General features: G+C 37.1%; 4 protein-coding genes across 7 annotated transcripts; 3 read left to right on the forward strand and 1 right to left on the reverse strand.

The window, feature by feature from the left end:
• The first annotated feature begins 574 nt into the window (after window positions 1–574).
• LOC141392833 (GTP-binding protein 10 homolog) lies at window positions 575–113,209 on the forward strand. Of its 2 annotated transcripts, XM_073965806.1 has the most exons (4): window positions 575–584; window positions 111,846–111,919; window positions 111,982–112,504; window positions 112,570–113,209. In XM_073965806.1, exons 2-4 carry the CDS (start codon window positions 111,878–111,880, stop codon window positions 113,154–113,156), a joined length of 1,152 nt encoding a protein of 383 aa, XP_073821907.1. In that variant the 5' UTR covers window positions 575–584; window positions 111,846–111,877; the 3' UTR covers window positions 113,157–113,209. The 2 variants fall into 2 exon arrangements, with proteins under 2 accessions (XP_073821907.1, XP_073821906.1); XM_073965805.1 differs by lacking the exon at window positions 575–584 and having other exon boundaries at window positions 111,777–111,919.
• Window positions 32,103–58,719, forward strand: bsh (brain-specific homeobox). Its single transcript, XM_073965803.1, has 4 exons — window positions 32,103–32,826; window positions 50,197–50,540; window positions 50,866–51,165; window positions 57,803–58,719. Exons 1-4 carry the CDS (start codon window positions 32,282–32,284, stop codon window positions 58,333–58,335), a joined length of 1,722 nt encoding a protein of 573 aa, XP_073821904.1. The 5' UTR covers window positions 32,103–32,281; the 3' UTR covers window positions 58,336–58,719.
• On the forward strand, window positions 92,391–106,200 carry fbp (fructose-1,6-bisphosphatase). 3 transcript variants are annotated; one of them, XM_073967952.1, is made up of 4 exons: window positions 92,391–92,540; window positions 104,055–104,097; window positions 104,965–105,308; window positions 105,381–106,200. In XM_073967952.1, exons 2-4 carry the CDS (start codon window positions 104,082–104,084, stop codon window positions 106,056–106,058), a joined length of 1,038 nt encoding a protein of 345 aa, XP_073824053.1. In that variant the 5' UTR covers window positions 92,391–92,540; window positions 104,055–104,081; the 3' UTR covers window positions 106,059–106,200. The 3 variants fall into 3 exon arrangements, with proteins under 3 accessions (XP_073824053.1, XP_073824055.1, XP_073824056.1); XM_073967954.1 differs by lacking the exon at window positions 104,055–104,097 and having other exon boundaries at window positions 92,401–92,540; XM_073967955.1 differs by lacking the exon at window positions 104,055–104,097 and having other exon boundaries at window positions 92,439–92,546.
• On the reverse strand, window positions 107,041–110,108 carry Dus3 (Dihydrouridine synthase 3). Its single transcript, XM_073965804.1, has 5 exons — window positions 110,014–110,108; window positions 109,794–109,956; window positions 107,847–108,938; window positions 107,650–107,790; window positions 107,041–107,587 (listed from the first exon to the last, which is right to left on the reverse strand). Exons 1-5 carry the CDS (start codon window positions 110,043–110,045, stop codon window positions 107,162–107,164), a joined length of 1,854 nt encoding a protein of 617 aa, XP_073821905.1. The 5' UTR covers window positions 110,046–110,108; the 3' UTR covers window positions 107,041–107,161.
• Window positions 113,210–135,726: the final 22,517 nt, after the last annotated feature.

Raw genomic sequence — 135,726 nt, forward strand, 5'->3', positions numbered from 1 at the left:
TCGATGAAAGCGCAAATGTTTTTCACTTTTGTACAGAAGATACCTGAAAGATTCGACTGATATAGTCAATTTTGGAAGTGGTCCTAATTTTGGAAGTCATTCCTTTTGATAGTTATGGTGTCAGCCGTCAATTTAGTTGGTCGCCGTAATATTTGGAGCTTTTAGACCAATCCTGACATAACCATGGACTTGTCCACGAAAAATACATTAAAGAAGACCGCAAGGAGTACTATTGGTCAAAATGTGCAATGGCTCCTCGAACAGCCCTTAAACTACACTTATGTTGAACTTTTGTGAGGGATGTATCCGAAGATGTTGTCCCAAATAGACCCTCTGGTACTTGATAATATGTACGTTTGGAAGTAATTTCAGGATGTTGAAAGTTTCGGTCAAATCGGATAATTTAAATTTTATGTTGGTGGTACCTGAAGGTGTTAATCGATATAATCCATTTTCGAACCTAATCTATGTCCCGAAAAAATCGATTTGGACTTTCGAGAGTTATTGTGCGCAAGATGTTAGGGAAACATTTTGAAGTCTTCCGGGGAAGAATTTGCCATAAGGTATTTTGAACAAAGTATTGGGAGATCCAAAATGTGGACCAAATATGTTGATCTGTTAGAGAGTTATAGTGTGCTCAAGACAGACAGACGGACGAACTGGGATATATGTCGACTCAAATTGTTTGAGGCGGGTTTTGTCAAAATATTTGATTAGTCTAAGAACATTATTTATCGTTAGTCTAACGGTTGAGGTTACAATATCAGGGAAAGGAGCTTACAACTGGGAGGTTTTTGCGGATTCTCTCAATGTCTATAGATGAGATAAATCCAAAAACAAGAAATAATCGCTGGAGGGATTTTTAAGTAAATCACGGCCAAAGTTTAAATTTTTAGGTTTATTTTAGGTTTTCGCGATTTTGCTTGGAAACCGGAAGTCCTATCGAAATGGGGCTAAAGAAAATTTTTTTGATTTGTTCGTATGTTTTACCATTTTTGAGATATAGAAGTTCGGGTCACATTTTTAAGATTTTTTTTTTTGTTAGGTTTTCACGATTTGCTTGAAGACGGTAAGTCTTATCGAAATGGGACTATACAAAAACTTATAACTGTGAAAATTCCCTATAAGATTGGCTTTCATAATTTGTTCCTAGGTTGTACCATTTTTGAGATATATAAGTTTAAGTTGTGAATTGCAGTCATGACATTGTTTTATAAGGAGACGATACAGTCAGTGAATTGTCCCAAATTGAACTTCTATATATCAAAACTGTTAAAACCTACGAAAACATCATAGAAAACAATCTTGTAGAGCATTTTTTACAGCTACAACATTTTCTTTAGTACCATATTGGTAGGGCTTGCGAGATTTATTGACCTAGATTTATTTAAAAACCGCTTCGACGATTTTTTGTGTTTTTTATTTTTCTCATCTATGAACCATCAATGAACCCAGGTGTAAGCTTCTTTTATTTAAAGTTGGTTCAAGAACACAGTGATATACAATACAAATTACAGCAGATTTTAAAACATATAACCAAATTTTGAGCATTAATCTCGCTTACGGTTGTTTTCAGCTACAAATTTGGTACTGATAGGAAAATCCAGATGGCATGCTATTTATAGCAGAAGTTATCACTTTATGATGCACAACAATAAATTTTTCTGCATTCTTTTCTCCCACTATTTAGCAACAAGTTGGTATAAAATAGGAAAACAAAATTTTTATTAATGCAGTAAAACAATTTTCTGATTGGTTTTCGAGATATACTCCACGGAGAACCCTTGATATGTCGTATATATTGTCCAATAGACATTTTATTTCATGTACTTCTAATCCGCACAATACTGAACTTGTAATCGTTTTGAATGGGGTTTAAATCCTCAAGACCTTTATATTCATTAAAGAATTCCAAAACACTGGCATGGCATAAAGAAGGAATGCAGTTTTAATGAAGCTTCTCTCAAAAAGAGTATTCAAACAATAAATGTTTAAATATTTCTTAGACAACTTATTAATAAAGTACATTTTCAGTACAGAACCTTCAGAACAATATAAGTTTTCATTTGAAATTTCAAAAACAAAAATTATTTTAGAGAAAAAAAGTAATAATTTGTTAAAGTAGCTCAAAAAATGTTGTCGGACCAAACCATTTCGGGCCCCCTGCGTACGTCCCTGTAAGCAAGTAAAATGTGGATATTGGTGTAAATTGTGCGATTTCATTTAACATCTGCATCTCGTATAACCTTTTCCAGAAGGATGTTTAATATATTACACGAAAGGCCGTCTCCTTGTCTGAAACCTCTTTTGGTACTTAATTCTTCGGAGAGGTTCTTTCCTATTTTAACTGAAGACCGATTATCAGTTAATGTCATCTTACAAGACCGAATGGCCTGGAATACCATTGAGTGTAGGGGGCCGTCGAAGGCTGCTTAAAATTCGAAAAAAATGGTAAGTGTCGATCTGATATTTCCAGGATTTGCCATAAGGTAAATATGTATATCTTCAATGGCTGGTTTGCCTGGTCCAAAGACGCTTAGTATGGTTTTAATTATTTCATTGACCATTGGCTTTAGTTTTCAAACTATATCCGAGACACTACCTCATATGCCAAAGAAAGCAGACTTATGCCCCTATAGTCTGAGCACACAGTCTTATCTGCTTTCTTGTGGACGTTCTTCCCGCCAGATGGTGCTAACTAGCTGATGCATACACCTTATCAGCGTGTCGCCTGCGGTGTTGAACAGCTCGGCTGGTAGGCCATCGCTTCCTGCAGCTCTATTATTCTTCAGACGATTTATTGCTGTCTTTACCACATCGTGGCCTGGCATTCAATACCATTTTTTGCGATTGGATCTAGTATATGGTATTAACAGTTTGGAAAAATGCTCCTTCCACATCCTCCGCACACTATCTGTATCAGTTACCAAATGACCTTGCTGGTCTCTACAGGAGGATGTGTCTGTATCAATACCATCAGTTTGCCATCCCACTCTTTGGCAGAATTTTCGGACTTCATTCTGGCTTCTGTACATATAGTTTTTTCCATCCTTCTTGGAGGTCTCTGTTATCGAAGAATTGATTTTGAGGCTGTTTACATGGGGTGGGCAATACTTTGCCATTGTGCTGATATGTTATCGGAACGAAGAGTCCTTTCATTAAGCAATTAGGCCAGTTGAATCAAATATACTGTGGCTATATGTTGTGATTGTAGCTTACCGATTTCCAACATTTGTGTGGTGTCTGTTCGCACCTTACAGCTGTAATACTGGACTTAAACATCAACTTCGAAGGTGGGCCTCATCGGTCCACTTCTTCTTCAAAAATTTGCGTTAACATGGTGTGCACGGAGGGAAACCCAATGTGAGATATGATGTTTGGCGACGTTACGCCGAAGAGGTGCCCAAGTTATTTTAATCAACAGTTAGTAGAGCACCCCGGGAGTGACAATGCCAAGAGAAGAGTACTACGTCGCATTAAATCTCTTCCTGTCGAAGAGGAACCACCACAATTTACATTGGATGAGCGTTAGAGACTGACGGTATCACCACGATAATGCTGAAACGGATAGGTGAGTCGGGAGTTCTCTATCTGTCGCTAACCACCAACATCGTTGCCGAAGTCTGGAAAATGGGCAGGATGGTTCCACTACTGAAGACAGTCAAGGATGCCAGCAAAAGTGAATTGTACAGTTGCCGATCATGGGTTCCGTAAACAAGTACTACAACAGTCATCTCAACACATATTAGTCGAGGACTTAACCAGAACAAGCAGTGCGATAGCACCGTTTTGGTCGCGCTCGACTTCTCAAAAACTTTTGATACTGTCAACTTTTGATACTGTCAAGCAGACTACCCTCCGGTCATGTTTGAAACATTGAATAATCAATTATATGAGTGGACCCCAGTCGTACGTGCAATTCAGGAATAAGAAGTCCAAACTCCATAAAGTGAAACAGCGAGTTCTCCAAGTTTGGGCGATATCTCCGGAACTAATTAACCTCTACCTCTCCTGTATTCCATTATTTTCAATATATTGGGGTGAAGTATCATGAGTTGGAGACATGGATCACTATCGTGTGCATTGCTTATGTCCTCTTCTGATAAATTATCCCAAATATCGTCCGGCATGTTCGCTTCCCTAAGATTTAGGGGGACGTTTTCCTCTATTGTGGAGTACCTTGCGCTGTCTGTCGAGACTGTCGTTTATGTTCTCTTGTTCCGAGATGACGTCCCGCCCTTAGTTACAGACCTTTTCTTTGTGACACCACAGCTTGAGCTGCTGCCAACATTAGTGCGGGGTTGGTTGTCAGTGTCCCTTTTGGTAAAAGTCCGGGATAGTGAAGTTGGTGCACTTGCAGAAGTGAAGACTGAGGGTGCCAAGGCATCCACACCTGTTGCTGTCAGTGTCCCCTTTTGGTAAAAGTTCGGGATAGTGAAGTTGGTGCACTTATAGAAGTGAGTACTGAGAGTGCCAAGGCATCCACAACTACATACACCAATCGAAGATTTATCATCGTATATCTATGAGATTTTGATTTGTGGAGGAACTGATGTCTACTGAGGCATAGCATACTTAACACACCAAGAACTTGACCACTAAGGCTACTAATCGTTAAGGCATCCAGGTATCAACGAGGCTCCGTTCAAACCTTGGAAAATACATATGTATAGACAGGTGTTCTGGGTAGATCACCACCTAATATATACATATGTCGCTCGTCCCATATATGTACTGTGGAATAGTCCATTAACGTCATTGGTTCGCGACATCCTCCTTTTTCAACCGGCCGTAGGACTGGCCTCGCCGGAGTTAATGGCTTGGGTAGGTCATCTGTTGTATTTTCTTTGGTGACTTTTACGTGACTGAAAAATACTCACTTAGGAATCGATCGTAGATGCTGGCATAAAATAAAATATGCATTTAATTCATATTACATTTCCATACATAAAACATTAATAAAGCCCCTCGTTTTTTTATTCCTAACATGCCTCCGTACAGTTAAAACGTTCATTAATTTAGCCAACCGAGAGTATTAGTTGTTGGCAAAGTACAAATTATGTGAACATATTTTCCGTACTTATGTTTTTAAATTAGGGTATTATGGTTAAACATGTGTCACCCGAACAATCTGCAGAGAGGCAGAGAATGTCGGGCGGGATACACTCTAAGTGAACTAATAAAAAAGTTATACAAGAAAAAAATTAGAAAGAAAAGAAAAACAAAATTCTAAAAACAACATCCTTAACAACGAGAGCACTTAGAATGTTCTACAGTTATGAAAAAAGGACTAAACTTTTTTTCTACAATATAAAGGACATAAGAGGAAAAAGGATGAACATAGCATAGCTCTATAAAAGAGCACACAACAAAAATTAGGGGTAACAAAACAATTTTTCACCCTTGTGGGGGTAAAATGCAAAAAAGGAAGACATGGCCTTTCATGATTGGTTGCCAACCAGCCGTGGGATTCCGCCCTCTTTGTTGCCGTTGTGATTTTTCTAAGAATCTGTTTTCTTTTTTTGTGAGTAACAATGTAGATTTTTTGCTCGTAACATTCTCATAATCCGTATCATTAGCTGGTGATGTTGAATGTCGTTGAATTATTTTATATTCTGTACATCTAACATGGTCTTACATCAAGTTTTTTCTGCACTAAGTACCCAATTTTGTGTCAGTTATTTGGTTAAGGCAAAGGGCTTGGAAGGACGGAGGGAGGTTGAAATGCCATCATGAAGCTTGATTGTCATTGTGATATCGTCACAACACAGATACATACAAATATACTCAAGCAGATATACATACAAAGGATGCTTGCTGACGTGAATGGTGGTACTCTACAAAAGATCTAGATTGGCGGCATCTGAATCACCTCAACGTAGAGAGGAACCTTTGTGGGTATGTTCAAGTGTGCCTTAAGAAGCAACTTTTCCTTTGGAAAGGGACATAAGAAGCAACATTTTGATTGGAAAGGGTCAAAAGAAGCAGCCTTTCCATTGGAAAGGGTCATAAAAAGCACAATTTCCCTTGGAACGGATCATAAGAAGCTGCCCTTCCATTGGAACGGGTCATAAGAAGCACTCTTTCTTTTGGTAAAGGTCATAAGGAGAACCCTTTAGTTTGGAAAGCATCATAAGATGAAACCTTTCCTTTGGAAAGAGTCATAAGACGCACCCTTTTCTTTGGAAAGCGTCATAAGATGAAGCCTTTCCTTTGGAACAGGTCATAAGAAGCAACCCTTCCATTGGAACGGGTCATAAGAAGCAACCCTTCCATTGGAACGGGTCATAAGAAGTACCCTTTCTTTTGGAAAAAGTCATAAGAAGAACCCTTTTCCTTGGATGAAACATTTCCTTTGGAAAGGGTCATAAGAAGCTCCACTTCCTTTGGAAAGGGTCATAAGAAGCAACATTTTCATTGGATAGGGTCAAAAGAAGCAACCTCTCCATTGGAAAGGCTCATAAGAAGCAACCCTTCCTTTGGAAAGGTTTATAAGAAGCAGCCTTTCCATTGGAATGGGTCATAAGAAGAACCCTTTCCTCTGGAAAGGGTCATAAGAAGCACCTTTTTATTTGGAAATGGTCTTAAGAAGGACCCTTTACTTTAGAAACTTTCTTAAGAAGCATTATTTCCTTTGGAAATGGTCTTAAGAGGGTGCTTCTTTAGAAATGGTCTTAAGCGGGTGCTTCTTTAGAAATGGTCTTAAGAAGCACCCTTTCCTTTGGAAATGGTCTTAAGAAGCACCCTTTCCTTTGAAAATGTTCTTAAGAAGCACCTTTTCCTTTGGAAATGGTCTTAAGATGCACCCGTTCCTTTGGAAATGGTCTTAAGGAGCACCATTTCCTTTGAAAATGTTCTTAAGAAGCATCCTTTTCTTTGGAAATGGTCTTAAGAAGCACCCTTTCCTTTGGATATGGTCTTAAAAAGCACCCTTTCCATTGGAAATATTCTTAAGATGCACCCTTTCCATTGGAAATGTTCTTAAGAAGCATCCTTTCCTTTGGAAATGGTCTTAAGAAGCACCCTTTCCTTTGGAAATGGTTTTAAGAAGCACCCTTTCCTTTGGAAATGGTCTTAAGAATCCACCTTTCTTTTGGAAATGGTCTTAAGAAGCACCCTTTCCTTTAGAAATGGTCTTAAGAAACACCCTTTCCTTTGGAAATGGTCTTAAGAAGCAACCTTCCTTTTGGAAATGGTCTTAGGAAGCACACTTTCCTTTGGAAATGGTCTTAAAAAACATCCTTTCTTTTGGAAATGGTCTAAAGAAGCACCCTATCCTTTGAAAATGGTCTTAAGAAGCACCCCATCCTTTGGAAATGGTCTTAGGAAGCAACCTATCCTTTGGAAATGGTCTTAAGAAGCACCCTATTCTTTTGCAAATGGTCTTAAGAAGCTCCATTTCCTTTGGAAATAGTCTTAAGAAGCACCCTTTCCTTTGGAAATGGTCTTAAGAAGCACCCATTCCTTTGGAAATGGTCTTAAGAAGCACCCATTCCTTTGGAAATGGTCTTAAGAAGCACCCTTGCCTTTCGAAATGGTCCTAAGAAGCACCCTTTCCTTTGGAAATGGTCTTAAGAAGCACCCTTTCCTTTAGAAATGGTCTTAAGAAACACCCTTTCCTTTGAAAATGGTCTTAAGAAGCACCCTTTCCTTTGGAAATGGTCTTAAGAAGCACCCTATCCTTTGAAAATGGTCTTAAGAAGCACCCTTTCCTTTGTAAATAATTTTAATTTTAATAATTTTAAGTCTTAAGGAGCAGTCATTCCTTTGAAGCATCCTTTGAAAAGAGCCATAATAAGCACCCTATAATTTAGAAAGGGTCTTAAGAAGTACCTTTTCCTTTGGAAAAGTTCATAAGGACACCTTAGCGCACAGCTTACTACAAACCGACCTATCGCGTTATAAGCGGTCAACAAGATTTCTTTATCTGCTCTTCAAATGTTGCCTGTTAGGGGCTTGAAGATCTGGTTCCTATATCTCGGAAATCTGCTACCATTGACCATAACATTCAAGTCAGTGCTCACCTCTGTACGTCGCCTTGGGGAACTCCCTGTTTCACTCTATGGGGCTTAAGACTTCTTGTTCCTGAATTCAACATACGACTGGCGTCCACACATATAACTGATTATCCTACGTTTAAACTTTGGACGGAGGGTAGCCTGCTCAATGTCCTCAAACAGCGTGGGTTGCTCAGTATCAAAGGCTTTTGATAAGTCGAATGCCACCAAGACTGTCCTGGACTGAGATATTCAACTTCCGGCTAATCTAGCTGTTTCAGTAGTACCATGGATTCCATGAGAGCCCATAGATTTGTATGATTTAGCGTTAATTATGGCATTGGCAGCATCATCCATTGTAAATTGTGCTTGTTCCTTCGCGACAGGAATAGATCTAATGCAACCCCGCTGGGGTTGGCTTGACGGATCTCATTTCGCTCATTTGCAAATCCCGTCGCCTCTGCCGGGAAGTTTGGTCTCACTTTGGATATTCGACCAGCATGTATATAGCGAACGCCTGCAACAGTGATCATGTTTCGGATCGCCCTCGCTGCTACCCGAACATCAGAAGGATTGGGCAGATCTCTGTAGCGATGATTGGTGAACAAACACTCTGTAACAATGCCAATTAGCATTCCCTCCCAAAACAAATAAACGATACAAATACACACATATGTACATTGAGTTCCGGATCAATGTGGAATCAAAGAACCCGCCGCCGTGGGATTGTCTATATAACGTTGGGATAGATTGGCGGCTTTTTCGGTAGGGTACCTCACAAATGTATTGCTTCCCATTCAATTATTTACCACCCACACACATACATACACATTTCCCCCTCATATTCATTTTGGTTTCGCTATTTTGGGGTTAAGTATACTTTTGGTCTGCTCTCCTCTTGCTGATGAACACGACAACGATGATGCTGACGACGACGACGACGACTCTGTAAAGGCACTTTGAGTTGGTTTTTCAAATGTATATCCTTTTTATCCTTTATGGTTGACACTAGAATGGATGCTCTTAAAATTAAGCTCTCAAATGTTTACAAGGACTTTGTGCTGTTTTATTTTCTTTGTTTTGTCAAGTATCAGGCAGCAGTGTCACTGGGGTATAAATGTGGGCGATATTGTGTGCGTGCCCTGAGGCAACGTAGAATGTGAAGTCACGTTAAGGCTTTTAAAATTGAATTAGTGACAGCAGTATTTGGTGAATTATCCTTGTTATCGTCGTATTTTCATCCTCATCATCTCGAGGCACACACACACATACGTGCACACAGAAGCAAACTCAATTGCACAGCTTGAATGAAAAATGTTGGAAAATATGACCATAAAACTTGATTACCTTTTTTGGACTCAACAACAACAAGAACAACAATAAAAAAATAGAAGAATGCAATAACTTTATGAAAGATTGCATAAAATGGAAATTACTTATTGTTTTTTTTCTGTTGTCCATCTGCAAAAGTGAGTGCCATGACAACAATGGATTTGATTGTTATTCGAAAATGAAAAAAAAAAAAAGTTATTTATGCGTGGTATGTTATGTATAAATTTTTTATACACTTTGTTATATCCCAGTTCCGAAGAAAACTTTATTTTACTTCGTTTTAATTAACATTTAACATTGATAACAAATAATAAACATTTCGCATAAATAAAGACCCGCTTAACCACAAAATGAACTCAATGTAGGAAACAAAAAAATAAACCTAACTGACCATTCGTTACAATTAACTATCGGTTAAACGCGTATTATCATAATAAGGTGAGGTTAAACAGCACATACACATATATGTAAATTAATGTTGATATAAATGATATAAAATGTGTGGGAAAGTCTACCACTGTTTCCTCTATCATTTTTACGATAATTACAACAAATGTGTACTACACACACTGACATATATACATAAACATTATATTAGTATTTATCATTTTATATTCATGTCATAGAACACTAGATTACAATTTGTTAGTTTGTTGGCTTACCGATTCATATGTCGTTTTTAAAATCACACTACTCGAGTTGTATGCTGGCATTTATATCCAAACTAGCAAATGCCCGCTACTTCGTATGCGGGAAGGGAACAAAATATATATAAACAATATTTAATACGGGAATGGTGAATACTGGAGATTCTGTTGTACTAAGACCTATTTTTATTACCAATATTTTTTTCGATTGTAGTCAGAATTTACAAAAAAAAAAAATCTGAAGTATCGCATCCCTACACAACTACCATATTTTCCAAAACTACGTATCACATTGCAAATTTCAGATTTGACTCATGATTTTAACCCTTCACTAACACAGCATTCCCTTCCAGTACGAATTTCCAAACACTAAACTTTATCTCACGCCTTCACAACAACAATCACGCACATTTACAATGCAAGGTTCTAGTTTTAGCGGTTTCGCCCAGCACCCGAATAGGTCCGTTAAATTTTCGGCATTCAAAATGGTCATAAAAATCCAAAATGACCATAAAAATCCACGTTTTCGTATATCCCCATATAACGGTACCTCTCGACTTAGTGTATTTTAAAAGATTACTTCCTTATATTCAACATATATCCTAACCCCAATTCACTTTTCCAGCTTTATCTGTTCTCCTGAAACCCATTATAGTACTATTTAGTACTTTTTGTATAAATATGTACGAATTTTCAAAACCTCCTCCCTACCTCCACTCTAAACACCAATTGCTAATCTAGTACCGAATTTCAAAATTCCAGTTCTACCCTTTACAAAGTCCCAAATTGTTCAAAATTCTCTACCATATAGCAAATACCAAAAGGTACCAAATTTTGTACCATTTAGAACTTTTCGTACACGATTTTCCGAAATGTACTTTCATATCTCAGCTCTATCCGTTCACCTAAATCCAAATTGTACTAAATTTAGTATCATTTAGTACTTTTCGTGCACTTATAGCTCGAATTTCTAAAAACCTTTCTTTGTTAATCTCCATCAGTGACCCTCATTACAAATTTCAGGATTCAAGCTCAATCCGTTCACCCAAATCCAAATTGTACTAAATTTAGTACCATTTAGAACTTTTCGTGCACTTTTAGTTCGAATTTACAAAGACCTTTCTTTGTTACTCTCCACCACTGACCCTAATTTAAATTTCAGGATTCCAGCTCTATCCATTCATCCAAATCCAAATTGTACAAAATTTTGTACCATTTAGTACTTTTCGTACCCTTATAGTTCGAGTTTACAAAAACCTTCATTGTTACTCTTCATCAGTGACACTCATTCCAAATGTCTGTATTCCAGTTCAATCCGTTCACCCAAATCAAAATTTTACTAATTTAGTACCATTTAGTACTATTCGTGCTATTATAGTTCGAATTTCTAAAAACCTTTCATTGTTACTCTTCATCAGTGACCCTCATTCCAAATGTTTGTATTCCCGTTCTATCCGTTCACCCAAACCCAAATTGTACTAAATTTAGTACCATTTAGTACTTTTCGTGCACTTATAGTTCGAATTTCTAAAAACCTTTCTTTTTTACTCTCCATCAGTGACCCTCATTACAAATTTCAGGATTCCAGCTCTATCCGTTCACCCAAATTCAAATTGTACTAAATTTAGTACCATTTAGTACTTTTCGTACACTTATAGTTCTAATTCCAAAAACCTTTAATTTTTACTCTTCATTAGTGATCCTCATTCCAAATTTCAGGATTCCAGCTCAATCCGTTCACCCAAATCAAAATTGTACTAAATTTAGTACCATTTAGTACTTTTCGTACCCTTATAGTTGGAATTTCCAAAAACCTTTCATTGTTACTCTTTATCAGTGACCCTCATTCCAAATGTCTGTATTCCAGCTCTATCCATTCACCCAAATCTAAATTGTACTAAATTTAGTACCATTTAGTACTATTCGTGCACTTATAGTTCGAATTTCCAAAAAGTTTTCTTCGTTACTCTATACAATTGACCGTAATTTCAAATTTCAGGATTCCAGCTCCATCCGTTCACACAAATCCAAATTGTACTAAATTTAGTACCATTTAGTACTTTTCGTACCCTTAAAGTTCGAATTTCCAAAAACCTTTCATTGTTACTCTTCATCAGTGGCCCTCATTACAAATTTCAGGATTCAAGCTCAATCCGTTCATCCAAATCCAAATTGTACTAAATTTAGTACCATTTAGAACTTTTCGTGCACTTTTAGTTCGAATTTACAAAAACCTTTCTTTGTTACTCTCCACCACTGACCCTAATTTCAAATTTCAGGATTCCAGCTCTATCCATTCATCCAAATCTAAATTGTACAAAATTTAGTACCATTTAGTACTTTTCGTACCCTTATAGTTCGAGTTTACAAAAACCTTCATTGTTACTCTTCATCAGTGACACTCATTCCAAATGTCTGTATTCCAGTTCAATCCGTTTACCCAAATCAAAATTTTACTAAATTTAGTACCATTTAGTACTTTTCGTATCCTTATAGTTCGAATTTCCAAAAACCTTTCATTGTTACTCTTCATCAGTGACCCTCATTCCAAATGTTTGTATTCCCGCTCTATCCGTTAAACCAAAACCCAAATTGTACTAAATTTAGTACCATTTAGTACTTTTCGTGCACTTATAGTTCGAATTTCTAAAAACCTTTCTTTTTTACTCTCCATCAGTGACCCTCATTACAAATTTCAGGATTCCAGCTCTATCCGTTCACCCAAATTCAAATTGTACTAAATTTAGTACCATTTAGTACTTTTCGTACACTTATAGTTCTAATTCCAAAAACCTTTAATTTTTACTCTTCATTAGTGATCCTCATTCCAAATTTCAGGATTCCAGCTCAATCCGTTCACCCAAATCAAAATTGTACTAAATTTAGTACCATTTAGTACTTTTCGTACCCTTATAGTTGGAATTTCCAAAAACCTTTCATTGTTACTCTTTATCAGTGACCCTCATTCCAAATGTCTGTATTCCAGCTCTATCCATTCACCCAAATCTAAATTGTACTAAATTTAGTACCATTTAGTACTATTCGTGCACTTATAGTTCGAATTTCCAAAAAGTTTTCTCGTTACCCTATACAATTGACCGTAATTTCAAATTTCAGGATTCCAGCTCCATCCGTTCACACAAATCCAAATTGTACTAAATTTAGTACCATTTAGTACTTTTCGTACCCTTAAAGTTCGAATTTCCAAAAACCTTTCATTGTTACTCTTCATCAGTGGCCCTCATTACAAATTTCAGGATTCAAGCTCAATCCGTTCACCCAAATCCAAATTGTACTAAATTTAGTACCATTTAGAACTTTTCGTGCACTTTTAGTTCGAATTTACAAAAACCTTTCTTTGTTACTCTCCACCACTGACCCTAATTTCAAATTTCAGGATTCCAGCTCTATCCATTCATCCAAATCTAAATTGTACAAAATTTAGTACCATTTAGTACTTTTCGTACCCTTATAGTTGGAGTTTACAAAAACCTTCATTGTTACTCTTCATCAATGACACTCATTCCAAATGTCTGTATTCCAGTTCAATCCGTTTACCCAAATCAAAATTTTACTAAATTTAGTACCATTTAGTACTTTTCGTATCCTTATAGTTCGAATTTCCAAAAACCTTTCATTGTTACTCTTCATCAGTGACCCTCATTCCAAATGTTTGTATTCCCGCTCTATCCGTTAAACCAAAACCCAAATTGTACTAAATTTAGTACCATTTAGTACTTTTCGTGCACTTATAGTTCGAATTTCTAAAAACCTTTCTTTTTTACTCTCCATCAGTGACCCTCATTACAAATTTCAGGATTCCAGCTCTATCCGTTCACCCAAATTCAAATTGTACTAAATTTAGTACCATTTAGTACTTTTCGTACACTTATAGTTCTAATTCCAAAAACCTTTAATTTTTACTCTTCATTAGTGATCCTCATTCCAAATTTCAGGATTCCAGCTCAATCCGTTCACCCAAATCAAAATTGTACTAAATTTAGTACCATTTAGTACTTTTCGTACCCTTATAGTTGGAATTTCCAAAAACCTTTCATTGTTACTCTTTATCAGTGACCCTCATTCCAAATGTCTGTATTCCAGCTCTATCCATTCACCCAAATCTAAATTGTACTAAATTTAGTACCATTTAGTACTATTCGTGCACTTATAGTTCGAATTTCCAAAAAGTTTTCTTCGTTACTCTATACAATTGACCGTAATTTCAAATTTCAGGATTCCAGCTCCATCCGTTCACACAAATCCAAATTGTACTAAATTTAGTACCATTTAGTACTTTTCGTACCCTTAAAGTTCGAATTTCCAAAAACCTTTCATTGTTACTCTTCATCAGTGGCCCTCATTCCAAATTTCAGGATTCCAGCTCTATCCGTTCACCCAAATCCAAGTTGTACTTAATTTAGTACCATTTAGTACTTTTCGTACACATTAGTACGATTTTCCAAAACCATTTAATTACATCAACACCACTTCCCAACCTTGATTTCCATACCAAATTCCATGATTCTAGCTACATCCGTTCAAAATATACAATTGGTACTAAATTTTGTAAATTTTAGTACTTTTCGTACACTTATAGTTCGAATTTCCACAAACCCTTTGGCACATCTTTCTAACTCTCCATCAGTGATCCTCATTCCATATTTCAGAGTTCTAGCTCTTACTGTTTGCCTAATACAAAGGATACCATATTTAGTACCTTTTAGAACTTTTCGTACACTTCTAGGTCGAATTTCCAAAAACCCAGCCTTATCTCACCCCTACACACCAACAGCAACCTACACCCAAAATTTCAACTTTCTAGCTTCAGCGGTTTCGTCTGGGCGCTGATGAATCAGTCAGTCAGTCAGTCGGTGAATACCTCACCTCACTGCTCTTTTATATATATAGATTGATGAATTGAGAAGCTTCTGTTAGGTTAGGTCAAGTTAGGTGATAGGATGCGCAGCTGCCGTTGATTGTTGACAGCCCCAGCGATCCATTGTGTTTATCCTGATATCCCACTAACTAGTCAAAAATATGATGATTTTCTTAAAAAAATCCACTAGCTCTATAAAACATTTTTTACAAAATCCACGAACTCTAAACATTCTTTTTTAAAAAAACCCCCAACGCTCTAAAAAATATTTTTTAAAAATTCCAAGAGCTCTAAAAAATACTTTTTTTAAAAATCCAAGTGCTCTAATTTTTTTTTTAAAAATAAACCCCCAAAGCCCTAAAAAATATTTTTTAAAAAATCCACGAGCTCTAAAAAATAATTTTTGAAAGATTTTTGAAAAAATCCACGAGCTCTGAAATTTTTTTAAATCCAAGAGCTCTAAAAAATATTTTAAAAAATCCACGAGCTCCAAAAAAATATTTTTTTAAAAAACCCATGAGCTCTAAAAAATATTTTTTAAAAACTCCAAGAGCTCTAATAAATATTTTTTAAAAAATCCACGAGCTCCAAAAAAATATTTTTTTTAAAAACCCATGAGCTCTAAAAAATATTTTTTAAAAACTCCAAGAGCTCTAAAAAATATTTTTTAAAAAATCCACGAGCTCTAAAAAATATTTTTTAAAAAAAACACGAGCTCTAAAAATATTTTTTTTAAAAATTCCACGAGATCTAAAAAATATTTTTATAAAAATCCACGAGCTCTAAAAAATAATTTTTAAAAGAATCCACGAGTTCTACGAGCTCTACATTTTTTTTAAATCCACGAGCTCTAAATTTTTTTTTTAATCCACGAACACTAAAAAATATATTTTAAGAAATGCACGCATTCTAAGAAATATTTTATAAAAAATCCACTAGCTCTAAAATTTTTTTAAATCCACGAGCTCTAAAAATATTTTTTAAAAAATCCACGAACACTAAAAAATATATTTTAAGAAATGCACGCGCTCTAAGAAATATTTTATAAAAAATCCACTAGCTCTAAAATTTTTTTAAATCCACGAGCTCTAAAAATATTTTTTAAAAAATCCACGAGCTCTAAAAAATAATTTTTGAAAGATTTTTGAAAAAATCCACGAGCTCTAAAATTTTTTTAAATCCACGAGCTCTAAAATTTGTTTTAAATCCACGAGCACTAAAAAATAAATTTTAAGAAATGCACGAGCTCTAAGAAATATTTTATAAAAAATCCACGAGCTCTAAAATTTTTTTAAATCCACGAGCTCTAAAAATATTGTTTAAAAAATCCACGAGCTCTAAAAAATAATTTTTGAAAGATTTTTGAAAAAATCCACGAGCTCTAAAATTTTTTTAAATCCACGAGCTCTAAAATTTGTTTTAAATCCACGAGCACTAAAAAATATATTTTAAGAAATGCACGAGCTCTAAAATTTGTTTTAAATCCACGAGCACTAAAAAATATATTTTAAGAAATGCACGAGCTCTAAGAAATATTTTATAAAAAATCCACGAGCTCTAAAAAATAGTTTTTAAGAAATCCACGAGCCCTAAAAATATTCTTTGGAATCCACAGAGTAGAGGGCGGCGTGTTGGTGCACCAGTTAAAAGGAAGAGAAGGTCGAACGACGCAGAACTTCAAGCAGCAAACTATTCATGGAACGACGTCAGTCAAGCATCGCACAACAGAGTCCGATATAAATGGATGGTTCAGGCCCTATGCTCCACAGGGAATGAAGGATAAAAGAAGAATAAGAAAAGATATTTAAAAAATCCGCGAGGCATAAAAAATATTTTTATTTTTTAAAATCCATGAGCTCTTAAAAATATTTTTCAAAAACTCCACGAAGACTAAAAAATAATTAAAAAATGTTCCAGCCCTAAAAACTAATAAAAAATCCACGAGGCTTAATTTTTTTTTAATCCATTACGCCTAAACAATATTTTTAAAATAATCCCCAATTTGTTAAAAAATCCAAGATCTCCAAAAAATATTTGTTAAAAAATCCAGGATCTCCAAAAAATATTTTTTAAAAATTCCACGAGCTCTAAAAAATTTTTAAAAGAATCCAAGAGTCCTAAAAAAAAAATTTAAATAATCCACGAGTCCTAAAAATATTTAAAAAATCGACAAGTCCTTAAAAATAGTTTTTGAAAAAATCCACGAGCTCTAAAAATATTTTTTAAAAATCCACGAGCTCTAAAAATATTTTTTAAAAATCCACGAGCCCTAAAATATTTTTTAAAAAATACAGAAACTCTTAAAGTTATTTTCTTAAAAAATTCAAGAGCTCTAAAAAATATTTTTTTTAAAATCTACTAATAAAAATATAATAATAATATAATAATAAAAACTCCACGAGACCTAAAAAATATTTTTTTTTTTTAAATCAACGAGGCTTAAAAAATTTTTAAAAAGATACATGAGACCTAAACAATATTTTTAAAAATACCACGAGGCCTAAAAAATATTTTTTAAAAATTCTTGGAGCCCTAAACTTATTTTTTAAAAAATCCCCGAGCCCTAAAATGTACTTTTCAAAAAATCCATAATCCCTAAAAAATATTTTTTTAAAAAATTCACTTGTCCTAAAAAATATTTTTTTCCAGAAGGAAGCACTCTTTCTTTTAGAAAGGGTCTGTAGAAGCGCTCTTGAATTCAGATATGGCATATAAAAGCAACCTTTCTTTCAGAAATAGCCTACACAAGGTATGTATTTATGGAGTGTTTTATTTAACTTGCTTTGTTTCCTGTTTGTATAGTTCAAATATAAAAACACATTTTTAACAAAGTTGCAGTTGACCAATCGAACTAAAACTTTGCACACTTTTCAGATTAAGATGACAATACAGGAATATGAAACCAAAACCAACATGGTTCCACTTTTTTCCTATGGCCCCCATATAACGGTACCACCCGATTTCAGGTATTTGGAGTATTTTATCTTCATTCTTACCCCGGATTGGCTGTAATATGGCATTTAGGGTTCCCAAAGGTACAGCCACCAAAGGTACACCCCACACAAAAATTGTGGACATAGGTTCAGTTTTTGGTATAGCCCCCTTATAACAGTACCTCCCGATTTCAGGCATTTTAAAGGTTATATCTACATTTTCGGCCAACATTGACTGTAATTTGGTTACGGGTTATCAGAGGTAAAAAAATTGTAATTACTAAACTGTTAAGATTAAAAAATAATTAAAAAAAAAATACTCTACAGTGTTTTATTTTTATATTTTCGCTTAGCAGCAAGTAGTATGTTTTTCTGCATGATGGAATCTCTCAAACGCTTGCATTTAAATCAAAGATGGTGACAAAATGAAACGGCAAGCGTTTTATTTGAGAGATTACATCATGAAGGAGAATATACTACTTGATGCTAAGCGAAAAATAGTTTTCTAGTTTTTAGGGCATTTATAAATAAAGAACTGTAGCTTATTTTTTAATTATTTTTTATTTAGCAATTAGTCTTTTCTGGGACTAATCATGGCCTGTTTAATACATTTGAGAAAATTTCTTGCTATCATCGAACAACATTTTCAAAAATATAAAACAGTGTTTTTATTTTAGTATTTTTATTGTACATATGTATATATTTATGTAAATGGTATCCTGCAGATCCATACATATACACATCTATCCGTTTGCATTTGATTATATACCCACTCATCAAACACACATTGCGTACATTAAATTCATTAAATGCCACAATTATTGTAATTAATTTTTTGTAGCAGAGAACAGAAGAGAAGAAAAATTATTAATTGATAAAAGCATCATTTACACTCCCATCAATGTCTGTCTGGTGGTCCTCCGGTATGTGGGTGTGAATATAAACAGATACATACATACATATGTATGTGTTATACATTTTGTGTATGTATTTATATTTGACGGAAAGGTTTTATGTAGACATATTGCAACTCAGTCAATTGATTGGAAATTAATGAATGGTATCTAACGCTGACGCTGTTCCTATGGTGCAGGACATATTATCGAAAAAGGTTTATGATAGAAGAAAGTTCCGGAGTTCTGTATTTATTTATTTATTTGTTGTAAAAATAAAACAAAAAAACAAACATACATACATATGTTCCCACAACATCCCCGAAGGCACAAGAGAGACTTCTCTCATATCAATGAATATACGCCGATTCATATTGGCTCAAAGGTATGAGACCTACTTTGTATCGCTGAGTCCGAACGTCGTGTCTTACGACATCACTTGTAGAGAAGATTTACATGGCTGAAATACTAAAGAAATGTAAGCCAACATTACGCTGAGGGAATTTGCTACAGCCGAACATTTTGATGTTCTGGTTAGGAATTGAACGGCAGAACTTCTGAGTGCAAGGTGGACGGCTTAACACTGCAAACATGCAACTTGCTCCAAAGTTCAAGAATGTCCATTATAAATTACAACCCTGTTTGCCAATTTAACGATTGTCATTTGGGGAAATTTGTAATACAGGAATTCCAGCTCCGAATTCTTTTAGTTCGTGCCGGGACGGTGAAATGCAATAGATGTCGCGCTGCATCTCAAGGGATGCTCTGGACACTTTCATGTAGGGGCTACGACAAAAACTTGCAGCTGCATGTTTCGTGAACACAGCCCTCATTGAGTAGCCGTTTTCGTCATTAGAATGCAAGATTCCCTCGTGGAGGTGGGGGACTAGCTTTACCGCTGCGCCAGTCTGTTGAATATCTGGATCTAGCGTCCCATTCAATTGTGGAACTGCCGAGTTATAGTCGCACCGAAGGTCGTAAGCGATTGGTCTTAGGGGGCTTGGTTTTGGTTGATTCGCCAATGAGGACATCCCTATCAGAGAGTGCCACAGTTCATCAGACATAACCATTGTAGCACCAGGTCTAACATACGGCGTCACCTGGCAAATCGTCGAGTCTCCTGGGGTAGATCATCTCCCTAAAATTGTCTCCATCAGCAAACCGCCCGACGTCATCACCTCTGAACACCGTACTTTCATAAATCAACTATCTGCGCCAATGTTTTCAAAACATGATCTTCTTTACATGGTCTACGACATCGATGTTCCCAATGTTAATGAAACTATTTCATATCGGGATTTCACCAAAATTAATTATGAAATTTTAAACCAGCACATATGCAATATAAATTGGAATGATCTTTATGAGATTGCAAATGTTAATGATCAAGTACATTTTCTTCAAGAAAAATGTAATCTGCTTTTGAATGAATGTGTGCCCATTAAAACTTTTTCACCAAAACATAAGGAGAAACCTTGGTTTAACAACCACATCAAACACCTCATATGCAAACGAGATGCTAGCTATAAAAGATGGAAAAAATACAAAACGTCAGAACTCTACAAACAATTCAAATGTGATAGACGAGAAGTCGCAATAAATATACAAAAGGCTAAATCTAATTACTACAAATATAAATTCTCTACAGCAGTAAGCAGCAAAGCTAAGTGGGCGAAAATACGCGAAATCGGTATTGGGCAGAATTCCAGATCTAATGCAAATGTTGACATTGATATCGACGAGTTAAATTCAAAATTTGTTGGTGATAACTCTGTTTTGAGTTGCGACAATTTCTATTCAAACTTACATACAGTACAGAATGAAGATGCATTTTCTTTTAGATGTGTTCAACAAGATGAAGTTTGCTCAACTTTCAGAGAGATTACTTCGAATGCAGAAGGACTGGACGGTATTGATCCTAAGCTTTTAAGAATAATATTGCCATCGTTACTGCCTTGCATAAAATTCATATTAAATACGGTACTTCTCAAGTCTGTTTTTCCTGACTCGTGGAAACGAGCCAAAATCATTCCACTACCTAAATCGAACAAAGATTTCCGCCCAATAGCATTATTGCCTTTAATATCTAAAGTTATGGAAAGTTTGATCTATAAACAAATAAATGATTACGTTTCTAAAAACAAATTGTTAACTGAGCATCAATCCGGATTTAGGAAAAACAGAAGCTGTGTCACCGCTCTTATAAATGTCGCTGAAGACCTAAGATCTAACATGGACAATAGACAAGATTCATTTCTTATACTTTTGGACCACAGCAAAGCATTCGACACCGTAAACCATTCGATTCTCCTAAAAAAACTTGAAAAACTATTTAACTTCTCCACATCTGCTTGCCGTCTAGTTAATTCATACTTGAGTAATAGATCACAAATTGTTTGTCATAACAATAAGTTTTCGTCAGAGTTACCAGTAAACAATGGTGTGCCTCAAGGATCAGTTTTGGGACCTCTACTATTTTGTATTTACATCAATGATCTACCGGACACTTTGAGACATTGTCAATTACATATTTATGCTGATGATGTACAACTGTATTTGGGATCGAACTCAAAGAATTTGCAAGCAACAATTAATAAAATAAATGATGATCTGAATCACATCTCAACCTGGGCTGAAAACAACAAATTAAAAATAAATCCCTCTAAATCAAAATGTATTCACATTGCAAGAAACAAACGTCAAAGTGATATCGATCACTTAAAAATCAAGGGATCTGTAATTGAGTACGTTTGTTCGGCATCAAATCTTGGTGTGGTATTCAATGAACAACTATCATGGTCAAACCACATAAATACGGCAGCCGGAAAAGTTTACGGGATGCTACGGAATCTCTGGACTGTACACACCACCACCCCCATGGAAATTCGCATGTTACTTGCAAAATCATACCTCATCCCAGCTCTACTGTACGGCTCTGAAGTCTTTTATAGTTGTGACTATACCGACCACTGCAAACTGAATGTCACGTTTAACAATATTGCAAGATATGTATTTAATAAAAAGCGCAGCGATCGGATCTCTGAATTCGCGAATAAAATATTTAATATGTCGTTTGACAAGTATCTGAAATACAGGAGTCTCATATTTCTGCATACAATTTTAAGTACGAAGGAGCCATCATACTTAATGGAACGCATACAATTTGGACAATCGGAAAGAGACAAGAGAATTATACAGTTAAAATTTAAAAGCTCCAAATCTGAGAAGCATTTCTTCATACCAACTATCCGTCTTTGGAATTGTCTTCCACCTTATATACAGACTATACGCAACAACCTGCAATTTAAACATGCTTTACACAAATACCTCATTACAAATGATTTGCAAATGTAGTACTTAATTAATTATTAATTTTTATATCATTTTAATTTTTGCTACTAGTAATACTTATATTTTTACAGATAATTTACTTCAAGAAATATTCTTTGTACCACTAGCACTAATTCATAAGAATTTTATTCTCATTGTGCTATATTTTCTTTAATAAATAAACAAACAAACAAACATGGGGAAGCTAAACAGAAGTGAAGCCAATTTTCCTTGTGAATTGTGGGCAATGATTAAGTCACTCTCGAACCCTGGTTATTTTAATCGACAGTTTGTCGACCACCCCGGGATTGACAAGGCAAACAGAAGAGTACTACGTCGAAAGCATTGTCAGGCATTGTCACTGTTTACACTGTTTGATATCATGGAGCAGTCTACCCTCCGGCCATGTTTGAAACGTCGAATAATTAATTACACAGTACAACAAAATTGAACTTTTTTTAAATTGACTGAATAGACCCTAGAAACTGACATACATGTGTGTATCATGAATGATCATAAGAAATTTAGTTAGGATACGGCTAGTTACTTCGATTTCAAGGGTTAATTCAGAACAGGAGTAGTCGCCATCATTATAGTATTTAGGACCATGCCAAAACCATGGATGTTAGATATATACTCACTGGACAATAGCCGTAGACTATCCCCGCATTTTAACATACAATATCAGGAACCTATGACTTATTCTGATGACGTCATTTTAGTTTATAGTGCTAAAGTCCAATCTGGGTTATCAGTATTTTCCCTATATATATTTACCATAGATATTTCAAAAACAGTTTGGATCGAGAAAGAAAGAATTTATAATGAAAAATATCAATAAAGTATATTTTGTGACTGCAGATAACGAAAATGTGATTAAAAACAGTAGAATATGGTCCTAAATCATATATAAAAAACGAAAGCTTCTGGAGATGTTAAATATTATAGCTACAAATTTATTTTGTTCAGAGACTCATAATGAAATTTGGTTTAGAATATTTCTTCCTTTGACACAATTCACAAACAATGAAGGTTTTTTGGGACATTTTGACTCAGTATGGAATAAATATTAATTAAGAGTCTAAGGGCCATTATTATATGTGTTCTTTTACTATCTGATGGATTTGAAAACGCAAAATAAACCAATTTAGAGGCATTCAAAATATAATTTTTACATTGAAAGTTATTGCCAAAAAGCTCCTTCTTGATATTCAATCATCACATTTAACTTTATGTTAACCGGAAAGCTATAAATCCGTTCGGTAAATCCAAACTATAACAAAAGAAGACATATAATAATGGGGGTATAAGTTTAACAAATAATTTCTACCTATAATATCTAATTTTGTAACGTCATTTTCTTAACAAAATATTTTACTAAGATATCTAGATACCTATCTGGGAAATTTTGTGTAGAATACTCTTCTTTTAACACCTTTCGTCTAAAACTAAATTTTATGTTACTTTAATGCACTCGCAAACACTCTCAGTGTTTTGTCGCAAACTTGATGTATATATTGATATATATTGTAAATACATAGTTCATTTATTTATGGAGAATATTTTTGTCTTTGACGTCTTCTATCTAGAATGAAGCTTTGTGGGACAAAACTTAATAAACTCAGATAAAGTACAACATTAACCCTAAACGTGATTTTACTTTTGACAGATTTCTGGCGTTTAGGTACGATTTAGAGTTTTGGTGTATTCTGGGACCTATAGTAAAATTTTATGACAAATAATTTTGTAGAGTATTTTGATCTGATACGATCACATTTTAAAGGAGTTTTTAAAGGTTTTTTTTTAAGGAACCAAGTGAAACTGTTTAATCCCCAAGGTGAGGTGATATCTCCACAACTGTTTAACTGAACTGAGATGTAGTCACACGATCCTCAAGTGCATAATCGGCATCACGTTGACTGCAGATAAAGAAACTTAGGTAAACACATATAACGCGATAAGTAATTCCGTAATATGCTATGCGGCGCCGCCAATGTATGTAGGTAAGAGCAACGCGATGGAAACATATTCAAACATGTCATCAATGGACCATCTGCATGAGGAGACAAAGTTGCTTCCATTGCGGCAACGCAATGAAATGCTCTCGTTGCAAGTGGGCGTTACTGTGAGAGTCATCTAAACACCAGGCCCCCTTCTCCCCACCCAGACATGTCTTGTGGAAACTACATAATCTTGAAAGAGAGGGCCCTTAGAGCAAGAGATAACCTATAGTTCAACAAGCGTATCATGCAGGTTTAATAGGGTGCTCCTATAGACCCTTTCTGAAAAAAATGGTGCTTCTTAGACCATTTTTGATAGAATGGGTGCATCTACAGAAAGAAAGGGTGCTTCTTCCGAAAGAAAGGGTGCTTCTATAGACCATTTATGAAAGATAGGGTGCTTCTATTTACCCTTTCTGAAAAAAAGGTTGATTCTATAGAACCTTTCCGTAAGAAAGGGTGCTACTATAGACCCTTTCTGAAAGAAAGGGTGCTTCTATAAACCCTTTCGGAAAGAAAGGGTGCTTCTATAAACCCTTTCGGAAAGAAAGGGTGCTTCTATAAACCCTTTCGGAAAGAAAGGGTGCTTCTATAAACCCTTTCGGAAAGAAAGGGTGCTTCTATAAACCCTTTCGGAAAGAAAGGGTGCTTCTATAAACCCTTTCGGAAAGAAAGGGTGCTTCTATAAACCCTTTCGGAAAGAAAGGGTGCTTCTATAAACCCTTTCGGAAAGAAAGGGTGCTTCTATAAACCCTTCGGAAAGAAAGGGTGCTTCTATAAACCCTTTCGGAAAGAAAGGGTGCTTCTATAAACCCTTTCGGAAAGAAAGGGTGCTTCTATAAACCCTTTCGGAAAGAAAGGGTGTTTCTATAAACCCTTTCGGAAAGAAAGGGTGCTTCTATAAACCCTTTCGGAAAGAAAGGGTGCTTCTATAAACCCTTTCGGAAAGAAAGGGTGCTTCTATAAACCCTTTCGGAAAGAAAGGGTGCTTCTATCAACCCTTTCGGAAAGAAAGGGTGCTTCTATAAACCCTTTCGGAAAGAAAGGGTGCTTCTATCAACCCTTTCGGAAAGAAAGGGTGCTTCTATAAACCCTTTCGGAAAGAAAGGGTGCTTCTATCAACCCTTTCGGAAAGAAAGGGTGCTTCTATAAACCCTTTCGGAAAGAAAGGGTGCTTCTATCAACCCTTTCGGAAAGAAAGGGTGCTTCTATAAACCCTTTCGGAAAGAAAGGGTGCTTCTATAAACCCTTTCGGAAAGAAAGGGTGCTTCTATAAACCCTTTCGGAAAGAAAGGGTGCTTCTATAAACCCTTTCGGAAAGAAAGGGTGCTTCTATAAACCCTTTCGGAAAGAAAGGGTGCTTCTATAAACCCTTTCGGAAAGAAAGGGTGCTTCTATAAACCCTTTCGGAAAGAAAGGGTGCTTCTATAAACCCTTTCGGAAAGAAAGGGTGCTTCTATAAACCCTTTCGGAAAGAAAGGGTGCTTCTATAAACCCTTTCGGAAAGAAAGGGTGCTTCTATAAACCCTTTCGGAAAGAAAGGGTGCTTCTATAAACCCTTTCGGAAAGAAAGGGTGCTTCTATAAACCCTTTCGGAAAGAAAGGGTGCTTCTATAAACCCTTTCGGAAAGAAAGGGTGCTTCTATAAACCCTTTCGGAAAGAAAGGGTGCTTCTATAAACCCTTTCGGAAAGAAAGGGTGCTTCTATAAACCCTTTCGGAAAGAAAGGGTGCTTCTATAAACCCTTTCGGAAAGAAAGGGTGCTTCTATAAACCCTTTCGGAAAGAAAGGGTGCTTCTATAAAACCTTTCGGAAAGAAAGGGTGCTTCTATAAACCCTTTCGGAAAGAAAGGGTGCTTCTATAAACCCTTTCGGAAAGAAAGGGTGCTTCTATAAACCCTTTCGGAAAGAAAGGGTGCTTCTATAAACCCTTTCGGAAAGAAAGGGTGCTTCTATAAACCCTTTCGGAAAGAAAGGGTGCTTCTATAAACCCTTTCGGAAAGAAAGGGTGCTTCTATAAACCCTTTCGGAAAGAAAGGGTGCTTCTATAAACCCTTTCGGAAAGAAAGGGTGCTTCTATAAACCCTTTCGGAAAGAAAGGGTGCTTCTATAAACCCTTTCGGAAAGAAAGGGTGCTTCTATAAACCCTTTCGGAAAGAAAGGGTGCTTCTATAAACCCTTTCGGAAAGAAAGGGTGCTTCTATAAACCCTTTCGGAAAGAAAGGGTGCTTCTATAAACCCTTTCGGAAAGAAAGGGTGCTTCTATAAACCCTTTCGGAAAGAAAGGGTGCTTCTATAAACCCTTTCGGAAAGAAAGGGTGCTTCTATAAACCCTTTCGGAAAGAAAGGGTGCTTCTATAAACCCTTTCGGAAAGAAAGGGTGCTTCTATAAACCCTTTCGGAAAGAAAGGGTGCTTCTATAAACCCTTTCGGAAAGAAAGGGTGCTTCTATAAACCTTTCGGAAAGAAAGGGTGCTTCTATAAACCCTTTCGGAAAGAAAGGGTGCTTCTATAAACCCTTTCGGAAAGAAAGGGTGCTTCTATAAACCCTTTCGGAAAGAAAGGGTGCTTCTATAAACCCTTTCGGAAAGAAAGGGTGCTTCTATAAACCCTTTCGGAAAGAAAGGGTGCTTCTATAAACCCTTTCGGAAAGAAAGGGTGCTTCTATAAACCCTTTCGGAAAGAAAGGGTGCTTCTATAAACCCTTTCGGAAAGAAAGGGTGCTTCTATAAACCCTTTCGGAAAGAAAGGGTGCTTCTATAAACCCTTTCGGAAAGAAAGGGTGCTTCTATAAACCCTTTCGGAAAGAAAGGGTGCTTCTATAAACCCTTTCGGAAAGAAAGGGTGCTTCTATAAACCCTTTCGGAAAGAAAGGGTGCTTCTATAAACCCTTTCGGAAAGAAAGGGTGCTTCTATAAACCCTTTCGGAAAGAAAGGGTGCTTCTATAAACCCTTTCGGAAAGAAAGGGTGCTTCTATAAACCCTTTCGGAAAGAAAGGGTGCTTCTATAAACCCTTTCGGAAAGAAAGGGTGCTTCTATAAACCCTTTCGGAAAGAAAGGGTGCTTCTATAAACCCTTTCGGAAAGAAAGGGTGCTTCTATAAACCCTTTCGGAAAGAAAGGGTGCTTCTATAAACCCTTTCGGAAAGAAAGGGTGCTTCTATAAACCCTTTCGGAAAGAAAGGGTGCTTCTATAAACCCTTTCGGAAAGAAAGGGTGCTTCTATAAACCCTTTCGGAAAGAAAGGGTGCTTCTATAAACCCTTTCGGAAAGAAAGGGTGCTTCTATAAACCCTTTCGGAAAGAAAGGGTGCTTCTATAAACCCTTTCGGAAAGAAAGGGTGCTTCTATAAACCCTTTCGGAAAGAAAGGGTGCTTCTATAAACCCTTTCGGAAAGAAAGGGTGCTTCTATAAACCCTTTCGGAAAGAAAGGGTGCTTCTATAAACCCTTTCGGAAAGAAAGGGTGCTTCTATAAACCCTTTCGGAAAGAAAGGGTGCTTCTATAAACCCTTTCGGAAAGAAAGGGTGCTTCTATAAACCCTTTCGGAAAGAAAGGGTGCTTCTATAAACCCTTTCGGAAAGAAAGGGTGCTTCTATAAACCCTTTCGGAAAGAAAGGGTGCTTCTATAAACCCTTTCGGAAAGAAAGGGTGCTTCTATAAACCCTTTCGGAAAGAAAGGGTGCTTCTATAAACCCTTTCGGAAAGAAAGGGTGCTTCTATAAACCCTTTCGGAAAGAAAGGGTGCTTCTATAAACCCTTTCGGAAAGAAAGGGTGCTTCTATAAACCCTTTCGGAAAGAAAGGGTGCTTCTATAAACCCTTTCGGAAAGAAAGGGTGCTTCTATAAACCCTTTCGGAAAGAAAGGGTGCTTCTATAAACCCTTTCGGAAAGAAAGGGTGCTTCTATAAACCCTTTCGGAAAGAAAGGGTGCTTCTATAAACCCTTTCGGAAAGAAAGGGTGCTTCTATAAACCCTTTCGGAAAGAAAGGGTGCTTCTATAAACCCTTTCGGAAAGAAAGGGTGCTTCTATAAACCCTTTCGGAAAGAAAGGGTGCTTCTATAAACCCTTTCGGAAAGAAAGGGTGCTTCTATAAACCCTTTCGGAAAGAAAGGGTGCTTCTATAAACCCTTTCGGAAAGAAAGGGTGCTTCTATAAACCCTTTCGGAAAGAAAGGGTGCTTCTATAAACCCTTTCGGAAAGAAAGGGTGCTTCTATAAACCCTTTCGGAAAGAAAGGGTGCTTCTATAAACCCTTTCGGAAAGAAAGGGTGCTTCTATAAACCCTTTCGGAAAGAAAGGGTGCTTCTATAAACCCTTTCGGAAAGAAAGGGTGCTTCTATAAACCCTTTCGGAAAGAAAGGGTGCTTCTATAAACCCTTTCGGAAAGAAAGGGTGCTTCTATAAACCCTTTCGGAAAGAAAGGGTGCTTCTATAAACCCTTTCGGAAAGAAAGGGTGCTTCTATAAACCCTTTCGGAAAGAAAGGGTGCTTCTATAAACCCTTTCGGAAAGAAAGGGTGCTTCTATAAACCCTTTCGGAAAGAAAGGGTGCTTCTATAAACCCTTTCGGAAAGAAAGGGTGCTTCTATAAACCCTTTCGGAAAGAAAGGGTGCTTCTATAAACCCTTTCGGAAAGAAAGGGTGCTTCTATAAACCCTTTCGGAAAGAAAGGGTGCTTCTATAAACCCTTTCGGAAAGAAAGGGTGCTTCTATAAACCCTTTCGGAAAGAAAGGGTGCTTCTATAAACCCTTTCGGAAAGAAAGGGTGCTTCTATAAACCCTTTCGGAAAGAAAGGGTGCTTCTATAAACCCTTTCGGAAAGAAAGGGTGCTTCTATAAACCCTTTCGGAAAGAAAGGGTGCTTCTATAAACCCTTTCGGAAAGAAAGGGTGCTTCTATAAACCCTTTCGGAAAGAAAGGGTGCTTCTATAAACCCTTTCGGAAAGAAAGGGTGCTTCTATAAACCCTTTCGGAAAGAAAGGGTGCTTCTATAAACCCTTTCGGAAAGAAAGGGTGCTTCTATAAACCCTTTCGGAAAGAAAGGGTGCTTCTATAAACCCTTTCGGAAAGAAAGGGTGCTTCTATAAACCCTTTCGGAAAGAAAGGGTGCTTCTATAAACCCTTTCGGAAAGAAAGGGTGCTTCTATAAACCCTTTCGGAAAGAAAGGGTGCTTCTATAAACCCTTTCGGAAAGAAAGGGTGCTTCTATAAACCCTTTCGGAAAGAAAGGGTGCTTCTATAAACCCTTTCGGAAAGAAAGGGTGCTTCTATAAACCCTTTCGGAAAGAAAGGGTGCTTCTATAAACCCTTTCGGAAAGAAAGGGTGCTTCTATAAACCCTTTCGGAAAGAAAGGGTGCTTCTATAAACCCTTTCGGAAAGAAAGGGTGCTTCTATAAACCCTTTCGGAAAGAAAGGGTGCTTCTATAAACCCATTCGGAAAGAAAGGGTGCTTCTATAAACCCTTTCGGAAAGAAAGGGTGCTTCTATAAACCCTTTCGGAAAGAAAGGGTGCTTCTATAAACCCTTTCGGAAAGAAAGGGTGCTTCTATAAACCCTTTCGGAAAGAAAGGGTGCTTCTATAAACCCTTTCGGAAAGAAAGGGTGCTTCTATAAACCCTTTCGGAAAGAAAGGGTGCTTCTATAAACCCTTTCGGAAAGAAAGGGTGCTTCTATAAACCCTTTCGGAAAGAAAGGGTGCTTCTGTAAACCCTTTCGGAAAGAAAGGGTGCTTCTATAAACCCTTTCGGAAAGAAAGGGTGCTTCTATAAACCCTTTCGGAAAGAAAGGGTGCTTCTATAAACCCTTTCGGAAAGAAAGGGTGCTTCTATAAACCCTTTCGGAAAGAAAGGGTGCTTCTATAAACCCTTTCGGAAAGAAAGGGTGCTTCTATAAACCCTTTCGGAAAGAAAGGGTGCTTCTATAAACCCTTTCGGAAAGAAAGGGAGCTTCTGAATGATGGGGTGCTTCTATAAACCCTTTCGGAAAGAAAGGGTGCTTCTGAATGATGGGGTGCTCCTGAATGATGGGGTGCTTCTATAAACCCTTTCGGAAAGAAAGGGTGCTTCTGTAAACAATTTCGAAAAGAAAGGGTGCTTCTTAATGATGGGGTGCTTCTATAAACCCTTTCTGAAAGACAGGGTGCTTCTATAAAACCTTTCTGAAAGACAGGGTGCTTCTATAAAACCTTTCTGAAAGAGAGGGTGCTTCTATAAAACCTTTCTGAAAGACAGGGTGATTCTATAAAACCTTTCTGAAAGACAGGGTGCTTCTATAAAACCTTTCTGAAAGACAGGGTGCTTATATAAAACCTTTCTGAAAGACAGGGTGCTTCTATAAAACCTTTCTGAAAGACAGGGTGCTTCTATAAAACCTTTCTGAAAGACAGGGTGCTTATATAAAACCTTTCTGAAAAACAGGGTGCTTCTATAAAATCTTTCTGAAAGACAGGGTGCTTCTATAAAACCTTTCTGAAAGACAGGGTGCTTCTATAAAACCTTTCTGAAAGACAGGGTGCTTCTAAAAAACCTTTCTGAAAGACAGGGTGCTTCTTCAAACCCTTTCTGAAAGAAAGGGTGCTTCTTCAAACCCTTTCTGAAAGAAAGGTGCTTCTATATATAGTTTCTAAAAGAAATTGAGCATCTATAGACTCTTTCTTCAAGAAAGAGTGCTTCTATTGACCCTTTCTGAAAGAAAGGCTACTTCTATTGACCCTTACTGAAGGAAAGAATGCTTCTATTGACCCTCTCCGAAAAAGAGGTTGCTGCTATAGACTCTTTCTGAAGAAAGTCTGCTTCTTCATCCTCTCTGAAAAAACGCTGCTTCTATAGACCCTTTCTTAAAGAAAGGGTGTCCTTTCGTCCTACTGGAAAAGAATTTTCATATGTCTCAAACCCCCCTTTGAGACTTGCCTACATATTTTCTAATCATATGGGCTGTTTTTTGGTTATCATATGGGTAGTTCAAAGCCGACAAATATTGGAGTTCCTAACCATCTTTCAAAAATTAAAAATTTAATCACCAGCTAATTGTATTCAATTAAAATAATGGAATTTAAATGCATATTAATTAACTTCATTATACCAGTTTCTTGAAACTTCTCAAAAAATACTGAGAAATATGTACAAACTTATGTGAAACAAAAACAAAAAATTAATTTCAATTCTGTGTGCATTAATTGGAAAAATTGTCGATACCGACATACATATGTATGTACATACACACTGTATATGTCTTCATAAATGTATAAAACATGAGAGAAATCAGTATGATGAGAATACTTAAGTCGTTTATGGATGAATATACATATACTGAAATGTATGTATATAAAAATTACAACAACTGTCATCGTAATCATCATCATCACAGTCATTGAGTTTTATTTAATGAACGGATGTGATATGAAATCACATCACACTACTTCTTTCATTTGCCATATTCACAACCGCTGTCATCGTCATAATCATAATAATGATATTGAAGATGCTGATGACAGTGATATATCATCATCGCAGTGTCTGACAATCTCAAGAAATGAACCGCCATCAAAACGTGAAATATTACCTTTTTAAGGCTAAAATAACACACTAATTGGGAAATTATATGAGTGCCAGGAGTTGATGACTGAATTCTGTAGCCAGCCTGATGATGACAGTCATTTCATTTAAGGGAATTTTTTCCCGCCACACAAAAGGAAAATGGTTACCCACAGTAAAGTGGAAGAAGTCACAAAAAAAATAAAAACTTTGAATGGTTATGAAATGAGAGAGATATCAATTGATTTACGAGTAGAAAGAAAGAGACAAATGTATGCAGTGCAAAAAAGGAGTGGCTTGGACCAAATGGGGGGAAATTTAGCACATTTGTATCTACTCTCTTTCCTACCAACAGCAACTGAGAGCTTGAGGGTGATTCACAACTAAAAAGGATAATTAAATTGATTTACAGTCATCAAAAGATGGTTGAAGGGTTGTTAGATGGCTCTTTCCCCTGTTCCCTCTCACTCTATGGGAGGGGGATGATGCATGCATATGCGGACATTTCTCTCTGCTAAAGCATCAATAATGATTTTGCGGTACATTTGCCATAAATCACTGTTAATGCAACCGTCAACGAGCAAACAACTGCTTTTAATGATTCGCAAATTACATAACGGGGTTTCAAACAGAATCTAGTTAAAGTTATAAATAAAAGGATATCAAAAAGTGGAAAAAATAAGGAAAATTGCAAAGTGTTATTAAAAGAAAAATTAATTTTCGAAGAAGAAAGAAAATGTCCTTAAAAATAAGTGAACATTTAAGCAACGTACTTAAAACAAACTCCCAAACTCCACCACCTGCCTCGTCGCCTACCAATTTAGTTGCCAAATTACCACAAATCATGCAACATCATCATCACCAGCACCAACAACAGCAAGCGACGGCATTACATCAAGTCACCTCCTCTCCAGTCAATACGGCTACACCAACAACAACAATGGTAGTGTCTTCTAAAACTCCTTTTTCAATTGAACATATTTTATGTCAAAATTTAAATAATAACAACAATAATAATAATAATGCACAAAATAACAACAATAGTGGTAGTTTGACAAAATTAAAATCAATTACCAATTCCAAGACTTCACAAAAATCCTCAAATAATCATGACATATCTAATAATAATAATTCAAGTGACAAATTAAAATCATCGTCAGGATCATTAACAACATCACTGCCTTCTGGAGATTACAACAATCATTCAACTAATAAACACTCGTTGTTAAGTGATCGTCGCCATGATACCGAAGAATATCAAAGGATTATACAAAAAGAAAGGTAAGTTCAAATCAGGGCTGCAGAGTCGAGCTATTTTTGTCTCGACAGTCCATTTTGGAACTGGATAAAATTTTAGGAGTCTTTTCTTTCTATAGTTATCGTGTGAGCTATTTTAGTCGAGATTTTTGGTTATTATGACAGGAAGCACGGTCTTGCACTCGAAAATAATTATATCGTTATAATTTAAAATCCCAAGGACAATCTCAAAATAATCCTCGAACAGTCCTTAAACAGAACCTAATCGAGAAATTTGAACTTTTGTATGCGACGTTCATGTTCGAATTTGATTTAAGTTTGAGAGAAATATTACGTCACCATAGGACCAGAAGAAGAACCTTCGGTAAATTACAATGACAAAAAGATCCTCGAACAGCTCTTAAACTGCACTTAAGCAAAAATGTGATGTACATTTGGAAGAAATTTTACGATCTTTAAACGAAATTTTAAACGACTATTTTGCATAAATGCTGCGGTATTTCATTAATGCAGCGTCCAATTTCCTCTTTTAAGCTTATTCGCGTAAACCATCGACTTCAAAAAACCCAAAAGAAAAAATCTAAAGTTGTTAAATCGCAATATCTAGGCGTCCAAAACTCGAAATAACACGACCGGGAAATGACTGATGCAGCAAATGAATTGTTTCTCTGCCCTCCACATTCATTTCTTCAATTCTAGGCAAGAAAAAACTGGTTATCATTTCACGATACCGAACACCATTGACTGTTTGCGCTTGACCTGCCTCATTTTCATAAAAAAATGTCGAATGATTCCTCCAGCCCAAAAACCACACCACACAGTGACACGTTGAGTATGCATTTGCTTCTCGTGAATCACTCGAGGATTTTCCTCACCCCAAATGCGACAATTCCGCCTATTGACGAAGCCATCAAGATGGAAATGGGCCTTGTCACTGAAGATGATTTTATCGGCAAAATCAGCATTTTCATGTTGTTTCCCCAATACCCAATTAACGAACTCCCTTTGCTGTCCATGGTCCGCTGGCTTCAGTTCCTGAGTCAATTGAACTTTGTATGCATGAAGATGTAAATCTTTGATCAAAATTCGCTGCATAGTGGATTTGGAGACACCAATTTGCTGAGCTCGGTGTCGAATTGAGGTGGATGGAGTTTGAACAACATCATCACGTACAGCTGCGATATTTTCGGTCGATCGAACTGGTTGAAGCCGCGTTGTTGTCTTTACATCACCAACAGACCCATTTTCGGCAAATTTATCCATTAATCTCTTTACAGTTGACTGTTTTGGAGCATTATTGTGACCCCAAATTGATCGCAATTTGCGAACTATAGCCGCAAAACTTTCACCAGTTTGGTAAAACAATTTCACAATGAGAATGCGTTGTTCATTCGTGTAGCGCTTCATTTTTACTAACCATGCACCTTCTACTAGCAAACAATAACAATTGTTCAAATGTCAAACAATGACACTTCGAATGGTGCCAAATTTAACAAGTAAGAAAAGCGTTAAGTTCGGTCGGGCCGAACTTTTTATACCCTCCACCACAAATTTCAGCCATTTCGGTGGATTAATATGGCCACAACCTTCAAAATACCGAAATTCGGAGGGTACCGTTCTATGGGGGCTATATGATGGCGTGGACCTATATCTAAAAATTTCTGGGGGAAAGTTTTATACGCCTAAAGAAGACTAAATGCCAAATTTCAGCCATCTCGGTGAGATAATGAGGCTAAAACGTTCAAAATATCGAAAATCGGGAGATATGGTATTATGGGGGCTATATCAACACGTGTACCTATATAAACATTTTAAGGTAGAAATGTTTCTTAGCCTCTGGAAACACAAAATACAAAGTTACAACCGATTCTTTGGTCAAATGGGTCTAAATACATTCAAAATATATTAAAATGACGCGTACTTTATAAGGGGCCTTATGTGGGGGCTATACCAAAACGTGGACCTATATAACCCAACTTTGGTAGGAATGTTTTCTGGCCTCTGAAGGCACAAAATACCAAATTACAACCAATTCTGTGGTCAAATGGGTCTAATACATTCAAAATATATTAAAATGACGCGTACTTTATATGGGGCCTTATATGGGGGCTATACCAAAACGTGGACCTATATAACCCAACTTTGGTAGGAATATTTTTTGGCCTCTGAAGATACAAAGTACCAAATTACAACCAATTCGGTGGTAAAATGGGCCAAATATCTTAAAAATTCGTTAAAACGACGACGCGTCACGCGTCATTTTGTATGGGGGCTATACGAAAGCGTGGACCTACATAGCCCGCTTTCAATACCAAAAGTCCTACGTAAATATAACATATTTTCCCAAAATGTCATCAACCTACGTCAATCCGTTCGGACGCTAGAGTGATTTCCACAGACGGACAGACAGACAGACGGACGGACATGGCTATATCGATGTAGAATTGCACGCTGATCAAGAATATATATACTTTGTGGGGTCTACAATGATTATTTCGAGTAGTTACAAACGTAGTGACAAACTTAATATACCCCCATCCTATGGTGGAGGGTATAAAAATTGCGTTCTAGTTGGGACACCCTTTATTATGATGTGCAAAGTTTGGACCAAATCGGTTACTTGTTATAAGAGCTATTGTACACACCCTTTCAGCTAAATATATTGATTTTTTTGTGGGTGAAGTACCCGAACTTGTGGACCGATATGACTCACAATCGAACTTGAATTAAGTTTGTACAAAATATTACGATAACCAAAATTTGAACTAAATCTATTGAACAATTCTTCAAAGTGAGCACCATACAGCCAGTCATTACGACGGACTGGGCTAAATCGACTCCAAAATGTCTGAAACGGATTTCGTCCAAAAAAACTTAAGGGGGACTTTGTAAAGTCTAGCATGTCCTTCGCCCTGCCCGTCCGTCTAGTGTCTATCTAAACTTTGTAATCACTCTAGAGGTCGCAATTTTCGTCCGATCGCCACGAAAAGTTTAATCGAACATTTTTAGGGGTCAGCATGGGTTAAAAAAACTGTTGTACATACATAAAATTGAAATGTTTTCCCTTACGTACTATTTTTGGGATATTTTGGGATTATCTAATTCACTTGCCGTTACCGAGAAAAATCGGCTAAATATTGCTTATCATTTCGGTAATTAACGAAAATTTTCGGTAAGTTAGCTTATGATCGCTAAAGAAGTTGCTAAGCTCAGCCAATAGCAACACGACTGCTAACTTTTAATTAAAATCTTCATAGTATTTTTGCGATTTAATTTCACCGACTTGTGCAGGTAACCAAAAAAAGAGTAACAGAATTCCTAATATTGATTTTGCTTTTTTTATCCTGTATTAAAGATTTTATTATGGTAAAGGCAGTATTCTTCGCTTATTTATTCCGCTTCAATACATTTATTTTGTTTGATCAAATTCCATCGCGTTTGGGAGATAATTGGATGTCGACCTTTGACTTACGACCTTTTCCATGTACAATTTTGTATTTTTGCAGGGACCTACGACCTTTTCCTACAATTTACGGATTTTTTTAAATAAAATATTTATACTTTGTTTTGTCCAATATTCGTGTATCATCACGAACCCCTCGTGGACCCCCTCCCCTTGCCATTTTTCATATATTGACGGGATAAAGCGATCTAGCTATGTGTGTCCGTCCGCCCATTAACAATTGTAATAAAACTCCAGGCCTCAATTATGGACCGATCGTCACGAAATTTTGGGCAGAGATCGGGTTCCGACGAAAAGTGACCCCATTAGATGTTGGTTACGATCGCAAGGTGTAAAATGGACTAAATCCAAAATTTTTACCCGATTTTGTAGCTGTCCTGTAGATCGCAATAATATTCCGATCGGCGCGAAATTTTAAGAATGATTTGAGTTTAAGACAAAGAAGAAGCTTGCAATTTAACATGGTAATCAGATAATAGTTAGCAGGTTTAATAGACCAAAACTTTTGGTTGAAAACACAACAGATAGCAACAGCATATTCCACTCCATATATCAGCGCAATGGCAAAGTATTGCCCACTCCATGCAAACAGCCGCAAAATCCACACTTGGATACCAGAGACCTCCACCAAGGAACCCATGGTATGGCCAGGAGTGTCGTGCTGCTACCGAAGAGAAAAATGCGGCATATAGGGCGAATATACAATCAATAGCAACGCGTATCGCACGACTGAAGTATAAGGAGAAAAGGAGAGACGAGAAACGTCTTTTCCGCAGGAAAAAGTGAGAAATGAAGTTGGGGGAGTGTGAAAAAATTGAGATAAACAGGAGTCAGAATGAAGTCCGAAAAAAAATAATATTGATTTGATGTTTCGGCTGAAGGTCATTAAAAATCGGTGTTTTGTTTTTTTTTATCCAATATTTTGATTATCCTAGACAATCATCCTCTTACTTACTACTTACTTAGCTGGCTTTTTACAGAACATTTGTTCCATAAGCGGAACTAACAAAGATCTCCAATCCTCTCTGTTTGCTGCTGTATCTGGGATATGTAGCTTTCTGATGTCACGTTTCACTTATTCGCTCCAACGAAGCTTTGGCCTTCCACATCTGCGTGAACCTCCATGCGGCCCGCATTTATACGCCTCTTTCGCGGGTTCATCATCACTCATTCTTATGACATTACCTAGCCATCGCAATCGTTGTATCTCGATTCGTTCAACTATATTGATGTCATTGTATAGTTCATATAGCTCGTTCTTCATACGACGTCAATATTCGCCGTCAACGCAGATTGGCCCATAGATATTTCCAAGAATTTTTCTCTCGAACACACCAAGCACTGCCTTATCTGCTTGCGCAAGTACCATGCTTCGGAACCATACATTAGCACGGGCAATATCAGTGTTTTGTAAAGTGTTATTTTTGTTTGACGAGATATGGCTTTATTCCTAAACTGCTTACTCAGTGCAAAGTAGCATCTGTTGGCCAACACTATTCTTTTTGACATTTCACAACTGATGTTGTTTGTTGTGTTTATGGGGTGCCGAGGTAGACGAAGTCCTTTACTACCTCAAAATTGTAGGTACCAAATTCACAGATGGTGCGAGATCTGTGATCTTTTGACATTAAACTCTTTGGAGAGGTGTCGATCTGCATTTCTTGGGTCTTTTCCAGGATTTGTCTCAAGGTAAATTTCTGGTCAATGGTGTATTTACCCGGTCTAAAGCCGCACTCTTAGGGTCCAATTATTTCATTGACCATTGGCTTTAGTCACTCACACATTATGCCAGATAATATCTTATATGCAATAGGGAGCAAACTATGCCCCTGTAATTGGAGCACACAGTCTTATCTCCCTTCTTGTGTACCAAAGCCATCAGTTTGATGCTTCACTCTTTGGTAGAATTTTCGGACTTCATTCTGACTCCTGTACATCTCGATTTTTTCACACTCCCGCAACTTCATTTCTCACATTTTCCTGCCAAAAAGACGTTTCTCGTCTCTTCTTTTCTCCCTATACCACCGTCGTGCGATACGCGTTGCTATTGATTTTAGAGGCGCCCTATATGCCGCATTTTTCTCTTCGGTAGCAGCACGACACTCCTGGTCACACCTGGGTTCCTTGGTGGAGGTCTCTGGTATCCAAGTATGGATTTTGGGGCTGTTTGCATGGAGTGGGCAATACTTTGCCATTGTGCTGATATGTTATCGGGACGAGGAGTGCTTTCATTTAGCAATTGCCCAATTTGAATGGAATATGCTGTTGCTATCTGTTGTGTTTTTAGCCAAGTATGGATTTTGGGGCTGTTTGCATGGAGTGGGCAATACTTTGCCATTGTGCTGATATGTTATCGGGACGAGGAGTGCTTTCATTAAGCAATTGCCCAATTTGAGTGGAATATGCTGTTGCTATCTGTTGTGTTTTCAACCAAAAGTTTTGGTCCAATTAACCTACTAATTATTAAATTGCATGTTAAATTGCAAGCTTCTTCTTTGTCTTAAACTCAAGTGATTCTTAAAATTTCGCGCCAATCGGAATTTTATTGCGATCTACAGGACAGCTACAAAATCGGGTAAAAATATTGGGCTTGGTCCATTTCACTCATTGCGATCATAACAAACATCTAATGGGGTCACTTTTGGTCGGAACCCGACCTCTCCCCAAAATTTCGTGACGATCAGTCCATAATTGAGGCCTGGAGTTTTATTACAATTGTTAATGGACGGACGGAGACACATAGCTAGATCGCTTTATCTCGTCAATATATAAAAAATGGCAAGGGAAGGGGGTCTACGAGGGGTTCGCGATGTTACACGAATATTGGACAAAACAAAGTATAAATATTTTATTTAAAATATCCGTAAATTGTAGGAAAAGGTCGTAAGTCCCTGGAAAAAATAGAAAATTGTACAAGGGAACGCGATGGAATTTGATCAAACAAAATAAATGTATTGAAGCGGAATAAATAAGCGAAGAATACTGCCTTTACCACCATAACAAAATCTTTAATACAGAAAGCGGTGGAATATTTGTTCTTCCTCCTAAAAAAAATTATGAAAATGGAATTACGACCTTTTTCGAGGAGGCAGACGATATATTTCTTTGCCAAGTGTTATTCAAAGGCAAACAAGAAAACTAAAGATTTGAAGAAAGCAAAAATATATCCGGCAGAAATTTGCTATATGCATTCGCAATCAGCCTAATGTGAACACAAAATCAAATCTGTGTGTAATTCACACTTGTTTGGGCAAATATGGGAAAAAATTTCAATCAAATATTTGCCTAATGTGACCTTAGCTTTAGAAAATTAAGTTCAATTGAAATTATGTTATAAGTTTTTGTTACTATGCCAACGACAAAAGATATAGTATATTGAAGCTGAGGGGTCTGTAGATTCCAGAACTAATTAAGGCTTTTGAATCCTTTTGCAGGAGCCGCATGTTTTCGTGCAAATTTTCTATAATTTCGAATGTTCCATAAAGTTTTAGTTACTTTTCCAGCGGCAAAATAGTTACAGGTGCTATGACAAGTTAATTTTTATAATACAAAATGTGTGGTTTTAGTTACTTCCACAGCGGCAAAGTTAATACAAGATTGAAGCTAATAGCATGTTGCTTTTAATTCTGGTTAAATTTTTGTAAGCTCAAGGTAGTATGAGGAAAAATCTGTATACAATTTTTAAAACGTTTTGAAGTTTTGTTGTTTTATATTTTCAAGTATAATTCATTGTTTTCTTTTTTTGACAAAAATTTATAGCGGTGTACTTATCGGATTTTTAAAAATTGTTAATGATTTATATGCAGAAGTGAGGTAAAACAACGAATTATACAGCGGAATTCGGTTAAAGCGAACGTCGGTTATATGAAACTAAGTTTGTAACGAACAACAATTTTTGTTTTACCATTATACCATTTTGTTTAGTTAGAAGGAACTAAAATGTTGATCCGCGAATACCAAAATGCATATCTCGACGAAATAAATCGATTTTGAGATGAGTGTCCTTCGGTCCGTCAGGCCATTAAAAATCGTAATCAAACTCCAGTCCGAAATTATGAACCATCTCGAAAATTTTATGGAGGTCGGGTTTCGACCAACGATTAGTTTTTGGTGATGATCGTAAAATATTTTGTGTGCGAAATTAACCAAAACCCGATTTTGCAGCGGCTCTATAGGTTGCAATAATAATCTAATCGGTGTAAAATGTTAACTATGTTTTGGGTTTACGACAAAGGTGAAACTTGCCCTTTAACGTGATGACCAGATAATATTTAGCGGGTTAAGTGGACCAAAACTTTGGTGTGAAATTTGATAAAAAATGTTTTGTATAATTACTATATCTCCTTCATGGAAGATAGGTTCCATCCACGTAAATTATGTTTAGAAGAGAAACTCTTGATATTTCAATTGATGCCAATTATGTTAAAGTATGTGTTCAGATAACAGAGTTACAGCCTACCCAGCAAAATTTCGGATCCGTTAGTCATTGTCTAACCCATTACAAAGTGGCACAGAGCGTGCGTGTCTGACTACAAATCCGAGGGTTGTGTGTTCAACGCTCAGCGTCGGGTACTTTTTGTTAAAAAAACAGTTGGTGGTTTAAACTTATTTTTCTCCTTCAAGTGGCCATAAAATAACTACTAGTTGTTATAGTAGTCGCACAATAACTAGTTATTCAGTGCGACATGCCCTTGTTATAATAATGGGCTAGTAGAGGGTGTAGGACTATACTTTAGTCAAGAATATATACTTGATGTATATATATATATATATATATATATATATATGTATATACTTTTGCCAAACATACTTTACTACTAATATACAATATAAATATAAAATAATTTAGTAGGCTTTGATTTAATAATAAAAGTTTTGTGAAAATAAAATAAAGTCAATTCATATTCAGCTTTAGAAATTATCGGTTGTGTTTTAATTCCCTCGTCGATGAATTGGTGACCCTCGACGCTGTATATTTTTCAAGCAGCCTAATTTGTGCTCGAAACTCAACAATGACAGACAAATCCGGAACAGAGAATCGAGAATCCGTCTCTTTGATTTGTCCACGTGGAGGCGCAATTTGCTTTGAATGGAATTGACTCGGAGGAAAAAAGTATTACATAATAATCACCGAATTAGATACAGAATTGCTTACTCATGTAAGCGACATAGTTTTAAATCCTCCTGCCGATACATACATACACAATTAAAAAAACCTTTGATTGAACATTTTTCCGTGTCTGAGGTAAAACGCATAAAGCAACTTCTCAATAATTTGGAAATTGGTGATAAGAAGCCGAGTATCCTGCTCCGGGAAATGAAAAATCTTGCTAATGGTGGTGTCAACGACGATTTCCTGCGTACAATGTGGATGCAACGACTACCGGCACATACACAAGCAATCTTGTCTACATCGTCGGAATCCCTAGAAGCAATTGCAAAGATGGCTGACAAAATCGCAGACGTATCAACACCCAACGGCATTTCAAGTGTTGCAGTCGGAAAGACATCATTCGATCTCTCAGCGATGTCTATCACTGCAGCGCACAGTGGTCCCAGCCCGCGACAAAAATACAAAAATCGATGTCTACAAATTGTGATGGTAACTATTGAAATCTATCTTAGACACATAAAATTTTAGTATTCCGGCGTTCTTTTTATAACTTCTAACGGTACTTGCTAAAGCAGAGCCACAGAAATGAGCATTTCCATTTGAAGAAATTGAGACTTTGAAATGTCCATTGACGTAGTGATAAGTTACAAGTGATATCACAAAAAACTAATGTGTAAAAATACTGTAGTAAGAAATGGAAGGTAAAGTTAATGGTATTGTTATTGTTTTTAATTGATAACATCATAAAGTTGTATGTTTATTTTGTAGTAAAATTGATCTCTTTTGAAATGTATTTTTGTGAGGGTTTTTTATTTAATATTTTGAAAAGAAATAGACTTTTAGTACCTTGGATCCTCACGGATCCTCACGTTATTTCTATATAAATTTTCGTGGTAGTGTCCAGAGTTAGAAAAAAATTATCTGCCGTTAAAATTAAGAACGCTGAAGGTCTGCCGTAGATTTAAACTCCACACGGAAAACTAAACAACGTAGAATGGTTATATTGGCAAGCAGAAACACTTGTGTGGTCTTGTTTACTGTTTATATATCCTGATACATTTTGAGTCGATCTGGGAACTCTCCTAATCGAGATATCCTGTAGCTAGTATTTATTGTAATAGATGCCAACCCATCCTCGCGAACTAAAAATCCCATAATCCATCCTAGTTTCCAGATATTCCCTGTTTGAGACCTATAGGACATTGTTCACATCTAATATAATCTGGTAGGCCCTGGGTCGATATGTTAACGCACCTAGTAAGAATATTCTTTGCCTCATATTGTTGATACTTGTTACCAGTTAATCCATGTCAAGAATAAAATTCATAAAATGTTTTGATTTTTACATACGTTTTTGTAGAGAATTTAGGAAAAATACTTAAATATGACAAATATCGGGAGTTAACATGATTTAGGACTACCAAATTGTGGACATATATTGAAGAATTTTGACAAGAATGCTTGATATAGATTAAAAACTCGAAATGTCAAATTGCAGCACATTCAGTTGGAAAATATGACCATAATAGTGAAATTATAAAAAACGGGAATTACGTCTATATTTGGGATATACCAAAACATGGACCTCTATCGACCATGGACCCACGCAAGATGTTTAATACCACCAAAGAACACAAAATGTCAAATTACAGCGAATTCACTTTGAAAATATAGACAAAATCTTGAAATGAATAAAAATACTGGAAGTACCGTTATGGGGGTCTATACCTAAAAGTGGATCAATCCTGACGATTTTTGGGGAAAATTATCTTCTAGTCACTACGAGTTTACGGTAAAATTTTCAGATCGATATCTTGATTAGAAATATTTTTGTCGCTCTCTCCCATACAAGCTAAACCACAGTGCAGCGGTCCAGCAGTTGCACGAAACTCGTTCAACGAAAACTTCTGGAAGTAGGTCTCGAAGCAACAGACGTACCAACTCCAACGCATCAGATATATGCTATTATCACCGCCGATTCGGACAAAGAGCAAATAAGTGCCGACAACCATGCACGTTCAAAAGCAATCAACAATCGGGAAACCAATAAGGCGGTCACTAGAGGCGAGCAGTGATCGCTCTAGCAAAACTAATCGCCTATTTGTTTATGATAAATCTCTAGGAAAATATTTCCTAATCGACACAGGTGCTGACATTTCGGTTGTACCCGTGGGTCTTAATAAAGGCAGCAGTCGTCCCGACAAATATTCTCTTTTTTACGACTACCAATTAGTGCTATAACAACCCATTATTTAGTAAGGTTTTGTTTTGCTGGTTAGTTTTATTTGTTTGCAGTGTAACCATAATCGTGGTCGGTCCCGTCCGACTATAGCCCTCTCTAAATTGTTTTTGTTTTGTCTTCGAAATTTCGAATTTAACTTCGATTTATACCGCCGTTTTGGAATATTGTTGAAAACAGATTACATATACTTTTACATGCTCTTCCAACAATTCAAATAAAAAACTCCGGTTATTTGAAGTGCAAAAATTGACTTTTTGAACCAAAACCTGTCCAAATTACCTAAAGTGCAGCGCGATAAACAGATTTATTTTATTATTGTATTTTAAGCACGAATTATACATTATACATTTTAGATTGAAAATTTTGAGAATGAAATAAAAATCGGGGTGTTCAATTTATGAGGTATACATTGAGAACAAAAAATACATATTAAAATCCTACAATGTATAGGATTGGACAAAAGTGGGCCGATATTACATTTCTTTATAATTAAGTGCTCTAGACCCACAGCTCCGTATTTAAGCCTGTTCAATTTGAAAATTTGGTCAATATTAATTTTTCGCGAATAGGTTCCTATGCGAAGAGAGAGCCCCCCGTACAGAATTGCACTCTATTCCATTTGAAAAACAGTAAAATGTCTTAGGTGAGGAGGCTATACCATATCATTGACCCATATTTTTCGCTGAGAAGTTCCCATGAGAATGAAAAATATGTTTGTAACTATAAAATACTTCAAATTGCGATGATTTGTTAGTTTAGAACTACGCGAAAACGTGGACCCACGTCTGCAATATTTTGTTAAAGTGTTTTGAAGTCATTTGAAGTCAAGTCAGAATAATTTCAGTTCGAAGTATTTTTGTCGCAACTTCTCACGTGCAAACTGTGGAAATTATAGCTTCAGGTCATATTCTGTTTGTGTTTCTTCAAACGCATTTATTATTTTCGGTAAGACCTTCTGTGTACTTCTGAAGTTAACAAGTAAAAAATCTTTAAGTTACGCCGGGCTGAACTTTTTTTATACCCTTTACCATAAAATATTGTGAATAAAATATTGTGAAATGGAATAATTAGTTTCCTTTACTGTCCACAATTTTCAATTTCTAAGTAGCTATGTTGATCATTTTTGGCGCAGAAGTTTGGAGACTGAAGGGAATGTCAAATATCAAATTACATGCAGTTCGGTCACAAACTTTTGCTTAGATTCGCAAAATACCGAAAATCGGGAGGTACCGTTATATGGGGCCTATACGAAAACACGAACCTATTTGGAAATTTTTAGTAGAGAACTTTGGTGACCACTTGGAACCTCAAATAATTAACTCAAATGCTCAAAATACCGAAAATCGGGAAGTACCGTTATATGGGGGTATAGCTAAACATGAACTTACATGTCGTCGGTGTCATGCTTAAGTGTTCCATACGCCATTTGCCTGATTCGAGAAAAACTCAAGTTAATGTTTAAGGTCATACAGGAAAAAAATGGTGCAATAATCAAATACTTTAAGAGCTCAGTTCTACTTAACTAAACTCATAGAATATACCAGTAGTTTATTTTAGTCAGATATCTGTGATAGTCTAGAAGTTACGGCAAATTTTTATAATTGCAAAAAGTTGCTAAATTGTTCCAGGGAATCTTTTTTTCATGTTTTTGGCAGTTTGTGTCACATGGAACACGTTTTGTCACATTTCAACCAAAACACTTTTTATCAATCATGTTCCACCTCCCTCATATGAAATGTTACAGTGGAGTTGAAAAATCAGGATTTTAAATGAAACATTTATTTTTCTCATATAAATACAATAAGGACCATTTTTATGGGTATCCTTAACATTTATTTAAGGGATTGCATCAACTTATCACTATTATACCCTCAGCATTTATGCTAACGAGGGTATATGGTAAATTTCAAATTTCCTTTGCAATTCCATTGGAAAAAATGTTAACAAATTTTTTCCGAGCACATCTGCAGTTTTTGGAACATAGATTAAGAAAAAAGTCGTGGTTTCAAATCCATTCGCGTTCACAAAATTGGATGCTGCGCTCCAAAGTTATGGGGGGTTTTATTCCCTTATAAAGAACAAATATTAAAAAATTCCATTTTTGCTGTAATAAGAAAATGTATATATAAAGCGTTAACAGCATTTAATATCTATCCGTAGATGCCTAAATATTTACTAAATGTCTTTCTATTTTCGCGGAAAATCAAGAAATACTGAAAAAATCTTGGTGTAAATTTAATTTATTCTAATTTAGAGTCCAAATAAAACTCGAAAAAAAAATTAAAAATACGTACAGATTCTAGACAACGCGTATAAAAATATGAGACCAACTTTTAACGATAGGATTTATAATTGCCATATTACAGCAACAACAAAAGACGAAACTTATTGTTGGAATATTATTTCAAAAATATATTTTTTTGTTTAATACGAAAAATAGAAAATAAAATTTGGGAGTTATTCTACTATTTCGCTAAATTTCGATGAAAGGACTGACGGACTTCGCTGAAACTTCTTCAGGGAAAATGCGATGACATACCCGAAAGTGTATTTGCTTACTTTGATAAACAATAGGATAATGAAATAGAAAGTAATATTCAAATTACAACCAAAGAAAAAACATAAGAGTTAAAACACGTATAATTCGCGAATTCGTTAAAATCAGTTAAGGCGCATGCGCTTTTCAGATACAGCGAGTGAATCTCTATCAATATGTAGCGATTTTTCCACTTTTCATTCAGCGGCTAAAGTGTGCTGTCAGCTGCATCTTACTGTTCAAAAAACCTTTATGTGGGTAAAAATTGCGCGATGTACATAAGATTATAAGGCGCATCCGATTTCAGTGACCGCCTATAAAAAGTACGTCATTGTAACAAATTTTAAACAAATTCGTCAAGAACCGCGGATGTGCTACCAAATTCTATGTTATACGAAATACGAATATTACTCCAGAATCTCGGTAATTTATGCCACACGGTTTTGGAAAATAATATAATTGCGTATAAAGGATTCCATTTATGTAAAAATAACCAAAGAAAATCGCGGTTCAATGCGCGGAATCATCAAAATATAATTTTGCAGAATTTCCTACTTTCAAGGTATCTATAACCGCCGTTTTAGTGGATGGATTTGAAAGCGGAAGGGTTCATTAGATCCGGCGCGTAAAAAAACTAAAATCACGCGGGGTTCAAGGGTACCTGAGTCACAGTTGTAAATTTTGAAGCCAAAAAATAGGTTTTTAAAGAAAATTTACACACCAAAATTTCGACTTTGGACTCCTATTACTAGGGAGCTGTATGAAGCACACTCATGAGATATACGTCAAACGACGTGGAATCACGAGTTCTACAATCCAATAAATAGTTTGGGTAATTATCTGGTTGCGCCCTCCAATTATAAGAAAAATTCAAAAAACCCAGATTTCAAAACTTCAAAATGTCAGCATCGATTTTAGGGGGATGCAGTGTATATATCGAAAAGTCATACATTAGAACCATGTTGCCCAAGGGGTATTCTTCAATTCTTTCTTTGAGCTCAGGTCTAAATTTTCCGTGGTTTAACCAGAAATCAAGAAAGAACACAAACAAACTTGTAAACTTCAACACATTTTTACCCATTTTTAAATATTACCACCAACACAGCTTCCACATAAATTATTTGTTATGGTCCATATTATGAGATCGTGGCTAAAACACTTCAATTAATATAAATATGTTCATATTTTATAAAATATATTAACCGTTCGCGACTTATTAAATGGTGAACCTCAACTTCAACGATTGTAAAACATTTTTGAATATTACCATATACACTTTCAGAAGGGCAAAATGTGCCTCATCGAAATAATGGTTTTAGACCCCAAGTATGTTTGGACGAAATGTGTTTCAGACAATTTGGAGTCGATTGAGCAATGTCCGTCCATCTGTCTGTCTGGCTGGCTGGAGCGCACGATAACTCTCGAACGGATGAACCGATTCGGTTTAAATTTTGGCTTTCGTAATATTTTGCCCAAACTTAGTTTAAGTTCGAAGATGAGCTATATCGCTCTACTCCTTCCGGTACCTCCAACACAAAAGTTCGAAAATGTTCGGAAAATTTGTGCGCACGATAACTATTGAAGGGAGTAACCGATGTGGTCCATACTTTACACATCCTGAAATGTGTACCAGACTTAGATAAGGTTTCAATATGGACTCAATCGGTCCACTCCTTCAGGTAGCTCCCACACAAAATTTCGGAAAAGTTCAGTTTAGGGCCATCTCTCGAATCGCTTTGATTTTTGTTTTAGCAACTTGTATTCACTGCCCCCAACACGACGGTACAAGTTTCATTAGGGACAAGCCCATACTTCCTGAGAAAATAGCATGAAAGTTGCAAAAACCCCTATGACACCGTGTGAGGTGGTTTGAGCGCAAGATAACTCTAGAACGGATCTGCCGATTCGGCCCAACAATTAGCCTTAGTAATATTTTGTCCAAACATAGTTTAAGTTCAAAGATAAGCCATATCGGTCCACTCCTTCAGGTACCATCCCCACAAAAGTTAAAAAATGTTCGGAAAAATTATTCGTACGATAACTCTTGAAGGGAGTGGCCGAATTGGTCCATACTTTACACATCCTAATATATCTACAAGATATACATCAGGTTCAAATATGGACTATATTTGTCTACTCCATCCGGTACCTCCTACACAAAATTTCGGATAAGTCCACTTTAAGACCTGATATCGAATCACTTTTATTTTTGTTGAAGCAACTTGCATTCTGTGCCTCAATTACGATGGTAAAAGTTTTTTTCAGGGGCAAGTCCATACTTCTTGAGAAAAAACCCCGAAGGGTGTAAAAACCCCATAGGCACCATATGTGGTGGCAAGAGATCCACTTCCATAATGGTCAATGTCGATCCATTCCTTTTAGTATCTCCTCCGCAAAACTTTTGATCTTTGATCCTAATCAAAATTTTTGTCGGTTCAAACGCCCAAAATTTTTAAAACTCCCTAAATACAAACGTTTTTTGGGAAAAAATTGTTTCCATATACACAGGCTGAGGGTATATCTCTGTCGGCAAAGCCGACTGATACTTTTTTACTTGTTTGTGGTAAAATCATCAAAACGGATTGATATTTTGCATTTCTAAGGTGACATAATACATTTAAACGCCTTTTTCTTATACATAATACCATTTTTTTAGTCGGTGTCTACACTAGCTTCAAGTCGAATGAACGTTTTTGCGTATATTTTTGTGGACTTACGTCATTGCCTTTAAACTAGGGATTTTTTGTTTAAACGATTGATAAATTTTCGTTTTCATATAACAATACGATATTCAAAAATATTTGGATTTAGAAAGTATCATTCTTCAGTTTTTAAACCAAGTTCTTTAAAACTATTTGTTCCATGCGTCACATTATTCGTAACTTGGCAAAAATGTGCAATTTTTTGTTCCAAACGCCACCACTTTTGGTGCGGAACAATTCGTTTTTGTCTCGTTTTGTTCCATACGCCAAACGACATGGATATCGAACTAAAATGTTCAAAGTTGTTTTGTTCCATACGCCAGGCTTTACGGATATGGAACAAAACGACAAGATTTTTTGGGTCACAAAGCGGATATGGAACATACTGGCATCTGAATATCTCAGAAACTATAGAAGATAGAGAAAACCCGACCAAAAAATCTGAAAGAGCATGGTTAAAAACTCTGTAAGGTACCTTTATCTCAAAATGTCCAAAATGGAACACTTAAGCATGACACCGACGATGTGTTAAACATTTTTGGTGAAGAAGTTTTTTGACTGCAGGGCATCTCAAATGTCAAATTGCGCGTAGTTCAATCAAACAATATAACTAAATCCCTCAAAATACCGAAAATCGGAAGGTACCGTTATATGGGGCTATACCAAAACATGGACCTATGTTGACAATTTTTAGCGAAGGGTCCTATACCAAAACCTGAACCAATGTCCATAATTTTTGGAGTATACGTTTTTTTGATCAATTGAAAGCCTAACTGTTAAATTATAGCTAATTTGGTCTGTACCTGAAATCTGTCGGAACCGTTAAATGGGGACTATACCAAAACGTGGACAGATATATCACATCATCGAACTTGATCTGCCTACAAATAAAAGATGCGTCTTCCCAAAATTTCAGCGTCCTATCTCCATTTTTGAGATGTTAGAGTGATCGACTCAGAATTTTGCCCTGATCAAAAATATATGTACTTTATAGGGTCACAAGTGATTATTTCAATGCGTTACAAACAAATAATAAACTTAATATACCTTCCATACTATGATGGATATAACAACAATCAGAAGATAAACACTTCGGCTGAATTATTTTTTCAAGAGTTAGGGTGTAAAATATAGGACGCTTCTAATTTACGTGATAATTGCAACATTAAGGCAACAATATGTCAATAATTCTCTAAACAAATAAGGCTGATGTTTTGAGGAAAATAAAAAAAACACAAAGAAACAGGGCCAAATCAGAACAAAAATATCAGACAAAAAATAAAACTATAAATATGATATGGTTTTTTAGCATATTTCTTTGGCATTCAATCTTTGCAGATCCCTAAAATCCGGAGAACGTCATGCGGCCGCAACGACCACAGATTCTAGTACAACAACAACATCACATTCAACCACAGCACCATCAGTAGCCGCCTCCAATGCGTCCTCATTACCACACCAGCAACATAACTACCCAGCTACGCCACAACCACATCATCCACAATCGACGGTTATGACAACACCAACCGCTCACCCACATGCACCGCCACCACCACCACCCAGTAGTGTTTTATATCCTAGTGCTGCCTACAGTGATCACGGGTTTCTACAAATGACATTGGGCTATTTGTCACCCTCGTCGGGTGCATACAAATCAGTGGATCCCTATTTTCTGTCACAAGGTAATGAGAAGTGTTTGAAAATCAAACATTAGTGTGGGACAGTAGTGTTCCAATTAAAACAAAGATTTTGTATTGACATGTTGTGGGTATTACAAATTGAATTAACACCTCCCACCCTCTTTGGTTGTTGGTTGTTTGTTTGAAAATTAACATTGTTCCAAACAAAATGCCAACATTTGATTAGGGTTCAAACTTATTTTCTCGATGACCCTAAACATGCCAATAATAATTCAATTATAGTCATGTTATTGTTTTTGTTTTTAAAACTATTGTCCTTACTTATATTGTTTGTTTCTTTTTCCTTTTTCTCTATGGCACATTTCAGCTGGTCTCTTTGGTGGTGGTCACTTATTTGCCGGCGGTTGTATGCCAGAATTGGCCTTAGGTCTGGGTATGGGTGTCAATGCTTTGCGTCATTGTCGTAGACGCAAGGCACGCACTGTCTTCAGTGACCCTCAACTTTCGGGTTTGGAAAAACGTTTTGAAGCCCAACGTTATTTATCGACACCCGAACGTGTTGAATTGGCCACATCGTTGGGTTTGAGTGAAACCCAAGTGAAAACATGGTTTCAAAATCGTCGCATGAAACACAAAAAGCAGCTACGGCGAAGAGATGTGATGAATGGTAAGTTTTACAAAATAGTAAGCTAAAACAAAAACAATAAAAAAATGGAAAATATTTTCAACAATTAAAAAAGGTGCGGGAAGTGTTGTGACTGATTCTTATATATTTTATGGCAAATAAGACTTAGAGCGTGTTATATTTGGCGTATTGTAAATTTTTTCTGCCTAAACCGTCTGGCACTTAGTATTTGCAAACCTCTAGAAAAAATTATGCAACACTTTTGGTTATAGGGCATCACTATCCTATAGGACTATCTATGCTCAGATTGTAGAGGAAAGTCAATTGGTATTAAGAACATTGTTCTAACATTATTTATTATGACGAGAAACATCATTATGTAATGTATGTGTAATCCCACGGCGGCGAGTTCTTCGTTGCCGGATTGAGCCGGAACCACACAACACCCATGTTCCGACCAGCGACTGCCACCTCAGTGTACATATGTTTGTATTTTGATCATTTTTCTGTATTGGGAGCAGCATATCCCGGAATACCTGCTCTGGATATTTTTCGATACGTGTTGTGGCGGAGGAAAACCCAGGACCAATATGGATATGCTCAGTTTGTCACATCGGCATCCAAACACTCAAACTTTGGTGAGATGAAATAGATGCCGTGAGTGACTGAATCTCAGGGGGTTTCTCTGGACTCATCCATGTGAGGGACTATATTGCTGCATGAATGCGACCTCAGTGAGTCGCCGTCGTCATTAGAATACGAGACTCCTCCGCAGCCCCCCCAACAGCATCCGCACACTCAGCAATTAACACCAGCCCAAATGCATCCTATTTTGCAATTTAATTTCAATGAACCCCTAGGTAAAATCGAGGAAATACTGGTTTTTATGAGTCGGTACAGGAAACCAAGCTCAACAACGTTTGCAGCTTAGAGCGCTGTTATGGTTACAACATGCTGGGGAAGAATTCCACCAGAAGTGGAAGAGGGGGATTAGATTTAAAATTGCACCATTCTGTAAAATGAAGACCTTTCTCGCTTGAGCTCAGCTTTAATGACCCCCACATGGGACGTATGGCATAGAAGACAGATGTCAGGAACTGCCAAAATAGAGTTACTTAACTTATATCTCCCACCAATAAATAGCTATACCAGGATATAGGTCCAACCACCGACGTAGCCAGGGGGACATTTAGACATTTGTTGTATATACATCTCACAAACATCAATATGTTGTCGAGATTCATTTCTGACTACGCTGGGTCCAACATTAGTCCTCTTTTGGAAGGTCATAACCGACTGGTCTTGGGAGACTTTAATCCCCATCATGAGTTGTGACATTCAGTCCTTGGAAATGACCAGAGAGGTATAATGCTGGCTAAGCAGATTGATAGCTCGACGTTTTCCACAGCAAATGAGGACACCCCTACCAGAATTAGCGGAGAGTGACACAGTTTGCCAGACATAACCATCGGGTCACCTGGTCTGATAAATGACGTCATCTGGCAACCGCTTGTTTATCTTGGGTCAGACCATCTCCCCATAATTGTTTCCATCAGCAGACCACCTGATTTGATCACTTCTGAACGCCGCACTTTCATTAATCATTGGAAAGCTAATTGGTCTAGTTTGAGAGATTATCGATTCAGAGATCTGCCCAATCGTTCTGATGACCCGAACAACTAATTTCCCACCAGAGGCGACGGAATTAGAAAATGAGCGTATTGAGCTTCGTCGATCCAACTCCATTGACCCCCAAAGTCAGTTAGCTGTCACTGGAAGTTACTAGGTGCGTTGCTGAGCATAAGCGGAACAAGTGGTTACATAAAACCGGAATAAGTGAATTTTGGGTAACGGTTAAGTCACTGTCGAACCCTGGAATGAAGGCAAATAGAGTCTCAGTAACCTCAATAAGCATGCCCCAACCAAAGTTAGCGGGGAGTGTCACAGTTCGCCAGACATAACCATCATGTCACCTGGTCTGATAAATGACGTCGCCTAGCAACCCGTCGTTTCTCTTGGATCGGAGTATCTTCCTATAATTGCCTCCGTCAGCCTACAACCCGATTTCGTCATCTATGAACGCCGTACTTGCATCAAATATGGGAAAGCTAATTGATCTAGCTTGAGAAAGATCACTAATCACCGCTTCAGAGATGTACCCAACCCTTCTGATGATTGGGTTCGAGACATCATCACTGCTGAAGCCAGGCAGGTCGAATAATCAAAATGAGACCAATTTTTCCGACAGAAGCGATTAGATTATCAAATGAGGGTTCGGCGAGCCCACACCGTTCCCAAAGAATGGAAAATGGGCAGGGTTGTCCCGCTACTGAAGCCAGCAAGGAATGCTGCAAAAGCGATTCGTACAAAAGTTCTCAACCTGTTGCTATCCAACCATATCTTTCCCGAAGTATTGAAAATGGACGGGTGGTTCCGCCAGAAATAGCTTTACAGTTTCCGATCATCACCATGGGTTCCGTAAGCAGCACAGCACGACTACAGCGCTGCATGGCATATCCACACATATTAGTCGATGACTCAACCATAACAAGCCGTCAGCTAGGATAGTGTTGGTGGCGATAGACTTAACGAAAACCTATGATGCTGTCAAGCACTCCACGCAGTTTGGGGACATTGAGCAGACTACCCTCCGGTTAAATTTGAAACCTTGGATATTTAATTATATGTGTGAACGCCAGTCGTACGTGGAATTCTGGAACAAGAACCCCGAGCCCCGTAGAGTGAAACAAGGAGTTTCCCAAGGTGGGGTGATATCTCCGGAACTTACCTCCTTAGCTTCTACCTCTCCTGTATTCCACCCTCTTGAGACGGCATTGAGCATGGCAACAGCGTTGCACGCCATTCCCACACATATTAGACGAGGACTCAACCAAAACTAGCCGTGCGATAGGACAGTGTTGGTGGCGCTCGCTGTTTGAGGACCCCGAGCTGACTTCCCTCCGACCAAGTTTGCAGCGTTGGATTATCAATAACATGTGTGGATGCCGGTCGTAAGTGGAATTCAGAAACAAGAAGTCCAAGCCCCGTAGAGTGAAACAGGGAGATCCCTAAGGTGGGATGATATCTCATCATACTGGGGATCATTCGCAGCATACATTACGATCTCAACGTAACGTATGCGAATGATTTTTTTTATATTGGCATCAGGTACCTTCCCTGATGTCATTTGTGAAACACTTAACTCCTATTTCATATATCCAACCACCTTTTTCCACTCTAGGAATAGGCAAATACCCGCCACTAAATCTACTGCCACTCTGTTCAGCACATGGACTGCAGAGGTGAACACTGAGTTGAATGTCATGATCAATGGTAGCAGAATTTCGACCACTAACTACCCATAGGTTCTAAGGCTCACATTCGACTGCATGTCCACGTCTTCTGCGCGAATGCCACAGTTCTCTGCGAATAGCTGAAATGTAGGAAGAAGATCCTCAAGGCCCTAACCGACAGCACTTGGGATGCAGATAAAGATACATTGTATAATGTCATAGGTCGGTCGGTAGTAAGCTAGGGCGGCAGTGTGGTCCGCGAATATAAGTGCAACTCAATTCAAAAACCAGTAGGAAAAGACGAAAGTCGGGCGGGGCCGACTATGTAATACCCTACACCAGTCGAAATATGTAAAAATGGAATAATTAGTATACATCCCAATACGCAAATGCTTGGCTTAATGATGAAAGTACTTAGCTCCAACGCCACGAAGAAGTTTTTTAATAACCAAAAACAAACATTAAAGTAAATTTTTTGAACTCATTAAACTCCAAATGGCAAATTATGGCTCCAATTTGGGGAAAATCGTTAAAATACCTAAAATCGGGAGGTACCGTTATATGGGGGCTACAAAAAAACATGGACCTATCTTAACAATTTTAAGTGGCGAAATTTCGTGGCCACTGGGAACAAAAAAAAAACATTGTTCCACAACATCCCATACGGGACAAGGGAGACTTCTCTCATATCAATGAGTGCACCCCGATTCATATTTAGCTCAATGATATGGGACCTACTGTTTATCGCCGAGTCCGAACGGCGTGTCCTAAGACACCACTTGTAGAGAAGTTTTTCAAGGCTGAAATACTCAGGAAATGTCGCCAACATTACTGAGGGGTATTTTGCCACCGTTGAAAAATGTTTGGTGTTGCCTGGGCGGGGAATCGAACCACCGACCTTCTGCGTGCAAGGCGGGCGTGCAAACCATTGCACCACGGTGGCACCCGGCCACTGGGAACCACATATGTAAAATTTCAGCTAGTTCAAGCAAAAAATGTGGCTAAGATCCCTAAAATACCTTAAATCGGGAGGTATCGTCATATGGGGACTATACCGAACCGTGGACCTATCTTGACAATTTTTAGTGGAGCAATTTCGCGGCCATTGAGAACCTCAAATGTAAAATTTCAGCTAGTTTGGGCAAAAAATGTGGCTTAGATCCATAAAATACCTTAAATCGGGAGGTACCGTTATATGGGGGCTATACCAAAACTTGGACCGATATAGCCCATCTTCGAACTTGATCTTCCGACGGCTAAAAAAATTGTATTCCCTAATTTTCAGCGAAATCGGTCAACAAATGCGACCTGTATGTTGCGAACGGACGGACGGACGGACGGACATGCATAAATCGACTCAGAAAGTGATTCTATGTATACCCCTAGAAGGAACTATGGGTCTATCTCGCTTCCTTTTGTATGTGACATACAAATGCACTAACACATAATACCCCTTACCACATAGTGGTGTAGGGTATAAATATTCCATGCTAGGAATATGCAAATACCTGCCAAAAAATCTACGCCCACTCTGTTCACCGCATGGAATACAGAGGCGAGCACTGAATGTCATGGTAATGTTATATGTCAAGATTCTAGGGTCACATTCAACAGCAAGTTTACTTCGTCCGCGTATGCCACAGCTATCTGCAAAAAGCTGTTATGTAGGAACAAAGTATTCAAGTCCCTAGCCAGCAGCACTAGGGGTTCAGATAAAGAAAGCTTGTTGACCACATGTGACCAGTGTAGTCCGCAAATATAAGTACAATGCGATGGAAAAGTATTTAAAACTGAGAACAGCAACAGGGTGCCTTCTCATGTCTTTAGTGGACCATCAGCATGAGGAGACGAAGATTCTTCCAATACGGCAACACAATGACATGCTCTCAATGCAGTACTAGCTTGGGTGTTACCGTGATAGCCATCCTAATCACTATATGGTGGATAGACCCCCCCCTAAGGCATGTCAGGAGGAATCTTAAAGATCTAGTAAGAGACGTCTAACGTTACCAGAGATAGAACCACTAGATCAACAGGCCTATCAACCAGGTCTGAATAACATTCATACAGATGCAGTCGCAGTTGCCATAAACAACTGTCATGTGAATGCGGAGAACATCTCCCATTTATAGCAGTTTGGGAGCGTCAGTTGCCACGACAATCCAGAGTCAATCCCACGGCAGCGGGTTCATTCGTACCGGCTTGACCTGAAACCATATTGTTTCGGCCAGCGGCTGCCAACCCAGCATCAAACCTATGCTTCTACGTAGGTTTCTATGCTGCTACAACAACAATCCAAAGTAGCTTTGGCTCAACAACGTTCGTGATGGTGCCGCCGTCTAAATTCTTATAGGACAAATATTGATGATACCGTGAAAACAACTGTCCAGAATGCGGCACAGGCCCGAACGACACAATGCACTTTTTCAACTGATCTGCAAGACCTACTCAGCTAACTCCAGTAAGTTTGTTACAACCCGTCGAGTGTTACCGTGAGAGCTACCCTAATCAAGATATAGCAGTTTAGGAGCTTCAGCTGTCACGACAAACCAGAGTAGTTCTGGCTCAACTACGCTCGGGATGGTGCAGCCGTTTAAATTCCTATAGGGTTAAAATTGATGATACCTTGCAAAACATACACACACTGCACCTCTTCCAGTAGGTTTGTGGCTACAACTCATTGGGTGTAACCGTGAGAGCCATCCTAATCACCAGTGTAATGCTGGCTTTATTTCCTAATTATTTCATCCATGAAAAACTTCTCTACAAGTGGTGTCGTAAGACACGCAGTTCGGACTCGGTGATAAAAAGTAGGTCCCATATCATTGAGCGTGCACTCATTGATATGAGAGAAGGGAGATGTTGTGAGAACATATTCATGTATGTATGTATGTATGGAGATAGACTCAGAGCCAGATTAAGCAGAAAATTTAACTCACAACATTGTTGTTTGTGATGCACTCAGCTGTTTCGTGACTATTGCGCCTAAAAGTATGCAAAAATTATATTTTATTCCTTTCTTAACTTTGTTTTTATTCAATTAGTCCAAGACGTTCGTTCATCATTGACCTCTTACAGAAAATTGATAAAATTCTTCTCCTTATGGAAGACAATGAAAACCACAAAATTGAAACTATTAAACAAGAAATCCATTAAGAATGAACTATCCTCTTAACTAGTTTTACTTTATATTTGCCCACAAAAGAGTTTCCAAAGAAAATTGTCTTCGAACGAAAACAAGAAAAGCAAACCCATTTTCCATTTACATAAATTGAAAGAAAAGACAAATTCTTAAATCAAATTAGACTAGAAGACAATATTGAATGAAATTGAAAAATATCCTCCAAACTTACCAGCAATTTTCTCGTTCATTTTTCAATTTACAGAACCAGTTGACTTTTCACGTTCAGATGGAGCGGGGAGCAATACAAATGGCGGCGGCAGTGGTAATAACAAAAATGGCATTTTAACATCATCTGGCTCATCGTCAGCATCCTCGGTATCTTCACAAATTTCACTGAGCAATGGCGGCGGCACTACAACTAATGGTAATACATCGAATGGCCTGAGTGAGGCAACGAAAGCAGCACTACATTCGAATAACCCATCCTCCGGCCTACAACATAATCATCATGCTCAGCATAATCTTCATCATCAGCAGCAACAATTACAAAGTGCACATCCCCATCATCCCAGTCATCATCAGTTACAAATGCTGCGCAGTATATCCTCCTCCAATGGCCATGTGATGGCAGACGGTGGCAATTCTGCTGTGGGCGGTGGTGGTATAGGTTTTATTCACAATGACTATTCCACTGATGATTATTCCGATTTAGAAGATGAAGATATCGACGATGATGGAGAAGGCAGTGATGTCGATATTGTTGGTGATACTAAATCGCTGTATCATTTAACGTAATATTTTGGATCTGGCAAAACGGATGGGTTGGATAGACGTAATGAATATCGTAGATATTTTTAACTAGCAATAATATTTGTATGTACATAATGTGTATTAAAGTATTGGAATGAATGAATCCTTTTTGATGAGAGGTATACATTTCACATATAATTAGGTATTTCACAAACTCATATTCAATATTAGTTTTTATATTATTTAATTGAAACGCCAGCAAAACAAAAACAAACACTGGATGAGTGTCATTCTAGTCATATTAGTGATAATAAAATTCAGCACACATAACATAAATAAGTTAATTTTAAGATCCAAATTATAAAATAATAGCAATAAGAAATTTCCATGTTAAATAAAATAAAAATAATTGTAGAATATTAACAAAAATGTGTATAAAAAATTTATGAAATCAACTTCATTATAATAAACCTTTAAGAAAAGAATGTAGATTAGGTTATAGGATCCACAGCTGCCATTGTTGTCGACAGCTACTTCACTTGGTGACCAGTGGTCCCTTGTGTTCGTTTTAAAATAGTGATAAGAATAGGAACGCGAAACGGGAAGGGAGGGTAGAAATCTATGGACAGGTAAGAACAGAAAGAAATTAATTAAACGAAAGAAAGAGGTCCGCAGGTTTTATAGAAGAGAAGTGAGAAAGAGATTCAATCTCATCGGCACCACATAGCCTGTGCCTTTTCTAAATAAGACTATTACACCGACAGAGAAGGTGATTGTGAGCCTTGTTGGTCAAGGAAATGTCAACGTGTGGGTATTGCTAGATCCTCCATCGGGACCCTCCCATTCGCAAATTGGGAAATCCCACCATATCTCAATAAATATGGAGGGCACAAGGGAAATAAAATACCTGGGGGTGACCAAAATCTAACCTAGAGGACGGCAGCTGGTCGTCTAGTACCATAGACAAGCAGATGTTAAGTCAACAGGAATAGTTGTCTTTGGATAGTAGACAGCGCGGTAGAGTCTACATAAACGGTGTTTGTACAGCGGTAGCGGGTGTCGGTCTTGAATCAAGCGGTTCGCCATAGAAATGTGATTTGGCAGACCCAGTACCATCCTAGGATACTATAGGCTGATCCCCTACTTATCTGAAGAGCAAATTATTACAGAAACTTCGAAAGGAGAAAGGGAAAATGTACCCCCTATAACGTTGACGAACATTGGAACACTGACAATGAAACGTAAGGACTCTTAGTGAAACATCAAGAGTGGCACAGCTAGAAGCACTATTTTTAAAAAATATAGACTGGGCATTCTGGCAATCTGTGAAATGCGATGGTGTGGAACAAGAGAAGAAATATACAGCAATGGAAACACTCTTCTCTTCAGCGACAAGGAAAAGCACAGGGAATGTGGTGTCGGAATTATAACAACATGGTTGCAGACCAATATTAGGAAATTTATTTATAAATTATTTTTATATATATAGATAAATTTATAATGCTACGCACCAACTGAAGATACAGAGGATGAAATTAAAGACGAATTCTATAGCCAAATTACTGCTACACTAAAAAAATATAGGGTAATTGCACCAATAGTCGGCCCTTTAACTTGTTTTTCATTTTTAAACTGGTGTCGCAGGTTGTGGGAATATAATTTTACTGTAAATATTTAATTTTACGCATTACTTAAGGGTTATGTTTCAGAATTTATAAACTTGTTTTTATTAATTATTTAATAAGTATTGCCAATTTGAATTTTTTTCAAAAAACATCCTATGTTCTAATAGTCGGCATGCATGTTCCTAAGTTCGGCCAATGATGTTCCAATAGTCGGCACCCCTTTTACCGTTGTAGAAAAAAGAAGAAACTTAAAAAAATAAGAATTTATTACGATTAAAAACCTACATAAATATATTTATATCAATTAATAAAACTTAAATCTGACAAATTCATTTACATTAATACAAATATAACAAAAAATTAATAATTTTAACATTTATATTTATTGAATTGAAATATCGCTCATTTACTAGAAGAGTGAAAAATCTCAAAAAATCAAGATTCGAGAAAAACACGTTTTAAGTTGGAAATGGAATTTTGACTACCCAACTTAAAAAGGTTATTACAGGAAAAATAAAACAACTACTTAGATCATATTTTGCAAAGAGTTAGCCAAATATCAGTGCTTAATTTATGTGCAAGATATATCATGATTTGAAGTGCTGTAGTGCACCATACACTTAAAAGCCTGAACTTTCGGAACGACCTCCGCTGGACCTCCGACCAACCTCCTCCGAACTTCGAAACTACCTCCTCTGGACCTCTGACCACCCTCCTGCGAACTTCGGAACTACCTCCACTGGACCACCGACCACCCTCCTCCGAACTTCGGAATTACCTCGAATGGACCTCTGACCACCCTCTTCCAAACTTCGGAACTACCTCGTCTGGACCTGCGACCACCCTCCTCCGAACATCGGAACTACCTCCTTCGGACCTCCAACCACCCTCCTCCGAACTTTGGAACTACCTCCTCCCGTTCTCCTACCGTCCTCCTCCGAACTACCTCCTCTGAACCTCCGACCATCCTCCTCTGAACTCCGGAAGTACCTCCTATGGACCGCCTATCACCCATCTTCGAACTTCGGGATAGCCTCCTCTGCACCTCCGCACAACTTGCTCTTTCCACATTCAGTCCACAGGAACATTAAAACCTGTGCGCTACTACACACGCAAAAACACACAAACGGCAAAAAATATGTTTCATTCGATTTTACTCTACGATTAAACACGTACTCCATTTCGAGTATTTTCACTCGCACTCTTATTTTGAAACTACGAGACAAAAAATACATATCTATTAAATTTTTATTTGTGGCCGACGTTAGGAACCATGTAAAAACTGGCATGTTCTAATAGTCGGCATACCTATGCCGACTATTGGAACAACTGTGATTTTATTGTTCCTATTGTCGGCATACCATAAATACGAAGAATTCGCATTTTTTATAAACATTTATTACTTCTGCTTTATTAGTTTTAGTAATATATAATATGACAGTCACTCATTTAAAAACAAGATATGAATTAATAGGATTTTTTACTTATTTTACTTTTATTTATAAACTAACAAATTTCTTAAAAAATGCACTTCAACACGTGTTGACAAATCAGTACCGTTAGAAACGACTATAAATGCTGAAATACCGTTCCCAGGACCATGAAAAATTGTATAGAGGGAGAAGGGAGTATATTTTATATAAATGTAATCTTATTTGACTATACAAATAACGGTATTCTTATTTATTCGTGTTTATATACAAATGTGGCCGAATACTGGAACCGGCCGACAATAGGAGCGTTTACCCTACCATCTAGGGATAAACTTCTGCTTACTGGGGATTTCAACGCAACGATTGGTAGCACCAACAATGGACTGTCACACATAATGCGAAAGAATGCACTCGGAAGAAAGAACAATAAAGGAGAAAGACTCAGAGAGCTCTGTCAAACTTATGAATTAGTTATTGGAGGATCAATATTTCCGCACAAAACAATACACAAATGCACATGGTCCCATCCCAACGGCCATTCTCGAAATCAAACAGACCACATCTGCATTCGTCGAAAGTAGAGAAGCTCACTGTTAGACGTGCGCACGAAGAGAGGTGCAGATATACATAGTGATCACGAGCTAGTAATCGTTGAGGTACAAATTAAATTAAAAAGATATCATGGGAAAGTACCTGCGGCAAAATCAAAAATTTAGCTGGCCTAGTTATCGGATATAAACAGAAAGCGATGGTACAGGAAAGAAATATGTTAAAATGCAGAAACTAGAAAATCCTAACTTCAAGGAAAGATATGAGGACACAGCGAAAGCAGTGAAGAAATCGGCTCGAGCTGACAAAAGAATACTTCGAGGATATGTCAAAAGATGCAGAAGTAGCTGCAGCAAGACACAACATCAGAGAACTGCACAATCTTATAAACCGCATCTCAAACAAAAATCCGAAACGGAATACAGTCATTAAAGATCTAATCGGCGAAACACTTACAAGCACCGAAGACCAAATCCGCAGATGGATGGAGCATTTTGAGACAATAAGCAATATAAGTGAACACATTAATACACCAAACGAGAGCATGCTCTCAAATATTATTCCCAGAAGCAATTGTCCAATATCGGAAACCCCTCCCACTGTTGACTAAATCGCTTCGGCAACATTGAAGCTAAAACGTAACAAATCCCCAGGAGAAGACACTATATCTCCTGGAATCCTTCAAACAAATTCAGTTATCTCGGTGGAAATTCTTTACCCATACATTCATCACGCCTGGTGTACTGAAGATATACCCAATTCGTGGACGAAAGGCGCGGTAATTAAATTACCGAAAAAGAACGGCCCAGCCATTTGTGACAATTGGTGAGGGATAACTCTCCTCAACACTATCTACAAAACTATGGCAATTTTAATAAATAAAAGGTTGGAATGTGTAGAGGAAACTCTAAAGGCCAGAACAGAGTCAAACGTCGCTTGCTTTGCTCGCGTCCCCAAATGTCAAATTATAAAGGAATGCCAGAGCCTCTTTGCAAATCCGCCTGCGTTCCCCTTTAGGAGGCTCTGGCATTCCTTTATAATTTGACATTTGGAAAGCAAGCAACGATTGATTCTCGAACAGGCAGGATTTCGTCTACATCGCAGCTGCGTCGATCAGATTAATACTCTACGTTTCATAATTGACCAGTCAATTGAATGGCGATCTCCATTATATCTAGTATTTATTGGAGTCAAAAGGCATTTGATTCCATCAAACGAAACGCCATATGGGACTTGGTGGATATCGCAGATTCAATGGGTCTAGAAATAAACATACAAATAAATAAATAATAAAATAAAGGGCCAGAAAATAAAGTACGTGCAATCTTTCTATTACCTGGAATCAATCATGTCAAATGATGGTAATATTGAAAAGCATGTAACAAGTAGACTGAACAAAGCTCGTTCAGCTTTTTGAAGACTGAGTAGGTGGTCAAACCAGCTATCACTGAAGACTAAATTAAGAAAACTCAATGCATGGGAGTGTGGGGGTGCAACCGTGGTACAATGGTATACACACCCGCCTTGCACGCAGAAGGTCGTAGGTTCGATTCCCCGGTCAAGCAACATCAAATATTCAACGGTGGCAAAATACCTCCTCAGTAATGTTGGCGACATTTCCTGAGTATTTCAGCCATGTACAACTTCTCTACAAGTGGTGTCTAAGAACACGCCGTTCGGACTCGGCGATAAACTGTAGGTCCCATATCATTGAGCTAATATGAATCGGGGTGCACTCATTGACATGAGAGAATTCTCCCTTGTTCCGATGTTTTTGGAACAATTATATTATTACAATGCATGTGTGAAATCTACACAACTCTATGGGAGTGGACATGGATGACGACACAAACAGCACGAATATTACAAGTTGTTATCAACAAATGCCTGCGAAAAATATGCAGAATATTTTGGCCCAACACAATCACAGAGTTATGGTCATTAACAAACGAAAAATCTATATTACGGCAAATTTTAAGAAAGAAATGGAGTTGGTCACACTCTGCGCAAGCCTCAATGCAGCATTCCAAGGACAGCGCTAGAATGTAACCCGCATAGGACGCCCAAGCAATACTTGGCGTAGAACAACGATGAAGGAACTACACAAACAATATAAAACTGTTCATGATTTAAAATCATTGTTGTGGCACAATATACAAAAATCTTGTAGAAGTCCTATGTTCCCAAGTGGAATAATTAAGGAAAAATATCTAAGTCCAGAATCGGCGAAATGTAGTTTGTTTCCCCCACTCTATCGCATAAACCAACATGGCGGCATAACTATTACAGAATGCTGCATGCCCAAGCCATGAGCATCGCCACTCTTTTAGCTCCCTAAACCTCAAAGCACCTATGAATGTCTGATACAGAATATTCAGCACAGCATTTAAAGTAGTCTATATAGGAAATCAGTAACTTTTATCGGTTGAAAATTTCTCTTGTTCTGATTCTGACCGTCAAGCTGGCTCTGGGTTTATCTCCAGTTCTAGAAATGTGGCTGTTTCGATGGGATGTAACCACAGATCTACTGGAGTTAATTGAGTAGGTTTGGCAGAGCAGATGTTATAAATTTTTAATATTTTGTAGAGTAGATCTTTTGATTGCCACCTATTGGCACCTATGCTCTTGGTTTCCGTTAGGTTAGGTTAGGTTAGGTTATAGGATGCGCAGCTGCTGTAAGTAGCAGCCACTCCACTCGGAGACCTTGTTGTCCATTGTGATCATCCTGGGTGTGGAGTAGTGTTGAAAGTTGATATGTAGTTGATGGTTGTAGGTGAAGTAAGTAGTTGCAGATCCGGTTGTGGTGATGGAGTGAAAAATAAGCTAAGGAGATGGAGATTAGTTTTGGATAGGAGAAATTATATAGAAAGTGAAGAGACAGGGGAGAAGTAGAAAAGGTAATAAGAGAGTGAAGGAGAGGAAAACAGATGATATTTAGAAGGTAGATTAACTAATATACTTAAGTTAACCCGCCCCATAGCCATTTAAGGCCTCTGCAGTATGTTAGCAATGCTGTGGGGTCGGAAGAGGAGAAGTGAGACAGGGATTCCGTCGTGTGAACGCCAAAAAGCCTGTGCCTTTTGGCACTCAATCTGGGACACAGACAGAGAAGATGTTTAATTGTCTCCATCTCCTCCACGTCCTCACACAGCCTACAGTAGTCACTGCTGCTGTTATCCCATATGCAAGTCATAGATCTAATGTTGCAGTGACCAGTAATGATCCCAACAACAACTCTGATCTCCGACTTGCACAACGAGAGAAGGGAAACATTTCTACGCGCCGAGATTACCGGCCAGATTGACTTTGCAACCCGACATCCAGGAGCATCTAGCCAAGTACTTTTGGTTTTCTCAACGTAGAACCTGGGGAGTTTGTCTATGAAATGACAAAGCGGAGGTTTCACACCAACCTCCACTTGCATGTTGGTTGATTGTGATCCCCGCCTCGCCAGTTCATCCACAATCTCATTTCCCTCAACACCACAGTTACCAGGTACCCAACAAAATCTTACTGACATACCACAGGTTTTCAAGATAGACCTACAATCTCGAACGATCCTAGACTTTATAGTGAAAGACCCTACTGCTTTTAGCGCTGCCTGGCTGTCTACATATATAGTGACTGCCCTGTTTGCTAAGAATTGTCGCGGCACGTTGCACACTACTTAGCTTAGAAAGGTTTGATTTATTGCTGAGTACGTGCCACCAAACAAGACAACCATAGGTCAGGATAGAATAAACCACAGTCCTATACAGCCAGTGTATTACATGTGGTTTGAGACCCCAGCTCTTACCTATGGTATTCTTGCCTCTCTTTGTTCGCTCCTCGGTATTCCTCTTCCAACAAAGCTTGTGGTCGAGGACCACACCAAGATACTTTGCTTCCGTGGAGAGGCCTAATTGCACTCCATCTAGAGTTGGTGGAACGAAAGCAGCAATCTTTCTATTCCTGGTGAAAAGTACCAGCTCTGTCTTCGTCGGATTCACACCAAGTCCATTATGGTGGGCCCAACGTGAGAGCTTCACTAGAGCACCTTGCATAAGTTCAGACAGCGTAGATAAGAATTTCCCGCTAATTAGAATGACTACGTCATCCGCATACGCAACCACCTTGGTTTTTAGCTTGTCGAACTCCGTAAGTATCCCGTTCAGTACCAGAAGCCACAGCAGGGGTGATAAAACTCCTCCCTGTGGCGTTCCTCTGGTAACCGACTTCTTTATAGAACTCTCTCCTAAGCCAAGATCGTACAATTATCTGTATACTTAACGATCCTAATGCCGTCTGGGGCGGGGTGGAAAAGAGGAGAGGTTAAACAGTTACGGAGATAACAACACAACTTGGGGAACTCCCAGTTTCAGTATACGGGGCTTGGACTTCTTGTTCCTGAATTCCACGTACGACTGGCGTCCACACTTATAATTGATTTTCCAACGTTTCAAACTGGGCAGAAGGGTAATCTGGTCAATGTCCTCAAACAGCGTGGAGTGCATGACAGTGTGAAGGGATTTTGATAAGTCGGCTTTCACACGGCCTGCTCTGGTTGAGTCCTCGACTAATATGTATGGAGAAGGTGTGCAAGCTGATGATCGGCAACTGGATAGCTATTTCTGACGCTGGGGTGTCTAGCGACGGTTGAGAACATTATTAATGTACCTGACTCCCGGCCCATCCAGCTGTTTCAGCATTACCATAAAGATTCCATCAGGGCCCAAGAATTTGGATGACATTCGCAATATCATCCATTGTAATTTGTGGTGGTTCATCCTCGGCAGGAAGAGATCTGTTGCGATTCTCTTCGCTCTGTCTCCCGGGGTGCTCGACTGAAATAATTTGCGCACATCTTCGGATCAGTCAGCGTAACGTCGCCAAACGTGATTGAGGTCCTGTCTTCCTTCTTTCTAGGGTTCGAGAGTGACTTAACTGTTGCCCACAATTCACTTATTCCGGCTCCAATGTTGCAATTCTTCAGATGATTTAACCAACCCTTGTGATGAACCCACTTCCAGCATATATTGCATCTCATCGAAGTTTGAGTGTGGTGGATGTGAATGTGACAATCCGAGCACATTCATATTGGTCCTGGGTTTTCCTCCGTCTCGGCACGGATCAAAAGAATGCGGAGTAGGCATTTCGAAATGTGCTGCTCCCAACACAGAAAAACGACACGAATATAAATATATGTATACTGATGTGGCAGCCGCTGGCCGGAATACGGGTGTTATGTAGTTCTGGGGGATTGTCACAGAGCCTGTAGTTGTCATTCTATTTGATGCTCATGGACCTTATGCGGCAGTGACCCTACAGCAATTCAGATTTACTAAGTGAGAGTAGGGAAGCGTTTCTACTTCCTGAGATAACAAGAAAAATTTACCTCAATATCTTGCATTTACAGCTTTTGTCTATGGAGTCCGTGACCACTCTACATTATCCCTGAAAATAAATGAGCGTCTCATGTCCACTTTTTCACAGTACACACCAGCTTCCGTTTGACTAATCAGTGAAAATGGCTAGCTGTTAGAGATTATGTCCTGCTCCCAATCATTCATTTCCCAAAATGTCAACTGTGTTGAAGTCCAGACTCGGCGAAATGTAGCCGATTTCACCTCCTCTGTCACTTAGTTGTAGAATTCTTGAATACCCAAGCCATGGACATCGCCACACATCTAGCTCCCTGAACTTCAAACCACCTCCAGATCAGCGATTGGCGGCGGGCGCTTACTGAGAGCAAGTGAGCATAAATTGCAATGCATTTTATATTGAAATTTACGCTCACTTGCTCTCAGTAAGCGCCCGCCGCCTATTGCTGCTCTACATACCTGACACTGAACCTGAATGTTCAGAAGTTGAATGATACAGTAATGAGATTTGATGCACCTCGCTGTGCATTACTTTGCTTGGACCTGATCAAATTAAATCTCAGGGCATGCAGCTAGACAAGCAGAACTTTAATTTGTGTTTGTGGTCTCTCTTTTGTTTGTGGTCTGATTCCCCAACTTTTGCATATAGAGTTATTGCAGGAATTTAGGGCAATGAAGTCACTCAATGTACATTCATCAGTCTTCCTTTTCTATATTAGTCTTAATATCAGTAGTAAAAGGTTTTTCTACATCGGAACCCTCACCAAAAATGCTTCCTTAGGATCAATTATTCATCAGCTTTTATTGGAATTAAATGTTATATGGTTGAATCTGTCTGAACGCATCTATTAAATACTCCTTACAAATTTTTAAGCCACGAAAGTAGTTTCCTCATTTTCGGCAGATTTCTTCTCAGCAACAACTTTTGTAGTCTCTACAACTTTTTTTGGTACAACTTGAACGGTAGCAGCGGGTTGTACTGGTTGTACAACAGCAGCATGAGCAACGCCAGCAGTTTGGAAAGTTTTGTTGGCCAATGGATTTTTGACAACGAACTTTTTCAGTGGACGTTGTCTCAATTGACGATTGCCTTGTAAACGTCTTTGGAAAAATCCTTGTTGTTGACCATTTCTAGCTAAGAAACGTCTTTGGGCCAACATGCGTCTACGTTGAGGCAAATTTCTGCCTTGGATAAATTGTGCTGAAACAATATGTTAGTAGTAATATTCTACCAAGAATTCTGAAACTTACCATGAACAACAGCCACAATTATACAGAAGACTAATGCAAGAGTTATGAATTTCATGTTTATTTCGACGTAATGAATATTCAAATTGAACTAATAGATTTTATGTGAAATGGTAACTATTTAAAGGGAACTTTTCTGAGAGAAAGAATTTTAAACGGAAATCTGTTTCGATATGTTTTAAAAAATCTAACGACAATTACAGCTGAAGTTTGTTATTTAAATAATTACACAATTTTTCCTTTACATTTGTTTAAACAAAGATTATTTAATTAAATCAAATGTTAATTTAAAACAATCAATAATAAAATTTGTTTTATTGTTTGTTTTATACATAATTTGTTAAATCGAGGCCCGAATGTTAAGTGAAGGAAAATTAACTAGAATGAATGGCATTAAGAGTTTAAAATGTCAATTGTGGGAATTTTCACAGAAATGTAAGACGGTTGGTTGTGAGCTTCGGACATATTTTCAATTGTGGAAATCCCACGGCGAGGGTTTCTTTGATATCGGATTGACCCGGAACCACACAACACCCGTATTCCGACCAGCGGCTGCCACCTCAGTGTACATATGTTTGTATTTGTATCGTTTTTCTATGTTGGGTCTATAGAAGCACATTTTCTTTCAGAAAGGGTCTGTAGAAGCACCCTTTCTTTCAGAAAGCGTCTATAGAGACACCCTTTCTTTCAGAAAGCACCCTTTCTTTCAAAATGTGTCTATAGAGACACCCCTTCTTTCAGGAAACATCCTTTTTTTCAAAAACGGTCTGTAGAAGCACCTCTTCTTTCAGAAAGGTTCTATAGAATCACCTTTTCTTTCAGAAAGGGTCTACTGACGCACCCTTTCTTTCAGAAAAGGTTTATAGAAGCACTCTGTAGGAGCGCGCGTTCTCTCAGAAAGTGTATATAGAAGCACCTGGGTTAGTACAGCAGAGATCATCGTTCCACAGCGATGTTTGCAGCCTCCGAGGTAAGATCGAGGAAATACTGGAATTTATGAGTCGCGGCGGTTAAGAAAACCAAGTTCAACAACAACTGCAGCTTACAGCGTGATGATGGTTACCACGTACTAAGGAATCATCGCATCAGTAATGGAGGTGGGGGATTAGCTTTCTTTTGCACCAGTCTACCCAACACAAATCTATCTCGCTTGAGCCTGTCTCTAATGACTCGTACATGGAATTTATGGGGGTGGAAGTCAGGTGTGGGACTGTCAAGGTAAAGTTACTTAACGTATACATCCCACCGATAAATTGCTGTACTCCAGGTCATAGGGCCAACAATTGCCCGCCTTTGGAAGGTTATAACCGACTGGTCTTGGGGCACTTTAAAGCTGATCATGAGTTGCGACATTCGGTCCTCGAAGGCCGGTCAATGGGGACACCCCTACCAGAATTAGCGGAGAGTGTCACAGTTCACCAGATATAACCATCGTGTTTCTCTTGGCTCAGACCATCACCCATAATTGTCTCCATCGGCAGACTGCTCGAATTCACACCTCTGAATGCCACACTTTTATTAATCATGGGGAAGCTAACTGGCCTAGTTGCAGAGAGTTCACTTATCACCGCAGAGAGAGAGAGAGCAGAGAGGACGTTCCTAGACATAATCACTAATATACCTCCATCACTATATACCTCCTAGTTGAATACCCGAAGTGAGAACAAATTTCCCAGCAGCAGCCACTCTTTTATCAATCATGGGGAAGCTAACTGGCCTAGTTGCAGAGAGTTCACTTATCACCGCTTCAGAGATCTTCCCAACCCTTCAGATGTTCGGGTAGCAGAGAGGACGTTCCTAGACATCATCACCAATGCGGATGCTCGCTATATACCTACTAGTTCAATACCCGAAATGAGAACAGCAGAGAGGACGATATTAGCAAATGTGCATGATTAGCTTCGTCGAGCCAACCCCAGACTCTAGTAGCGGACACTGAAAGTTAACAGGTTGGTCGGCGAGCATAAGCGGAACAAGTGGCTAAATAATATGAAGAGTTGCAACATTGGCGCTGGAATAAGTGAATTGTGGGCCCTGGAAATAAGTAAGACAGGACATCAGTCTCGCTGACTGATCCGAAAAGAAGGGCAAATTATTTTGTCGTTTGTCGAGCATCACGAAAGAAGAAAAGGCGAGTACTACGGAGCATTAGATTACTTCCCGCCTAAGAGGAACCACCATAATTTGCAGTAGATGATCTTGCGAATGCCATCAGCAACGCTAAATCATCCAAAGCGTTAGGCCCTGATGGGATTTCCATGGTAAAGCTGACAAAGCTGGATGAGCCGGAAGTCGAATATCTCACCAAAGTCCCCAACCTTTCGATAGCCACCCACAAGTATGGAAATGGGTAGGGTGGTACCGCTACTAAAGTCAGGCAAGAATGACAGCAAATGTGAATCGCACAGACCGACTTCGCCTTTGTCGCCCGTAGCAAAGACTTTACTCTACACCAGCATCAGAAACAACTACCCATTTGCCGATCATCAGTATAGGTTCCAAAAGCAGCACTGCACGCCATCTCCTCCCATATCAGTAGAGGACTCAACCAGAAGAAGTCGTGATCTAGATAAAGAGGTCCAACGTAACAAGAGAGAACCCAAGACGCAGCTACCATAAACAACTATCGTGGGAATGCGGTCCTTGGAGAACATCCGACATCTATCGCAGCTGAAGAGCGTCAGTCGCCACAACAGAGTAATTCTGCCCTCAAGTATGTTCGAGATGGTGCAGCCGTCTAAATTTCTATAGGGCAATGATTGCTGACACCGTGCAAAACATCTGTCCAGCATGCGGCACAAGACCGCACGACACACTGCACATTTTTAACTGACCTGTCAAACCTACTCAACTTACTACAGCAGATTAGTAATTACAACCTATCGCAGCAGTCACATTCCTAGAACTGGAGATAGGCGCCGAATTAAGCAGAAAAATAAACATAAACTTACTCATAATGAAGTCCGGAATTTTTCCAAAGTGTAGAACACTAGACCGAGTGCCGAGACAATCGATGAAAAGAATCTGGCAGGTGATACCAATAGCGTACTGAATATCTGGAAGGAACATTTCGTCAAGCTTTTCGTATCGAATATGAACGACGATGAAGATCCCAAACGGGAGATTATGGCAGCAATTCATCGGCTGAGAAACAATACAAGAGACAAAAAGGTTTGTGCCGACCGTAGAGGAAGATGAACATACCAAGGATATATTCTAAGAGAGACAGAGGCATTGCAAATAAAGTGCTGTCGACTGTCAAAAAGTTGTAACGTCGAAAACAAAGGAGTTCGTCTCATGTTGGCGGAAAAGGCCTCGCTGCATAGTACTTGTACATACGATAAACGATAAACAAACAAATTTCTGACGGAATGTTTTTAGGCTCAAAGAAGACTAAATACCAAATTTCCTATATTTCGGTAAGAGAATGTGGCTAAAACTTAAAAAATACCGATAATCAAGAAGTACGCTTCTATGGGGATATAGGAAGACGTGGACCTATACTTATAATACTCCTCTGGAATCTATATATATAAAAATGGTGTAAAAAATGTATAGTAATTCATAAAATGATAACGGCTAGGCCGATTTCTGTAAAATTTTTTGTCAGTTATTCGTATTTTCGAGGAGAAGGTCTTTACGGAAGAAAATTTTGGAAAATCTCTCTGGAAAAGTCGGAAAATTGGAAAAACCGAAAATTGAGTTTTTGTATGAAATTTTATTCCTTAATAGCGAGACGAAGTTCGCCGGGTCCGCTATATTTTATAATTGTTGGAAGACGAAATAACGAATTTCTGCCATTTCGTTGGATATTGACGTCACAATCTTCAGTATTACGAAAATGGGGGCTATAGGGGCTATATCGAAACGTGGACCTATACCGACGAATTTTAGTCAGAAATGGGGCAATATGAAAGCGTGGACCTGTACAGACATATTTCTGGCGAACAGTTTTATATCACATTGAAGACTAAATACCAAATTTCAGCCATTTCGGTGGAATATTGAGGGCACAACGTTCAAAATACCGAAAATCGGGAGGTACCGTTCTATGGGGGCTATATGAAGGCATGGACCGATACCGACAAAGTCCTGGGGGAAAGTTTTATACCACCAACGTAGACTAAGTTAAAAATTTCAACCATTTTGGTAGGATAATGAAGCTAAAACCTTCAAAATACCGAAAATCGGGAGGTACCGTTCTATGGGGGCTATATGAAGTTGTGGACCGATACCGACAAAATTCTGGGGCAAAGTTTTATACCCCTAAAGAAGACTACGTACCAAATTTCAGCCGTTTCGGTGGAATATTGAGGCCACAACGTTCAAAATACCGAAAATCGGGAGGTACCGTTCTATGGGGGCTATATGAAGCTGTGGACCGATACCGACAAAATTCTGGGGTAAAGTTTTATACCCCTAAAGAAGACTACGTACCAAATTTCAGCCATTTTGGTAGGATAATGAAGCTAAAACTTTAAAAATACCGAAAATCGGGAGGTACCGTTCTATGGGGGCTATATGAAGGTGTGGACCGATATATCCCATTTTCAATACCAACCATCCTGCAAGTAATAAAAACTTCTGTACCAATTTTTGACTCTCTATCTTTAAAATTGCGAGCTGTATCTTGATTTCAACAGACAGACGGACGGACGGACTGACGGACGGACGGACAGACGGACATGGTCAAATCGACATAGAATTTTATGCTGATCAATAATATATATACTTTATAGGGTCTCCGACGAATATTTCGATGTGTTACAAACGGAATGACAAATTTAATTATACCCTCCATATGGTGGAGGGTATAAAAATAAACTTACAAACTTACGAGGGAAAAATGTGATCGGGAGAAATTGGAAGTCCGAAAATTTTACCAAAGTGTAGAACACCAGACTGAAGGGTATAGTGCCGAGACAATCTCCTGTAAAGACGATGAAAGGAATCTGGTATCTAATACCAATAGCTTACTGAGGATCTGGAAGGAACATTTCGTCAAGCTTTTCGTATCGAATATGGACGACGATGAAGATACTTGGGAGTCAATCCCAAACGGAAGATCATGACAGCAATTCATCGGCTGAAAAACAAGACCGGTGGCGACATCCTGATAAGAAGTAGGCATCAGTTGAAAATTTGGATGGAAGAATACATACACAATGGATTGGAACCTCAGTCTGCTATGTCCCGTGTATAAGAGACAAAAAGGTTTGTGCCGACCGTATAGAAAGATGAACATACCAAGGATATATTCTATGAGAGACAGAGGCTTAAGTCTCCTACCCATTGCAAATAAAGTGCTGTCGACTGTCAAAAAGTTGTAACGTCGAAAACAAAGGAGTTCGTCTCAAGTTGGCTGAAAAGGCCCCGGTGCATAGTACTTGTACATACGATGAACGATAAACAAACTAACTGCTGACATATTAGGTTATATAACGCAATAGGTTTGTTGTGTACTGTTCGGGGCCGAAGTTTTTACAAAAAGTAGAAATTGAGGATTATTTAAACAACTATTTAGGTTATACATATGGTGTCCGGACATAACTCCCACGGAAATAACTCCCAAAACTCGTTGGAAGTTATGTCCGCAAAGCAAAACGAACATAACGCCAAAAAAAACGCTGACATAACTCCCAACGAATTTCGAGCATATTGATGGTGCCCGAAAGGGATGTGTACTATTATATTTAACCGAAGAGAAACAACTTTTTTTGGAAAAAGCCAATATTTAAATAAAACCACGAATGAACACATTAAAAGATACGTTTGCACATGAAGTTGCAAAGCCCACTCTTCAAGCAAACAGGGTTAGATCTGTATTCAATACGGAGTGTCAAAACAATAAAAATTGTGCTCAATTGGTTACTTTTAATAAAATGCAACGTCATTTGCGAAGGCTTAAGTGTGAAACAATGCCGAAATCTCCACAAAATCCTCAAGATTTCATATAATTATTTAAAAATGAGATTCATGTTGGTGTTTGGAATGTGTGAAAGCAACATTACAGAAAAGTTTTACCAGACTACAATATTCGATAACCAATCACAATCTGCGGATATAATCAATAATTAATTATTTATGTTTCTCAAGATAGACATGTAAGTACATATAATTTTACACGATTTTTGTTTTTTCTCAAATAATGAAATTTTTTTCCCAAAAATGTTCAATATAAAAAGGTAAAGTTATTTCGAAAAAGGCATGAGAAATGCAATATGTGCTGTTTATCCTAATATTAAGCTAAAAGGGTGTTGGTTTCATTTTTTCAGGCTGTACGTCGAAGGGCTTCCCAATTAAAAACTTTAGCCCCAATTTTAAAAAGATGCACCGATTCCAAACGGATTTTAAAGAAACTGCTGGTATTACCACTTTTACGCCCAGAAGCCATCGTAGAAGACTTCAACATATGCAAAAATGGGGGCATACATAAATCCAATTTTTAACAGAGACGAGGATAACTTATTTGTCAACACTTATTCCAAAACACGGGAGCTTTTGGACTTTTTAAAAATAATTAAACAAGACGAATTTCGACAATTCACTGAGTTTTCTCAAACGATACGCTTACACGCAGACAAATATATGTTAGAAATATGTTTGGATCCAACCAAATATTTGTTTGGGACTGATTGCAAAAATATATATGATTGGATCCAAACATAATTTGCTTGTGTCCAAACAAATATATGTTTGAAATATTTTGTAACATATATCAATTTAATATGTTTGGGTACCAACATATTTTTTATGTTAGAACAAATTTTTTATGGGTGGAGGGGATTTTGGTGAAAGAGAGTAACAACAGCAGTTGCGGGATGCTGGTTTATAATAAAGATTTCGTTACGATGTCGGTACGATTGGTTTGCTGTTTTCATCGGTCTCATCGTCTCGCCATCACATTGACAATGTATCAACAAACCACAACACAACCCCCACCATCGCGAGGGGGGGGGGGGGGGGGGTACCGTCGAAAATTCGACGGTACAGGTATATGGGGGCTCTATAGACACATGGACCTATGCCACAATTTTAGGTGGAGAAATTTGTTGACCTCTAGGAATCCTAAAATTTAAAATACATCAAAAAATATAGGTGAATACTTCAAAATACCGAAAATCGGAGGGTACCGTTATATGGGGGCTATTGCAAAACGTGGACCTATATACACAATTTTTGGTAGATGAGTTTCTCGACCCCTAGAATCCCCATATGGTAATATAGCTAATTCGGTCTGAAAATGTGGCTACAAACTTCAAAATACCGAAAATCGGAAGGTACCGTTATGTGGGCGCTATTCCATTCCTATTACATCATATTCATTGAAATTATGCCTACGTGCATAATAAACATATATACAAATTTTCAATTGTCTATCTCAATTAGTTTAGTAGTTATTAATTTTTTCCCGCTAGATTTGGATTTCGCCCACAGTGCATCGTCTCACGATAACATTGAGACTTTCCCAGCCAACAATTTTTGCCGATGGCTCTGATATCAGATTTTTTTCCGAGATTTCGTAACCTTTCTTTCCGATTATTTTCCGAGTGCTCTGCACAATCTCGGAAGGGAAATTTTGATTTGTTTTCTTTCCGATTATTTTCCGAGTGCTCTGCACAATCTCGGAAGGGAAATTTTGATTTGTTTTCTTTCCGATTAGTTTCCGAGTACTCTGCACATAATCTGAATAATCTGAATTTTTGATCTGTGTATTTTTCTGGCGAGCAAAAATCCCGAACTCTGGTTGAGAGTTAATTGTATACAAACAACGCCAGCGGCAAGGGAAATTTCTTTGCTTTGTTTGCATGCTGTACCTTGTTTTTTAGTTATTTCGCAGCAGTTAAGTGAGTAAGACGTAGCGGAACAAATTATTGTGTGTTTTAAAACAAATTAAAATTGGAAGTTTGCATACACATTTTGTAAAAATATGTTTATAATAACAAATATTAATAATTCTATTTTAGATACGCCAAATAAAGAACAACATCGTGATGACACATGGAAACTTTCTTAGGAAAAGTTGTGTTTTATAATTTTGCAAACACACAATATCAGCGGGCAGCAGCAATGAATACTATTAAATCCAACTTGTAAAGATGATGAAATAAAGAATAAAAAAATTCGCATTAAACATCCGAACATTTTTCGAAATATAAATCACCGGAATTTTTTCCGATTTTCAGATAAAACATTACGAAATTATTCAGATTTTTTCCATATATCGGATAAAATATCCGATAATCTTCCGATTTTTTTTCCGAATATCGGATCAAATATCCGATAATCTTCCGAGTTTTTTCCGAATATCGGATCAAACATCCGATAATCTTCCGATTTTTTTCCGAACATCGGATCAAACATCCGATAATCTTCCGATTTTTTTCCGAATATCGGATCAAACATCCGATAATCTTCCGATTTTTTACCGAATATCGGATCAAACATCCGATAATTTTCCGATTTTTTTCCGAATATCGGATCAAACATCCGATAATCTTCCGAATTTTTTCAGATTTTCGAATGTTCCTTCCGAGTTTTTTCCGAAATTGTGCAGATAATCGAAAATTCCCTTAAAAATTTCCCTTTTTTTATTCGAGTTTTTTTTGCGAATTCGTTCAGAATTCGGAAAGAAACTCTAATATTCCTTCCGATTTTTTTCCGATAAAACTTTCCGAATTCGTGGGCACCCTCACACAATTTTGTTCCGATTTCTGAACGAATTCGACATCAGAATCGCATACTTGTGCAGAGTTTCGTTCCGAATTCGGAAAAAAATCGGAAAAAATTGTTAGCTGGGTTTATCAACAAACCACACACACAACAACAACTACCGCTGTCGCAACAATTGTTGTGAGTTAACTGACAAACCGACAAACCAAACAACTACAGTGCGTTTGGTGTCGAAAAAACAAAGTTCGTATAGTCAAATACTTCGCAACTACATTTGTAATTTCTTTAATATAAAACAGAATGCGGCATCTCTTTACTCGCGAGCAAGCAAAGAAAGCTTCCCTCTCCACTCACTAATTGAAAAACCATGCTTTGTCCAGCGTGACCGTTGTGCCACTAAAGTATCAATTTTGACACTTTTTTTCTGCATTGATACTTCTGGGCCACTTTTTTATTTTGATACCAAATGTGCCACTTTTTTAAATTTTGTGATACTTTTTCATACCTTGTGCCACTATTTTTAAATTAAATACTTTGTAATTCAAACTCTACTTAAATCACAAGGTGCAATAGAAAAAAGCGTCGAACTACACGATTTTGAATTGAAGTAACATACGGCACTTTTTTATTAGTTTCTTTTTAAGTGATATTTGCGTATGTAAAAACCAGTTTTTTTGGTTGGTAGAAATGAACGAAATTGCTTGGTAATGTTAGACAGACAGTTTGATCCGCATAACAACTACACTGAAGACTCTTCTTATCAAGTGAAGGTATCTACATTATATCCCGTTTAGACTATGCTTGGTTTAGCAAATCCTGTGGATTTTAGTTGTCATTTTCATACAATGTCAAATAAATCGGGATAATGCCCTTAATCATCGTATAAGTGTAAAGTCTAAACCAGGTTCCAGAGTTCTATAACCTTCCGTGTAGTCATTTCGTGGAAATTTATACGGATAATGCATTTAGTACACCGACGTAGCCAGGGGGGGCCCGGCCCTGGGTTCTGGGTTACTGGGTTCAGAACAAGACGTTTATTTGTATTTGTTGAACGTTTTTGGCATATTACGTCCAATACTTTAACTTATAAATAAAAAAAACTGTTGATTACTCTTTGAATTGCATTTTGGGAAGTACTTTCAATGGATGCACTTTTCTAGAAATAATTCTTTTTTCTTCTTCGGCAAAGGACTTTGTGACGACAAAGGAAATAAAAAAACAGATTCTGCTTCGTCAAAATCTCAACAAGTATCAGTCAGCTTTGCGGACAGGAATATACCCTGATAGAATGAATAGTGGCTACACAACCAAAATTCTTTAACCCAAAGCTATGTATTAGGAGATTTTCAGAATTGTGTAGCCATTTTCGGACGTATGAACTTAACAAACGGACGGATTTTATCATTGATCACAAGTGTTGCGGAGGAGGTGTCTGAAGAAATGGACCGGGACCCACATAGTTCATTTTGGAAGTAGATCTTATTTTCGGAGTCATTCCTTTTAAAAGATATTACGTCCACCAGTCAATTCAGTTCGAAGGTCTGTGAGGGATGTACCCAGTATCGTCCATTTTCGAGCTAAAACTAAGTTTGGACAAAATATTACTAAATCCAAATTTTAGACCAAATCTGTTGCTCCGTTCAATAAAATTCGCACATACCACTTTAGCTGAAATTCTTGAAATTTGGGGGGAAAATACCAGAAGGAGCAAACCGAAAATCACCATCTTCGAACTTTATATAAGGCTCGCAGAACTATTGCGATAAACAAAGTTTGGACCAACGCAGTATCCATTTCGAAAGTTGTCGTGCGCACCAGCCACTCTCTTTGTCTCTGGAAGTATGGACTTGCCTCTGAAAAACTTGTACTGTAGTATTAGGGGCCCCGAGAACACTTGTTGCAAATAAGCAAAGCGTTTCCATAGAGGTCTTTTTATTTATTAATTTATTTATTTCATATTTTTACTTATAACTAAATTATTAGCAGCCATGAAGCCATGACTACTGAGGTCTTAAGCTTACCCAGGTATATTTACTAACTACACAGAGAGGTCTTAAACTGCACTTCTCTGAACATTTTTGAAATACTCTGTGGAAGGTTACCGGAAGAGTGGATCGATATGGTACATTTTTGGACAAAATATCACGAATTCCAAATTTTAGACCGAATCGGTTGATCTGTTCGAATTATCGTGTCCTCCAGGCAGCCACTTAGACGGACGAACATAGCTATGTAGACTCCAAGTTTTCTGAAACAGATTACTTCCAAACACACTTCGGCCCTAAAACCATTATTTCGATGAGACACATTTTGACTAAAGACTGAGAGTATAAAAGAATGTATACATGTATAGACCTTGGATTGGGCGCCAGAATTGCATTTTTAAAAAATTCAAGACTGGCTGCCAGAGTTTTCCTTGATCCTGATTCATTTATGAAAAGAACCAGGATAGGAAACCAGTATTTCTATAAGAGAAGTCAAACGATTGGACTCCAAAATAAGTCTATTACCAGATGCACGATTGGGCGACAGAATTTGTCATTTACATACCCGCGAATTGGTGCTAGAATTTCATGATGGACATCCTCACTATTGCTCAGCACTAGTTCTCTATCAAGAAAACTTCTATCGCCCTTCAGAAATTCTTTGTGATAAGATCTGCGATTGGACACCAAAATATCTTTACGGAAATAACTACAATTGGGTTCTTTATGACAATAACAACGATTGAACACCTGAATTTCCGAAATTGAAAAATTTACCATATTCTGACACCGCAGCGTGATAAAATACCAAAACAAGAAGACACGTGTCTCGGCTTTATTTCCTTTATTTATATAACTCCTAAATTCTACCTGTAAATATAAAAAACACTAGTGGATAACGCCATGATATCCAAACGTTCCCTCTGCATAAATCAATTCTCTACTAATCCCATTTTCCTTCCATAAATTACTCAATAAGATTGGAGTGGAAAATTGAAGCCGTGATTTTGAACTTTTGTGAAGTAGGAAACAAAGGAAAGGTCCTCAACATTCCATGTAAACAAAAAATTAAATGTTAAGATATTTCTAAGGTTTTCCGATTGTATACTCTTTCTTTTGGTCTTACCGAAGTGATATCACTGAATTACATAACATTCACCGTAGTTGTGAGTTATTTGATAAATGATACACCCAAAATATATATGAGATTATTAATATATATATATTGTTTTGAACATACATTAACTCTGATATATTGTCAACCAAGTTCTGAAAACAAGGGGAAAATGGCCAAGAAGTCTTACGTCATTTTAATTAAAAATAGTAATGAAAATTATTTATTCTCTAGAGTGTACCCAACATACCAAATAAAAATAAAAAGTAATAGGACTTGAGAATAATATTATAAAAATAGAAAATTCACAATCAATTTGTAACAATGCTTGTAAAACTATTACTGGAACAAACTTTTCTAAAGTCTGCCTGACTTTTGTTGATAAATTAGTAAATTAGTAGAATTTTTTTTTGTATTTTACATCGATTTCTTAAAGTTGTTCTACACGGTATGTTTTTTACATATTTGTGCATACCAACTGTCACTTTTTACAAATCTGAATATTGTACACATGGTGTGAACCATACAGAAATTTCAATGGTTGAAGGTGTTATGTGCATACATACATATGTATATTTTTCGAATAGAACGCGCTCTATTCTCGTCTGTACAACCAAAGGTAAATAGCTGTTTTGTTTGTACGAGGAATAAATAAAGAAAACAACAGAAAACGAATGAAAAATAAAATTTTGCCGTGCAGAAGGAATCACATATGGGCGAAAAAAAGATGAAGTTTTCAGGATTGGTGATGTAAATAGCGGTTGTGATGAAACTAGAAGTGAATGCGAACATAGTGAAAGTGACGAAACTACGAATAATTATATATTTGACATTCATACATAGTATGTTCCCAAACCCATTTTCTAAGGGACACGGTAGATTTATTTCATATTAAAGAGTGCATGCCGCTTCATATTGGCTTAATGACATACTTGTTATCGCCAAATCCGAACCGCGTGTTTTACGACACCATTTGTATAAAAGTTTTTCATCGTTGATCCGGAAATGTCGTCTACATTACGCTAAGGAATATTTTGCCACCGTTGGATATTTTGCCCGACCTGAGAATATCAACCATGCATACAGAGTGCAAGGCGCACAACAATTGCACGATAAACGCTATATAAAGTAAGTTCAATTTACAAAATTAACTGCAAAAATTATCACTAAATTTCTACTTTTCATAGATGCCGCAACTCCAACGACACATTCATTCAAGACGGTTCGTGAAAAATCCTATAAAGACGCGAAACAGTTATAAAACCAAAAACTACACACTACACATTTTGTTAATTTATAACTAAATCTCAAAATATGAAATAAATTTATAAAATTTTAATAAAAATTTAAAAAAATATATGTAAGCTTGTTTTACTATTACAATGGTAAGCTTAAGATAATATTAATTGCATAAGCTTGTTCTACAATTACAAGCGTAAGCTTATAAACAAGGGTTCCGTTTCGGTTTTTCTACAATTATGACATAAGCTTTTAACAACAGATTTCTCAAGTCTTTTATAAGCTTAAGGCTTATGTTGGTAAGCTTATTATAATATAATTCTCAAGCTTTTTTGGTATGTTGGGTAATTATTGAATTATTTACTCACCACAAATATAAACACATGCTAAATATATATGTAAATATAGTAATATTACTTGATGAGTCTTGAACTCAGTTGTAATAAATGAAAAAAAAGTAATATAAGTCCAAAATAAGGTTTACATCATTGCTAAATAAGAAATTTTCGCTAACATAAACTTTCAAAATCTTGGTCAGGTGGGCCCCCCACCGAAATGAAATCCTGGCTACGTCCCTGATTTAGTATAATTAGAAAACATAGTTGAGTGGCTTCTTTATTTGATGGAAAATTCATTATTATTTTTAGGTCCACACAAAGAGTAATTTCACTGAAATTTTGACAAAAGTAAAATAAAACGGACTGTTAGTTTCTTTACGAATATTGCAAATAAGCAAAATTTACAAACGCATGAAACCGTGTACACTTGAAATTATATGTTTTCCTAACTTTTTTAGTTTTAGGTCCGTTCTTACATCTTGTCTTTAAAGTCCATTTTAGTTATACCTTACTTTAAGAAAATTAAAAAATAAAGTTCGCATTACCAGGGATTTGTTTTTACATCTTCCATTTAAAATAAACGTTAAATTTTGTAAAAATATCAAGCAAAAAAGCCTGTATACATAAAATTGGTTGATTTGAATCTGCTGACAATTTTTTCTTGCTTTTGGTGCAGCATACTCTCGGGCGCAGTTTAAATTTTAAAAGGAATACAAAGTTCCTTTTAATTTATCTGACACTTATTATTAAAGGAAACATGTAAGATCAAAAAACGGGTTATCTGTCCGATACCGGCCAAAATTTAACTACAGAAAGGATGTAATAATGGGCCTTAGTGTATTTTTAACTTATTGTGTATTACTACTTATACTACTACTTATATACGAACTGGTTCTGTTAAGCTTCTTAATTGTTTTCTGTTTTTAATAATAAGAAAAATGTGTGCCACTTTTTGTTCTACTTTTTTGAAGGACGTGTGCCAATTTTTTCCTGGAATGATACTTTTTGAAATTTTCCAGCGGTTACGCTGGCTTTGTCAATAAAAACAAAAACTCGCCAATATTGTTTTTTTAATCTATCAGAAAAACCAGTATTTTTTTTTTTTTGCTTTATGAAAAGCGTTGTTATGTTAGGGACTGTTTGCAAACAAATATATGTTTGCTGCAAAATATGTTCGGGACATATGTTAGAGAGTACATTTTTTTCTGTGTGTACATTTTGTCCATTCTGCAGACAAATTGTAGGGTCTGTTGAAGAATATTTCATTTAAAGTCTATTTAAAGACAAATATTGAATATAATTGATGCACTTTTTTTCTTAAAAATGTTAAATTAATAATAAATTGTATTAAATAAATTGTATAATAATAAATTGTATATATGAAATGTATAAATATGGGTAAATCCTGCGTGACGAACGCTACATTTGTACGCGTTTTTGGGCATAAATATTAAAATTTTTTGAACATTCCAGATAGATGCATTGAATCTATACATGGTATTTAATAGAATTTGAGAGCACTTTCGAATGCTATAAAAAAAATTTTAACAAGTATAATTAGCGGAAAAAATTGATTATAAGTTATTGTGACGCACGCTACAAAAAGTGGAAGTAGATTCCGACGTTGTGGTATGTTTTCATAATTTTTAGCAAATTTTTCATAATAAAGCACACAAAATGAAAAGTTTAAAAGAAAGATGAATATAAGAGAATTCTAAAACAATTACTTTTTAGGCAAACAATTTTGTATTTTTTTCAAAATCAGCAAACCTAATGTGACGCACGCTACGTGATGCACGCTACATTTTTTCAGTATATAGTAAATAAAAACCAGTGTATTTATTTTAACGAAACAATGTATATTTCTTGTAAATAACGTTATTTAAGTCATATTTTATGTTCATATATAAGTTTATCAATGCGTATATGTTTATAAATAAATTTTATGTTTTAATGAATCTGACGTTAGTGCGATTTCGGGCGCATTTTCGTTATATGACGAAAAATAATGTTTGCTTTTAATTCCGGGAATGCTCTTAACGTTAGCCCATCTCTCCGAAAGAATTCCAGCTGATTTTTGTATATAACTACTGCTTACACATAAAATGAAAATACCATTTGTATTCATTTTTGCCAATTTAAAAAAATCATCGGCATTATTAAGAACAATATTCTGAGCTTTTACCATTTGCCAAATTTTTTTCTTTACGACAGCTTCGATTCCGTCTACTGCACCCTTTCCGTGAGCAGTTGCAAAAAATTCCACTCAAATTCTTCTTTGAAAAAGGGTATACTACTTAAAATGAACTTGTTTTTAAATTGACTTGCACATCCATCAGAAAATAAATATAACATTGAAATATCATTTCATTTTTTAAGTTTCTTACCAATTAACTGAACTCAAATCGTGACGAAAACAGAATAAAACAAAAACAGAATACAAGTGAAAGTGAAAACAGGATTAAAAGGCAATTTTTTTATTTTTTGGGAGAACTCAAATCGTGACGAACGCTACAGAAATTAATGCACTGTAATTTTTTTATTATTTTAGATTTATTATTTTAATTTAATTTAAATTTATAGATGAATTTAAAAAAAATAGAAATTTCTGCCCACAGTATAAAAAAACATAATTTTTCGTGACGAACGCTACACCACTTGGATCAGTCTTTTCATACCTAATTTCACTTTTTTCCCAAATAGTAAAAGATATTTTTTGTCAAAATCTAAGAGAATTGAGCGAATAACAATATGGCTTTCGAGTTTACCACTTATGTTAACACTAAAGTAATAATATGAACATGTAAAAAATGTACAATTTTTGTATAAAATTAAAAAACCTGAGGTAGGGTAGAATTTTGTAATAATTTTTGTGTTAATAATGATAGAAAAAAAGTTTTTAACATATATCTAAAATTAGATATCCAGTCTAATCTTCTGTGAGAAAATAAATAAATTTGGATAAAATAAAAAAAATTTGGCTGGTAGACTGTTTCTGAGATTTGCCCATATATAATGATGTATATATGAAATTTATGCTATTTTTTACATTTTTTATAAATTTGAAATAAAAATTGTATTTAAAAGAAATATTTAAATTTTAAAAACGCAAATCAAGGCGGACATAACTCCCAAAATCATGTTGGAAGTTATGTCCGAGGGAGTTATGTCACGGCACCTATAGGTATAAAATTTGTCTCCCAATTTTAGAAAAAAATAATTTTGTTATGCAATGTTATGAAGAAAACCATTCTGTCATTAGCAAACCTATTTGTAATAATTCAAAAAAAGTTATAGCCCTAATGTATTTAGGTTTTCGAATGTGAATTAACCCCCTTAAAATTAGGAATTAAGGTTACCGGATACCATTTTCTGCTAAAGTTCCTTACAGTCCATCCTAACCTAATTTGAATGGAACTTTAAAACATGTATTATTATATTTACACTTTCAAAGGTTGTTTCAATGTCAATACTCATCGTGAGTTGGTATTTTCTGAATATGGTTTTGATTTTTTAATCAAAACAAAAATATTAATATAATAAAAAATATGTATGTATATGTGTACCGTACAAACATATGTACATATGGCGTGTGCTGATAAAACGAAACTAAAAATCACCAAAAAACAACAAAATAATCTACAAAAAAAACAGCAAAACAAAAACACTGGGCAATTGATAAAAATTCACGTTTCGTAAATGGGAGACCGGCCCCCAGTTTCTGGTTTTATTTTTGTTTATTGTTTTTTTTTTAGTTTATTGCCTCTTCGTTTACCCACTGATCAGAACAAGTCATCTTTGTTGCGAACAAAGTATCTGGTTTTGTGGAGCTTGATTTAGTGCTCCACTAGTATTTATCAATCCACTCCTCCCTCTTTAAAAAACCACCATATGAATGTATCCATGTATGCATGCTAATGTGTAGCCATTCAACCATGATAGCACGCAATTATGTTTTTGTAATGTTGGGGTCTCGCCAAAGACGCTCTCATATCTTTTTTTTGGAAAAAAGAGAATGTTGGACTTTTTGAACACATGCAAGTAATTTCTCATGATAAGTAATGACAATATAGCGCTTTATTAATAAAACGTATCAGTCAGAGGTATACCAGCATATATCTTCACCATAAATGCCCGAAGACGTAACCGACATGAAAATCGAAATACGTTGACGTAATCTGATACATAAAGCTAAAATACATGATCTGGCAAAATTTCAAGCTTATACGTTCAAAAACAACGATGCTATTCAAGAAATGGCATTTCGGAAAATGGGATAATATTGCAGATTTTGTTGTAATGGAGGATCTCAAAACTAAGCACTTCAGCGTTTTTGGTTTCACTACTAATTCCTCTTCGTAAATGATCGATAATATCCCATATACTCGCCTTCATAAGATTAATATTGCATAAACAGTTTTTAATTTTATAACGTTTTTTGCTTCTCCTGTAAAGTTTTGGTTTTGTGGGTTACGTCTTCGGGCATTTATGGTGACGATATGTATGTCTGTAGGTTCGTTTTTCTGCTTAATCTGGCTTTGGGTCTGCTTGGGCTGCTTCGATAGCTCGTAACCACAGAGCTATTGGAGTTATAAAGATGGAAAGTTAAAAAGATGTTGTGTATCGTATGGGCCTGTGCCAGATGGACAGATATTTCGCACGGTGCCATCATCCATTGCCTATAGGAATTTAGGGCTGCACCATCCCAAGCGTAGTTGAGCTAAAACTACTCTGATTTTTCATGGCAGCTGAGGTGCTCTTTAGCTGCGATAGATGGGGGATGTTCTCACACGATGTTTGTGAAATTTTCTACAAAAATGTTCCACCGAAAATTATATGTAGGTTTCCCATATCCAAGAAATCAATATTGTCACGTTTTCATTGTCCTTTATCAGTTTTACCCGTTACTTTCTCAAAAAAAAAACGTATGTTTATGTATTTCGGTAAATTTCGCATAATCTATTAACTATATATCAAATTCGGATGGTTACGCTTCTGAATTAGGCATCATAAATTAGTTGTTGGTTAACGACAGATTCATCCCGCTATAACTCAGAAGTCTGACAAACGGCGAATCTTTCATCTAGGATTCATTAAATACTCAATGAGGGCTTTAGATGTAGATATTCAAATAACAGAATCTGTCCGAGTTTTCTGCACAATCAATTGCATATACGAAATTCAATGAAATACATAATCATAGAGTTTGCATGAGAAAGGATCGGGTAAAAGTGATAAAGAACAATAAAAACATGACAACATCGATTTCTTGTCCTAGTGAACCGACCCTACATAAAATTTTCCTAGCAACATTTTCGTAGTATATTTTCATGCACGAAATCTCATCGTTTGCTAATTTTTCAGTTCCAGGAAACATCCATCTGCCTACGTGCTGAGTGGTGTACACAATATATCTCAAATATTTCAATAAAATTATCCACTCCACACCAAAGTCAAAATGTGAGCGCTGAATTTTGGTTTAAGGGGTGATCCCTATTTATAAATTTCAGAAAAAAGGAGAAAGTATAAATAGCATAGAATATGTGGTCAAACTTTTAAGTCGATCGGAACAATATTGCCTCAGTATGAGCGTTGGATGGGAACAATTTATTTTATTTTGTAGGCAGCATATAAACCTTGTTTTTCTCGAAATCGGCCAAAAAATATATGACAATTGGTTTATTGGTTTTCGATATAGTTGGCACCGCAAAATGCTTTAATAAAAACAAGGTTTCGTAGACAACCTCAAACCTTCGTGATATTTTTCTCTTTCAGATGAAAAAAATTTATGTAGTTTTCTCGGAAAAAAAAATCATGAAAAATGGCTTTTATTGAGCTTTACAACTGGTCTCCTTTTAAGGCTAAGCACACTAAATCGTAAATTGCTTATAGTTTTTATTGCATGTAGTCCTTACGATTTATATTGCCCCATCATTTTCAAATATTTTGAAGGATTCGTCCAGTATATACTCGTGCAAAAAAATGAAAACCGACAAAAACTTTCTAACTTTGCTATTTTTTAATGTAAGATTCAGCAGACACAGTATTGATATGTTCGAATGTATTCGAACCAATGCCCTTTCTAATGAATATGTAATGAAAAACTAACACATTAGCCTATATAGGCCAAAATATAGGAAAAAGTAAAAAAATTTTGCACATTTTATTCATTTTTAGTGGTATAGGAATTCACTCTCGGAGTCGACCCGGAGTCTGAGTCGGAGTCGGAGTCGTGAAAAAAACTCGCCTGGAGTCGGAGTCGGAGTCGAGCCAAAAATACCTCGACTCCGAAACCCTGGTTAGACCTATGTATATTTCTAGACCATGAAGGTCTCTCCTAACATGCATGGGTGGGGGGTCCTACCCACCATATGGTGATCTCACAGTAACATCCGAGCAAGTTCTGCAACAAGAGCATGTCATTGTGCTGCTCTACTTTAACAGCCAGTTTCTGTATGTCGAAAGAAGAATGTGTGCGAATGAAACGCGCCCGAACTTTAATTTCCGAAATAGTTCTACCTTTGGTTTTTACTTCAAAACAAAAAACAAATTTGAAAAACACACAAGAGTTTGGACGTGTTTCTTTCGCACACATTCTTCTTTCGACATACAGAAACCGGCTATAAGAATGTTTGTTTCCTCTTGTAGATGGTCCACTGAAGACATGATATGTCAACCTGACATGTTTGAATATTTTATCATAGGACTGGTCCGCACTTGCATATATTCGTGGACCACACTGGCAGGGCGTAGCTTACTACAGACCGACCTATCGCGTTATATGTGGTCAACAAGGTTTCTATATCGGCACCACAAGTGCTGCCGACTAGGGACTTGAGGACCTTGTTCCTACATCTTAGTAGGTTAGGTTAGGTTTGGGGATGTGTAGTCAATATATATATATATATATATATATTGACTACGCCACTCGGAGACCTTTCGGTCCATTGTGATCATCCATAAGGAAAAAAGAGGTTCAGAATTACCTGAAAAGACAAGAGAAGAGAAAAGAGAGAAAAATAAAGAAAAAAGGGGTGTGGTTTGGAAAGTAGTAATATATGAAATAATTATAAGAAAGAATGAAGATATAATAAATAAAGAGAGGGTGGTTTATTTGGCGATGGTGGAAAAAACTGTCAGAGAAGTAGTTACGCTTATGGGTCGCGCCGTCCCAGCCAATTCAGATTTTTGATGATGTTGTTTATGATTGTTGGTTCCATGTTTGAGTAGAATGTTAAGCTTGGAGGAAAGCGTATTCCTGTTAATCTATATCGCTTTCGAGTTAACATCGGGCAACGACATAAAATATGCTCGATCGTCTCGATCATCTTCATCTTCACAGAGCTTGCAATAGTCCACGCCATCATCCTCCCATTTGCCGATAAAAGCTCGGATGTTGCAATGGCCGGTAATGACTCCCGTCAATACCCTGATTTCTGATTTACTCAAACTTAAAAGTGAAGTTGTTCTCTTTGTTGAAAGATTCGGGCAAATGACCCTTGACACGTTGCACCTTGGTTCATTATGCCATAGTTCCTTGGCTTGTTCTTCAAAGAACGTCTCCACCTTCCGAAAAACGTGACATATGGGTGGTTTGATAGAATCAGTGATAGCTTGACTTGTTGATTGAGATTCTTGTCTTGCCAGTTCATCTGCCTTCTCGTTTACCACAATGTCACAGTGTCCCGGTACCCAGCAGAGTCGGACAGCGTTAGTGAGGTTCGCCAAAGCAGTTCTACACTCAAGAACGGCCTCAGACTTGATATTGGGGGATTTGATGGCTTTAAGTGCCGGCTGACTATCAACGAATATAGTCCCCGGTTCAAAGATTTCAGCATCCAGACTTTTTATCAACTCTGCGGCCATTTTGATCGCGAAGATTTCTGCTTGGAAAACACTACAGTCGCTGTTCAACCTATATGAGTATTCGAGGCAAAGCTTCTCGCAGTAGACGCCAGCTCCGGTACCTTCTTCCATCTTGGAACCGTCTGTATAGAAAGCCAGACCGTCCAGAGGAGGGTTACTACGGATCGAGTCATCTCTACTAGGGATAACGACCTCAAAATCATCAAATCTATGGATTGGTGATAAGTAGTCGCTGAATTTCCCCTGCTGATTCAAGCTAAGGTTTGGCCCTAGCTCCCTAGGTTTTTGGCCTCAGGAGATAGATGTAACTGCACTCCATCCAATGTTGGTGGTATGAAGTCGCCGAGCTTACGCTTTCTGGTGAACAATACCAGTTCTGTTTTCGTTGGATTTACACCAAGGCCATTTGTGGTGGCCCAACGGGACAGCTTTGATAAGGCTCTTTGCTTAAGCTCCGAAATTGTGGACAAAAATTTGCCATAATAACTACATATAACTACATCATCCGCGTATGCGACAACCTTGATGCCCTGATTGTCGAATTCCGCCAAAATATTGTTTATCACAAGTAGCCACAGCAGCGGTGAGAGTACACCTCCCTGGGGAGTACCTCTAGTTACTGTCTTCCTTGTTGTCAACTCCCCAATGCTGGAATTTATGATCCTGCTCTCCAGCATTCTCTTTATCCAGCAGATCAGGGTTTCCGGGGTGTTGATCGCTCTAAGCGAGAGATGAATGGATTCAAGTTTTACGTTGTTGAAGGCTCCTTCTATATCCAGGAAAGCAAAGTCCCCCAAAACCAGTAGGTTATGACCTTCCAAAAGCGGGATAATGTTGGGCCTATAACCCTGAGTGCAGCTATTTATCGGCGGGATGTATACGTCAAGTAACTCTACCTCGGCAGTTCCACACCTCTTCTACCCCTATACATTCCATGTACGGGTCATTAGAGCCAGGCTCAAACGAGATAGGTCAGTATTGCACAGACTGGTGCAATAGAAAAGCTAATTCCCCACTTCCACTTCTGGGGCGATCTTTACTCAGTACGTTGTGATATCACTTTTTTTAATATAAGTACTACCTTACGAATACACGGGTACCACCGTGGTACAATTACAGAGGGATAACTCTCCTCAACACTATCTACAAAACTATGGCAATTTTAATAAATAAAAGGCTGGCGTGCCACCGTGGTGCAGTGGCATGCATACCCGCCGTGCACGCTAAAGGTCGTGGGTTCGATTTCCCGGCCTAGTAACAACAAATTTTTAACGGTGGCGAAATACACCTCAGTAATTTTGGCAACATTTTCTGCGTATTTCAGACAAGTAAAATTTCTCTACAAATGGTGTCATAAGACACGCCGTTCGGACTCGGCGATCCCGTATCATGGAGCTAATATGAATCGGGGTGCACTCAGTGATGAAAGAGAAGTCACCCTTGTCTCTTCTGGGAAGTTTGTGGAACAATTAGCAACGCTGCCTACTAGTATTTCGTTACCTGTTTGTCTTGCTCACAATCTGCTGTAGCGCGAGTCGAACGGTAGGCATATATTGCCTTGCTTGACAACTCTGGAGAGAAAAGAAAACATAAGGTTCGTGGTCGAGACCCCGTATTTGCATAAAACAGTTGATAGTATATATGGTTCATTCCAGATACCTTGTTCTGAATAGTCCAAGGTTCTTGGATTAAACCAATAAGTGTTTTAGCTGCATTCATTTGCACCATCAGGGCCATGGTTGCCGCCTGGTTCCGCTCGCTCTGGACGACCTCGATCATTAGTCTTCTAGTAAACGGGCTTCTTGGGAGTCATTGATTTCATTATAGACACCCTTTTCTTGTTTGATTGGAGGTAATATCTTTTCGCTTTTTCTTAGGCTTCCTCGTTCATACCTCGCCTTTCCCGCTTTGATCCCCACACCGTTGGAGATTTAGAAGTGCATCACTTAGTCTTTGTCAGTCTGGCCATGAAGAGATTGTCAATTTCGATCACATCTCTAGTTATAGCGACCAAAGACTTCGAGCATATGTTCCATCGCGAATTCGCTGCCCCAACCTCTGACAAAAACGGATAACTTAGTTGAGGAATTTGACTTTTCCTCACCAACTTGAGTTTTCCGCTATTCCGTGGATGTATTATACTGCTGACAATATCCTTTATGGCGGCAATGTTTGCATACTGGGCAATGTGGAACACCATCATGTCCCCTTTCAGGCCGCTGCTGATGATCTGAATAGGATCACACCCTGCATTAGATTGTCGAAAATCTTGTTGTTGGCAATTTCCTCAATAGCTAGAAGATGGTATTTGGTGGAGGGGGCGTTCTGCGACATAGACTTCCTATTTTCGGGTTCATACGCATAGATCCATGATTCGTCACCTGGATCCATCATATAAACGTCTTTTGATTCGTATTTTTCGAAATTTCTTGGATCAACACGGGAAAAATCCCTTTGGCCTAGGCCAGAAACTTTTTTGGTTTCCCTCGCATAAGTTGATGTATTAGCGGTTTTAAACGCATATTTCATATTGTTCCATGAAACCATGGCCACATTTATTTTTAATGAGTGTGTGAGAAGAAGTTTTTGCTCACTTTCTCTCTAGTTTTTGTTTTTTTTCATACCTCCCATCTAGCGGCTGGGGGTAACTAACCAAACAAGCAGCAATCTGTTGATGTTCAAACAAATAGCAAAAACTATTCAGTCTGGAGTATTGACTCGTGGGCAACAGACCCCCTTCTAGCAAAAAGTTCAACCAACAGCAACAGTTGGAAAGTGGAATATTTTTATTTAAAACCCAACATCAAACTAACAAACATTGTAAGTGTAAGTAAACAATAATAAAGTAATTATTCATTGATAAGAATATACCTATTAAAACAAATATGTTTTTAAAAATAAGAAAAAAATGACTTAAAAAATAATAACAATTTGTGATGGAAATGAAAAAAACATGTCATTACAAAATTATTAAAATTTTAAGAAAAAAATATAATATTCGATGAAGATTTTCCAAATTAGTTTAGAAACACGTGTGTGACGATTAGATATAAATAAATTAATTGACGTGATAAGCATACATACACATAAATATTGCGTATCGGTTCAAGATATAAAGTGATGGTGTTGGGGTGGGTGGTTTATAGAGGGCAACATATTCTTGTCTATATTTTTGGGGACTTTGACAACGTTGACGAAAAAACAAAAATTAATAATAAAAAAACTTGTTTTTGTGAGACAAGTTTTTGCGATCATAAAATGAAATGTTGTTTGTCTATCCTCGCCTCTTGGCCTCTGGAAATATTGTACTGATAATGAAATACCGGTGTTTTGAAAGAAAAAAAAAACATCAAATTCACACTGTTGAATCTTTGAGATACATTTTACCACAGTAAGAAAAACATACAAAAATCATTGGATGACCTTGAAACAAAAAGTGAATCTTTGGTATTTGAGTTTGAAAGTCAGCTGTTTCAAAATTTGAAATAAAGTTTTGTATAGAATAATGTGGTTTCTTCTGAATAATTTAAAATTATTAGTATTTTTTCTAAGACGATTCGAAATGTAATAAGACCGAAATACCACCCTGCTTTTTTGAAAATGTTTTTGTTTCATTTTCGGTTTCAATCAAAGAAAAATGTCCTAAAATAACAGGAGTTTAGAAGTATTTCGATCGCATTTAATCCCGAAATGTCTTAGTAGATCTTGTAGGTCATATGTATTGTATTCGAGAGAATATAAATATGTAATAAATGTTTATAAAAAATACATATAATGTTCAACGAATAATTATGAAATGGTATGATTTGACACCAAGCAATGACTAAAAATTATGTAGAGATGCATTGTCCGATAGTTTGCCTGACTTTCAGGTTCGGCATAATAATATAGAATTGATAAATGATTTCCCCATAATTTAGAATATTGAATTTCTACCTAACATTAGTTTAGGATTTAATCGTGATGATCAGAACCCAATAACGAAGAAAATTCTGAAGGAATATTGTATTATCTTACCAATTCTATTATCTAGCATATTTTCAGTCTGTTTTAATTAATATAGTCCTATCATAATGGCATGTCTTTATAAAGAGTTTACTGTTAGAAACTTTAGTGAACGTCTAATTACATGCTGGTTATGCGATGACCATGCACACTTTTAGTGCGCTGGTTTTAATGGTAAACAGTATGACTACATCACGGATAGGTCCAAAGGTCTTCGTTGGTCATGTCCGGCATGTAGAGACATAGAAATAAATTTTCATCGTTTATTTGAAGAAACAAAATCTGAATTTCTAAATTTGAAGAAGATTTTAACCGATGGTTCTCCAAAAAGGAAGAAATTGTCGGTCTCTGTTGGGGATAATTCTGGTATAAGTTCGGATAATTAAATTAGTTTATGTTCTCCGATCCCCCTCCCCCCCCCCCCCCCCCCGCACAACCTTGGCTCATAAATCAAATGCTTTAGTTAATAAACAACCCCTATCTCCTCCTAACACATCGAAGGATAAGTCTGTTCCTGCAGATACTAACAATCCTTCTGATATAGTAACTAAACCTCCTCCTAACAAAAAATCTGTTACTGCAGATATTAATAATCCTGACGATATTAATGATAATTTCAATTCAGTTAATAAACCTTCAGCCATTATCGTTAAAAATTCTGTTCCTGCAGATAATAACAACATACCCCCTGTATCTCTCGATGATTTAACTGAAACTATCCCATTGTTTACTGATCAACTTATAGTTGTCGCTCCGCGTAAAAGCATATTTATATCCAGATTGCATGCGAATATCACGACTGATAAAGTATTCCGGATGATGGCATACAATTTTTTAAGTATAACTCCTTCAAACCGCGTGATATCTCGTCTTTTAAAATTATTGTTCCTGCTAAATGGTTCGATACATTAATGAGTAGTTCATTCTGGCCCGATGATCTTTTAGTAAAAGAGTTTGTATTTAGAGAAAAATTAACTGCAATCAATGTGTAACAGTTTTAACACTCCAACATCGCTGTTTTAACTCACATGGATGATTAAAAAGCGGGATCTGCCGCAGAGGAAGCCTTTCGAAGCAGGAACAATGTAATTAATATTGGCTGGGATTGTTGACGAGGACGAAATGTTGTTGTACATGCTGTCAGGGAAGCCAACAAATGAACCACAGTCCACTTCTTAGAAACTACGTAAAACTTTATCATAAAGATGACCGTCATTTGTATGGTATACAAACTGTAGAATATAGACGACATTATCTAACAGAATTCTTTCTTAAAGGACAAAAAAAGTATTACTATTATTACAATTTAGTGGGTCTTTTCTCTAAGACAATTCAAATTCGTTAGAATTACTACCAAACTTTTTTAAAAATATTTGATTCATTTTTGTGTTTAAATAACTTACAACAAGTAAAAAAGTATCAGTCGGCTTTGCCGACAGATATATACCCTCAGCCTGTGTGGATTTAAACACTTTTTTTCCCAAAAAAAAAAAACATTTTTTTAGGGGGGTTTTTAAAATATGGATTGGATTAAAGCTCAAAAATTTGCGGGGGATATCGTTAGATAGGTCTTTTGTACCATACTTGCCTACGAAAAACATAATATTGCTGCAAACAGGGCCACTAGGAAAACCTTCGGTCAAAATTTCCAAAGGATCCTCGAACTGACCCTTAACCACACAAAAATTTTAAACATTTGTGTGGGAGGTGCCCAAAGGATGGACCGATAGGTCCCACATTTAACATAAACTACGTTTGGACAAAATATTTGGAGCAAATATTTTCGAACTTTTGTGGAAGAGGTATCGGAAGTAGTGGACCTATAAGCACCACCTTCGAATTTCATCTAATATTGAAAGAAATATTACGATACCCAAATTGTGGACGAACGCAGTATTCGGTTCGAGCTCTCCAGCGACTACATATGGTGTCATAGGTGTTTTGTTTACACCTTTCGGGCTCTTTTCTCAAGAAGTATGGACTTGCCCCTGAAAAGGCGTTTTCCGTCGTAATTGAGGCAGCGAATGCAAGTTGCTCCAATAAAAATCAAAGTGATTCGAGAACGGGTCTTAAAGTGAACTTATCCGAAATTTTGTGTAGGAGGTACCCGAAGGAGAGGACAAATATAGTCCATATTCAAACCTGATCTATATCTAGTAGAAATATTAGGATGTGTAAAGTATGGACCAATCGGTCTCAAGAGTTATAGTGCGCACAATTTTCCGAACATTTTTGAACTTTTGTGGGGGAGGTACTTGAAGGAGTGGACCGATACGGCTTATCTTCGAACTTAAACTTATTTTTCACAAAATATTACGAAGGCTACAGATCCGTTCGACGGTTATCTTGCGCTCCAACCACTACACACGGTGTCATAGGGGTTTTTGTGCCTTTCATGCTATTTTCTCAGGAAGTATGGACTTGCCCCTGATGAAACTTATACCGTCGCTTGGGGGGGCAGTTAATACAAGTTACTACAACAAAAATCAAAGCGATTCGAGAGCAGGTCCTAAACTGAATTTTTCCGAAGTTTTGTGTGGGAGGTACCCGGAGGAGTGCACCAATTGGGTTCATATTGGAACCTCATCTATGTCTGGTAGAAATTTCACGATATGCAAAGTGTGGATCGAATAGGTTACTCCCTTCAAGAGATAACGTGCGCACAAATTGTCCGAATACACTGTGCAACACGAAAATTATTAACCATATTCTGACACCGCAGTGTGATAGAATACCAAAAATGAGAAGACACGTGTCTCGCCGTTTTTCCCTATCTCATCAACTTTCGCGACTATAGGCCTCCAAAGGTTTGAGGCTTTGATGTAAAAAGGGTCATTTAGTCAGGAATATATATTCCAAACCATTAGGAAAATTGAATTTATCTTCAAGGCATAGTTGTAGCTCTTGTCTTAAAGAACAAAAATTGTGAACAGACAATCCATCAAGCTTCATCTGCAAGGTCAAAATTACCATGGTCAAATTTCTTTTAAAATTTTTTCTCAAGTTTTCTTATACGGCTTTCAAACCGATCAAATTTGAAGCATACAACCAACTACAAAAATGTACCTCAGATCTCAATAAACATCTTCCTAGAATATACGAAACCTGAAAGAACAGGTCTTAATGGCCAAAATAGCAAAACAATAGCGATTTTTATCCTCTTTTCTCGGCTTCTGCTCCATAGATATTAAACCGTTCAAAATTCTAGAAAACAGCCAACCACAATAGTGTAGCAAAGGTTTCAATAAACATTTTTCTGGAATATGCGAAATGTCTATGAACGGTTCTTAATGGTAAAAATAGCAAAAATCTTTTGAAAATATCCAATTTATATACTTTTTTCTCTGACTCTGGTCCAAAGATACGCAACCGCCCAAAAATTAAGGATATAGTCAACTACAAAAACGTACCTTAGATTTCAACAAACAAGTTTCTAGAACAAATGAAGATTCTAGGAACGATTCTTCAAGCTCAAAATTCGATTATTTTAGATCATTCTTTCCTCTTCAGGTCCGTAAATAACAAACCTTTCAAATTTCCTTGAGTTTTTTAACAGTTTGTTATTTCCAAACCAGAGCAGGGGGAATGTAAAAAAAATAATTGTTCGTGAATTTCAGCCTTAAGAATCATTCCTAGAATCTTCATATGTTCTAAAAAGTTGTTTATTGAAATCTTAGGTACATTTTTGTGGTTGACGGTATCCTTAATTTTTGGGCATTTGCGTATCTTTGGAACGGAGTCATTAAGAACGGTTCATAGACATTTCGCATATTCCAGAAAGTTGTTAATTGATGCCTTTGCAACGCTATTGTGGTTGATTGTTTTCTTGAATTTTGAGCGGTTTAATATCTATGGAGCAGAATCCTAGAAAAGAGGATAAAAATCGCTATTGTTTTGCTATTTTGACCATTAAGACCTGTTCTTTCAGGTTTCGTATATTCTAGGAAGATGTTTATTGAACCGATATAACCCATTTTCGAACTTAAAGTAAGTTTGGACAAGATATTACGATGAGGCACATTTTGCCCGTATGAAAGTGTATATGGTAAATAACAAAAATGCGAACTGTCAACATATTCTATAAAGTATGACTACAATTCTTTAAAGTGGATTGTTTTAGGAGGGATCCCCTAATGTCGACCATTAAAATTAATTTGTGTGGAAGCTGTGTTGGCATCAATGTAGAAAAATGGGTAAAAATGGGTTGAAGCCAACTAGTTTTTTTATGTTCCCATGCGATTTCTGGCTTAACCTTACATTTTATAGACCTATTCCCAAAGAATGAATCACAGAATACTCCATGGGCAATAAGATAGCTGTGTATGATTTTTCGATATATCCACTGCATCCACCTAAAATTGATGCTGACATTTTGAAGCCGGAATTTCGGGGTTTTTTGAATTTTTTTAATAATCCGGACGCGCAAGAAGATAATATTCTAAACTCATAACACGATTATAGAACTCGTGATTTTACGCCGTTTGGTGCATATCTCATGAGTGTGCTCCTTACAGCATCCTAGTAATTGGAGTCGAAAGGCCAAAATTTCATGCGTGAATTTTCTTACAAAACATATTTTTTGCGTGTAAAATTTACAACTGTCATTCAATTTCCTTTGAAACCCGACGGCACACAATGGCCGCTGACTGAAACATCGAAACATGCATAAATATTGAAAGAGATTGAGTCGCTTTATCCAAAATCGGATGCGCATCAACCGACTTTAACTAATTCGCGAGTTACAGGCTTTTTAATTTTCATATCTTTTAAATGATAGTAATTATACCCTCAGCCTTTAGGCTATGAAGGGTATATACACTTTCATACGGGCAAAATGTGCCTCATCGAAATAATGGTTTTAGACCCCAAGTATGTTTGGACGAAATGTGTTTCAGACAATTTGGAGTCGATTGAGCAATGTCCGTCCGTCTGTCTGTCTGTCTGGCTGGCTGGAGCGCACGATAACTCTCGAAGGGATGAACCGATTCGGTTCAAATTTTGGCTTTCGTAATATTTTGTCCAAACTTAGTTTAAGTTCGAAGATGAGCTATATCGGTCCACTCCTTCCGGTACCTCCCCCACAAAAGTTCGAAAACGTTCGGAAAATTTGTACGCACGATAACTCTTGAAGGGTGTAACCGATTTGGTCCATACTTTGCCCATCGTGGAGCGGGTACCAGACTTAGGTCAGGTTTTAATATGAACTCAATCGGTCCACTCCGTCGGGTACCTCCCACACAAAATTTTGGAAAAGTTCAGTTTAGGAACATCTCTCGAATCGCTTTGATTTTTGCTTTAGCAACTTGTATTCACTGCCCTCCATACGACGGTATAAGTTTCATCAGGGGCAAGTCCATACTTCCTGAGAAAATAGCCTGAAAGTTGCAAAAAACCCCTATGACACCGTGTGAGGAGGTTGGAGGGCAAAATAACTATCGAACAGGTCTGCCGATTCGGTCCAAAGTTTGGCCTTAGTAATATTTTGTCCAAACATAGTTTAAGTTCGAAGATAAGCCATATCGGTCCACTCCTTCAGGTACCTCCCCCACAAAAGTTCAAAAATGTTCGGAAAAATTGTGCGTACGATAACTCTTGAAGAGAGTGGCCGAATTGGTCCATACTTTACACATCCTAATATATCTACCAGATATAGATCAGGTTCAAATATGGACTATATTTGTCCACTCCATCCGGTACCTCCCACTCAAAATTTCGGATACATGTTCACTTTAAGACCTGCTTTCGAATCACTTTGATTTTTGTTGAAGCAACTTGCATTGCTGCCTCAATTGCGATGGTAAAAGTTGTTTCAGGGGCAAGTTCATACTTCTTGAGCAAACATCCCTGAAGTTCTAAAAAACCCCTATGGTACCATATGTAGTGGCTGGAGATCCATTCTTTTTAATATCTCCTCCGCAAAACTTTTGATATTAAATCCTAATCAACATTTTTGTCAGTTCAAACGCCCAAAATTCTTAAAACTCTCTAAATACATGCGTTTTTTGGAAAAAAAAATTGTTTCAATATACACAGGCTGAGGGTATATCTCGGTCGGCAAAGCCGACTGATACTTTTTTACTTGTTTTAATATTACTCTTAATTTCCTATCCGTATAAGTAATCACAGTAAGCAGTTAAGCTTTCACGATGGTAAAACATATATTTTGATAACGTTTTAGCAGAATACTTTAATTTATGTATTAGATTTTAGCGAAATAGTTGGATAACTCTCAAATATTGTTTTCTAATTTTTCGAAACAAACCAAAAAATATATTTGTAACAATATTTTCCAACAATGAGTTGTTTCTCTTTTGTTGTTGTTATAATATGCAATTTATAAAGCCAATGTTTACAATTTTGGTTTCACATTTTTTTACGCGTTGTCTAGTTTCTGTACGTATTTTTAATTTAGTTTTTAGAGGTTTATACGGACTCTGAGTTAGTATAATTTGAATTTATTGCCAGATTTTTTTAATCTTTTTGATTTTCCGCGAAAATAAAAACACATTTTGGAAATTTTGTTGCATCTACGGAAGGATATCAAATGCTGTTACTGATATATGCTTACATTTTCTCAATACAAAAAATAAGAAATTTTAAAATATTTTTTTCTTTATAAGAGGATAAAAACCGCTATAACTTTTGCGCGCATCGGCCAATTTCGTGAACGCGAGCAGATTTGAAACCAGATTTTTTTCCTTTAACTCTATACCGAAAATCGTAGATGTGCTCGCGAAAATTTTTTTTAATTTTTTTCAAATGGAATTGCAAAGGAATTTTGTTATTTGCCATATACCCTCGTTAGCATAAATGCTGAGGGTATAATTAGTCCGAGATTTACATACGGCAATTTTAAAATTGCCGCCTGCGTCTATACAAACAAGCTGTCAAGCCTTGAAAATGATGTCTATTACAAAAAATATAAAAGAAATTGCCTATATGATAAATTTTCTCCACGTCCATTCCCCTTACGTGTCTCTTCTACAAACAGAGACTTGCGGCAAGTAAATTCGCCTCCTAACAGGAGAGCTTGGTAGTAATATGAATTAATTTGTTTTCGAATCGTCTTAGAGAAACAGAATATAAGTAGTTTGATATTAAATATCTGCCTCTTCTATGAAACACTGTTTTTTATCCCCTTACTTTAAACTAACGAGGGTAAGTAAATACACTTTGATACGATCAAAAATGTACCTCATCGAAATAATGGTTTTAGTCAGAAAGAAAAGTCAGAAAGAAAAAGGGGGTTCATTGAACATTCTGAGTATAGGATGAACCGCCACATAGCCACTTGAGGCTCCTGCAATAAGTTAACAGGGCTGCAGGGTCTATGGAGGAAATATAAAAGAGAAATATAACATCACATGAACATCAAACAGCTTATACCATTTAACTGCCAGTCTAGGACTCCAGCAGAGAAAGTGCCCAATTATTGCAATGGAAGACTACATGCTCAGATATCCTGCAAAACTCAATATTGTTGTCCTTCCACTTACTTGTCATAGATGTAATCCTGCAGTGGCCAGCAATAACCCCTACAGCTATTCTGAACTCTGATTTACATAGTGAGAGAAGGGACGACCTTCAGTTGTTTTTACGAGCGCCTGATATTCAGTTCTTCACAATAAACACCAGCACCCGTACCTTCTTCCATCTTCCTAGTACATCAGTGTAGATAGTAAGCTATCTGCTTTGTCCGCCCACTCACTCCTATCAGGGATTATTAGTCCAGGATTGGCGAAATGTAGTCGGTTTTACCGACTACACGCTGTAGAACGATTGAATGTCCAAGCCGTACGCTATCTATTGTTGAGGGGTGCCAGAGCAATTTATTGTTTGGAAAAGGAAATCTTTCGATTGTTAATGACCTTGACACCCTTGAAAATTTCTGCCGTGACAGTCCACCTCGTGAGAGGTGATAAGCTTCCTCAGGCGACTTTTTGATGATTCTCACAGATTCTGCCTTCAGGAACAGACTTATCAATGATTCGCAGGTCTAGGTGTCTCAAGTGGCTTCTCACTAGAAGGTTTGGAGGGTTTTTGTCCCGGGCTACCTTTACAGGCTTTACAGGTCCCCAGAACCTTTGCAACTCCTTTTTCCCCCAGCAGATTTAGCAGCATATACAGGCGGAGCTGGCGCCTTGCGCGGCTTCTTCGTCTGTGCCATCGTCTTCTCCACCTTGGTGGAATGCGACCGTGTGTTAGGGAACAATGCAGTCAAGATGGCTGGATATGCCGCAGACACCGTATCTCCCGGAATTCCCCCTTTTAATTTCTTAATCCCATAGTCATTGTTTTAATATTTTATTGACCAACTTTAATTTATTAGTGGGAAAAATTTAATATGTATTTTATCAGCAAATTTGGAGCAACAATTTATAGCTCTTTTATAGCCGAGTCTGTCCTTGCTCTCCCGGGAATAATCTCTTCATCCACATCTCATCCACAAGGCGTCCTGTCTTTGAAGGACAGGTCTGTCGGCACCGATCGACGTTGCATCTCCTTGAGCAACTGAGGGGGACACCTCTCCGTCCCAATTGCTTAGAACTTTTTCAACTTATACCTGGAGCCGCACTTTCCCAGCTCTGCGTCTGAACTTTTTCAACTTATACCTGGAGCCGCACTTTCCCCAAGGTCATCGAGCAATTCCCAGCTCTGCGTCTGAATTGAGTCATTCACGCGTCCATAATCGGTGTGGAGCTGTCAAATTTGTGCCTTTTTCCATAGCTTCGAGGGTGCTTTATTTTGTTTTGGATTGTAAGGGGTATTATGTCTTTGTGCATCTGTATATAACATGTAAAAGGAAATTAGATAGACCCATAGTTCCTTTTAGATATATAAAGAATCACTTTCTGAATCGATTTATGCATGTCCGTCCATGTATTTTTGTGACAGAGTGCAGGTCGCATTTATTGTCGGATTCAGCTGAAAATTGGGGAAGATCATTTTTTCGCCATAGGAAGAACACTATTGCTTTTGGTGAAAATCGGTTCAGATTTGGCCAGATTTTAGGTATTTGGTCCACCAATCACGCTACGTTTGTTCAATTTTGATGAAATTTGAAATCGGTTCAGATTTGGATGTAGCTCTCATATATCTCACCAAACACGAAAATACTGTCCAATTTTGATGCAATTTGGAAAATATCACCAAATTTGTACTAGAAATAAGTTTGCCAAATTATATTGAAATCGGCTCAGATTTAGATATAGCTCCCTATATATTTTCGCCCTATTTGAGGTATTTGGTACACCAATCAAGCTGCGTGTAAATAATTTTTGATAACATTTGGATTGTGTGATGGAATAACCATTGGAAAGAAGTTAGCCAAATTATGTTGAAATCGGTCCAGATTTGGATATAGCTCGCACCACCACTTGTGGTGGTTTCCGACTTTGATCCTTTCCTTATTGGTTTTCTCTCGGATTGGTCTTTTAGGATGACTTACCTGTCCATGAAGTCATTTGAGGTCATTGGACTTCCATTGTAATATTTTAAGTTTAGCGTTTGGGTTACTGATTGCATTTTGCGTCTTTAGTGACGCGGGGCTATCTGTGGGTGGATATGTAACGGGGGGTGAGTTGTTGTAGTTGCATTTGCAGGAGGAGTGAGTGACATTATTGGCTGGAGTCGTCGGCAACATGGACCTAAAACTTGGACACCCATAAATTGCTGGACCTGAGTTGCTTTCAATGACCCCGGAGTATGTGAGCAGGAGGCTTAGCAGGCAGGCCGGGGCAACCTGCTTAGTTAGGAGAAAACCATTGTATAGCGGTGGTGTAAGGAAATAAAAGGGTATAAGTATACATAATTTTGTTCCTGTGTTGGGGAGGTAACAGTCCTTGGCCAAGTTGATCCTTGCGTCGGTCCCAACTGCTGTGAGGGCCGATCGTGTTGTTGTTCGTTTTGCTTTGTATAAGTTTCGTTAATTGTTGTTTTATTCCAGCTAATGACTATATCACACCATACGTTTTTTCACATGTATGTTCTCACTTTGGGTATACTAATATACAGACATGTGAAAAATCATATGGTGTGATATAGCCATAAGTAGGTGATTGATCTGATGTAGCTATTCGAAGATGGTGGGGGCACCTATCGCTGCCTAGAAAAAAATGCCTTCTTGAATTTTTGTAGTGTTTGGGATCCGTGCTTATTAAAAATATCTTAAATTTATTGTCAAAAGTAGTCATGACATATGTTTATGTTGGTCCGACCTTATATAGACCTGTTTTTCACTAGACTATAATATTTGCACACAATTACAATTTGAAAACCCCATTTTATATATCAGAATAACTATACACTTTATATTAATTCTTCAAACAGGTTTAGGAAAATCAATATCTTCTGAAAATGGCAGCCAAAGATTGTAAGTTTCAAAAGAAAATTTGAAACTGCACAATAGTTGTTGTTTTAGCCGCATGTTAACTATTCCAAAAATATTTATGTTTCTTTACTTTTACTAACAAAGCCTATAACCGTTTTGCCAATGTTTTTATTTTTTTAAGTTTATTTTTATTATTTAAGTTTATAATTAAATTTTTTAGCTATTTATGCACATAATTAAGTAAACTTACGGCCTGCTTTAATATGTCGAAAGAAAATTATTGCGAACGAAAAACACCTAAACTTTGATTTTCATAGCAATATTGACTTTGTGTATTCTTTAATGGTCTGTTTCACTATGTCGAACGAAAATGAAAACGAAAGAAAAATAAACTAAACTCGTGTAAGATTTTTAAATTTTGTAGTTGTTTTATGACCTATTTCCCTAAGATGATTCGAATACAAATTCGTTCGAACTACTTCCAAACTTCTGTTTTTTGAAAAATATTTTAATCATTTTTGTTTTCAATCAAACAAACATTTTCTACAACAACAGGAGTTTAGTAGTAATTCGAACGAATTTGAATTCGAATCTTCTTAGAGAAACAGGTCATAAAACAACTACAAAATTTAAAAATCATACACGAGTTTAGTTTATTTTTCTTTCGTTTTCATTTTCGTTCGACATAGTGAAACAAGCTGTAATTCATATTAAAAAATGTAAAATATGTATTTCTTTAGTAACTCTTTCCGCAAACTTGTTGCAATTTTATATGTATGCACCTGTGTTTTTTTTTGCCTGTTTGTCTTGATTTACACTGAGTTTAGCTGCAATTCTATTACTTTTCTGAAATCCATTTTAGCCTTTGTACTCATTTTATGTATTTATTTTTCCCTCCCGCCTTTTTAGCCGAAATGACACAACAAGGCCAAGCCTTCGATTCCAACGCCATGACCTTGACACGTTTTGTGTTACAGGAACAGCGTAAATTCAAAAATGCCACTGGAGATTTGTCACAACTTTTGAATTGCATTCAAACCTCGATTAAGGCTATTGCTTCGGCTGTACGCAAGGCTGGTATTGCCAAATTGCACGGTATTGCTGGTGATGTCAATGTTCAGGGAGAAGAAGTCAAGAAATTGGATGTTTTGTCCAATGAATTGTTCATTAACATGTTGAAATCTTCCTACACCACTTGCTTGATGGTCTCTGAAGAAAATGAAAATGTTATTGAAGTCGAAACCGAAAGACAGGTAGGTTAAATGTGAAATATTCTTCCTCTTCCCTTTTAACAAAAATTCTTATAATTCTTTTTGAATTTTCAGGGCAAATACATTGTCTGCTTTGATCCCTTGGATGGTTCCTCGAACATTGATTGTTTGGTTTCTATTGGTTCCATCTTTTCCATTTTCCGCAAAAAAACGGAAGGTGTCCCCACAGTGCAAGATGCTTTGCAGCCTGGTCGTGAGATTGTTGCTGCCGGTTACGCTTTGTATGGCTCAGCCACCGCCATTGTTTTGAGTTTGGGACCTGGTTCTGGTGTAAATGGTTTCACTTATGATCCTGCCATTGGTGAATTCATCTTGACCGAACCCAATATGCGTGTCCCCGAAAAGGGCAAAATCTATTCCATCAATGAAGGTTATGCCTCCGATTGGGAAGCCGGCGTATTCAATTATATTGCTGCCAAAAAAGATCCCACCAAGGGCAAACCCTATGGCGCTCGTTATGTTGGTTCTATGGTTGCTGATGTCCATCGTACCATTAAATATGGTGGTATCTTCATTTACCCTGCCACCAAATCTGCTCCAAATGGTAAATTGCGTTTGTTGTACGAGTGCAATCCCATGGCTTATTTGATGGAACAAGCCGGTGGTTTGGCCAGCAATGGTAAAATTCCAATTTTGGATATTGTGCCACAGAAGATTCACGAAAGATCACCCATCTTTTTGGGTTCCAAGTTGGATGTAGAAGAAGCTTTGAGTTATTATCAAAAGGCTTAAAAACCTAACTCTCACAAAAACCCAGACACACAAATATTGTGATTATTTTAAGACTCGTATTTTTATGTTTTTCGTTTTCTTTTTTCATTTTCATTAATTTAAAAACATTTTTTATAAAAATAAAAATTGAAAAATAATTAAAGTTATGGATGAACGTTTTTTTTCTCTTTAGAAATCTACTTGGGAAGGATGTCTATAAGCCATGCAAGGGTCTATGGAAGCAAGCTTTCTTTCAGAAAGGGTCTATAGAAGCAAACTTTCTTTGACAACGAGTTTATAGAGACACCCTTTCTTTCAGAAAGGGTCTATAGAAGCAAACTTTCTTTGACAACGAGTTTATAGAGACAAGCTTTCTTTCAGAAAGGGTCTATAGAAGCAAACTTTCTTTGACAACGAGTTTATAGAGACACCCTTTCTTTCAGAAAGGGTCTATAGAAGCAAACTTTCTTTGACGAGTTTATAGAGACACCCTTTCTTTCAGAAAGGGTCTATAGAAGCAAACTTTCTTTGACAACGAGTTTATAGAGACACCCTTTCTTTCAGAAAGGGTCTATAGAAGGACCCTGTCATTCAGAAATGATCTAAGAGACACCCTTTCTTTCAGAAAGGGTCTGTAGAAGCACCCTTTCTTTCAGAAAGGGTCTGTAGAAGCACCCTTTCTTTCAGTAAGGGTCTTTAGAAGCACCCTTTCTTTCAGTAAGGGTATATAGAAGCACCTTTTCTTTCAGTAAGGGTATATAGAAGCACCCTTTCTTTAATAAAGGGTTTATAGAAGCAACCTTTATTTCAGAAAGGTTCTATAGTAGCAACCTTTCTTTCAGAAAGGCTCTAAGGGCCCTTTCATTCAGAAAAAGTCTATAGAAGCACCCTTTATAGATGAAATATATTTTTCTATAGGAAGATTCTTCTCTCTTTTTATACATGTTGAAACTTTCCAATACTTGCCTTTCCAAAGGTCTTTTAAATAAAGTACAATATTGGATTTATTTATTTCTATACAATTGTTTTAGTCTTATATAAACAACATATATTATATAATACATGCATTGTAAAAAACTCACTTATATAACTCATCTACATGTTAAAATCATCTAAAATAAACATCAATACGAATTAGCTTTATGTTTGGGTACAAATGTAAAACCTTCAGGTACACGACCCAATAACATTTCGCTTAATTTCACCCAATCTTGTGAATTCGGTGAACTCATCAAAGTTTCCATTTCATCACGACCTCTAAATGTTTGTGGTCTTTGATTGATTTTTTGTGGAGGATGTAGCATTAAATCATATGGTATATAACGATACAGGAACGATTGCCATTCCAGCAAGAAACGTCGTGTATTTTCAACACCTTTGGTATCTGAACCCCAATGTTCCAAGCCATAGTTAACATATTTACGCATCATTTCAAAGCGTTCGGTAGAGGTGGGGTCTAAATGTTTTTGCTCTTTGATTTCCTGGAATATCCAGGGTTTTATCAATGCACCACGGCCAATCATTACCGATGATACATGGGGGGCAATTTTCTGTTAAAAAATAAAAGACACTAGTTATATTATATCCCCCAAAATTTATTTATATTTCTTACCCTTTTTTCTGTGTAATCTTCAAAATTTAAAATATCTCCATTACCAATAATGGGCATATTTTTAGCTTTGGCAGCACATTCTTCTATATACTCCCAATTGGCACTGCGGGTATAACGTTGTTCCCTTGAACGGCCATGTAGCTAAATGAAAAGATAACTAATTACAAAATTCAACAATTAAGGAAAACTCATCTTACCGTTACTGCTGCTGCTCCCCATTCCTCTACTAATGGCACCAAATCATGTGCCACACTTTTGTCTGCATAGATGCCCGTACGCATTTTCACAGTAAATGGTATTTGGGGATTCATTGCTGAGCAAGCCCTGGTTGTCAATTCCAGTATGTTAGTACGTCTCATAAGGGCACTACCGCCGCCTTGTTGGTATATCAATTCAATGGGACAACCAATATTTAAATCAATAAAATCAACTTTAGCTGTCTCCTGCATTAGTTGAGCGGCCTGAGCAATAATATTAGGATTATTGCCACAAATCTGGACACCAAATATATTCTCAGATTCATGACGCTTACTTAGAGCCCATTCTTGGGTCATACCCTTTACAAGGGGTACACAACAAGCCATTTCGCCACATGTTATATCTGCACCATATTCCTTACATATTCTGCGAAAGGGTAGATTTCCCACTGTTGTTAAGGGTGACAATACTAACTTTTCTCTAAAATCTATGGGTGCTACTCGTACAGCATCCCTGCCATTGCTCTCCTCATCAGCACAGGAACCCAAAGGTGTGCTTTTTTCCACGGCTTCCTCCTGCACCTTTTCCTCATTTTCATTTTCTGTAATATCTTGTTCAATCTCTTCCTTTTCTGGCTCTGCCACTTGTTCTTTTTCTCCCATCTCTTTAACATCACCATTTCCTTGTTGCTTCTCAGACTTTCTCTTGTCCCTTATTGATTCAGCTTGCTTTATTAATTTCTTACATTTGGAAAAATCATATTGCCTTTTACGCAAACGTATTTGTAACTCCGACGTGATGCCATTGAAAGTAGTTGGCGGAGTGTTTTCTTTATAGTGCTCCGCTTTAATATTCCTTCCCTCTTCATCCAAATGTGATTTGGCGAAACGACATGTTACACCACGAGGACAAAATCCCTTTGTTTCGAATATAATACATTTCTCACCCAAGTCTTCACCCTTGACCGCCAAATACTGTTGTAAATCGTGGACATAACGACAATTTTCCAGAGAACATTTCTTATCAGTGGGTCCATTAATCAAGGTATTGCACAGATGTGTGGCACGATCATCTTTGAAAACTGGGCGATTCTATGGAAGTACAACAATTTTAGAAGTTTTCTGGGGTATTTTATTTTTAAAGATCAGCAATAAAGATGTAGTCGTTATACTCATTACCAATTTTCACACAAAAGTTGTGGTCCATTTAAACCTCTAAATATTATCTGACCATTATCTACAATTGCAGGCATATTCTTTATCGTAAACCTAAACCGTACTTACAATGGAGCAAGTTGAGTTTAAGCATTAAGCTCGGATAAAATTATAATTTTTTTCTATATAGCCGGTCTTCGGCAGGGGATTTAAGACTTTCTGCTATGGACAGGAGCCAATCTAGGGAACGGGAGCAACATTTTCTTTTAAATTAAAATTTTTCTCTAAGTAGCCGACATTTAACAAGGGAATTTTCGGAACTTCGGAGGCCCATATCTAGGGAAGTATGGACTTCCGCAAAAAATGTTATATATATTTCTGATCAGGGTAACGAGACCTACATGTGGAAAAAATTTGGTACCGATCCGAGCTTAATGCTATTCAGTTCTGAACCCGACCTCCATACAAAACTTCGTGAAGATTGGTCCATAATTGCGGCCTGTAGAGTGCGTACAATTTTTAATGGACGGACAGACATCTCAAAATCGTTTTATCTCGTCGAGATATGGGTGTTTATCATGAATGAAATTTCCCCGTGAATTTTGTCTTTCCGCCGTTACAACTTAGGGAAAAAGTGAAAAAATTCACGGGGAATTGCAGTTCATGATAACACCCATGAATTACTTACATGGGGGTTCTACGACGAATATTTTGCGGTATTACATGAATTTTTCGAAAAACAAACTTATAATACCCCATTGTGGAGTAGTGTATAATTACATACATATGTACCTTATTCTGTCCTCGTTTGCGCTCCTTTTTGTTGTTCTTTTGGAATTTGTTTGCATCACCATCATTGCCGGCTTCGCTTGTTGTCCCACCAGACTCGCTGTGTTTTCTCTTATTGTTGTCATCGTCCGAAGTTATTGGCTTCTTCACTTCTTCCACTAAGAATCTAAGGATACTCGTGTAAATTTATCATATTTTTTCAAAATAATTAGTCTATATTTACTCGGGTTTACTATAACAAATTCCAGGCTCCATTATTTACAAAAATTGAACAAAAAAAAACGTGCTCTGTCAGCTGATTCTGTCTGCTCAAAAAGTAAACATGAAATATAAGGGGGATTCACAACTTCATATAATAGGCATGTTCGATAACTTCGCAATTTAAAACTACTTGCAAGTACTTCCCATTTCTCTTTTATGCCTTGTTCAGACTGACGGTAATTCGCACTCTATTCGTTGTTCGACCCCAAATTACGATACAATTACTTCATTTCCCATACAAAATTTTGAGAACGAACAACGATTGTTGTACATTGTTCAATTTAAATTACTCTCAGAACGACGATAAAATATGTCCCATCTCTATCAAATGAGAGAATTTATCGAAATAAATTAATTATGACAGAAAAAATATAAAATTTAAAATTTTATTAAAAACCCAAATAGTTTTAGAAAAACTGCAAAACGTAAATGAAAAGTAAACGGTTTAACCACTAGTATACATTCAAATCATAGCAAATTTTCTTTTCTCTTTTAATACTGCTGCAATTCTTGTCCATCGTTTTAAATTCGCGTACAAATTTAGAAACAAAAATCAAATGCCTACCAGAAAGTCTGTATACCAAAAAGTTATTTTGGTAGGACTCTCGTTTATTTTTAAAATAGAACAATTTTAAAATATACTGAAAACACCAAAATTGTGAGAAAAAATAGAAAACATGAATGAAAATAATAAAATTTAATATTGAATAGATATCTGTAAAAATGACAAATATTTTTTCAGTTCATATCAATTAATTTTACTCGTTTTTTGGCTGAAACTTTCTTAAAATCAGTAAATAAAAAGTATGAAAATATGAATCATGTTGCTATGAATTGTGTACCATGTCGTATGAACGGGTTAATTCGTGTACGTAATTATGAGAACGAACTACGTTATTCAAATGCTGGTATGAACATGGCATAAGTCAGGTGATTGCTTGAAACCACCCTTGTATGACCAAGGACGAATGATTTCATGGCTTTATTTCATGAAATCACTCTATTGTGACCTTTGACATACTCTAAAGCCACATATTGAAACTTTCATACGATACTTTCACTGCTTTTGGGAGAGAGAGGGATAATGGATTTTCGTATGAAAGTTTCAATGTGTGGCTTTAGAGCAGGGACGAGCTTCTTTGCTTAGATCGTATAGTGAGGGCGCCCACTGAGTTGTTTTTGCATTTGCCTCTCTCTTTCAAGTACAGTGTAGATTAATGAAAACAAACAAAAACATAATGTGGTTGTTGCTTTTTTCACTCATACGTTCATACATGTCTTCGCTTTGGTTGTATTTCTGTGGTCATCGCTGCTTTAGAGATAGAGTTGTATAGTTCATGAACGAACTAGTTCAATTGAACGATTCATTGAAAAGAGCGTATGAACTAGATATATCGATATAGTTCATTATAGTTCAATAACTCACTGAGCGTCAAAGAGGGTCTTCTATAGATAGAAGCCTATAAATAGAAGCCTATCCAAAGTGGTCTTCTATAGATGGGATTCTCTAAAAAAGTCTTCTATGGATAGGAGCAAAAAATCAATGATCCGAATAATTGAACTGGATAGTGAACTGTGAACTAGATTACTGAACTAGTTCATTTAAAAGAGCTGAGCTATTGAACTGGATCTTTCAAATGAACTAGATTGTAAAACTCTATTTAGAGATACGAACCGCAATATCATGCTGTGTGAATCGCCTTTTATTTCTGTTATTTGAAAACATCTGTTTTTTGTTTACAAGTGAATTGTTACCAAGAAAAGCACGTAACGAGATGAGAAAAGGAGGATTGTAATGAAAAGGACTTAAAAAATAAATTAAAAATATGGTACAGTTATTTAGTTTTTTATTGAAGGCAATTAAAAAGGTATGTCAACTCCATTTTTAAGAAAAATCTATGCTAAAATCTACACTTTGTACCATTGACAGGCTCCTCGCGCTCATATGCGAAATGTCTTCTTAGATACACTACGTTTAACAGTGAAAGGAGGACATGGAGGAAATGGTTTACCCAAATATGGTGGCATTGGCGGCCAGGGCGGATGTGTGTATCTCGAGGCAAAGGAGGGTGTAACCCTAAAACAATTGTCGCAACGTTTAAAAGAAAAGAAAGCTGCAGCTTCAAGTGGTGAGGATAGTAGCAAAATAAGAATTCTGGGAAGACGAGGAGTTGATGAGAAGATTGAAGTACCTGTTGGAGTACAGATATATGACGATAATGGAAAACTTTTAGCCGATCTTAATGAACCCGGTGCCAAATGTATAGCCGCAGGAGGAGGAGTTGGTGGTTGTACAGGCACCAACTTTCTGGGAAAGCCAGGAGAACATAAAACCATTAATTTAGATTTAAAATTGATTGCTGATGTAGGTTTGGTTGGGTTTCCTAATGCCGGTAAAAGTACATTTTTAAAAGCCATATCCAAAGCGAAACCAAAAATTGCATCATATCCTTGTAAGTAACAAATTATTTTTTTATTATACAAATTGTTATGCCATATAAATAACGATCGATTTCAGTTACCACAATACGACCCCAGGTGGGCACAGTGGAATACCCGGATCTAAGATCAATAACCATAGCCGATTTGCCTGGCTTAATTGAGGGAGCCCATGCGAACTTTGGTATGGGTCATAAATTTCTAAAACACATTGAACGCACCCGCCTTCTCCTTTTTATGGTTGATATCTTTGGTTTTCAATTAAGTCCAAAACATGAACGTCGTAATTGTTTGGAAAATATTTATGCTCTCAACAAGGAATTGGAACTATATGACCCTTCACTGCTAGACAAACCATGTGTTTTGCTGTTAAATAAAATGGACATCGAAGGATCTTCTGAAATATTAAAAGCCCAAAAACCTTTTATAAAAGACTTGGAAACCAAACTACACGAATGTCCCGCAGAAATAAGACCAGAAAAAGTAATACGTTTTGAACGTATACTATCAATATCGGCGCAAAATTCTGCACGTATTCAAGATGTAAAGAAAGAACTGCGTAGAATACTTGATGAACATGCTGAAAAAGATGTTGTGGCTGATGGTGAAGTGATGAAAGAATTATTGCGGCAACGTGTTGGGGAACGTGGTCCAAAAATTACGTGATTTCTTTGTAAAACTGTAAAGAAAATAAAATTGGGAAGATACTAAAATACTAATTTTTGCAGGCTTGAGAATTCGTATGAAACATAGCCTATTTGCGTATGCGAGTGGGTTTCGTATATGTAAACATATTATTAAAACGCAATATTAGTTTTGTTCGATAACCTAAAAAATTTGTACAAACTTTTAAGCTGGGTACACATTGCCAGTTTTGAATGACGATTTTTTGCAATTATCGATAACTGTCCAACCGTCCAGCAACCACAAAATATTTGGTGGTTGCATGATGAATGACAAAACTGAACGGCCACACTAGCAAGCAACAACAAAGCTGTCATTCAAAACTGACAATGTGTACCCAGCTTAAAAGTTTGTACAAATTTTTTAGGTTATCGAACAAAACTAATATTGCGTTTTAATAATATGTTTACATATACGAAACCCACTCGATTTCAACTGTCAATTGCATAGCTCAAACGTCAAATGAAATCTCATCTGGATTTCATTTGACTTTTAACCTATGGATTTGACAGTTGAAATCGAGTGGATTTCGTAAATGTAAACCAAGCATAAGTTTAACGATTATTGTCGGTAACGCAAAAAAGTTACAGAATCCACTACTGATGAGCTGAATAATAGTACGTTTATTTATAACCGGATTCAACAAACCCACTGCGTTTCGAATGTCAATTCCTTTGCGTATACGTCAAATAAATCCTCATCAACCCGGCCCTTACTAGGCGTTTACACCAGACAGTATGTCTTCAAGTACAACTCTGATTTACTAACACATACATACATTTGTCGTTTGTCTCAAAGCTGTCCATCATTTTTTCATTGACAGTAGGGTTAACAAATTTTTGACATTTTGTGAAAAAAGAAGTGAGATGATAATATAAATGTGTTGAAAACAAAAGAATAGGTACAAAAACAAAATATGTGAACTTAAAACAAAAAGAAATCGGTGATTTTTATTCATAATTTTACAACTGCTTTTGCAGTCGTCTGGACGCCTACGTCACAGAGGCAAGTTTTGGGTTTTTGACAATCAATACATGAAGTCAACTGACCTGTCTTTTGTAAACGCAGGGTTACAAATACCAGTATTAGCAAGACAATAGCAAAAATACAAACCTTTTTTACAAATACATTTATAAATTTTTAAATATGTATAGAGAAAAGCATGAATGTATTGGTGAAAATGGTTTGTAAATTTGCTATTGTCTTGCCAATGCTGTCTGTGTGTAAACGCCTAGTAAGAAGGTTAACCCTGCAAAGGCTATAATATAAACATGGCCTAATAGAGTCGACAAAAATCGATGGCACTATCGATAGTAACGATTATTTTTTAAAAGTAAAATATCGATAGATAGTTTTGTTTATCGATATTATCGGCTCAGTTCCAGAACCTGCAAGAATCTACTAATTTTTATTACGATAAAAATTTTCCCTTTATGTTATCGAAGAAAATAGTAAAATTTAGTAGATTCTCGCAGTTCTGGAAAAGACTAATTGTTTCCTGTCTTTTATACTTCTTGAAGTATTTGTGCAAAATGTCAACAAAAGTATTAACATTTCCGCCATGTTTATATCAAAATTAATGCTGATGACGAAATAACGATAATATTGATATCAAAAATATCTAATGTTGGGAATATCGATAGTTTACCCGGGTCTGGATTCTTGTTCTATGAAAATTTGAAATGTAAAATATTTCCTTTATAATATTTTTCATTTGACATTTATTTCTTTTATAGCATTTTTCACTTCACATTTTCATAGAATCAGAATTGAGCCCCAGTACTTTTTTAATGATAAAAGTGTCAAAAGAGCAAACTGTCGAAAATGAGTTCCACATACACATTTTTCCAAAATGTGTATGTGGAACGGAAAAATTGCAGAAACGTCATAAAAACTGGAACAAATGTCAAAGCCGGCGTATCAGCCAATCAGACGCCAGCAAACATGTTGGCAATTTTTGCTCGCCCAAATTTGTCGTGTAAAAAGTTTCTAAAGAGAAAGCTATTCAGCGCCATGTTTGTTCAAAGAGAAGTGAACATTTTGAAACTTTTTTGGTGTACGGGAACGCATTTCGGGGGAAAATGAGCAAAATGTGTTAAATGTGTAAAAACTTTTGAGTTCTGGAACGAAGCTAGTATATTGGTTGGATGTTCGCTAGATATTATGCCTGTGATCTCTCAGTTCTCTTTTACTGAACTAGTTTGTTATGGAACAGAATTTTGTTAAAGTTTGTACAAATTTGTACAAATTTTTGAGTTGTGGAACAGACCTATTACTTTTTTCAATACAAATTCCTTACCCCGCGTTTACACATAACAGGACAGTTGACTTCATGTATTGATTGTCAAAATCCCACAACTTGCCTGTGTGACAAAAACAATTGTAAAATTATAAATGAAAACCATCGATTTCATTTTGGTTTCCGTTCATATATTTTGTTCATAAATTTTTAACCCGACTGTCTGTGAAAAAATAATGGACAGCTGGAAGACAGCCGACAAATGTATGTATGTGTTAGTTAAACAGAGTTGTATTTGAAGACAAACTGTCTGGTGTAAACGCCTATTAACCAATTGTTCTTGTTAGTTTAAGCGCTTTTGATATTTTTTTTCTATTTAAAATTTTATATATGTCCCAATTTACATTAGGCGAGTTTACTTGCGGCAATTGTCAGTTTGATGGAGAGAGAGGTGAGGTATATGGTAACCCTTTGCCTCTCAACACCCTCTCTCACCCACAAACTGACAATTGCCGCAAGTAAACTCGCCTAATGTAAATTGGGACTATGCTTTGTTTGAATAATTACACTGTGACACAAAATGGAGGTGAAAATCTAGGGCAGAGATAATTCCTTTTGGTGGTGAAAGCCCTTGGTGAGTTTATTAAGAATCCCGAAGAAGAGATTTGACGTGAGTCAAATTTCCGAGTTATGGCGTGATCAAGTTTCTACTGAAGACCCTGTTAGATATCTGAAATTAGCGTTATATCTTTGTTAACTGTTGTTTTAGATTATTTATGAGATGACATGTCTGCCGTCAAATCGAATGAGGACTTTTCGTAAAGCATTTCGAGCTTCTAACTCGCTTCATTCAATGTCCTTTTCGTCCCTTATTTTAAGAACCGCTATAAAAGTACCACAAGATGACTTTTTCAGCTTCGAAATGTTCTGCAAAAATGTCGCTCAGAAAATTGTAGGCACGATTCTTATTGACAACTAATCTATTTTGTCTCGTGGTCCTTTTGTACATTTCATTAATCAATTTTTTAATTTACTACTTTTTCGTCTTTTCATGCTTGTTTTACAGCCTGTTTCCGTATGTCGAAAGAAGAATGTGCGAAAGAAAAACGTCGAAACTCTTGTGTGTTTTTCAATTTTTTTTTTTGTTTTGAAGCAAAAGCGAAGGTAACATTAGTTCGAAAACTAATGTTCGGGCGTGTTTCATTCGCACATATTCTTCTATCGACATACAGAAACTGGCTGTTAGTCTTGTTCCTTTACGGACCAGAGGTTACCAATTTTTACCACTTCTTACCCGCAAAGTGTTCCCTTACTTTAAAAAGCATACAATTTATATGAGAGCAGTTCACCACTTTTTCCATTTTTTGCCACTGTTACCATTTTTAAAAGTAAGAGTTAGTTTACACTATCTATCAATGTCATATGACACGAAATAAAAACATTCCATATTTACTTATTTTTGCTGGTGTGGACGCACAGAGTAAATGTCGTAAAGAAAATCTCCAATATTACACATATTAGCGAATATATAACGTTGGAAAATTTCATGTCATATGACATTTACATATAGTGTAAACTACCCCTAAAGGAACATACTGTTACGGAATTAGGTTTAACTAATGTCCGTGTAGACGTTGTTTTATTCCCCGTTACGATTTGTACCAAATAAAACAGGGTTCGTTTTAGATTACGTTTCTACAATGCTTTATTTACTTTATTACACTTATTCAGAACCAAGGTACATTTATAGAAGGTAGAAGTGACAATCAGCTGTATTCTTACTTTTTTTGTAAATTTAGTTTTCAAAATGTAATAGGGTCTACTCATGAAATCTGAAACTTCGAAATGCCTATATAAAATACTGTTTTTCTTCCTAAACTTGTAGTAGAAATGACCTACGACAGTTCTGAATGTTTTATATTTACATTGTCATTCAAATTTGCTCTATTTTGGAGGATTTTCAAAATGTATTTATGTTTTTCCTGAGAAAATTTTTGCAACGACCCTATTATTCAATATTTTCTTTGACAATTAATTTTCAATACCAACAATGTTGTTTTTGTAAATTTGTAAGTTGTTGTAATTCATGCACATACCTTCTATAAATTTACCTTGAGAACCGACTTTAATTACAAAGCACACAGCAAGTCTCTAGTTAGCACGCAGCTCTTATTTAACCGATCTGTTCAGTTCGACGCTTAAAACACAACTAACTCCGTCATTGCCATTTCCCCGGTATTTATACCCCAAAGTCTCCCTGTTCTAGAGTCCTCCAGAACACATATGGCAACATCTCGAATCTGTGCAGCGAACACACAGACGCACATTCGCACTAAGCGAACAACCATACTCACATACATACATGGGGGAATACAATTGGACGACAAGCACAGTAATGACGTAACAACAACAAACAAGTGCAAAGAAGTAACAAACTAAACAATAATTACATGATTATGGCAAAACAAAATAAAAGCACATTAATGAAAGGTAAAGTAACATCTAGAATAAATAAGAGAGTTCTACATGGTAGTTGTTGTTGCTTAAATAAAGTAACTGCGTAATAAAAACTTTACGTTACAATTCAAATTTTTAAATTAACGGAAATTAAACTAAACTAGCTTAAACCTATCAGTTACATTCGTAAGTCCCAATTTACATTAGGCGAGTTTACTTGCGGCAATTGTCAGTTTGTTGGTGAGAGAGGGTGTTGAGAGGCAAAGGGTTACCATATGCCTCACCTCTCTCTCCATCAAACTGACAATTGCCGCAAGTAAACTCGCCTAATGTAAATTGGGACTACCAATACCATGGTACAATGAAGTAGAGGTAGGCCAGGTATGAAAATCACTGAGAAATGCCACCCTGATGTCATGGCTTAAAACGTCAAATGGCATGGTAAAATAATAATGGTAGATGTACCTGCATAGCTATCCCGTATTACAAAAACATATGGAACTTAAAGCGTCACTTTTTATATGTTAAAAGTGCCATATAGTGTAAAAACATTTCTTTAGCTAGGCTCCAGAATATTCTTGTTGGAAAAGTGTTAAAAAATAGCAAAAGTTCTTCCCAAAATTATGACAATGAAAAAATGTCATTCACTTATTTTCTACTTGACAAGTTTGGCTAATCTGACATCGTGATTGCTGGCATCCGATTTGCAGATAAATGTCAGCAGAATTTTTACAAAAATTGTAACTTTTACATTCCCGTACTTTTGGAACAAATTTAAATTAATATCAATATGTGATAAATTGTTCATTCGTAAGTTTTGCTAAAAAATCAACAATTTTATTTTGCCACGCGAATACACATTATTTGTCCTTGTTGTCAATTTTAAGATATAGTGTTACAGCAGAAGTTTTTTGTTGGAACAATTCAGCGATACATCTACCTTTATGATTGCATAATGTCAAAAACAGTACAAAATGTCAAACCTGATTTTGACAGATTAGGCCATAAAAAGAAAAAAATTGTAATCAGCTGTTAGCTGTGGCCTACCTTTACTTTATTCTACCATGGAACATACCATTTGTTGTTAATCGTTTGCTTGAGAAAGTAAAATGAAAGAAACTGGAATAAAAAACACCAGCAACGAATAACAAGAAGAGGTAACACAACAAACACAGAAAACCATGTATGTACATGGGTTTCACTACTTCATACCCCTCGCCTATAAAGGCCTATGTTTCTTTACGTGTAAAGCTAGGGTCACACTAGGCAAATATTTGCTCCAGCGACAGGGAGTGTGTGTTTACTGAGAGCAAGTGAGCATAAATTTCAATGCATTATTTACTCTCATATGCTGTCAGTAAGCGCACACTGCCGGTCGCTAGAGCAAATATTTGCCTAATGTGACCCTAGCTTAAGAATCTTCCAGTTTTACCACTTTTTACTCGAAAGGCGTTCCTTTACTTCAGACACCATACAATTCATATGGGAGCAGTTTACAACTTTTACCACTTTTGTCGGTTTTATCATTTTCAAAAGTAAAGGAACAGACTAAAACTTGACGTCGCCATGTTGAAATCTTGTTAGTCTGGCCATCGACATTGCACTACTTCCAAATATTTTTGCCTGGGCACTAATACAATAGGTGTGTTCGTTTACTCAACAATTTGTACAAGTCATGTAACTTCTTGTAGTCGATTAATAGCCCGTTTAGACTAGTCATTTTAAATCGACTCGATTTCTAAATCCATCTTTCAAATTCTAGTTGTTTAGACTAGTCTAAAATGATATAAGATGCCAGTCAGCTGATCTTTGTTTATGTATACATACGCGAATTTGCAAAAAGAATTGCTTGAATATTAACGGCCTGTTTCTGTATGTCGAAAGAAGAATGTGTGCGAAAGAAACACGCCCAAAATCTTGTGTGTTTTTAAAATTAGTTTTTTGTTTTGAAGCAAAAGCAAAGGTAAAATTATTTCGAAAACTGAAGTTCGGGTGTGTTTCATTCGCACACATTCTTCTTTCGACATACAGAAACTGGCTGTAAAAATGGAATGGAATACTGCAAAAATAATCTGACAAATTGCTATTAAATATGTTGTTCACAATTTATATTAAATTAAAGCTACATCCATTTTATTTTTATTTAATATTTTTTCTATTTTTATACCCTCCACCATAGTATGGAGGGTATATTAAGTTTGTCATTCCGTTTGTAGCACATCGAAATAATCATTTGCGACCCTATAAAGTATATATATTCTTGATCAGGATAAAATTCTAAGACGATCTAGCCATGTCCGTCTGTCCGTCTGTTGTAATCACTCTAGCGTCCGCAATAATTGAGATAGAGTGCTGAAATTTTGCACCAGAGGGTCTTTTTTCCATAGGCAGGTCAAGTTCGAAGATGGGCTATATCGGTCCACTCTTTGGTATAGCCCCCATATAACGGTACCTCCGGAAATGAGGTATTTTGACGTTCTTCGCCATATTTGCAGACCGAATTAGCTATAATTTGGCACTTACGGTTTCTAGTGATCAACAAACTTATATCCCAAAGGATATGGGCATAGGTCCATGTTTTGGTATAGTCCCCATATAACGGTACCTCCCGATTTTCGGTATTTTGAGAATTTTAGCCACAATTTTTAACCGAACTACATGCAATTTCGCATTTGAGGTTCTAAGTGGTCATGAAATATCTCCACCACACATCGTCAACATAGATCCATGTTTTGGTATAGCCCCCATATAACGGTACCTCCCGATTTTCGGTATTTTGAGAATTTAAGCCACAATTTGTAACCGAACTATCTGCAATTTGACATTTGAGGTTCTCAGTGGTCATGAAACATCTCCACCAAACATCGTCAACATAGGTCTATGTTTTGGTATGGCCCCCTTATGACCGTACCTCCCGATTTTCGGTATTTTGAGCATTTTAGTTACAATTTTTAACCGAACTAGCTGTAATTTGACATTTGAGGTTCTCAGTGGTCATGAAACACCTCCACGAAACATCGCCAACATAGGTCCATGTTTTGGTATAGCCCCCATATAACGGTATCTCCCGATTTTCGAATTTTAGCTACAATTTTGTCTATTCAAAAATAATCGTCAATATAGGTCCATGTTTTGGTATATCCCCCCATATAAGTGTACCTCCCGAATTTCGGGAATTTTCAGTGGTCACGAAATTTCTTCACTAAAATTCGTCAACATGGGTCCATTTTTGAGGGTCTACATTGTTTTGATGAAACTACCCTCAATTTGACTCTTGAAGTTAAAAAATTTAAAGATAGGTTGACTCTTTGATATAGCACCGTAGGTGGTACCTTTCACCTACCTGAACACATTTTTTAGATTAGATTAGATAACACTGTGCAACAAAATGGAGGTGAAAGTCTGGGGCACGGAAAATTCCTCTTGGGGAAGACAGACTTGATGAGTATATTATGAACCCCGAAGGACAGATCCGTGAGTCGAACTTCCGCGTTATGGCGTGATGAAATTTTTGTTAGAGACCCTGTGGGCCATCAGGAATTAGCGTTATATCTTGGTTCACTGTTGCTTAAGTGCTCTACAAAAACAACAAACAAAGATATAATGCTCATTCATGATGGCTTACAGGGTCTCTTGCACGCCATAACGCGGAAGTTCGACTCACGGCGCATCTGTCCTTCGGAGTTTTTAATATACACACACCAAGGGCTTTCATCTCCAAAAGGAATTATCTCTGCCCCAACATTTGTGTTCACAGTGTAATTTAAGCAATAGTGGGAGGCAGTAGGAGTCTATCCATTGTCGAAAAGTTGTTACACTTAAAATTGTGAAAGGACCCTAATTATTCCATTTTATTAATTAATACCCCGGCTACACTATTGAAGGTTAACCCACTGGGTTTAATAGATCCAGTGGGTTAATCTTTGCTGGTTACACTTAGCTTTTCGAGGATATAAACTGTCAGCTGATATTTGTTTACGTATACATTCAAAATAACTAATAAAGTCGTGTTTTACACTTTTGCAATTTCTCGTATGACAATTTCTCATATTGGTATATTTTACACACAGGGATACATTTTTGTATCATGGTATCAAGCGTACTTTTTGTTTAAAAAGTGTCTAAAGTAAAAAAAAACAAGTAAGAAAAGCGTTAAGTTCGGTCGGGCCGAACTTTTTATACCCTCCACCACAAATTTCAGCCATTTCGGTGGATTATGTGGCCACAACCTTCAAAATACCGAAATTCGGAAGGTACCGTTCTATGGGGGCTATATGATGGCGTGGACCTATACCTACAAATTTCTGGGGGAAAGTTTTATACGCCTAAAGAAGACTAAATACCAAATTTCAGCCATATCGGTGTGATAATGAGGCAAAAACGTTCAAAATATCGAAAATCGGGAGATATTGTATTATGGGGGCTATATCAACACGTGGACCTATATAAACATTTTATGGTAGAAATGTTTCTTAGCCTCTGGAAACACAAAATACAAAGTTACAACCGATTCTTTGGTCAAATGGGTCTAGTACATTCAAAATATATTAAAATGACGCGTACTTTATAAGGGGTCTTATGTGGGGACTATACCAAAACGTGGACCTATATAACCCAACTTTGGTAGGAATGTTTTCTGGCCTCTGAAGACACAAAATACCAAACTACAACCAATTCTGTGGTCAAATGGGTCTAATACATTCAAAATATATTAAAATGACGCGTACTTTATATGGGGGCTATACCAAAACGTGGACCTATATAACCCAACTTTGGTAGGAATATTTTTTGGCCTCTGGAGACAGAAAGTACCAAATTACAACCAATTCGGTGGTAAAATGGGCCAAATATCTTAAAAATTCCTTAAAACGACGACGCGTCACGCGTCATTTTGTATGGGGGCTATACGAAATCGTGGACCTACATAGCCCGCTTTCAATACCAAAAGTCCTACGTAAATATAACATATTTTCCCAAAATTTCATCAACCTACGTCAATCCGTTCGGACGCTAGAGTGATTTCCACAGACGGACAGACGGACAGACTGACGGACATGGCTATATCGATGTAGAATTGCACGCTGATCAAGAATATATATACTTTGTGGGGTCTACAATGATTATTTCGAGTAGTTACAAACGTAGTGACAAACTTAATATACCCCCATCCTACGGTGGAGGGTATAATAAATAATTTTATGATTTTCAAATAACTTTAGATTTATTAACTCCATAAAATCTCATGCGACCAATCGTAAACGTGTAAAACACGACTAACTCTGTTGCAAAAACAGTTGCAACTTTTGGTACTTTTTGAGTAGAGTTGGATTTTTCTGCACAAATACCGAATACAACACTGTATTTTTGGTGGATTTGTGCCGGATTTAAAATAAACCCAGTCGTGAGAGGATTTAATTTTTGTATGGCAAATCTGGTCAGATTTGACCAGATAATACGGCGTTTATATTATAGTTTTTTGCAGGGTTAACCTTCTTTATGAGGATTTATTTGAAGTATACACAATGGAAATGGCATTTGAAACCCAGACCCACTGGGTTAACCCGGTTATATGTAAACGGCCTATTATACCCCGTTTATATATAACCGGATTTAACAAACCGACTGGGTTTTAAATGTCAATTCCATTGCTTATATTTCAAACAAATCCTTATAAAGAAGGTTAACCCTACAAAAAGCTCTAATATAAACAGCATATTATACCCCGGTTACACTATTGAAGGTTAACCCACTGGGTTTAATAGATCCAGTGGGTTAATCTTTGCTGGTTACACTTAGCTTTTCGAGGATATAAACTGTCAGCTGATGTTTGTTTACGTATACATACAAAATAACTAATAAAGTCGTGTTTTACACTTTTACAATTTCTCGTATGAAATATTGTCGCCTCTTTGCTCATATTGGTATATTTTACACACAGGGATACATTTTTGTATCATGGTATCAAGAGTACTTTTTGTTAAAAAAGTGTCTAATGTAAAAAAATAAGTAATTTTATGATTTTCAAATAACTTTAGATTTATTAACACCATAAAATCTCATGCGACCAATCGTAAACGTGTAAAACTAGACAAAGTCTATTGCAAATAACAGTTGCAACTTTTGGTACTTTTTGAGTAGAGTTGGATTTTTTTGCACAAATACCGAATACAACACTGTATTTTTGGTGGATTTGTGCCGGATTTAAAATAAACCCAGTCGTGAGAGGATTTAATTTTTGTATGGCAAATCTTGTCAGATTTGACCAGATTAAGCAATAAATCCTCATAAAGTGGGTTAACCCGGCAAAAAACTGTAGTGTAACCGCACTATTAAGCAATAAATCCTCATAAAGTGGGTTAACCCGGCAAAAAACTGTAGTGTAACCGCACTATAAGACTATTTTATGGTGGAGGGTATAAAAAGTTCGGCCCGGCCGAACTTAACGACTTTTTACTTGTTCCGCTTCTGTTTGTTTTTGTGTGTTTGTGTTTACAGTAATTTGAAAAATGTAAATAATAGGGTTATGACTTTTTTACAACCTCACATCCCTGTGTCATATTTTGATAAGCCTTTGCATAAGATTAGATAAAATCTTAATTACAAGGTGATTCGATAGAAAAAAGCTCACGCACAAAAAGCTTTTAAAGTTTTTATAGATGAGCTTTTTGGGAAAATTTTGAAGTTACTTTAAGCACATAAATAACTCAAAACAATCGTTAAAGCCACACGACATATCCAGAATGACATAAGCTTTTGTTTCTCATCAATTTTATCGTCATATTATTACATATATATCATTTTATATAATATATATTACATATGTATATAGCTTTATTCCATGTATCACATAAATTGAAAGTGCTTTGTGCGGGACCTTTTTCAATATTTAAATGGAATAAAAATTATTTTAGGCAAAATGTCACTTATTCGTGCAACAGGAAAACATTTTTGGAGCAAATTTTAATAGGCAAAAGTTCATTCACTCTCGCTGCAGGTTATCATTTTTGAGAAAAAAGGTCAAAAAACTCATAACCCTAGTAAATAAACGACACATGAACATAGTTGCCAATATTGGTACAGACTGCAATAGTTGCATTTTTAGGAGCAAAAAGCAGTGTTGTTTTTCAAAATATTTCGATTTAATATTTGATTTAAAACAAATCCAAGTTTTGAGTTGATTTAATTTTGTATGGTAAATCAGGGTGGATTTGGGTGGATTAAGCACTTAAATCGAGATAATGCCCTTAATCATCGTATAAGGGTATAGTCTAAACGGGCTATAAGGTCTTTTGCAACGTACTGTATAGTAAACGAACAACATCCAGTAACAAACAATTTGTACAAATTTTGAGTAAGGCCGCCATCAGACCATCTGCTTTTTCACATGTATGACATCAGCTGTTCTGTATATTAGTATACCCAAAGTGACAACATACATGTGAAAAAGCACATAGTCTGATGGCCGCCTAAACGAACACACATAATATCCCAGCAAAAAGTTTGCATCCGCGGATGCAGTTCAATCAGTACGAGTGTGCAGTACATTTGTCGTTGGAGTACATCTTTTCCTATGAATTCACTTATGAATTTTACAAGAGAGCGCGCAGCTAGGGTGCACTCTATTTTGCTTCCACAGCACACAGCTAGGATGCACCCCGTTTTCGATCCATATCACAGCTTTTGATGTAGTCGTTTGGATTGAATTTAAAGGCACTCTTCGGATTGTGTTTTTAATCAATCTAAAGATGCAGTAAAAATGCAAGCTATTGCGAAATATCCCAGAATAAATAAAATGCATTTAATATTTGTGTAAAACCAAAAGACAAAGAACTTTATTATATAAACACAAAATAAAAAAGTTTCCATTAAATTCAATCACAATTGAGTGTACTTCCTCCGTTCACCATTTAATCCAAGCGCAACTGATTTTGCTTCGTCGTGCGCTTCCATCCCCTTTTTTGTCTGGGCAATATATCTCTAATGCACACTCTGCTTCCAGGTGCATTGCCTATACTTATAGGAAGATGTGCACGACCAAAGGTTATCCCAGGTCTCTGATCCTCCACCTCAAGGAAGATCCCCTAACACCGGGGTGTTAAGCGACCTCGTTCCTATCGGTGTTCCAAGGTTTGCAGTTAGGGTACCAACTGTATTAGAACGGAGCCTCGCTGATACCTGGGCACCTCAGCGAGTAGTTAGCGCCCTAGTCATGGTAGTGGAGGGCTATTCCATGTCTGTCCTCAGTTCCCCCATAAACTCATCTACTTATGGATAATCAATTAAATACACAAAAAAACCCGAATTCCGATTCACCCTCATCATCGACCATTGCTATGCACAAGGACAATATTGCACCTCGTGCGAATACCCAATCCCTGGGCGGGGACGTTAATAGAACGACACTGGACAGTGTTAGCGACGCCATAAACAAGCAGAGCAGGGAATTGCTTGAGCTCCTGAGGGATAGCGATAGTCTCCGACTAAGTCAGGAGAGCCCCCCTCCTTTGGACTGGGAGAGTTGGGAGGATGATGAGATGGATATTACAATTATCCCATCTCAATCATCCACCGCTACTCTCTCTTGTGCCCTGGAGAGCTCCAACCTTACGGTCCGGGATCCGGCTCCCTCAGGGGCTGAAGTGTCGGTTCCGACAAACCTCCCCTAAACAGGCAGGGTGCCTTGGTGGAGGAGGGTACGACGACGGCCTCCCCCATGTCTCCCTCAACCAAAACCAATAGATATCGGCAGAAGAAAGATAGATTCAATTATCGTAGAGCTATCTTCTACTGTCAGAGGTTTATTGGCAAAAACCCCTCCGAGGTGACCCAGTTGGAATTTTGGGAAATTGGCCTGAAGATCCGATTTGTGAGGCGTTTCGAACGGAAATACCCTCACATTGAAAAGATCTTCTTGCCAATTGACAAAATTCCGACCCCTGTTGAGGCTGCAGTTTCCAGCCCAGGGAAAAATGCAGATCCGGTGATGTCAAACTACTCGAGTCCTTTGCGGACGTCTTTGACGACCGCGGTAGGATCGAGCAGGTTGGCTCCACTGGCCCCGAAGACGACGGAACGTAAGGGAAACACTGGTGTGATCCCTTCCGTTTCGAAGTTGGTGCAGGGAAAGTTGCAGCCACAAGCCAGACAGCCGCCAAAGGTACCGCATATGTCGACCGTCTCGTCGGTGACTGCCACCGAACCTGCCGGGGAAAAGAAAGGTGCGGATCTAATTTTTTTTACAAATTTTTGAAAAAAAAAAATTCGACATTCTTTCTATTTTTTTTTTAGTTTTTTGGTAATTATTTTGTTTATTTGTTGGTGTTTGACGATCTTTAATACATATTTCGATTTAACAAAATATTTCGATTTAACATTTGATTTAAAACAAATCCAAGTTTTGAGTTGATTTAATTTTGTATGGTAAATCAGGGTGCATTTGGGTGGATTAAGCACTTAAATCGAGATAATGCCCTTAATCATCGTATAAGGGTATAGTCTAAACGGGCTATAAGGTCTTTTGCAACGTACTGTATAGTAAACGAACAACATCCAGTAACAAACAATTTGTACAAATTTTGAGTAAGGCCGCCATCAGACCATCTGCTTTTTCACATGTATGACATCAGCTGTTCTGTATATTAGTATACCCAAAGTGACAACATACATGTGAAAAAGCACATAGTCTGATGGCCGCCTAAACGAACACACATAATATCCCAGCAAAAAGTTTGCATCCGCTGATGCAGTTCAATCAGTACGAGTGTGCAGTACATTTGTCGTTGGAGTACATCTTTTCCTATGAATTCACTTATGAATTTTACAAGAGAGCGCGCAGCTAGGATGCACTCTATTTTGCTTCCACAGCACACAGCTAGGATGCACTCCGTTTTCGATCCATATCTCAGCTTTTGATGTAGTCGTTTGGATTGAATTTAAAGGCACTCTTCGGATTGTGTTTTTAATCAATCTAAAGATGCAGTAAAAATGCAAGCTATTGCGAAATATCCCAGAATAAATAAAATGCATTTAATATTTGTGTAAAACCAAAAGACAAAGAACTTTATTATATAAACACAAAATAAAAAAGTTTCCATTAAATTCAATCACAATTGAGTGTACTTCCTGATTTAAAACAAATCCAAGTTTTGAGTTGATTTAATTTTGTATGGTAAATCAGGGTGCATTTGGGTGGATTAAGCACTTAAATCGAGATAATGCCCTTAATCATCGTATAAGGGTATAGTCTAAACGGGCTATAAGGTCTTTTGCAACGTACTGTATAGTAAACGAACAACATCCAGTAACAAACAATTTGTACAAATTTTGAGTAAGGCCGCCATCATACCATCTGCTTTTTCACATGTATGACATCAGCTGTTCTGTATATTAGTATACCCAAAGTGACAACATACATGTGAAAAAGCACATAGTCTGATGGCCGCCTAAACGAACACACATAATATCCCAGCAAAAAGTTTGCATCCGCTGATGCAGTTCAATCAGTACGAGTGTGCAGTACATTTGTCGTTGGAGTACATCTTTTCCTATGAATTCACTTATGAATTTTACAAGAGAGCGCGCAGCTAGGATGCACTCTATTTTGCTTCCACAGCACACAGCTAGGATGCACTCCGTTTTCGATCCATATCTCAGCTTTTGATGTAGTCGTTTGGATTGAATTTAAAGGCACTCTTCGGATTGTGTTTTTAATCAATCTAAAGATGCAGTAAAAATGCAAGCTATTGCGAAATATCCCAGAATAAATAAAATGCATTTAATATTTGTGTAAAACCAAAAGACAAAGAACTTTATTATATAAACACAAAATAAAAAAGTTTCCATTAAATTCAATCACAATTGAGTGTACTTCCTCCGTTCTCCATTTAATCCAAGCGCAACTGATTTTGCTTCGTCATCCTAAAGGTTTTTTATGTTGTCTTCCCATCACTAGTTCAGCTTTCGACTCCAACTCCACTGCATTAAAAATTTCCGTCTCGTAAATTACCACAAAAATGTTTACAACTTTATAGCCCTCGGCACATACGGCGCTTAAGCGCTCGGCACATACGATGCGTTGAGCGTCGCGGTACAACAACCACATAAAAAAGTGTAAGTCATGCCAAGTTTTTTGAAAAACACCAATGTGGCTGACGCATTAAACCTAAACATAATTTAACTTTTTTGGGACAACGCGTGTCCCAACGTGTCACTAAACGGACCGTATGTGCCGGGGATAACAATCGTTTCCCTCACCTGGGATAACAATCTTGAAGCGATGTGGGAGCTTAAGTGCGCTTCCATCCCCTTTTTTGTCTGGGCAATGTATCTCTAATGCACACTCTGCTTCCAGGTGCATTGCCTATACTTATAGGAAGATGTGCACGACCAAAGGTTATCCCAGGTCTCTGATCCTCCACCTCAAGGAAGATCCCCTAACACCGGGGTGTTAAGCGACCTCGTGCCTATCGGTGTTCCAAGGTTTGCAGTTAGGGTACCAACTGTATTAGAACGGAGCCTCGCTGATACCTGGGCACCTCAGCGAGTAGTTAGCGCCCTAGTCATGGTAGTGGATGGCTATTCCATGTCTGTCCTCAGTTCCCCCATAAACTCATCTACTTATGGATAATCAATTAAATACACAAAAAAACCCCAATTCCGATTCACCCTCATCATCGACCATTGCTATGCACCAGGACAATGTTGCACCTCGTGCGAATACCCAATCCCTGGGCGGGGACGTTAATAGAACGACACTGGACAGTGTTAGCGACGCCATAAACAAGCAGAGCAGGGAATTGCTTGAGCTCCTGAGGGATAGCGATAGTCTCCGACTAAGTCAGGAGATCCCCCCTCCCATGGTACAATAATTCATAGGTAGGCCAGGTATGAGAATCGCCAAAAAATACAACCCTGTCGCTATGGCGTAAAACGTCAAAATTGTTTTGATGAATGATAACGGATGAGTAAACAAAGAAGAAGAAGAAGAACGAAATGTTGAAATGAAAACAAAACAGAGTTGAATTTTTTGATCAATAATAAATATCAACTCTGCATGTCAACACGGTTTTGACAGATTAAGCCATAACAAAAAAAAATTGTAATCAGCTGTTAGCTGTGGCCTACCTAAGAATTATTGTACCATGCCCCCTCCTTTGGACTGGGAGAGTTGGGAGGATGATGAGATGGATATTACAATTATCCCATCTCAATCATCCACTGCTACTCTCTCTTGTGCCCTGGAGAGCTCCAACCTTACGGTCGGGGATCCGGCTCCCTCAGGGGCTGAAGTGTCGGACTGTTCCGACAAACCTCCCCTAAACAGGCAGGATGCCTTGGTGGAGGAGGGTACGACGACGGCCTCCCCCATGTCTCCCTCAACCAAAACCAATAGATTTCGATAGAAGAAAGATAGATTCAATTATCGTAGAGCTATCTTCTACTGTCAGAGGTTTATTGGCAAAAACCCCTCCGAGGTGACCCAGTTGAAATTTTGGGAAATTGGCCTGAAGATCCGATTTGTGAGGCGTTTCGAACGGAAATACCCTCACATTGAAAATATCTTCTTGCCAATTGACAAAATTCCGACCCCTGTTGAGGCTGCAGTTTCCAGCCCAGGGAAAAATGCAGATCCGGTGATGTCAAACTACTCGAGTCCTTTGCGGACGTCTTTGATGGGGAAAAGAAAGGTGCGGATCTAATTTTTTTTTACAAATTTAAAAAAAAAAAAAAAAAAATCGACATTCTTTCGATTTTTTTTTAGTTTTTTTGGTAATTATTTTGTTTATTTGTTGGTGTTTGACCATCTTTAATACATAGGAAGATATAAAAACCACAAAAACACACATATTTTGATGAAATATATTAAAAAACTCAAAAGTTTAACTTTGACCTTGAATTTCTCTGCAACTACCAGACCGAACTTGACCGCTTGTAATTCGTCTGAAAGCTGATTGTGTTATCTGTCTAACAAAAAAAGAATCTCTATCCGTTCAAAAATTACAGAATTTTGACCAGGAAAAAACGACTCTGAACCACTGTGCGACGGGCAGATGCAGGTTAGTGATGGACTGTGATGCAAATGCTCATCACTTCCACTGGGGAAGCAGGGACACCAATGCGAGAGGTGAGTCCATATTCGATTTTATTTTAGCTAATAATCTACGAGTATGTAATAGGGGTAACACTGCCACCTACCATAATAGGGTAAGGGAGGAGGTTATTGATCTCATCCCATGGAATCTCACAAATATGGAAGATACAGCCATAGTGGACTGGAGAGTATCGGAGGAGTGCTCTTTTTCAGATCACAGAGCGATACACTTTCAAGTCCACCATGGAAGTAAAGGGCAACCGCCTCATAGGAATCCAAGGAGGCCAAACTGGGAAAACTACAACTCCCTCGTTTCCCCGAGGTTGTGCGAGTTCCCTGAACCACGCACAATGGAGGAAATAGAAACAGATCTCACGCGTGTCCTCCAGGGTTGTTATGAGAAGTCTTGCCCATTATCTTATCCTGGTAGGAGAACTCAACCAGTTTGGTGGAACAACGAGCTAGCAAAGCTTAGGAAAAATAGCAGGAAAGCTTTTAATAAAGCTAACAGCACCAAATCTGATACCGATTAGAACCTCTACAGAGAGAGTTTCAATCGGTATAAAAGTGAAATCAGGAAAGCTAATAGAGACTCGTAGAAAAGCTTTAGTGAATCCATAGAGGGGGTTAATGCAGCAGCAAGATTCCGTAAGGTGATCTCGAAGGATCCAAAACCCTTTAAGAGCATCAAACGGGATGAGGATGGGTCATATACTATCAAATCTAGGATCGTTCAAAATTGTAGGTCCACCTTAAAAACATGTAATTTAAGCGTTAACCTTTGTTGGGTGCCTGGACACTGCAATGTTGAAGGAAACGAGATTGTTGACGAATTAGCAAGGCGTGGCTCCCAGTCCTCTGACCTTACTGTAGAGGACTATGTCAGGCGACCGCTCTGCTACTTCACACTTGTTATATTCACACTTGTTTCTCTTTTGAAGAAATTATGTCGGCAGCGACGGGTAGGGATCAACCAACTGTTTTTGTTTCTAGGGATCTCTAAAGCAACTGCTTATAAAATGTATCGAACGGAGTGCATTTTTCACAACTCTGTTGGACTACATCGAAAGATGTTGTGAAATCATAACTCCAATTGCACAACTTCCAATTTTTTTTTTGCTGGGATATGTCAAATAAATAGGGAAATGCGTTTAATCATCGTATAAGTGCATAGTCGAAACCAAGCTTATATCATGAGGATTTATTTGCTTAATCTGGTCAAATCTGACCAGATTTGTCATACAAAAAATAAATCCTCTCACGGCTGGGTTTATTTTAAATCCGTCACAAATCCACCAAAAATGCAGTGTTGTATTCGATGTATGTGCAAAAAAATGCAACTATTGCTATGTTTACATTAACGAAATCCACTCGATTTCAACTGTCAATTCCTTTGCTTATACGTCAAATGAAAACTCATTTGAAATCGATTGGATTTCATCTGACGTTTGGGCTATGGAATTGACATTTGAAATCGAGTGGATTTCGTAAATGTAAACATAAGCTCTGTTCCAGAACTAAAAAGTTTTTACAATTTTTACCACTTTTACACATTTTGCGTTCCCGTACACAAAATTTATATGAAAATCGTTTACGACTTTTACCACTTTATAAAGTACGGGAACAGGCCAATAGTATATGCTCAAAAAGTACGAAATGTTGCAACTGTTTTGTCGTGTTTTACACTTTTACGATTGGTTGTATGAGATATTATGGCCTTTATAAATCCAAAGCTATTTGAAAATCATAAAATTATTTATTTTTTTACATTAGACCCTTTTTTTAACAAAAAGTACCATGATCCAAAAATGTATCCCTGCGTGTAAAATATACGAATATGACCAAAGAGGGGACGATATCTCATACGAGAAATCGTACAAGTGTAAAACACGACTTTATTACATTTTCGGTAAATGTTTTCTTTGCTCACTATTTATGCATATTGTCCCATATTTTTTGTTTTCCAATCAATCACAATAGTTTCCATTTTTGGAAACTATTTTTTTGATATTTATGTATTATTTTGTATGTATACGTAAACAAACATCAGCTGACAGTTTATATCCTCGAAAAGCTAAGTATAACCAGTGAAGATTAACCCACTGGATCTATTAAACTCAGTGGATTAACCTTCAATAGTGTAACCGGGGTATTAACTGTTTATTGGTCTGCTCCTTTACTAGGCGTTTACACTAGACAGTTTGTCTTCAAATACAACTCTGATTTACTAACACATATATACATTTGTCGTTTGGCTACCAGCTGTCCATCAGCCGGGTTAACAAAATTTTGACATTTTTTGTAAAAATGTGTGAGATAATAATTGAAATGTGTTGAAAACAAAAGAACATGAACAAAAACAAAATATGTGAACGGAAAACCAAAGGAATTCGATGATTTTCATTAATAATTTTGCAACTGTTTTTGTAGTTGTCTGGACGCCTACGTCACAAAGGCAAGTTTTGGGATTTTGACAACCAATACATGAAGTCAACTGACCTGTCATTTGTAAACGCAGGGTTACTTTTAAAAATGGTAACAGTGGCAGAAAATGGTAAAAGTGGTAAACTGCTATCATATAAATTGTATGCTATTAAAAGTAAGGGAACACTTTACAGGTTAAAAATGGTAAGAAATGGTAACCTCAGGCACGTAAAGGAACAGAGCATATATAAACATACGTAAGTCCCAATTTACATTGGGCGAGTTTACTTGCGGCAATTGTCATTTTGTAGGGGAGAGAGGTGAGGCATATGGTAACCCTTTGCCTCTCAGCACCCTCTCTCACCTACGAACTGACAATTGCCGCAAGTAAACTCGCCTAAGTCCCAATTTACATTAGGCGAGTTTACTTGCGGCAATTGTCAGTTTATAGGTGAGAGAGGGTGCTGAGAGGCAAAGGGTTACCATATGCCTCACCTCTCTCTCCTACAAAATGACAATTGCCGCAAGTAAACTCGCCCAATGTAAATTGGGACTAATGTAAATTGGGACTTAGTCGATGGTCAGACTAGCAAGGTTTCTTGAAACCAATTTCGTTAAAATTTCTTTTCAAGTTTCGTTAGTGTCCACACACGTTAACGTGAAATTTAAGATTTTTGCGTGTCCTCTTCATTTTACCATTCGCGTTTGTTGTGTTTCTCATACCAATAAAACAAAACAAACATATGGTCTGTTCCTTTACTTTTGAAAATGGTAAAACCGGCAAAAGTAGTATAAGTTGTAAACTGCTCACATGTGAATTGTATGGTGTCTGAAGTAAAGAAACGCTTTTCGAGTAAAAAGTGGTAAAACTTGAAGATTCTTGCACGTAAAGGAACAGAGCTATAATAAACTAAAAAACAACACAAAGTAATTAACATTAACCCAGATAAAGCCACTGGTCGTTTAAACGCCACAAAAAATGGTTGCAAAAATTTACGTAAAACTCTGGTTTTTTCGAATATATTTGTGGGGTTTTTTGCATTTTGTTATAGTATTGTCTGTTATCTGTAAGTTCACGCTGATAACGCTTCATTTGACCTACGCATTTCTACGCAATTGGCCAAAAACCCAAGCTATTCAAAAAATTCGACTTTTTGTAATTTTCGACTTTTGATGAAAAATTTGAATATGCGATAAATATTTAATCAAAAATGTTAGAATCATATAAAGTCAGGGATTTGTTAGGAGTATAGTAAGAGAATTTTCTCAATCAAAAACCAAGGTATTGACATATAAGAATACACCTATATAACCCTACAAAGTTTTTGGAACTTTTAAAAGTAGGCCCGATTGCTGGAAAACTATACATTTTAGAGAAAAAAGTTATTTATTAAAAAAATGCTTAAAAAATCTCAAAAATATAATTTACATAAGAAATTGTAAGTTTTCTCGCAAAAAAAAAATTCTCGGCGCTAAGTGGGTTAATAACTAAATTAATATTAATTGTTAACTTTCCACTATTTCATTAATTAAATGTTTTTATTAAATCGTTTTATGCTTGATTTGTTGTTAACGTTTGCTTGAGAAAATAAAAATGAAAGAAAATGGAAGAAAAAATCTTGCAACGAATAGCAAGAAGAGGCAACACAACAAACACAGAAAAATATGTACACGGGTTTCACTACTAGAAGGTGTTACACCAAATCATACCAAACGTCAAATTTGGTCACAATAATGTATTATTGTGAATTGCTTGTTTACATTTTGTATGTGTTTTTATTCACAATAATGAATTTTGACAACTGTGATAACAAGCTGTTTTTGCCGCTGTGCCTGTATTATTGTGCCATGGTTAGTCCTTGGTCACACTAGCTGGTTTCATTGAAACAATTTCATGAAATCCAGGGTTCTTAGGTCGATTTCCATAGTTCCGGTCCACACTAGCGTGAATTTCATTAAAAAATTTCATAAAATTAGGTGTTCTTAAATCGAATTCCTCACTACAGCAATTTTATGATTTTACTCTACTATGGACGTCGATCTAGAGCAGGGTCGCGCTGTCTTGGCAAAGAAGTATAGTGAGGGCGCCCACTGAGTTGTTTTTGCATTTGCTTCTCTCTCTCACGTACAGTGTACGTGTAAATAAACAAACGATGAATATCATGTGGTTGTTGTTTTTTTCACCCATGCATACACATATGCTGTAGTATTGATGGAAATATTATGGGCGACGCTGATCTAGAGACGCATAATTTCCCAGCAAAAAAAAATGGAAGTGGTGCAAGTTGGAGTGAGGATTTCATTACATGCATGGATGCGCTTCCAGTGGACTAATGAAAAAG

Source organism: Musca autumnalis, unplaced genomic scaffold, assembly GCF_047663935.1.
Source record: "Musca autumnalis isolate F117 unplaced genomic scaffold, ASM4766393v1 scaffold_2, whole genome shotgun sequence".
In the NCBI taxonomy this organism is placed as follows: Eukaryota; Metazoa; Arthropoda; class Insecta; order Diptera; family Muscidae; genus Musca; species Musca autumnalis.

Coding starts and splice junctions, on each gene's coding strand:
- bsh (XM_073965803.1), top strand. CDS start 32,282: ATGTCCTTAAAAATAAGTGAACATTTAAGCAACGTACTTAAAACAAAC. Junction 32,827..50,196: donor AGGATTATACAAAAAGAAAG/GTAAGTTCAAAT, acceptor CAATCTTTGCAG/ATCCCTAAAATCCGGAGAAC. Junction 51,166..57,802: donor GCGAAGAGATGTGATGAATG/GTAAGTTTTACA, acceptor TTCAATTTACAG/AACCAGTTGACTTTTCACGT.
- fbp (XM_073967952.1), top strand. Junction 105,309..105,380: donor AAGTCGAAACCGAAAGACAG/GTAGGTTAAATG, acceptor TTGAATTTTCAG/GGCAAATACATTGTCTGCTT.
- Dus3 (XM_073965804.1), bottom strand. CDS start 110,045: ATGGAGCCTGGAATTTGTTATAGTAAACCCGA. Junction 109,957..110,013: donor ATTTGTTATAGTAAACCCGA/GTAAATATAGAC, acceptor GAGTATCCTTAG/ATTCTTAGTGGAAGAAGTGA. Junction 107,588..107,649: donor AAGATTACACAGAAAAAAGG/GTAAGAAATATA, acceptor ATTTTTTAACAG/AAAATTGCCCCCCATGTATC.
- LOC141392833 (XM_073965806.1), top strand. CDS start 111,878: ATGGTACAGTTATTTAGTTTTTTATTGAAGGCAATTAAAAAG. Junction 111,920..111,981: donor TATTGAAGGCAATTAAAAAG/GTATGTCAACTC, acceptor TACCATTGACAG/GCTCCTCGCGCTCATATGCG. Junction 112,505..112,569: donor AAAAATTGCATCATATCCTT/GTAAGTAACAAA, acceptor GATCGATTTCAG/TTACCACAATACGACCCCAG.